Below are 142,488 nucleotides of genomic sequence, written 5' to 3'. Positions count from 1 at the left end.
GTCTCCCCTGATAGGGGGTAGTTACGTAGAAATTCACTGCTCAGCTGACCCGGCAGAAGCAAATGTATAACAAAAATGTACCCAGAATGAGCTTTTCAGTGAACAGCAGCCAGGCACATTTTAGCTAGTTTTACTTGTAAGTGGGGTTGTAAACGGTTTTCAGGCTCAGTACTGCGCTCAAAAGATGCAACCCTGAGGTCTCTCCTGATAGGGGGTAGTTAAGTAGAAATACACTGCTCAGCTGACCCGGCAGAAGCAAATGTATACCAAAAATGTACCCAGAATGAGCTTTTCAGTGAACAGCAGCCAGGCACAATTTAGCTAGTTTTACTTGTAAGTGGGGTTGTAAACGGTTTTCAGGCTCAGTACTGCGCTCAAAAGATGCAGCCCTGAGGTCTCTCCTGATAGGAGGTAGTTAGGTAGAAATTCACTGCTCAGCTGACCCTGCAGAAGCAAATGTATACCAAAAATGTACCCAGAATGAGCTATTCAGTGAACAGCAGCCAGGCACATTTTAGCTAGTTTTACTTGTAAGTGGGGTTGTAAACGCTTTTCAGGCTCAGTACTGCACTCAAAAGATACAGCCCTGAGGTCTCTCCTGATAGGAGGTAGTTAAGTAGAAATTCACTGTTCAGCTGACCCGGCAGAAGCAAATGTATACCAAAAATGTACCCAGAATGAGCTTTTCAGTGAACAGCAGCCAGGCACATTTTAGCTAGTTTTACTTGTAACTGGGGTTGTAAACGCTTTTCAGGCTCAGTACTGCGCTCAAAAGATGCAACCCTGAGGTCTCTCCTGATAGGGGGTAGTTAAGTAGAAATACACTGCTCAGCTGACCCGGCAGAAGCAAATGTATACCAAAAATGTACCCAGAATGAGCTTTTCAGTGAACCGCAGCCAGGCACAATTTAGATAGTTTTACTTGTAAGTGGGGTTGTAAACGCTTTTCAGGCTCAGTACTGCGCTCAAAAGATGCAGCCCTGAGGTCTCCCCTGATAGGGGGTAGTTACGTAGAAATTCACTGCTCAGCTGACCCGGCAGAAGCAAATGTATAACAAAAATGTACCCAGAATGAGCTTTTCAGTGAACAGCAGCCAGGCACAATTTAGCTAGTTTTACTTGTAAGTGGGGTTGTAAACGCTTTTCAGGCTCAGTACTGCGCTCAAAAGATGCAGCCCTGAGGTCTCCCCTGATAGGGGGTAGTTACGTAGAAATTCACTGCTCAGCTGACCCGGCAGAAGCAAATGTATAACAAAAATGTACCCAGAATGAGCTTTTCAGTGAACAGCAGCCAGGCACAATTTAGCTAGTTTTACTTGTAAGTGGGGTTGTAAACGCTTTTCAGGCTCAGTACTGCGCTCAAAAGATGCAGCCCTGAGGTCTCCCCTGATAGGGGGTAGTTACGTAGAAATTCACTGCTCAGCTGACCCGGCAGAAGCAAATGTATAACAAAAATGTACCCAGAATGAGCTTTTCAGGGAACAGCAGCCAGGCACATTTTAGCTAGTTTTACTTGTAAGTGGGGTTGTAAACGCTTTTCAGGCTCAGTACTGCGCTCAAAAGATGCAGCCCTGAGGTCTCTCCTGATAGGGGGTAGTTAAGTAGAAATACACTGCTCAGCTGACCCGGCAGAAGCAAATGTATACCAAAAATGTACCCAGAATGAGCTTTTCAGTGAACAGCAGCCAGAAACATTTTAGCTAGTTTTACTTGTAACTGGGGTTGTAAATGCTTTTCAGGCTCAGTACTGCGCTCAAAAGATGCAGCCCTGAGGTCTCTCCTGATAGGAGGTAGTTAAGTAGAAATTCACTGCTCAGCTGACCCGGCAGAAGCAAATGTATACCAAAAATGTACCCAGAATGAGCTATTCAGTGAACAGCAGCCAGGCACATTTTAGCTAGTTTTACTTGTAAGTGGGGTTGTAAACGCTTTTCAGGCTCAGTAGTGCGCTCAAAACATGCAGCCCTGAGGTCTCTCCTGATAGGAGGTAGTTAAGTAGAAATTCACTGCTCAGCTGACCCGGCAGAAGCAAATGTATACCAAAAATGTACCCAGAATGAGCTATTCAGTGAACAGCAGCCAGGCACATTTTAGCTAGTTTTACTTGTAAGTGGGGTTGTAAACGCTTTTCAGGCTCAGTACTGCGCTCAAAACATGCAGCCCTGAGGTCTCTCCTGATAGGAGGTAGTTAAGTAGAAATTCACTGCTCAGCTGACCCGGCAGAAGCAAATGTATAACAAAAATGTACCCAGAATGAGCTTTTCAGTGAACAGCAGCCAGGCACAATTTAGCTAGTTTTACTTGTAAGTGGGGTTGTAAACGCTTTTCAGGCTCAGTACTGCGCTCAAAAGATGCAGCCCTGAGGTCTCCCCTGATAGGGGGTAGTTACGTAGAAATTCACTGCTCAGCTGACCCGGCAGAAGCAAATGTATAACAAAAATGTACCCAGAATGAGCTTTTCAGTGAACCGCAGCCAGGCACAATTTAGCTAGTTTTACTTGTAAGTGGGGTTGTAAACGCTTTTCAGGCTCAGTACTGCGCTCAAAAGATGCAGCCCTGAGGTCTCCCCTGATAGGGGGTAGTTACGTAGAAATTCACTGCTCAGCTGACCCGGCAGAAGCAAATGTATAACAAAAATGTACCCAGAATGAGCTTTTCAGGGAACAGCAGCCAGGCACATTTTAGCTAGTTTTACTTGTAAGTGGGGTTGTAAACGCTTTTCAGGCTCAGTACTGCGCTCAAAAGATGCAGCCCTGAGGTCTCTCCTGATAGGGGGCAGTTAAGTAGAAATACACTGCTCAGCTGACCCGGCAGAAGCAAATGTATACCAAAAATGTACCCAGAATGAGCTTTTCAGTGAACAGCAGCCAGACACATTTTAGCTAGTTTTACTTGTAACTGGGGTTGTAAATGCTTTTCAGGCTCAGTACTGCGCTCAAAAGATGCAGCCCTGAGGTCTCTCCTGATAGGAGGTAGTTAAGTAGAAATTCACTGCTCAGCTGACCCGGCAGAAGCAAATGTATACCAAAAATGTACCCAGAATGAGCTATTCAGTGAACAGCAGCCAGGCACATTTTAGCTAGTTTTACTTGTAAGTGGGGTTGTAAACGCTTTTCAGGCTCAGTAGTGCGCTCAAAACATGCAGCCCTGAGGTCTCTCCTGATAGGAGGTAGTTAAGTAGAAATTCACTGCTCAGCTGACCGGGCAGAAGCAAATGTATACCAAAAATGTACCCAGAATGAGCTTTTCAGTGAACAGCAGCCAGGCACATTTTAGCTAGTTTTACTTGTAAGTGGGGTTGGAAACGCTTTTCAGGCTCAGTACTGCGCTCAAAAGATGCAGCCCTGGGGTCTCTCCTGATAGGGGGTAGTTAAGTAGAAATTCACTGCTCAGCTGACCCGGCAGAAGCAAATGTATAACAAAAATGTACCCAGAATGAGCTTTTCAGTGAACAGCAGCCAGGCACATTTTAGCTAGTTTAACTTGTAAGTGGGGTGTTAAACGGTTTTCAGGCTCAGTACTGCGCTCAAAAGATGCAGCCCTGAGGTCTCTCCTGATAGGAGGTAGTTAAGTAGAAATTCACTGCTCAGCTGACCCTGCAGAAGCAAATGTATACCAAAAATGTACCCAGAATGAGCTATTCAGTGAACAGCAGCCAGGCACATTTTAGCTAGTTTTACTTGTAAGTGGGGTTGTAAACGCTTTTCAGGCTCAGTACTGCACTCAAAAGATGCAGCCCTGAGGTCTCCCCTGATAGGGGGTAGTTACGTAGAAATTCACTGCTCAGCTGACCCGGCAGAAGCAAATGTATAACAAAAATGTACCCAGAATGAGCTTTTCAGTGAACAGCAGCCAGGCACAATTTAGCTAGTTTTACTTGTAAGTGGGGTTGTAAACGTTTTTCAGGCTCAGTACTGCGCTCAAAAGATGCAGCCCTGAGGTCTCCCCTGATAGGGGGTAGTTACGTAGAAATTCACTGCTCAGCTGACCCGGCAGAAGCAAATGTATAACAAAAATGTACCCAGAATGAGCTTTTCAGTGAACAGCAGCCAGGCACATTTTAGCTAGTTTTACTTGTAACTGGGGTTGTAAACGCTTTTCAGGCTCAGTACTGCGCTCAAAAGATGCAGCCCTGAGGTTTCTCCTGATAGGGGGTAGTTAAGTAGAAATACACTGCTCAGCTGACCCGGCAGAAGCAAATGTATACCAAAAATGTACCCAGAATGAGCTTTTCAGTGAACAGCAGCCAGACACATTTTAGCTAGTTTTACTTGTAACTGGGGTTGTAAATGCTTTTCAGGCTCAGTACTGCGCTCAAAAGATGCAGCCCTGAGGTCTCTCCTGATAAGGGGTAGTTAAGTAGAAATTCACTGCTCAGCTGACCCGGCAGAAGCAAATGTATACCAAAAATGTACCCAGAATGAGCTATTCAGTGAACAGCAGCCAGGCACATTTTAGCTAGTTTTACTTGTAAGTGGGGTTGTAAACGCTTTTCAGGCTCAGTAGTGCGCTCAAAAGATGCAGCCCTGAGGTCTCTCCTGATAGGGGGTAGTTAAGTAGAAACTCACTGCTCAGCTGACCCGGCAGAAGCAAATGTATAACAAAAATGTACCCAGAATGAGCTTTTCAGTGAACAGCAGCCAGGCACATTTTAGCTAGTTTTACTTGTAAGTGGGGTTGTAAACGCTTTTCAGGCTCAGTACTGTGCTCAAAAGATGCAGCCCTGAGGTCTCTCCTGATAGGAGGTAGTTAAGTAGAAATTCACTGCTCAGCTGACCCGGCAGAAGCAAATGTATACCAAAAATGTACCCAGAATGAGCTATTCAGTGAACAGCAGCCAGGCACATTTTAGCTAGTTTTACTTGTAAGTGGGGTTGTAAACGCTTTTCAGGCTCAGTACTGCGCTCAAAACATGCAGCCCTGAGGTCTCTCCTGATAGGAGGTAGTTAAGTAGAAATTCACTCCTCAGCTGACCCGGCAGAAGCAAATGTGTACCAAAAATGTACCCAGAATGAGCTTTTCAGTGAACAGCAGCCAGGCACATTTTAGCTAGTTTTACTTGTAACTGGGGTGGTAAACGGTTTTCAGGCTCAGTACTGCGCTCAAAAGATGCAGCCCTGAGGTCTCTCCTGATAGGGGGTAGTTAAGTAGAAATTCACTGCTCAGCTGACCCGGCAGAAGCAAATGTATACCAAAAATGTACCCAGAATGAGCTTTTCAGTGAACAGCAGCCAGGCACATTTTAGCTAGTTTTACTTGTAAGTGGGGTTGTAAACGCTTTTCAGGCTCAGTACTGTGCTCAAAAGATGCAGCCCTGAGGTCTCTCCTGATAGGAGGTAGTTAAGTAGAAATTCACTGCTCAGCTGACCCGGCAGAAGCAAATGTATACCAAAAATGTACCCAGAATGAGCTATTCAGTGAACAGCAGCCAGGCACATTTTAGCTAGTTTTACTTGTAAGTGGGGTTGTAAACGCTTTTCAGGCTCAGTACTGCGCTCAAAACATGCAGCCCTGAGGTCTCTCCTGATAGGAGGTAGTTAAGTAGAAATTCACTGCTCAGCTGACCCGGCAGAAGCAAATGTATACCAAAAATGTACCCAGAATGAGCTATTCAGTGAACAGCAGCCAGGCACATTTTAGCTAGTTTTACTTGTAAGTGGGGTTGTAAACGCTTTTCAGGCTCAGTACTGCGCTCAAAACATGCAGCCCTGAGGTCTCTCCTGATAGGAGGTAGTTAAGTAGAAATTCACTGCTCAGCTGACCCGGCAGAAGCAAATGTATACCAAAAATGTACCCAGAATGAGCTTTTCAGTGAACAGCAGCCAGGCACATTTTAGCTAGTTTTACTTGTAAGTGGGGTTGTAAACGCTTTTCAGGCTCAGTACTGTGCTCAAAAGATGCAGCCCTGAGGTCTCTCCTGATAGGAGGTAGTTAAGTAGAAATTCACTGCTCAGCTGACCCGGCAGAAGCAAATGTATACCAAAAATGGACCCAGAATGAGCTATTCAGTGAACAGCAGCCAGGCACATTTTAGCTAGTTTTACTTGTAAGTGGGGTTGTAAACGCTTTTCAGGCTCAGTACTGCGCTCAAAACATGCAGCCCTGAGGTCTCTCCTGATAGGAGGTAGTTAAGTAGAAATTCACTGCTCAGCTGACCCGGCAGAAGCAAATGTATACCAAAAATGTACCCAGAATGAGCTTTTCAGTGAACAGCAGCCAGGCACATTTTAGCTAGTTTTACTTGTAAGTGGGGTTGGAAACGCTTTTCAGGCTCAGTACTGCGCTCAAAAGATGCAGCCCTGAGGTCTCTCCTGATAGGGGGTAGTTAAGTAGAAATTCACTGGTCAGCTGACCCGGCAGAAGCAAATGTATAACAAAAATGTACCCAGAATGAGCTTTTCAGTGAACAGCAGCCAGGCACATTTTAGCTAGTTTTACTTGTAAGTGGGGTTGTAAACGGTTTTCAGGCTCAGTACTGCGCTCAAAAGATGCAGCCCTGAGGTCTCTCCTGATAGGAGGTAGTTAAGTAGAAATTCACTGCTCAGCTGACCCTGCAGAAGCAAATGTATACCAAAAATGTACCCAGAATGAGCTATTCAGTGAACAGCAGCCAGGCACATTTTAGCTAGTTTTACTTGTAAGTGGGGTTGTAAACGCTTTTCAGGCTCAGTACTGCACTCAAAAGATAGAGCCCTGAGGTCTCTCCTGATAGGAGGTAGTTAAGTAGAAATTCACTGTTCAGCTGACCCGGCAGAAGCAAATGTATACCAAAAATGTACCCAGAATGAGCTTTTCAGTGAACAGCAGCCAGGCACATTTTAGCTAGTTTTACTTGTAACTGGGGTTGTAAACGCTTTTCAGGCTCAGTACTGCGCTCAAAAGATGCAGCCCTGAGGTCTCTCCTGATAGGGGGTAGTTAAGTAGAAATTCACTGCTCAGCTGACCCGGCAGAAGCAAATGTATAACAAAAATGTACCCAGAATGAGCTTTTCAGTGAACAGCAGCCAGGCACATTTTAGCTAGTTTTACTTGTAAGTGGGGTTGTAAACGGTTTTCAGGCTCAGTACTGCGCTCAAAAGATGCAGCCCTGAGGTGTCTCCTGATAGGAGGTAGTTAAGTAGAAATTCACTGCTCAGCTGACCCTGCAGAAGCAAATGTATACCAAAAATGTACCCAGAATGAGCTATTCAGTGAACAGCAGCCAGGCACATTTTAGCTAGTTTTACTTGTAAGTGGGGTTGTAAACGCTTTTCAGGCTCAGTACTGCACTCAAAAGATACAGCCCTGAGGTCTCTCCTGATAGGAGGTAGTTAAGTAGAAATTCACTGTTCAGCTGACCCGGCAGAAGCAAATGTATACCAAAAATGTACCCAGAATGAGCTTTTCAGTGAACAGCAGCCAGGCACATTTTAGCTAGTTTTACTTGTAACTGGGGTTGTAAACGCTTTTCAGGCTCAGTACTGCGCTCAAAAGATGCAACCCTGAGGTCTCTCCTGATAGGGGGTAGTTAAGTAGAAATACACTGCTCAGCTGACCCGGCAGAAGCAAATGTATACCAAAAATGTACCCAGAATGAGCTTTTCAGTGAACAGCAGCCAGGCACAATTTAGCTAGTTTTACTTGTAAGTGGGGTTGTAAACGCTTTTCAGGCTCAGTACTGCGCTCAAAAGATGCAGCCCTGAGGTCTCCCCTGATAGGGGGTAGTTACGTAGAAATTCACTGCTCAGCTGACCCGGCAGAAGCAAATGTATAACAAAAATGTACCCAGAATGAGCTTTTCAGTGAACAGCAGCCAGGAACAATTTAGCTAGTTTTACTTGTAAGTGGGGTTGTAAACGCTTTTCAGGCTCAGTACTGCGCTCAAAAGATGCAGCCCTGAGGTCTCCCCTGATAGGGGGTAGTTACGTAGAAACTCACTGCTCAGCTGACCCGGCAGAAGCAAATGTATAACAAAAATGTACCCAGAATGAGCTTTTCAGTGAACAGCAGCCAGGCACATTTTAGCTAGTTTTACTTGTAAGTGGGGTTGTAAACGCTTTTCAGGCTCAGTACTGTGCTCAAAAGATGCAGCCCTGAGGTCTCTCCTGATAGGAGGTAGTTAAGTAGAAATTCACTGCTCAGCTGACCCGGCAGAAGCAAATGTATACCAAAAATGTACCCAGAATGAGCTATTCAGTGAACAGCAGCCAGGCACATTTTAGCTAGTTTTACTTGTAAGTGGGGTTGTAAACGCTTTTCAGGCTCAGTACTGCGCTCAAAACATGCAGCCCTGAGGTCTCTCCTGATAGGAGGTAGTTAAGTAGAAATTCACTCCTCAGCTGACCCGGCAGAAGCAAATGTGTACCAAAAATGTACCCAGAATGAGCTTTTCAGTGAACAGCAGCCAGGCACATTTTAGCTAGTTTTACTTGTAACTGGGGTGGTAAACGGTTTTCAGGCTCAGTACTGCGCTCAAAAGATGCAGCCCTGAGGTCTCTCCTGATAGGGGGTAGTTAAGTAGAAATTCACTGCTCAGCTGACCCGGCAGAAGCAAATGTATACCAAAAATGTACCCAGAATGAGCTTTTCAGTGAACAGCAGCCAGGCACATTTTAGCTAGTTTTACTTGTAAGTGGGGTTGTAAACGCTTTTCAGGCTCAGTACTGTGCTCAAAAGATGCAGCCCTGAGGTCTCTCCTGATAGGAGGTAGTTAAGTAGAAATTCACTGCTCAGCTGACCCGGCAGAAGCAAATGTATACCAAAAATGTACCCAGAATGAGCTATTCAGTGAACAGCAGCCAGGCACATTTTAGCTAGTTTTACTTGTAAGTGGGGTTGTAAACGCTTTTCAGGCTCAGTACTGCGCTCAAAACATGCAGCCCTGAGGTCTCTCCTGATAGGAGGTAGTTAAGTAGAAATTCACTGCTCAGCTGACCCGGCAGAAGCAAATGTATACCAAAAATGTACCCAGAATGAGCTATTCAGTGAACAGCAGCCAGGCACATTTTAGCTAGTTTTACTTGTAAGTGGGGTTGTAAACGCTTTTCAGGCTCAGTACTGCGCTCAAAACATGCAGCCCTGAGGTCTCTCCTGATAGGAGGTAGTTAAGTAGAAATTCACTGCTCAGCTGACCCGGCAGAAGCAAATGTATACCAAAAATGTACCCAGAATGAGCTTTTCAGTGAACAGCAGCCAGGCACATTTTAGCTAGTTTTACTTGTAAGTGGGGTTGTAAACGCTTTTCAGGCTCAGTACTGTGCTCAAAAGATGCAGCCCTGAGGTCTCTCCTGATAGGAGGTAGTTAAGTAGAAATTCACTGCTCAGCTGACCCGGCAGAAGCAAATGTATACCAAAAATGGACCCAGAATGAGCTATTCAGTGAACAGCAGCCAGGCACATTTTAGCTAGTTTTACTTGTAAGTGGGGTTGTAAACGCTTTTCAGGCTCAGTACTGCGCTCAAAACATGCAGCCCTGAGGTCTCTCCTGATAGGAGGTAGTTAAGTAGAAATTCACTGCTCAGCTGACCCGGCAGAAGCAAATGTATACCAAAAATGTACCCAGAATGAGCTTTTCAGTGAACAGCAGCCAGGCACATTTTAGCTAGTTTTACTTGTAAGTGGGGTTGGAAACGCTTTTCAGGCTCAGTACTGCGCTCAAAAGATGCAGCCCTGAGGTCTCTCCTGATAGGGGGTAGTTAAGTAGAAATTCACTGGTCAGCTGACCCGGCAGAAGCAAATGTATAACAAAAATGTACCCAGAATGAGCTTTTCAGTGAACAGCAGCCAGGCACATTTTAGCTAGTTTTACTTGTAAGTGGGGTTGTAAACGGTTTTCAGGCTCAGTACTGCGCTCAAAAGATGCAGCCCTGAGGTCTCTCCTGATAGGAGGTAGTTAAGTAGAAATTCACTGCTCAGCTGACCCTGCAGAAGCAAATGTATACCAAAAATGTACCCAGAATGAGCTATTCAGTGAACAGCAGCCAGGCACATTTTAGCTAGTTTTACTTGTAAGTGGGGTTGTAAACGCTTTTCAGGCTCAGTACTGCACTCAAAAGATAGAGCCCTGAGGTCTCTCCTGATAGGAGGTAGTTAAGTAGAAATTCACTGTTCAGCTGACCCGGCAGAAGCAAATGTATACCAAAAATGTACCCAGAATGAGCTTTTCAGTGAACAGCAGCCAGGCACATTTTAGCTAGTTTTACTTGTAACTGGGGTTGTAAACGCTTTTCAGGCTCAGTACTGCGCTCAAAAGATGCAGCCCTGAGGTCTCTCCTGATAGGGGGTAGTTAAGTAGAAATTCACTGCTCAGCTGACCCGGCAGAAGCAAATGTATAACAAAAATGTACCCAGAATGAGCTTTTCAGTGAACAGCAGCCAGGCACATTTTAGCTAGTTTTACTTGTAAGTGGGGTTGTAAACGGTTTTCAGGCTCAGTACTGCGCTCAAAAGATGCAGCCCTGAGGTGTCTCCTGATAGGAGGTAGTTAAGTAGAAATTCACTGCTCAGCTGACCCTGCAGAAGCAAATGTATACCAAAAATGTACCCAGAATGAGCTATTCAGTGAACAGCAGCCAGGCACATTTTAGCTAGTTTTACTTGTAAGTGGGGTTGTAAACGCTTTTCAGGCTCAGTACTGCACTCAAAAGATACAGCCCTGAGGTCTCTCCTGATAGGAGGTAGTTAAGTAGAAATTCACTGTTCAGCTGACCCGGCAGAAGCAAATGTATACCAAAAATGTACCCAGAATGAGCTTTTCAGTGAACAGCAGCCAGGCACATTTTAGCTAGTTTTACTTGTAACTGGGGTTGTAAACGCTTTTCAGGCTCAGTACTGCGCTCAAAAGATGCAACCCTGAGGTCTCTCCTGATAGGGGGTAGTTAAGTAGAAATACACTGCTCAGCTGACCCGGCAGAAGCAAATGTATACCAAAAATGTACCCAGAATGAGCTTTTCAGTGAACAGCAGCCAGGCACAATTTAGCTAGTTTTACTTGTAAGTGGGGTTGTAAACGCTTTTCAGGCTCAGTACTGCGCTCAAAAGATGCAGCCCTGAGGTCTCCCCTGATAGGGGGTAGTTACGTAGAAATTCACTGCTCAGCTGACCCGGCAGAAGCAAATGTATAACAAAAATGTACCCAGAATGAGCTTTTCAGTGAACAGCAGCCAGGAACAATTTAGCTAGTTTTACTTGTAAGTGGGGTTGTAAACGCTTTTCAGGCTCAGTACTGCGCTCAAAAGATGCAGCCCTGAGGTCTCCCCTGATAGGGGGTAGTTACGTAGAAATTCACTGCTCAGCTGACCCGGCAGAAGCAAATGTATAACAAAAATGTACCCAGAATGAGCTTTTCAGTGAACAGCAGCCAGGCACATTTTAGCTAGTTTTACTTGTAACTGGGGTTGTAAACGCTTTTCAGGCTCAGTACTGCGCTCAAAAGATGCAGCCCTGAGGTCTCTCCTGATAGGGGGTAGTTAAGTAGAAATACACTGCTCAGCTGACCCGGCAGAAGCAAATGTATACCAAAAATGTACCCAGAATGAGCTTTTCAGTGAACAGCAGCCAGACACATTTTAGCTAGTTTTACTTGTAACTGGGGTTGTAAATGCTTTTCAGGCTCAGTACTGCGCTCAAAAGATGCAGCCCTGAGGTCTCTCCTGATAAGGGGTAGTTAAGTAGAAATTCACTGCTCAGCTGACCCGGCAGAAGCAAATGTATACCAAAAATGTACCCAGAATGAGCTATTCAGTGAACAGCAGCCAGGCACATTTTAGCTAGTTTTACTTGTAAGTGGGGTTGTAAACGCTTTTCAGGCTCAGTAGTGCGCTCAAAAGATGCAGCCCTGAGGTCTCTCCTGATAGGAGGTAGTTAAGTAGAAATTCACTGCTCAGCTGACCCGGCAGAAGCAAATGTATACCAAAAATGTACCCAGAATGAGCTATTCAGTGAACAGCAGCCAGGCACATTTTAGCTAGTTTTACTTGTAAGTGGGGTTGTAAACGCTTTTCAGGCTCAGTACTGCGCTCAAAACATGCAGCCCTGAGGTCTCTCCTGATAGGAGGTAGTTAAGTAGAAATTCACTGCTCAGCTGACCCGGCAGAAGCAAATGTATACCAAAAATGTACCCAGAATGAGCTATTCAGTGAACAGCAGCCAGGCACATTTTAGCTAGTTTTACTTGTAAGTGGGGTTGTAAACGCTTTTCAGGCTCAGTACTGCGCTCAAAACATGCAGCCCTGAGGTCTCTCCTGATAGGAGGTAGTTAAGTAGAAATTCACTGCTCAGCTGACCCGTCAGAAGCAAATGTATACCAAAAATGGACCCAGAATGAGCTATTCAGTGAACAGCAGCCAGGCACATTTTAGCTAGTTTTACTTGTAAGTGGGGTTGTAAATGCTTTTCAGGCTCAGTACTGCGCTCAAAACATGCAGCCCTGAGGTCTCTCCTGATAGGAGGTAGTTAAGTAGAAATTCACTGCTCAGCTGACCCGGCAGAAGCAAATGTATACCAAAAATGTACCCAGAATGAGCTTTTCAGTGAACAGCAGCCAGGCACATTTTAGCTAGTTTTACTTGTAAGTGGGGTTTAAACGCTTTTCAGGCTCAGTACTGTGCTCAAAAGATGCAGCCCTGAGGCCTCTCCTGATAGGAGGTAGTTAAGTAGAAATTCACTGCTCAGCTGACCCGGCAGAAGCAAATGTATACCAAAAATGGACCCAGAATGAGCTATTCAGTGAACAGCAGCCAGGCACATTTTAGCTAGTTTTACTTGTAAGTGGGGTTGTAAACGCTTTTCAGGCTCAGTACTGCGCTCAAAACATGCAGCCCTGAGGTCTCTCCTGATAGGAGGTAGTTAAGTAGAAATTCACTGCTCAGCTGACCCGGCAGAAGCAAATGTATACCAAAAATGTACCCAGAATGAGCTTTTCAGTGAACAGCAGCCAGGCACATTTTAGCTAGTTTTACTTGTAAGTGGGGTTGGAAACGCTTTTCAGGCTCAGTACTGCGCTCAAAAGATGCAGCCCTGAGGTCTCTTCTGATAGGGGGTAGTTAAGTAGAAATTCACTGCTCAGCTGACCCGGCAGAAGCAAATGTATAACAAAAATGTTCCCAGAATGAGCTTTTCAGTGAACAGCAGCCAGGCACATTTTAGCTAGTTTTACTTGTAAGTGGGGTTGTAAACGGTTTTCAGGCTCAGTACTGCGCTCAAAAGATGCAGCCCTGAGGTCTCTCCTGATAGGAGGTAGTTAAGTAGAAATTCACTGCTCAGCTGACCCTGCAGAAGCAAATGTATACCAAAAATGTACCCAGAATGAGCTATTCAGTGAACAGCAGCCAGGCACATTTTAGCTAGTTTTACTTGTAAGTGGGGTTGTAAACGCTTTTCAGGCTCAGTACTGCACTCAAAAGATACAGCCCTGAGGTCTCTCCTGATAGGAGGTAGTTAAGTAGAAATTCACTGTTCAGCTGACCCGGCAGAAGCAAATGTATACCAAAAATGTACCCAGAATGAGCTTTTCAGTGAACAGCAGCCAGGCACAATTTAGCTAGTTTTACTTGTAAGTGGGGTTGTAAACGCTTTTCAGGCTCAGTACTGCGCTCAAAAGATGCAGCCCTGAGGTCTCCCCTGATAGGGGGTAGTTACGTAGAAATTCACTGCTCAGCTGACCCGGCAGAAGCAAATGTATCACAAAAATGTACCCAGAATGAGCTTTTCAGTGAACAGCAGCCAGGCACAATTTAGCTAGTTTTACTTGTAAGTGGGGTTGTAAACGCTTTTCAGGCTCAGTACTGCGCTCAAAAGATGCAGCCCTGAGGTCTCCCCTGATAGGGGGTAGTTACGTAGAAATTCACTGCTCAGCTGACCCGGCAGAAGCAAATGTATAACAAAAATGTACCCAGAATGAGCTTTTCAGTGAACAGGCACATTTTAGCTAGTTTTACTTGTATGTGGGGTTGTAAACTCTTTTCAGGCTCAGTACTGTGCTCAAAAGATGCAGCCCTGAGGTCTCTCCTGATAGGAGGTAGTTAAGTAGAAATTCACTGCTCAGCTGACCCGGCAGAAGCAAATGTATACCAAAAATGGACCCAGAATGAGCTATTCAGTGAACAGCAGCCAGGCACATTTTAGCTAGTTTTACTTGTAAGTGGGGTTGTAAACGCTTTTCAGGCTCAGTACTGCGCTCAAAACATGCAGCCCTGAGGTCTCTCCTGATAGGAGGTAGTTAAGTAGAAATTCACTGCTCAGCTGACCCGGCAGAAGCAAATGTATACCAAAAATGTACCCAGAATGAGCTTTTCAGTGAACAGCAGCCAGGCACAATTTAGCTAGTTTTACTTGTAAGTGGGGTTGTAAACGCTTTTCAGGCTCAGTACTGCGCTCAAAAGATGCAGCCCTGAGGTCTCCCCTGATAGGGGGCAGTTACGTAGAAATTCACTGCTCAGCTGACCCGGCAGAAGCAAATGTATAACAAAAATGTACCCAGAATGAGCTTTTCAGTGAACAGCAGCCAGGCACAATTTAGCTAGTTTTACTTGTAAGTGGGGTTGTAAACGCTTTTCAGGCTCAGTACTGCGCTCAAAAGATGCAGCCCTGAGGTCTCCCCTGATAGGGGGTAGTTACGTAGAAATTCACTGCTCAGCTGACCCGGCAGAAGCAAATGTATAACAAAAATGTACCCAGAATGAGCTTTTCAGTGAACAGCAGCCAGGCACAATTTATTTATTTATTTATTTATTTTATTTTTAAAATTTCTAGAGCGCACAAATACCTTCCGGTGTCTCGGCGCTAGTGCATACAGATTACATGGTTGTTAAGGGATGTTACTGGTTAAAAAGCCATGTTTTAAGGTGTTTTCGAAAGGAAAACAACGAGGTATGTTCCTTGATCTGAGATGGAATCTGGTTCCACAGTTTGGATGCAGCCACTACAAATCGTCTATCTCCCCAAGTTGCCTTTTTTGTTGGGGGGATTTGGAGCTGTTGGACTGTAGATGACCGTAGAGTTCGACTGGGCTTATAAATTTTGAAAGCGTTTTTGAAGAAGTCAGGACCGTTATTGTTTAAGGCCTTGTAGGTTATACACATGGCCTTGAACTTTATCCTGCTTCTTATGGGTAGCCAGTGAAGCTCTCTTATTATAGGGGAGATAGAGGCGTATTTTGGTATCCCCAGAAGGACCCTCGCAGCAGCATTTTGAACAAGCTGTAACTTATTCACAACTTGCTCCTGTGCATTAAGCAGTAAGCCATTACAATAATCCACCTTGGATAGTACCAAGGAGGACATCAGCGTTTTGCCAGCGGTAGGAGGAAGAAACGGAAGCAGTTTCTTCACCATTCTCAAGGTGAAAAACGAAGCCGATACCACGGCGTTGGCATGGCCAAGGAATGTCAGCCTACTGTCAAAAAGCACGCCCAGGTTTTTCACCTTGGCAACTGGCGGTGGAGGTGTACCCAGTTCAGGAGGCCACCAGACCGGAGACCAAGACGGAGTTAGTTCGCCAAAAACCAGTACCTCCGTTTTGTCGGAATTCAGCTTTAAGCAGTTCCGATTCATCCATGTACTGATTGCCTTCATGCCTGCCTGAAAGTTAGCTGCCACAGCTTCTCCATTTTTATGTATTTCCAAGATCAGCTGTGTGTCGTCGGCATACGATGTGAGCCCTATGCCGAATGACTTTATTACCCTCGCCAAGTCCGACACATAGATGTTGAAAAGTGTCGGACTTAGCGAGGAGCCCTGGGGGACACCGCACGGAAGAGTGAAGTCAGGGGAACTGAAGTTTCCCATCTTCACGGATTGTATCCTGTTGGCCAGGAAGGAGGCAAGCGTTGCTCTGGCCCTGCCCTGGATGCCAAGGGCGGCGACACGGTCGATCAAAATAGAATGATCGACCGTGTCAAAGGCCGCGGATAAGTCCAATAGTATCAGAATCGCTGTACCGCCCCTGTCCATAATAGTCCTGACCTCCTCAGCTGCTTTGATCAGGGCCGTCTCCGTCCCATGACCCTTCCGAAACCCGAACTGCGTATTGTCCAGCAGGTCGTTCTGGTCGATGAAGGTTGACAGCTGTTGATTCATCGCCTTTTCGATAATTTTGGAAGGGTAAGGGAGGGAGGCAATTGGGCGATAGTTTTTCGGCTCTAGGGGGTTTAGTGAGGGTTTTTTCAGGAGAGGTGTTACAGTAGACTTTTTCCAAATTTCGGGAAATATGCCTGTCTGAAATATGGCTCTGCAGATGTTAGTGAGTACTGGGGCTATTAGGTCAGAGACTGATTTAGCGATACGTGGGGGACAGGGGTCCAAAGAAGATCCCGATTTTACAGTGTTTATCAGCTTTGTCATGGAGGTCGGCGGTGTAAAGACCTCTAGAGTTGGTTTAAGTGAACAGCAGGAGGTCTCCCGACAGACTGTATTAGTGGTTGATGTTGTGGTAAATTCGTTAAAGATGTCATTGACCTTGGCCTGAAAGAAGTCTGCCACCTTGTTGCAGAATGATTGAGATGGTTCAACAGATGGTGGGGCAGGGGGGTTGGCTAGGTCTTTTACCACCTGGTACAGCTGTTTGTTTGAGTTAAGAGCGTTGGTTATTTGTGTGCTATAGAAGGCACATTTGGCCGCAGTGATCATCTTTCTGTAACTAGTCAAAGCGTTCTTATATGTCTCTTTGTCAAGATCCGCATAATTCCTACGCCATCGCCGCTCTAAATTTCTGCAACGTTGCCTCTCGAGCCGTAATGACTCCGAGAACCAGGCCGCCGAAGGTTTAATGCGGTTGGGCTTTGTTTCTTTTTGCGGGGCTAGTTGGTCTAATGCCTTGAGTAGCCAGTGTTGGTAGTTTTGGGAGGCTTCCTGGGGGTCGGGCCTGTCCTCGGGTATCGAGGATTCCAAGATGTTATGTAGAGTGGTGACGTCAATATTTTTCCAGTCGCGACACAAAATCGGCGGACCGGTGCTGGTGCAGGTATTTCTGTGAGATTTAGCTAGAATTATAAATTTGACAGCTAAGTGATCTGTCCAGATGAGAGGGAGCACTGTGGAGACGGTAATGTAGGGGTTATTAGTAAATAAGGCATCCAAAGTGTGTCCTGCTTGGTGGGTAGCTGAGTTGACCTGCTGTTCTAAGCCAGCGGCCCGAAAGTCTGAAATCAGCGTGTGCGATTCCTTATCTTTCTCATTCTCCAAGTGGAAGTTAAAATCTCCCAGAATGGTGTAGTCTTGATTGGCAGCTACAGGTTCGAGTAGCGGGTTGAGAGTTTTTAGGAAAAGTGTGCGTGATGTTGGTGGTCGGTAGAGGAGAATTCCTTTAAAAATTTGTATGGGAGAAAGAGAGATAGAAAAGGCGAGAGCCTCAGCGCAGTTTAGAGTAAGTGGTTCGGTTTTTGTTGGGAACTTAGTCCGATGTATAATCGCGAGCCCCCCCCCTCTCTTCCCTGATGATCTATCTAGCCTAGTTACTTGATAACCGGCTGGGGTGGCAATGTTAAAATCTGGGCCAGAAGCAAGGTCTGCCCAGGTCTCAGTGATAAACATAATGTCAGTGTTATGACTGGTTATTAGATCAGCAATATCGTGTCTATGTTTAACAAGAGAACGTGCATTTATCAAGATGCAGTTTATATCGGTAGCGCTATGATCTCCTAGGCGAGCTACTGCGGGGAGCTGGGAGATGGGTGGTGTGATAGTGAAGCCACAACTCGGGCAGACAGCGTGTGGAGAGTTATAGAGTGAGCAAAAATCGAAGTGGGGGCAAATCCTATCCTGCATGCTGTGTCCTATAGTCAAAAGCTGAGACCTGGAATAAGTGTGTACCTTAGAAGTCTGTAGGGCAGCGTGGGTGGCACACTGCACGGACCCAGCGCGGACTGGCGCAGACTGGCACCCCTTTGGCACGGCTTCGGCGCGGAGACGGCGCTCCCGCTGCGCTCTACCGCTGCGCTTCCGGCCGGCCATTTTAAATCCTGAGCCCCGCCCCCAGCTGAGACACTAGCTCCCTTGTGATTGGCGAGCAAGCGCTGAGGCGCGATGGAGCTGACCCTGCCCTCCACGCAAACGGCACAGAGCCGCGATGGAACGGGGCTAGGGTGGGCACAATAATGCTATGCAAGGTGAGTTCAGCGAGTGATTTAAAAGAAAATACAATTATCAATCAATTGCATAAGTAACCTAAGGTTTTTTAAAAGCTAGTGCATTCACGCAATTTACAGGAGCCGATCACAAACAGAGGAGGATCCCCTCGCAATCTGTAGTAGCACAACAGACCAGACAGAGCGCTGCCACCACCCTGCTAGTTAGTCGAGCGGCTCGGTGTTCCTTCGACTTAAATCCTGAGCCCCGCCCCCAGCTGAGACACTAGCTCCCTTGTGATTGGCGAGCAAGCGCTGAGGCGCGATGGAGCTGACCCTGCCCTCCACGCAAACGGCACAGAGCCGCGATGGAACGGGGCTAGGGTGGGCACAATAATGCTATGCAAGGTGAGTTCAGCGAGTGATTTAAAAGAAAATACAATTATCAATCAATTGCATAAGTAACCTAAGGTTTTTTAAAAGCTAGTGCATTCACGCAATTTACAGGAGCCGATCACAAACAGAGGAGGATCCCCTCGCAATCTGTAGTAGCACAACAGACCAGACAGAGCGCTGCCACCACCCTGCTAGTTTTACTTGTAAGTGGGGTTGTAAACGCTTTTCAGGCTCAGTACTGCGCTCAAAAGATGCAGCCCTGAGGTCTCCCCTGATAGGGGGTAGTTACGTAGAAATTCACTGCTCAGCTGACCCGGCAGAAGCAAATGTATAACAAAAATGTACCCAGAATGAGCTTTTCAGTGAACAGCAGCCAGGCACAATTTAGCTAGTTTTACTTGTAACTGGGGTTGTAAACGCTTTTCAGGCTCAGTACTGCGCTCAAAAGATGCAGCCCTGAGGTCTCCCCTGATAGGGGGTAGTTACGTAGAAATTCACTGCTCAGCTGACCCGGCAGAAGCAAATGTATACCAAAAATGTACCCAGAATGAGCTTTTCAGTGAACAGCAGCCAGACACATTTTAGCTAGTTTTACTTGTAACTGGGGTTGTAAATGCTTTTCAGGCTCAGTACTGCGCTCAAAAGATGCAGCCCTGAGGTCTCTCCTGATAAGGGGTAGTTAAGTAGAAATTCACTGCTCAGCTGACCCGGCAGAAGCAAATGTATACCAAAAATGTACCCAGAATGAGCTATTCAGTGAACAGCAGCCAGGCACATTTTAGCTAGTTTTACTTGTAAGTGGGGTTGTAAACGCTTTTCAGGCTCAGTAGTGCGCTCAAAAGATGCAGCCCTGAGGTCTCTCCTGATAGGGGGTAGTTAAGTAGAAACTCACTGCTCAGCTGACCCGGCAGAAGCAAATGTATAACAAAAATGTACCCAGAATGAGCTTTTCAGTGAACAGCAGCCAGGCACATTTTAGCTAGTTTTACTTGTAAGTGGGGTTGTAAACGCTTTTCAGGCTCAGTACTGTGCTCAAAAGATGCAGCCCTGAGGTCTCTCCTGATAGGAGGTAGTTAAGTAGAAATTCACTGCTCAGCTGACCCGGCAGAAGCAAATGTATACCAAAAATGTACCCAGAATGAGCTATTCAGTGAACAGCAGCCAGGCACATTTTAGCTAGTTTTACTTGTAAGTGGGGTTGTAAACGCTTTTCAGGCTCAGTACTGCGCTCAAAACATGCAGCCCTGAGGTCTCTCCTGATAGGAGGTAGTTAAGTAGAAATTCACTGCTCAGCTGACCCGGCAGAAGCAAATGTGTACCAAAAATGTACCCAGAATGAACTTTTCAGTGAACAGCAGCCAGGCACATTTTAGCTAGTTTTACTTGTAACTGGGGTGGTAAACGGTTTTCAGGCTCAGTACTGCGCTCAAAAGATGCAGCCCTGAGGTCTCTCCTGATAGGGGGTAGTTAAGTAGAAATTCACTGCTCAGCTGACCCGGCAGAAGCAAATGTATACCAAAAATGTACCCAGAATGAGCTTTTCAGTGAACAGCAGCCAGGCACATTTTAGCTAGTTTTACTTGTAAGTGGGGTTGTAAACGCTTTTCAGGCTCAGTACTGTGCTCAAAAGATGCAACCCTGAGGTCTCTCCTGATAGGAGGTAGTTAAGTAGAAATTCACTGCTCAGCTGACCCGGCAGAAGCAAATGTATACCAAAAATGTACCCAGAATGAGCTATTCAGTGAACAGCAGCCAGGCACATTTTAGCTAGTTTTACTTGTAAGTGGGGTTGTAAACGCTTTTCAGGCTCAGTACTGCGCTCAAAACATGCAGCCCTGAGGTCTTTCCTGATAGGAGGTAGTTAAGTAGAAATTCACTGCTCAGCTGACCCAGCAGAAGCAAATGTATACCAAAAATGTACCCAGAATGAGCTATTCAGTGAACAGCAGCCAGGCACATTTTAGCTAGTTTTACTTGTAAGTGGGGTTGTAAACGCTTTTCAGGCTCAGTACTGCGCTCAAAACATGCAGCCCTGAGGTCTCTCCTGATAGGAGGTTGTTAAGTAGAAATTCACTGCTCAGCTGACCCGGCAGAAGCAAATGTATACCAAAAATGTACCCAGAATGAGCTTTTCAGTGAACAGCAGCCAGGCACATTTTAGCTAGTTTTACTTGTAAGTGGGGTTGTAAACGCTTTTCAGGCTCAGTACTGTGCTCAAAAGATGCAGCCCTGAGGTCTCTCCTGATAGGAGGTAGTTAAGTAGAAATTCACTGCTCAGCTGACCCGGCAGAAGCAAATGTATACCAAAAATGGACCCAGAATGAGCTATTCAGTGAACAGCAGCCAGGCACATTTTAGCTAGTTTTACTTGTAAGTGGGGTTGTAAACGCTTTTCAGGCTCAGTACTGCGCTCAAAACATGCAGCCCTGAGGTCTCTCCTGATAGGAGGTAGTTAAGTAGAAATTCACTGCTCAGCTGACCAGGCAGAAGCAAATGTATACCAAAAATGTACCCAGAATGAGCTTTTCAGTGAACAGCAGCCAGGCACATTTTAGCTAATTTTACTTGTAAGTGGGGTTGGAAACGCTTTTCAGGCTCAGTACTGCGCTCAAAAGATGCAGCCCTGAGGTCTCTCCTGATAGGGGGTAGTTAAGTAGAAATTCACTGCTCAGCTGACCCGGCAGAAGCAAATGTATAACAAAAATGTACCCAGAATGAGCTTTTCAGTGAACAGCAGCCAGGCACATTTTAGCTAGTTTTACTTGTAAGTGGGGTTGTAAACGGTTTTCAGGCTCAGTACTGCGCTCAAAAGATGCAGCCCTGAGGTCTCTCCTGATAGGAGGTAGTTAAGTAGAAATTCACTGCTCAGCTGACCCTGCAGAAGCAAATGTATACCAAAAATGTACCCAGAATGAGCTATTCAGTGAACAGCAGCCAGGCACATTTTAGCTAGTTTTACTTGTAAGTGGGGTTGTAAACGCTTTTCAGGCTCAGTACTGCACTCAAAAGATACAGCCCTGAGGTCTCTCCTGATAGGAGGTAGTTAAGTAGAAATTCACTGTTCAGCTGACCCGGCAGAAGCAAATGTATACCAAAAATGTACCCAGAATGAGCTTTTCAGTGAACAGCAGCCAGGCACATTTTAGCTAGTTTTACTTGTAACTGGGGTTGTAACCGCTTTTCAGGCTCAGTACTGCGCTCAAAAGATGCAACCCTGAGGTCTCTCCTGATAGGGGGTAGTTAAGTAGAAATACACTGCTCAGCTGACCCGGCAGAAGCAAATGTATACCAAAAATGTACCCAGAATGAGCTTTTCAGTGAACAGCAGCCAGGCACAATTTAGCTAGTTTTACTTGTAAGTGGGGTTGTAAACGCTTTTCAGGCTCAGTACTGCGCTCAAAAGATGCAGCCCTGAGGTCTCCCCTGATAGGGGGTAGTTACGTAGAAATTCACTGCTCAGCTGACCCGGCAGAAGCAAATGTATAACAAAAATGTACCCAGAATGAGCTTTTCAGTGAACAGCAGCCAGGCACAATTTAGCTAGTTTTACTTGTAAGTGGGGTTGTAAACGCTTTTCAGGCTCAGTACTGCGCTCAAAAGATGCAGCCCTGAGGTCTCCCCTGATAGGGGGTAGTTACGTAGAAATTCACTGCTCAGCTGACCCGGCAGAAGCAAATGTATAACAAAAATGTACCCAGAATGAGCTTTTCAGTGAACAGCAGCCAGGCACAATTTAGCTAGTTTTACTTGTAAGTGGGGTTGTAAACGCTTTTCAGGCTCAGTACTGCGCTCAAAAGATGCAGCCCTGAGGTCTCCCCTGATAGGGGGTAGTTACGTAGAAATTCACTGCTCAGCTGACCCGGCAGAAGCAAATGTATAACAAAAATGTACCCAGAATGAGCTTTTCAGTGAACAGCAGCCAGGCACATTTTAGCTAGTTTTACTTGTAAGTGGGGTTGTAAACGCTTTTCAGGCTCAGTACTGCGCTCAAAAGATGCAGCCCTGAGGTCTCTCCTGATAGGGGGTAGTTAAGTAGAAATACACTGCTCAGCTGACTCGGCAGAAGCAAATGTATACCAAAAATGTACCCAGAATGAGCTTTTCAGTGAACAGCAGCCAGACACATTTTAGCTAGTTTTACTTGTAACTGGGGTTGTAAATGCTTTTCAGGCTCAGTACTGCGCTCAAAAGATGCAGCCCTGAGGTCTCTCCTGATAGGAGGTAGTTAAGTAGAAATTCACTGCTCAGCTGACCCGGCAGAAGCAAATGTATACCAAAAATGTACCCAGAATGAGCTATTCAGTGAACAGCAGCCAGGCACATTTTAGCTAGTTTTACTTGTAAGTGGGGTTGTAAACGCTTTTCAGGCTCAGTAGTGCGCTCAAAACATGCAGCCCTGAGGTCTCTCCTGATAGGAGGTAGTTAAGTAGAAATTCACTGCTCAGCTGACCCGGCAGAAGCAAATGTATACCAAAAATGTACCCAGAATGAGCTTTTCAGTGAACAGCAGCCAGGCACAATTTAGCTAGTTTTACTTGTAAGTGGGGTTGTAAACGCTTTTCAGGCTCAGTACTGCGCTCAAAAGATGCAACCCTGAGGTCTCTCCTGATAGGGGGTAGTTAAGTAGAAATACACTGCTCAGCTGACCCGGCAGAAGCAAATGTATACCAAAAATGTACCCAGAATGAGCTTTTCAGTGAACAGCAGCCAGGCACAATTTAGCTAGTTTTACTTGTAAGTGGGGTTGTAAACGCTTTTCAGGCTCAGTACTGCGCTCAAAAGATGCAGCCCTGAGGTCTCCCCTGATAGGGGGTAGTTACGTAGAAATTCACTGCTCAGCTGACCCGGCAGAAGCAAATGTATAACAAAAATGTACCCAGAATGAGCTTTTCAGTGAACAGCAGCCAGGCACAATTTAGCTAGTTTTACTTGTAAGTGGGGTTGTAAACGCTTTTCAGGCTCAGTACTGCGCTCAAAAGATGCAGCCCTGAGGTCTCCCCTGATAGGGGGTAGTTACGTAGAAATTCACTGCTCAGCTGACCCGGCAGAAGCAAATGTATAACAAAAATGTACCCAGAATGAGCTTTTCAGTGAACAGCAGCCAGGCACAATTTAGCTAGTTTTACTTGTAAGTGGGGTTGTAAACGCTTTTCAGGCTCAGTACTGCGCTCAAAAGATGCAGCCCTGAGGTCTCCCCTGATAGGGGGTAGTTACGTAGAAATTCACTGCTCAGCTGACCCGGCAGAAGCAAATGTATAACAAAAATGTACCCAGAATGAGCTTTTCAGTGAACAGCAGCCAGGCACATTTTAGCTAGTTTTACTTGTAAGTGGGGTTGTAAACGCTTTTCAGGCTCAGTACTGCGCTCAAAAGATGCAGCCCTGAGGTCTCTCCTGATAGGGGGTAGTTAAGTAGAAATACACTGCTCAGCTGACTCGGCAGAAGCAAATGTATACCAAAAATGTACCCAGAATGAGCTTTTCAGTGAACAGCAGCCAGACACATTTTAGCTAGTTTTACTTGTAACTGGGGTTGTAAATGCTTTTCAGGCTCAGTACTGCGCTCAAAAGATGCAGCCCTGAGGTCTCTCCTGATAGGAGGTAGTTAAGTAGAAATTCACTGCTCAGCTGACCCGGCAGAAGCAAATGTATACCAAAAATGTACCCAGAATGAGCTATTCAGTGAACAGCAGCCAGGCACATTTTAGCTAGTTTTACTTGTAAGTGGGGTTGTAAACGCTTTTCAGGCTCAGTAGTGCGCTCAAAACATGCAGCCCTGAGGTCTCTCCTGATAGGAGGTAGTTAAGTAGAAATTCACTGCTCAGCTGACCCGGCAGAAGCAAATGTATACCAAAAATGTACCCAGAATGAGCTTTTCAGTGAACAGCAGCCAGGCACATTTTAGCTAGTTTTACTTGTAAGTGGGGTTGGAAACGCTTTTCAGGCTCAGTACTGCGCTCAAAAGATGCAGCCCTGAGGTCTCTCCTGATAGGGGGTAGTTAAGTAGAAATTCACTGCTCAGCTGACCCGGCAGAAGCAAATGTATACCAAAAATGTACCCAGAATGAGCTATTCAGTGAACAGCAGCCAGGCACATTTTAGCTAGTTTTACTTGTAAGTGGGGTTGTAAACGCTTTTCAGGCTCAGTACTGCGCTCAAAACATGCAGCCCTGAGGTCTTTCCTGATAGGAGGTAGTTAAGTAGAAATTCACTGCTCAGCTGACCCAGCAGAAGCAAATGTATACCAAAAATGTACCCAGAATGAGCTATTCAGTGAACAGCAGCCAGGCACATTTTAGCTAGTTTTACTTGTAAGTGGGGTTGTAAACGCTTTTCAGGCTCAGTACTGCGCTCAAAACATGCAGCCCTGAGGTCTCTCCTGATAGGAGGTTGTTAAGTAGAAATTCACTGCTCAGCTGACCCGGCAGAAGCAAATGTATACCAAAAATGTACCCAGAATGAGCTTTTCAGTGAACAGCAGCCAGGCACATTTTAGCTAGTTTTACTTGTAAGTGGGGTTGTAAACGCTTTTCAGGCTCAGTACTGTGCTCAAAAGATGCAGCCCTGAGGTCTCTCCTGATAGGAGGTAGTTAAGTAGAAATTCACTGCTCAGCTGACCCGGCAGAAGCAAATGTATACCAAAAATGGACCCAGAATGAGCTATTCAGTGAACAGCAGCCAGGCACATTTTAGCTAGTTTTACTTGTAAGTGGGGTTGTAAACGCTTTTCAGGCTCAGTACTGCGCTCAAAACATGCAGCCCTGAGGTCTCTCCTGATAGGAGGTAGTTAAGTAGAAATTCACTGCTCAGCTGACCAGGCAGAAGCAAATGTATACCAAAAATGTACCCAGAATGAGCTTTTCAGTGAACAGCAGCCAGGCACATTTTAGCTAATTTTACTTGTAAGTGGGGTTGGAAACGCTTTTCAGGCTCAGTACTGCGCTCAAAAGATGCAGCCCTGAGGTCTCTCCTGATAGGGGGTAGTTAAGTAGAAATTCACTGCTCAGCTGACCCGGCAGAAGCAAATGTATAACAAAAATGTACCCAGAATGAGCTTTTCAGTGAACAGCAGCCAGGCACATTTTAGCTAGTTTTACTTGTAAGTGGGGTTGTAAACGGTTTTCAGGCTCAGTACTGCGCTCAAAAGATGCAGCCCTGAGGTCTCTCCTGATAGGAGGTAGTTAAGTAGAAATTCACTGCTCAGCTGACCCTGCAGAAGCAAATGTATACCAAAAATGTACCCAGAATGAGCTATTCAGTGAACAGCAGCCAGGCACATTTTAGCTAGTTTTACTTGTAAGTGGGGTTGTAAACGCTTTTCAGGCTCAGTACTGCACTCAAAAGATACAGCCCTGAGGTCTCTCCTGATAGGAGGTAGTTAAGTAGAAATTCACTGTTCAGCTGACCCGGCAGAAGCAAATGTATACCAAAAATGTACCCAGAATGAGCTTTTCAGTGAACAGCAGCCAGGCACATTTTAGCTAGTTTTACTTGTAACTGGGGTTGTAACCGCTTTTCAGGCTCAGTACTGCGCTCAAAAGATGCAACCCTGAGGTCTCTCCTGATAGGGGGTAGTTAAGTAGAAATACACTGCTCAGCTGACCCGGCAGAAGCAAATGTATACCAAAAATGTACCCAGAATGAGCTTTTCAGTGAACAGCAGCCAGGCACAATTTAGCTAGTTTTACTTGTAAGTGGGGTTGTAAACGCTTTTCAGGCTCAGTACTGCGCTCAAAAGATGCAGCCCTGAGGTCTCCCCTGATAGGGGGTAGTTACGTAGAAATTCACTGCTCAGCTGACCCGGCAGAAGCAAATGTATAACAAAAATGTACCCAGAATGAGCTTTTCAGTGAACAGCAGCCAGGCACAATTTAGCTAGTTTTACTTGTAAGTGGGGTTGTAAACGCTTTTCAGGCTCAGTACTGCGCTCAAAAGATGCAGCCCTGAGGTCTCCCCTGATAGGGGGTAGTTACGTAGAAATTCACTGCTCAGCTGACCCGGCAGAAGCAAATGTATAACAAAAATGTACCCAGAATGAGCTTTTCAGTGAACAGCAGCCAGGCACAATTTAGCTAGTTTTACTTGTAAGTGGGGTTGTAAACGCTTTTCAGGCTCAGTACTGCGCTCAAAAGATGCAGCCCTGAGGTCTCCCCTGATAGGGGGTAGTTACGTAGAAATTCACTGCTCAGCTGACCCGGCAGAAGCAAATGTATAACAAAAATGTACCCAGAATGAGCTTTTCAGTGAACAGCAGCCAGGCACATTTTAGCTAGTTTTACTTGTAAGTGGGGTTGTAAACGCTTTTCAGGCTCAGTACTGCGCTCAAAAGATGCAGCCCTGAGGTCTCTCCTGATAGGGGGTAGTTAAGTAGAAATACACTGCTCAGCTGACTCGGCAGAAGCAAATGTATACCAAAAATGTACCCAGAATGAGCTTTTCAGTGAACAGCAGCCAGACACATTTTAGCTAGTTTTACTTGTAACTGGGGTTGTAAATGCTTTTCAGGCTCAGTACTGCGCTCAAAAGATGCAGCCCTGAGGTCTCTCCTGATAGGAGGTAGTTAAGTAGAAATTCACTGCTCAGCTGACCCGGCAGAAGCAAATGTATACCAAAAATGTACCCAGAATGAGCTATTCAGTGAACAGCAGCCAGGCACATTTTAGCTAGTTTTACTTGTAAGTGGGGTTGTAAACGCTTTTCAGGCTCAGTAGTGCGCTCAAAACATGCAGCCCTGAGGTCTCTCCTGATAGGAGGTAGTTAAGTAGAAATTCACTGCTCAGCTGACCCGGCAGAAGCAAATGTATACCAAAAATGTACCCAGAATAAGCTTTTCAGTGAACAGCAGCCAGGCACAATTTAGCTAGTTTTACTTGTAAGTGGGGTTGTAAACGCTTTTCAGGCTCAGTACTGCGCTCAAAAGATGCAACCCTGAGGTCTCTCCTGATAGGGGGTAGTTAAGTAGAAATACACTGCTCAGCTGACCCGGCAGAAGCAAATGTATACCAAAAATGTACCCAGAATGAGCTTTTCAGTGAACAGCAGCCAGGCACAATTTAGCTAGTTTTACTTGTAAGTGGGGTTGTAAACGCTTTTCAGGCTCAGTACTGCGCTCAAAAGATGCAGCCCTGAGGTCTCCCCTGATAGGGGGTAGTTACGTAGAAATTCACTGCTCAGCTGACCCGGCAGAAGCAAATGTATAACAAAAATGTACCCAGAATGAGCTTTTCAGTGAACAGCAGCCAGGCACAATTTAGCTAGTTTTACTTGTAAGTGGGGTTGTAAACGCTTTTCAGGCTCAGTACTGCGCTCAAAAGATGCAGCCCTGAGGTCTCCCCTGATAGGGGGTAGTTACGTAGAAATTCACTGCTCAGCTGACCCGGCAGAAGCAAATGTATAACAAAAATGTACCCAGAATGAGCTTTTCAGTGAACAGCAGCCAGGCACAATTTAGCTAGTTTTACTTGTAAGTGGGGTTGTAAACGCTTTTCAGGCTCAGTACTGCGCTCAAAAGATGCAGCCCTGAGGTCTCCCCTGATAGGGGGTAGTTACGTAGAAATTCACTGCTCAGCTGACCCGGCAGAAGCAAATGTATAACAAAAATGTACCCAGAATGAGCTTTTCAGTGAACAGCAGCCAGGCACATTTTAGCTAGTTTTACTTGTAAGTGGGGTTGTAAACGCTTTTCAGGCTCAGTACTGCGCTCAAAAGATGCAGCCCTGAGGTCTCTCCTGATAGGGGGTAGTTAAGTAGAAATACACTGCTCAGCTGACTCGGCAGAAGCAAATGTATACCAAAAATGTACCCAGAATGAGCTTTTCAGTGAACAGCAGCCAGACACATTTTAGCTAGTTTTACTTGTAACTGGGGTTGTAAATGCTTTTCAGGCTCAGTACTGCGCTCAAAAGATGCAGCCCTGAGGTCTCTCCTGATAGGAGGTAGTTAAGTAGAAATTCACTGCTCAGCTGACCCGGCAGAAGCAAATGTATACCAAAAATGTACCCAGAATGAGCTATTCAGTGAACAGCAGCCAGGCACATTTTAGCTAGTTTTACTTGTAAGTGGGGTTGTAAACGCTTTTCAGGCTCAGTAGTGCGCTCAAAACATGCAGCCCTGAGGTCTCTCCTGATAGGAGGTAGTTAAGTAGAAATTCACTGCTCAGCTGACCCGGCAGAAGCAAATGTATACCAAAAATGTACCCAGAATGAGCTTTTCAGTGAACAGCAGCCAGGCACATTTTAGCTAGTTTTACTTGTAAGTGGGGTTGGAAACGCTTTTCAGGCTCAGTACTGCGCTCAAAAGATGCAGCCCTGAGGTCTCTCCTGATAGGGGGTAGTTAAGTAGAAATTCACTGCTCAGCTGACCCGGCAGAAGCAAATGTATACCAAAAATGTACCCAGAATGAGCTATTCAGTGAACAGCAGCCAGGCACATTTTAGCTAGTTTTACTTGTAAGTGGGGTTGTAAACGCTTTTCAGGCTCAGTACTGCACTCAAAAGATACAGCCCTGAGGTCTCTCCTGATAGGAGGTAGTTAAGTAGAAATTCACTGTTCAGCTGACCCGGCAGAAGCAAATGTATACCAAAAATGTACCCAGAATGAGCTTTTCAGTGAACAGCAGCCAGGCACATTTTAGCTAGTTTTACTTGTAACTGGGGTTGTAAACGCTTTTCAGGCTCAGTACTGCGCTCAAAAGATGCAACCCTGAGGTCTCTCCTGATAGGGGGTAGTTAAGTAGAAATACACTGCTCAGCTGACCCGGCAGAAGCAAATGTATACCAAAAATGTACCCAGAATGAGCTTTTCAGTGAACAGCAGCCAGGCACAATTTAGCTAGTTTTACTTGTAAGTGGGGTTGTAAACGCTTTTCAGGCTCAGTACTGCGCTCAAAAGATGCAGCCCTGAGGTCTCCCCTGATAGGGGGTAGTTACATAGAAATTCACTGCTCAGCTGACCCGGCAGAAGCAAATGTATAACAAAAATGTACCCAGAATGAGCTTTTCAGTGAACAGCAGCCAGGCACAATTTAGCTAGTTTTACTTGTAAGTGGGGTTGTAAACGCTTTTCAGGCTCAGTACTGCGCTCAAAAGATGCAGCCCTGAGGTCTCCCCTGATAGGGGGTAGTTACGTAGAAATTCACTGCTCAGCTGACCCGGCAGAAGCAAATGTATAACAAAAATGTACCCAGAATGAGCTTTTCAGTGAACAGCAGCCAGGCACATTTTAGCTAGTTTTACTTGTAACTGGGGTTGTAAATGCTTTTCAGGCTCAGTACTGCGCTCAAAAGATGCAGCCCTGAGGTCTCTCCTGATAGGGGGCAGTTAAGTAGAAATACACTGCTCAGCTGACCCGGCAGAAGCAAATGTATACCAAAAATGTACCCAGAATGAGCTTTTCAGTGAACAGCAGCCAGACACATTTTAGCTAGTTTTACTTGTAACTGGGGTTGTAAATGCTTTTCAGGCTCAGTACTGCGCTCAAAAGATGCAGCCCTGAGGTCTTTCCTGATAAGGGGTAGTTAAGTAGAAATTCACTGCTCAGCTGACCCGGCAGAAGCAAATGTATACCAAAAATGTACCCAGAATGAGCTATTCAGTGAACAGCAGCCAGGCACAATTTAGCTAGTTTTACTTGTAAGTGGGGTTGTAAACGCTTTTCAGGCTCAGTACTGCGCTCAAAAGATGCAGCCCTGAGGTCTCCCCTGATAGGGGGTAGTTAAGTAGAAATTCACTGCTCAGCTGACCCGGCAGAAGCAAATGTATAACAAAAATGTACCCAGAATGAGCTTTTCAGTGAACAGCAGCCAGGCACATTTTAGCTAGTTTTACTTGTAAGTGGGGTTGTAAACGCTTTTCAGGCTCAGTACTGTGCTCAAAAGATGCAGCCCTGAGGTCTCTCCTGATAGGAGGTAGTTAAGTAGAAATTCACTGCTCAGCTGACCCGGCAGAAGCAAATGTATACCAAAAATGTACCCAGAATGAGCTATTCAGTGAACAGCAGCCAGGCACATTTTAGCTAGTTTTACTTGTAAGTGGGGTTGTAAACGCTTTTCAGGCTCAGTACTGCGCTCAAAACATGCAGCCCTGAGGTCTCTCCTGATAGGAGGTAGTTAAGTAGAAATTCACTGCTCAGCTGACCCGGCAGAAGCAAATGTATACCAAAAATGTACCCAGAATGAGCTATTCAGTGAACAGCAGCCAGGCACATTTTAGCTAGTTTTACTTGTAAGTGGGGTTGTAAACGCTTTTCAGGCTCAGTACTGCGCTCAAAACATGCAGCCCTGAGGTCTCTCCTGATAGGAGGTAGTTAAGTAGAAATTCACTGCTCAGCTGACCCGGCAGAAGCAAATGTATACCAAAAATGTACCCAGAATGAGCTTTTCAGTGAACAGCATCCAGGCACATTTTAGCTAGTTTTACTTGTAAGTGGGGTTTAAACGGTTTTCAGGCTCAGTACTGTGCTCAAAAGATGCAGCCCTGAGGTCTCTCCTGATAGGAGGTAGTTAAGTAGAAATTCACTGCTCAGCTGACCCGGCAGAAGCAAATGTATACCAAAAATGGACCCAGAATGAGCTATTCAGTGAACAGCAGCCAGGCACATTTTAGCTAGTTTTACTTGTAAGTGGGGTTGTAAACGCTTTTCAGGCTCAGTACTGCGCTCAAAACATGCAGCCCTGAGGTCTCTCCTGATAGGAGGTAGTTAAGTAGAAATTCACTGCTCAGCTGACCCGGCAGAAGCAAATGTATACCAAAAATGTACCCAGAATGAGCTTTTCAGTGAACAGCAGCCAGGCACATTTTAGCTAGTTTTACTTGTAAGTGGGGTTGTAAACGCTTTTCAGGCTCAGTACTGTGCTCAAAAGATGCAGCCCTGAGGTCTCTCCTGATAGGAGGTAGTTAAGTAGAAATTCACTGCTCAGCTGACCCGGCAGAAGCAAATGTATACCAAAAATGTACCCAGAATGAGCTATTCAGTGAACAGCAGCCAGGCACATTTAACTAGTTTTACTTGTAAGTGGGGTTGTAAACGCTTTTCAGGCTCAGTACTGCGCTCAAAACATGCAGCCCTGAGGTCTCTCCTGATAGGAGGTAGTTAAGTAGAAATTCACTGCTCAGCTGACCCGGCAGAAGCAAATGTATACCAAAAATGTACCCAGAATGAGCTATTCAGTGAACAGCAGCCAGGCACATTTTAGCTAGTTTTACTGTAAGTGGGGTTGTAAACGCTTTTCAGGCTCAGTACTGCGCTCAAAACATGCAGCCCTGAGGTCTCTCCTGATAGGAGGTAGTTAAGTAGAAATTCACTGCTCAGCTGACCCGGCAGAAGCAAATGTATACCAAAAATGTACCCAGAATGAGCTTTTCAGTGAACAGCAGCCAGGCACATTTTAGCTAGTTTTACTTGTAAGTGGGGTTTAAACGCTTTTCAGGCTCAGTACTGTGCTCAAAAGATGCAGCCCTGAGGTCTCTCCTGATAGGAGGTAGTTAAGTAGAAATTCACTGCTCAGCTGACCCGGCAGAAGCAAATGTATACCAAAAATGGACCCAGAATGAGCTATTCAGTGAACAGCAGCCAGGCACATTTTAGCTAGTTTTACTTGTAAGTGGGGTTGTAAACGCTTTTCAGGCTCAGTACTGCGCTCAAAACATGCAGCCCTGAGGTCTCTCCTGATAGGAGGTAGTTAAGTAGAAATTCACTGCTCAGCTGACCCGGCAGAAGCAAATGTATACCAAAAATGTACCCAGAATGAGCTTTTCAGTGAACAGCAGCCAGGCACATTTTAGCTAGTTTTACTTGTAAGTGGGGTTGGAAACGCTTTTCAGGCTCAGTACTGCGCTCAAAAGATGCAGCCCTGAGGTCTCTTCTGATAGGGGGTAGTTAAGTAGAAATTCACTGCTCAGCTGACCCGGCAGAAGCAAATGTATAACAAAAATGTTCCCAGAATGAGCTTTTCAGTGAACAGCAGCCAGGCACATTTTAGCTAGTTTTACTTGTAAGTGGGGTTGTAAACGGTTTTCAGGCTCAGTACTGCGCTCAAAAGATGCAGCCCTGAGGTCTCTCCTGATAGGAGGTAGTTAAGTAGAAATTCACTGCTCAGCTGACCCTGCAGAAGCAAATGTATACCAAAAATGTACCCAGAATGAGCTATTCAGTGAACAGCAGCCAGGCACATTTTAGCTAGTTTTACTTGTAAGTGGGGTTGTAAACGCTTTTCAGGCTCAGTACTGCACTCAAAAGATACAGCCCTGAGGTCTCTCCTGATAGGAGGTAGTTAAGTAGAAATTCACTGTTCAGCTGACCCGGCAGAAGCAAATGTATACCAAAAATGTACCCAGAATGAGCTTTTCAGTGAACAGCAGCCAGGCACAATTTAGCTAGTTTTACTTGTAAGTGGGGTTGTAAACGCTTTTCAGGCTCAGTACTGCGCTCAAAAGATGCAGCCCTGAGGTCTCCCCTGATAGGGGGTAGTTACGTAGAAATTCACTGCTCAGCTGACCCGGCAGAAGCAAATGTATAACAAAAATGTACCCAGAATGAGCTTTTCAGTGAACAGCAGCCAGGCACAATTTAGCTAGTTTTACTTGTAAGTGGGGTTGTAAACGCTTTTCAGGCTCAGTACTGCGCTCAAAAGATGCAGCCCTGAGGTCTCCCCTGATAGGGGGTAGTTACGTAGAAATTCACTGCTCAGCTGACCCGGCAGAAGCAAATGTATAACAAAAATGTACCCAGAATGAGCTTTTCAGTGAACAGCAGCCAGGCACATTTTAGCTAGTTTTACTTGTAAGTGGGGTTGTAAACGCTTTTCAGGCTCAGTACTGCGCTCAAAAGATGCAGCCCTGAGGTCTCTCCTGATAGGGGGTAGTTAAGTAGAAATACACTGCTCAGCTGACCCGGCAGAAGCAAATGTATACCAAAAATGTACCCAGAATGAGCTTTTCAGTGAACAGCAGCCAGACACATTTTAGCTAGTTTTACTTGTAACTGGGGTTGTAAATGCTTTTCAGGCTCAGTACTGCGCTCAAAAGATGCAGCCCTGAGGTCTCTCCTGATAGGGGGTAGTTAAGTAGAAATTCACTGCTCAGCTGACCCGGCAGAAGCAAATGTATACCAAAAATGTACCCAGAATGAGCTATTCAGTGAACAGCAGCCAGGCACATTTTAGCTAGTTTTACTTGTAAGTGGGGTTGTAAACGCTTTTCAGGCTCAGTAGTGCGCTCAAAACATGCAGCCCTGAGGTCTCTCCTGATAGGAGGTAGTTAAGTAGAAATTCACTGCTCAGCTGACCCGGCAGAAGCAAATGTATACCAAAAATGTACCCAGAATGAGCTTTTCAGTGAACAGCAGCCAGGCACATTTTAGCTAGTTTTACTTGTAAGTGGGGTTGTAAACGCTTTTCAGGCTCAGTACTGCGCTCAAAAGATGCAGCCCTGAGGTCTCTCCTGATAGGGGGTAGTTAAGTAGAAATACACTGTTCAGCTGATCCGGCAGAAGCAAATGTATACCAAAAATGTACCCAGAATGAGCTTTTCAGTGAACAGCTGCCAGGCACATTTTAGCTAGTTTTACTTGTAAGTGGGGTTGTAAACGGTTTTCAGGCTCAGTACTGCGCTCAAAAGATGCAGCCCTGAGGTCTCTCCTGATAGGAGGTAGTTAAGTAGAAATTCACTGCTCAGCTGACCCTGCAGAAGCAAATGTATACCAAAAATGTACCCAGAATGAGCTTTTCAGTGAACAGCAGCCAGCCACATTTTAGCTAGTTTTACTTGTAAGTGGGGTGGTAAACGCTTTTCAGGCTCAGTACTGCGCTCAAAAGATGCAGCCCTGAGGTCTCTCCTGATAGGAGGTAGTTAAGTAGAAATTCACTGCTCAGCTGACCCGGCAGAAGCAAATGTGTACCAAAAATGTACCCAAAATGAGCTTTTCAGTGAACAGCAGCCAGGCACATTTTAGCTAGTTTTACTTGTAACTGGGGTGGTAAACGGTTTTCAGGCTCAGTACTGCGCTCAAAAGATGCAGCCCTGAGGTCTCTCCTGATAGGGGGTAGTTAAGTAGAAATTCACTGCTCAGCTGACCCGGCAGAAGCAAATGTATACCAAAAATGTACCCAGAATGAGCTTTTCAGTGAACAGCAGCCAGGCACATTTTAGCTAGTTTTACTTGTAAGTGGGGTTGTAAACGCTTTTCAGGCTCAGTACTGTGCTCAAAAGATGCAGCCCTGAGGTCTCTCCTGATAGGTGGTAGTTAAGTAGAAATTCACTGCTCAGCTGACCCGGCAGAAGCAAATGTATACCAAAAATGTACCCAGAATGAGCTATTCAGTGAACAGCAGCCAGGCACATTTTAGCTAGTTTTACTTGTAAGTGGGGTTGTAAACGCTTTTCAGGCTCAGTACTGCGCTCAAAACATGCAGCCCTGAGGTCTCTCCTGATAGGAGGTAGTTAAGTAGAAATTCACTGCTCAGCTGACCCGGCAGAAGCAAATGTATACCAAAAATGTACCCAGAATGAGCTGGTAAAGAATTGGCTTGGTAGTTTAGTCTGCCCTGTTCCCATGATGCACTGGGCCAGGGACAGACTGATTTGCATATAGCCAGATTCTGAGCTGGGATGGGGCAGTGAGATAAATAACGGTGATGGATCAAGCCCTGATCTTTGGACTGGGTAAGAGTGGTCTGCTCAATTCAGACACTCTGTTCATCACCACCCCCTTTTGTAAATCGATTTTGGCCACTATAGGTGTGGCAGGGTATACTCAGACATGAGTCCCTTTCTCACTGCTCCATCAGGATTCAAGCAAGCCGGGCCGAAGAGGCTGAAATGCCAGAAACCGGTCCCCGGTAGCTTGTCTCCTTTCTGGTAAAGAATTGGCTTGGTAGTTTAGTCTGCCCTGTTCCCATGATGCACTGGGCCAGGGACAGACTGATTTGCATATAGCCAGATTCTGAGATGGGATGGGGCAGTGAGATAAATAACGGTGATGGATCAAGCCCTGATCTTTGGACTGGGTAAGAGTGGTCTGCTCAATTCAGACACTCTGTTCATCACCACCCCCTTTTGTAAACGCTTTTCAGGCTCAGTACTGCGCTCAAAAGATGCAGCCCTGAGGTCTCTCCTGATAGGGGGTAGTTAAGTAGAAATACACTGCTCAGCTGACCCGGCAGAAGCAAATGTATACCAAAAATGTACCCAGAATGAGCTTTTCAGTGAACAGCAGCCAGACACATTTTAGCTAGTTTTACTTGTAACTGGGGTTGTAAATGCTTTTCAGGCTCAGTACTGCGCTCAAAAGATGCAGCCCTGAGGTCTCTCCTGATAGGGGGTAGTTAAGTAGAAATTCACTGCTCAGCTGACCCGGCAGAAGCAAATGTATACCAAAAATGTACCCAGAATGAGCTATTCAGTGAACAGCAGCCAGGCACATTTTAGCTAGTTTTACTTGTAAGTGGGGTTGTAAACGCTTTTCAGGCTCAGTAGTGCGCTCAAAACATGCAGCCCTGAGGTCTCTCCTGATAGGAGGTAGTTAAGTAGAAATTCACTGCTCAGCTGACCCGGCAGAAGCAAATGTATACCAAAAATGTACCCAGAATGAGCTTTTCAGTGAACAGCAGCCAGGCACATTTTAGCTAGTTTTACTTGTAAGTGGGGTTGTAAACGCTTTTCAGGCTCAGTACTGCGCTCAAAAGATGCAGCCCTGAGGTCTCTCCTGATAGGGGGTAGTTAAGTAGAAATACACTGTTCAGCTGATCCGGCAGAAGCAAATGTATACCAAAAATGTACCCAGAATGAGCTTTTCAGTGAACAGCTGCCAGGCACATTTTAGCTAGTTTTACTTGTAAGTGGGGTTGTAAACGGTTTTCAGGCTCAGTACTGCGCTCAAAAGATGCAGCCCTGAGGTCTCTCCTGATAGGAGGTAGTTAAGTAGAAATTCACTGCTCAGCTGACCCTGCAGAAGCAAATGTATACCAAAAATGTACCCAGAATGAGCTTTTCAGTGAACAGCAGCCAGCCACATTTTAGCTAGTTTTACTTGTAAGTGGGGTGGTAAACGCTTTTCAGGCTCAGTACTGCGCTCAAAAGATGCAGCCCTGAGGTCTCTCCTGATAGGAGGTAGTTAAGTAGAAATTCACTGCTCAGCTGACCCGGCAGAAGCAAATGTGTACCAAAAATGTACCCAGAATGAGCTTTTCAGTGAACAGCAGCCAGGCACATTTTAGCTAGTTTTACTTGTAACTGGGGTGGTAAACGGTTTTCAGGCTCAGTACTGCGCTCAAAAGATGCAGCCCTGAGGTCTCTCCTGATAGGGGGTAGTTAAGTAGAAATTCACTGCTCAGCTGACCCGGCAGAAGCAAATGTATACCAAAAATGTACCCAGAATGAGCTTTTCAGTGAACAGCAGCCAGGCACATTTTAGCTAGTTTTACTTGTAAGTGGGGTTGTAAACGCTTTTCAGGCTCAGTACTGTGCTCAAAAGATGCAGCCCTGAGGTCTCTCCTGATAGGAGGTAGTTAAGTAGAAATTCACTGCTCAGCTGACCCGGCAGAAGCAAATGTATACCAAAAATGTACCCAGAATGAGCTATTCAGTGAACAGCAGCCAGGCACATTTTAGCTAGTTTTACTTGTAAGTGGGGTTGTAAACGCTTTTCAGGCTCAGTACTGCGCTCAAAACATGCAGCCCTGAGGTCTCTCCTGATAGGAGGTAGTTAAGTAGAAATTCACTGCTCAGCTGACCCGGCAGAAGCAAATGTATACCAAAAATGTACCCAGAATGAGCTATTCAGTGAACAGCAGCCAGGCACATTTTAGCTAGTTTTACTTGTAAGTGGGGTTGTAAACGCTTTTCAGGCTCAGTACTGCGCTCAAAACATGCAGCCCTGAGGTCTCTCCTGATAGGAGGTAGTTAAGTAGAAATTCACTGCTCAGCTGACCCGGCAGAAGCAAATGTATACCAAAAATGTACCCAGAATGAGCTTTTCAGTGAACAGCAGCCAGGCACATTTTAGCTAGTTTTACTTGTAAGTGGGGTTGTAAACGCTTTTCAGGCTCAGTACTGTGCTCAAAAGATGCAGCCCTGAGGTCTCTCCTGATAGGAGGTAGTTAAGTAGAAATTCACTGCTCAGCTGACCCGGCAGAAGCAAATGTATACCAAAAATGTACCCAGAATGAGCTATTCAGTGAACAGCAGCCAGGCACATTTTAGCTAGTTTTACTTGTAAGTGGGGTTGTAAACGCTTTTCAGGCTCAGTACTGCGCTCAAAACATGCAGCCCTGAGGTCTCTCCTGATAGGAGGTAGTTAAGTAGAAATTCACTGCTCAGCTGACCCGGCAGAATCAAATGTATACCAAAAATGTACCCAGAATGAGCTTTTCAGTGAACAGCAGCCAGGCACATTTTAGCTAGTTTTACTTGTAAGTGGGGTTTAAACGCTTTTCAGGCTCAGTACTGTGCTCAAAAGATGCAGCCCTGAGGTCTCTCCTGATAGGAGGTAGTTAAGTAGAAATTCACTGCTCAGCTGACCCGGCAGAAGCAAATGTATACCAAAAATGGACCCAGAATGAGCTATTCAGTGAACAGCAGCCAGGCACATTTTAGCTAGTTTTACTTGTAAGTGGGGTTGTAAACGCTTTTCAGGCTCAGTACTGCGCTCAAAACATGCAGCCCTGAGGTCTCTCCTGATAGGAGGTAGTTAAGTAGAAATTCACTGCTCAGCTGACCCGGCAGAAGCAAATGTATACCAAAAATGTACCCAGAATGAGCTTTTCAGTGAACAGCAGCCAGGCACATTTTAGCTAGTTTTACTTGTAAGTGGGGTTGGAAACGCTTTTCAGGCTCAGTACTGCGCTCAAAAGATGCAGCCCTGAGGTCTCTCCTGATAGGGGGTAGTTAAGTAGAAATTCACTGCTCAGCTGACCCGGCAGAAGCAAATGTATAACAAAAATGTACCCAGAATGAGCTTTTCAGTGAACAGCAGCCAGGCACATTTTAGCTAGTTTTACTTGTAAGTGGGGTTGTAAACGGTTTTCAGGCTCAGTACTGCGCTCAAAAGATGCAGCCCTGAGGTCTCTCCTGATAGGAGGTAGTTAAGTAGAAATTCACTGCTCAGCTGACCCTGCAGAAGCAAATGTATACCAAAAATGTACCCAGAATGAGCTATTCAGTGAACAGCAGCCAGGCACATTTTAGCTAGTTTTACTTGTAAGTGGGGTTGTAAACGCTTTTCAGGCTCAGTACTGCACTCAAAAGATACAGCCCTGAGGTCTCTCCTGATAGGAGGTAGTTAAGTAGAAATTCACTGTTCAGCTGACCCGGCAGAAGCAAATGTATACCAAAAATGTACCCAGAATGAGCTTTTCAGTGAACAGCAGCCAGGCACATTTTAGCTAGTTTTACTTGTAACTGGGGTTGTAAACGCTTTTCAGGCTCAGTACTGCGCTCAAAAGATGCAACCCTGAGGTCTCTCCTGATAGGGGGTAGTTAAGTAGAAATACACTGCTCAGCTGACCCGGCAGAAGCAAATGTATACCAAAAATGTACCCAGAATGAGCTTTTCAGTGAACAGCAGCCAGGCACAATTTAGCTAGTTTTACTTGTAAGTGGGGTTGTAAACGCTTTTCAGGCTCAGTACTGCGCTCAAAAGATGCAGCCCTGAGGTCTCCCCTGATAGGGGGTAGTTACGTAGAAATTCACTGCTCAGCTGACCCGGCAGAAGCAAATGTATAACAAAAATGTACCCAGAATGAGCTTTTCAGTGAACAGCAGCCAGGCACAATTTAGCTAGTTTTACTTGTAAGTGGGGTTGTAAACGCTTTTCAGGCTCAGTACTGCGCTCAAAAGATGCAGCCCTGAGGTCTCCCCTGATAGGGGGTAGTTACGTAGAAATTCACTGCTCAGCTGACCCGGCAGAAGCAAATGTATGACAAAAATGTACCCAGAATGAGCTTTTCAGTGAACAGCAGCCAGGCACAATTTAGCTAGTTTTACTTGTAAGTGGGGTTGTAAACGCTTTTCAGGCTCAGTACTGCGCTCAAAAGATGCAGCCCTGAGGTCTCCCCTGATAGGGGGTAGTTACGTAGAAATTCACTGCTCAGCTGACCCGGCAGAAGCAAATGTATAACAAAAATGTACCCAGAATGAGCTTTTCAGTGAACAGCAGCCAGGCACATTTTAGCTAGTTTTACTTGTAAGTGGGGTTGTAAACGCTTTTCAGGCTCAGTACTGCGCTCAAAAGATGCAGCCCTGAGGTCTCTCCTGATAGGGGGTAGTTAAGTAGAAATACACTGCTCAGCTGACCCGGCAGAAGCAAATGTATACCAAAAATGTACCCAGAATGAGCTTTTCAGTGAACAGCAGCCAGACACATTTTAGCTAGTTTTACTTGTAACTGGGGTTGTAAATGCTTTTCAGGCTCAGTACTGCGCTCAAAAGATGCAGCCCTGAGGTCTCTCCTGATAGGGGGTAGTTAAGTAGAAATTCACTGCTCAGCTGACCCGGCAGAAGCAAATGTATACCAAAAATGTACCCAGAATGAGCTATTCAGTGAACAGCAGCCAGGCACATTTTAGCTAGTTTTACTTGTAAGTGGGGTTGTAAACGCTTTTCAGGCTCAGTAGTGCGCTCAAAACATGCAGCCCTGAGGTCTCTCCTGATAGGAGGTAGTTAAGTAGAAATTCACTGCTCAGCTGACCCGGCAGAAGCAAATGTATACCAAAAATGTACCCAGAATGAGCTTTTCAGTGAACAGCAGCCAGGCACATTTTAGCTAGTTTTACTTGTAAGTGGGGTTGTAAACGCTTTTCAGGCTCAGTACTGCGCTCAAAAGATGCAGCCCTGAGGTCTCTCCTGATAGGGGGTAGTTAAGTAGAAATACACTGTTCAGCTGATCCGGCAGAAGCAAATGTATACCAAAAATGTACCCAGAATGAGCTTTTCAGTGAACAGCTGCCAGGCACATTTTAGCTAGTTTTACTTGTAAGTGGGGTTGTAAACGGTTTTCAGGCTCAGTACTGCGCTCAAAAGATGCAGCCCTGAGGTCTCTCCTGATAGGAGGTAGTTAAGTAGAAATTCACTGCTCAGCTGACCCTGCAGAAGCAAATGTATACCAAAAATGTACCCAGAATGAGCTTTTCAGTGAACAGCAGCCAGCCACATTTTAGCTAGTTTTACTTGTAAGTGGGGTGGTAAACGCTTTTCAGGCTCAGTACTGCGCTCAAAAGATGCAGCCCTGAGGTCTCTCCTGATAGGAGGTAGTTAAGTAGAAATTCACTGCTCAGCTGACCCGGCAGAAGCAAATGTGTACCAAAAATGTACCCAGAATGAGCTTTTCAGTGAACAGCAGCCAGGCACATTTTAGCTAGTTTTACTTGTAACTGGGGTGGTAAACGGTTTTCAGGCTCAGTACTGCGCTCAAAAGATGCAGCCCTGAGGTCTCTCCTGATAGGGGGTAGTTAAGTAGAAATTCACTGCTCAGCTGACCCGGCAGAAGCAAATGTATACCAAAAATGTACCCAGAATGAGCTTTTCAGTGAACAGCAGCCAGGCACATTTTAGCTAGTTTTACTTGTAAGTGGGGTTGTAAACGCTTTTCAGGCTCAGTACTGTGCTCAAAAGATGCAGCCCTGAGGTCTCTCCTGATAGGAGGTAGTTAAGTAGAAATTCACTGCTCAGCTAACCCGGCAGAAGCAAATGTATACCAAAAATGTACCCAGAATGAGCTATTCAGTGAACAGCAGCCAGGCACATTTTAGCTAGTTTTACTTGTAAGTGGGGTTGTAAACGCTTTTCAGGCTCAGTACTGCGCTCAAAACATGCAGCCCTGAGGTCTCTCCTGATAGGAGGTAGTTAAGTAGAAATTCACTGCTCAGCTGACCCGGCAGAAGCAAATGTATACCAAAAATGTACCCAGAATGAGCTATTCAGTGAACAGCAGCCAGGCACATTTTAGCTAGTTTTACTTGTAAGTGGGGTTGTAAACGCTTTTCAGGCTCAGTACTGCGCTCAAAACATGCAGCCCTGAGGTCTCTCCTGATAGGAGGTAGTTAAGTAGAAATTCACTGCTCAGCTGACCCGGCAGAAGCAAATGTATACCAAAAATGTACCCAGAATGAGCTTTTCAGTGAACAGCAGCCAGGCACATTTTAGCTAGTTTTACTTGTAAGTGGGGTTGTAAACGCTTTTCAGGCTCAGTACTGTGCTCAAAACATGCAGCCCTGAGGTCTCTCCTGATAGGAGGTAGTTAAGTAGAAATTCACTGCTCAGCTGACCCGGCAGAAGCAAATGTATACCAAAAATGGACCCAGAATGAGCTATTCAGTGAACAGCAGCCAGGCACATTTTAGCTAGTTTTACTTGTAAGTGGGGTTGTAAACGCTTTTCAGGCTCAGTACTGCGCTCAAAACATGCAGCCCTGAGGTCTCTCCTGATAGGAGGTAGTTAAGTAGAAATTCACTGCTCAGCTGACCCGGCAGAAGCAAATGTATACCAAAAATGTACCCAGAATGAGCTATTCAGTGAACAGCAGCCAGGCACATTTTAGCTAGTTTTACTTGTAAGTGGGGTTGTAAACGCTTTTCAGGCTCAGTACTGCACTCAAAAGATACAGCCCTGAGGTCTCTCCTGATAGGAGGTAGTTAAGTAGAAATTCACTGTTCAGCTGACCCGGCAGAAGCAAATGTATACCAAAAATGTACCCAGAATGAGCTTTTCAGTGAACAGCAGCCAGGCACATTTTAGCTAGTTTTACTTGTAACTGGGGTTGTAAACGCTTTTCAGGCTCAGTACTGCGCTCAAAAGATGCAACCCTGAGGTCTCTCCTGATAGGGGGTAGTTAAGTAGAAATACACTGCTCAGCTGACCCGGCAGAAGCAAATGTATACCAAAAATGTACCCAGAATGAGCTTTTCAGTGAACAGCAGCCAGGCACAATTTAGCTAGTTTTACTTGTAAGTGGGGTTGTAAACGCTTTTCAGGCTCAGTACTGCGCTCAAAAGATGCAGCCCTGAGGTCTCCCCTGATAGGGGGTAGTTACGTAGAAATTCACTGCTCAGCTGACCCGGCAGAAGCAAATGTATAACAAAAATGTACCCAGAATGAGCTTTTCAGTGAACAGCAGCCAGGCACAATTTAGCTAGTTTTACTTGTAAGTGGGGTTGTAAACGCTTTTCAGGCTCAGTACTGCGCTCAAAAGATGCAGCCCTGAGGTCTCCCCTGATAGGGGGTAGTTACGTAGAAATTCACTGCTCAGCTGACCCGGCAGAAGCAAATGTATAACAAAAATGTACCCAGAATGAGCTTTTCAGTGAACAGCAGCCAGGCACAATTTAGCTAGTTTTACTTGTAAGTGGGGTTGTAAACGCTTTTCAGGCTCAGTACTGCGCTCAAAAGATGCAGCCCTGAGGTCTCCCCTGATAGGGGGTAGTTACGTAGAAATTCACTGCTCAGCTGACCCGGCAGAAGCAAATGTATAACAAAAATGTACCCAGAATGAGCTTTTCAGTGAACAGCAGCCAGGCACATTTTAGCTAGTTTTACTTGTAAGTGGGGTTGTAAACGGTTTTCAGGCTCAGTACTGCGCTCAAAAGATGCAACCCTGAGGTCTCTCCTGATAGGGGGTAGTTAAGTAGAAATACACTGCTCAGCTGACCCGGCAGAAGCAAATGTATACCAAAAATGTACCCAGAATGAGCTTTTCAGTGAACAGCAGCCAGGCACAATTTAGCTAGTTTTACTTGTAAGTGGGGTTGTAAACGGTTTTCAGGCTCAGTACTGCGCTCAAAAGATGCAGCCCTGAGGTCTCTCCTGATAGGAGGTAGTTAGGTAGAAATTCACTGCTCAGCTGACCCTGCAGAAGCAAATGTATACCAAAAATGTACCCAGAATGAGCTATTCAGTGAACAGCAGCCAGGCACATTTTAGCTAGTTTTACTTGTAAGTGGGGTTGTAAACGCTTTTCAGGCTCAGTACTGCACTCAAAAGATACAGCCCTGAGGTCTCTCCTGATAGGAGGTAGTTAAGTAGAAATTCACTGTTCAGCTGACCCGGCAGAAGCAAATGTATACCAAAAATGTACCCAGAATGAGCTTTTCAGTGAACAGCAGCCAGGCACATTTTAGCTAGTTTTACTTGTAACTGGGGTTGTAAACGCTTTTCAGGCTCAGTACTGCGCTCAAAAGATGCAACCCTGAGGTCTCTCCTGATAGGGGGTAGTTAAGTAGAAATACACTGCTCAGCTGACCCGGCAGAAGCAAATGTATACCAAAAATGTACCCAGAATGAGCTTTTCAGTGAACAGCAGCCAGGCACATTTTAGCTAGTTTTACTTGTAAGTGGGGTTTAAACGCTTTTCAGGCTCAGTACTGTGCTCAAAAGATGCAGCCCTGAGGTCTCTCCTGATAGGAGGTAGTTAAGTAGAAATTCACTGCTCAGCTGACCCGGCAGAAGCAAATGTATACCAAAAATGGACCCAGAATGAGCTATTCAGTGAACAGCAGCCAGGCACATTTTAGCTAGTTTTATTTGTAAGTGGGGTTGTAAACGCTTTTCAGGCTCAGTACTGCGCTCAAAACATGCAGCCCTGAGGTCTCTCCTGATAGGAGGTAGTTAAGTAGAAATTCACTGCTCAGCTGACCCGGCAGAAGCAAATGTATACCAAAAATGTACCCAGAATGAGCTTTTCAGTGAACAGCAGCCAGGCACATTTTAGCTAGTTTTACTTGTAAGTGGGGTTGGAAACGCTTTTCAGGCTCAGTACTGCGCTCAAAAGATGCAGCCCTGAGGTCTCTTCTGATAGGGGGTAGTTAAGTAGAAATTCACTGCTCAGCTGACCCGGCAGAAGCAAATGTATAACAAAAATGTTCCCAGAATGAGCTTTTCAGTGAACAGCAGCCAGGCACATTTTAGCTAGTTTTACTTGTAAGTGGGGTTGTAAACGGTTTTCAGGCTCAGTACTGCGCTCAAAAGATGCAGCCCTGAGGTCTCTCCTGATAGGAGGTAGTTAAGTAGAAATTCACTGCTCAGCTGACCCTGCAGAAGCAAATGTATACCAAAAATGTACCCAGAATGAGCTATTCAGTGAACAGCAGCCAGGCACATTTTAGCTAGTTTTACTTGTAAGTGGGGTTGTAAACGCTTTTCAGGCTCAGTACTGCACTCAAAAGATACAGCCCTGAGGTCTCTCCTGATAGGAGGTAGTTAAGTAGAAATTCACTGTTCAGCTGACCCGGCAGAAGCAAATGTATACCAAAAATGTACCCAGAATGAGCTTTTCAGTGAACAGCAGCCAGGCACAATTTAGCTAGTTTTACTTGTAAGTGGGGTTGTAAACGCTTTTCAGGCTCAGTACTGCCCTCAAAAGATGCAGCCCTGAGGTCTCCCCTGATAGGGGGTAGTTACGTAGAAATTCACTGCTCAGCTGACCCGGCAGAAGCAAATGTATAACAAAAATGTACCCAGAATGAGCTTTTCAGTGAACAGCAGCCAGGCACAATTTAGCTAGTTTTACTTGTAAGTGGGGTTGTAAACGCTTTTCAGGCTCAGTACTGCGCTCAAAAGATGCAGCCCTGAGGTCTCCCCTGATAGGGGGTAGTTACGTAGAAATTCACTGCTCAGCTGACCCGGCAGAAGCAAATGTATAACAAAAATGTACCCAGAATGAGCTTTTCAGTGAACAGCAGCCAGGCACATTTTAGCTAGTTTTACTTGTAAGTGGGGTTGTAAACGCTTTTCAGGCTCAGTACTGCGCTCAAAAGATGCAGCCCTGAGGTCTCTCCTGATAGGGGGTAGTTAAGTAGAAATACACTGCTCAGCTGACCCGGCAGAAGCAAATGTATACCAAAAATGTACCCAGAATGAGCTTTTCAGTGAACAGCAGCCAGACACATTTTAGCTAGTTTTACTTGTAACTGGGGTTGTAAATGCTTTTCAGGCTCAGTACTGCGCTCAAAAGATGCAGCCCTGAGGTCTCTCCTGATAGGGGGTAGTTAAGTAGAAATTCACTGCTCAGCTGACCCGGCAGAAGCAAATGTATACCAAAAATGTACCCAGAATGAGCTATTCAGTGAACAGCAGCCAGGCACATTTTAGCTAGTTTTACTTGTAAGTGGGGTTGTAAACGCTTTTCAGGCTCAGTAGTGCGCTCAAAACATGCAGCCCTGAGGTCTCTCCTGATAGGAGGTAGTTAAGTAGAAATTCACTGCTCAGCTGACCCGGCAGAAGCAAATGTATACCAAAAATTTACCCAGAATGAGCTTTTCAGTGAACAGCAGCCAGGCACATTTTAGCTAGTTTTACTTGTAAGTGGGGTTGTAAACGCTTTTCAGGCTCAGTACTGCGCTCAAAAGATGCAGCCCTGAGGTCTCTCCTGATAGGGGGTAGTTAAGTAGAAATACACTGTTCAGCTGATCCGGCAGAAGCAAATGTATACCAAAAATGTACCCAGAATGAGCTTTTCAGTGAACAGCTGCCAGGCACATTTTAGCTAGTTTTACTTGTAAGTGGGGTTGTAAACGGTTTTCAGGCTCAGTACTGCGCTCAAAAGATGCAGCCCTGAGGTCTCTCCTGATAGGAGGTAGTTAAGTAGAAATTCACTGCTCAGCTGACCCTGCAGAAGCAAATGTATACCAAAAATGTACCCAGAATGAGCTTTTCAGTGAACAGCAGCCAGCCACATTTTAGCTAGTTTTACTTGTAAGTGGGGTGGTAAACGCTTTTCAGGCTCAGTACTGCGCTCAAAAGATGCAGCCCTGAGGTCTCTCCTGATAGGAGGTAGTTAAGTAGAAATTCACTGCTCAGCTGACCCGGCAGAAGCAAATGTGTACCAAAAATGTACCCAGAATGAGCTTTTCAGTGAACAGCAGCCAGGCACATTTTAGCTAGTTTTACTTGTAACTGGGGTGGTAAACGGTTTTCAGGCTCAGTACTGCGCTCAAAAGATGCAGCCCTGAGGTCTCTCCTGATAGGGGGTAGTTAAGTAGAAATTCACTGCTCAGCTGACCCGGCAGAAGCAAATGTATACCAAAAATGTACCCAGAATGAGCTTTTCAGTGAACAGCAGCCAGGCACATTTTAGCTAGTTTTACTTGTAAGTGGGATTGTAAACGCTTTTCAGGCTCAGTACTGCGCTCAAAACATGCAGCCCTGAGGTCTCTCCTGATAGGAGGTAGTTAAGTAGAAATTCACTGCTCAGCTGACCCGGCAGAAGCAAATGTATACCAAAAATGTACCCAGAATGAGCTATTCAGTGAACAGCAGCCAGGCACATTTTAGCTAGTTTTACTTGTAAGTGGGGTTGTAAACGCTTTTCAGGCTCAGTACTGCGCTCAAAACATGCAGCCCTGAGGTCTCTCCTGATAGGAGGTAGTTAAGTAGAAATTCACTGCTCAGCTGACCCGGCAGAAGCAAATGTATACCAAAAATGTACCCAGAATGAGCTTTTCAGTGAACAGCAGCCAGGCACATTTTAGCTAGTTTTACTTGTAAGTGGGGTTGTAAACGCTTTTCAGGCTCAGTACTGTGCTCAAAAGATGCAGCCCTGAGGTCTCTCCTGATAGGAGGTAGTTAAGTAGAAATTCACTGCTCAGCTGACCCGGCAGAAGCAAATGTATACCAAAAATGTACCCAGAATGAGCTATTCAGTGAACAGCAGCCAGGCACATTTTAGCTAGTTTTACTTGTAAGTGGGGTTGTAAACGCTTTTCAGGCTCAGTACTGCGCTCAAAACATGCAGCCCTGAGGTCTCTCCTGATAGGAGGTAGTTAAGTAGAAATTCACTGCTCAGCTGACCCGGCAGAAGCAAATGTATACCAAAAATGTACCCAGAATGAGCTATTCAGTGAACAGCAGCCAGGCACATTTTAGCTAGTTTTACTTGTAAGTGGGGTTGTAAACGCTTTTCAGGCTCAGTACTGCACTCAAAAGATACAGCCCTGAGGTCTCTCCTGATAGGAGGTAGTTAAGTAGAAATTCACTGTTCAGCTGACCCGGCAGAAGCAAATGTATACCAAAAATGTACCCAGAATGAGCTTTTCAGTGAACAGCAGCCAGGCACATTTTAGCTAGTTTTACTTGTAACTGGGGTTGTAAACGCTTTTCAGGCTCAGTACTGCGCTCAAAAGATGCAACCCTGAGGTCTCTCCTGATAGGGGGTAGTTAAGTAGAAATACACTGCTCAGCTGACCCGGCAGAAGCAAATGTATACCAAAAATGTACCCAGAATGAGCTTTTCAGTGAACAGCAGCCAGGCACAATTTAGCTAGTTTTACTTGTAAGTGGGGTTGTAAACGCTTTTCAGGCTCAGTACTGCGCTCAAAAGATGCAGCCCTGAGGTCTCCCCTGATAGGGGGTAGTTACGTAGAAATTCACTGCTCAGCTGACCCGGCAGAAGCAAATGTATAACAAAAATGTACCCAGAATGAGCTTTTCAGTGAACAGCAGCCAGGCACAATTTAGCTAGTTTTACTTGTAAGTGGGGTTGTAAACGCTTTTCAGGCTCAGTACTGCGCTCAAAAGATGCAGCCCTGAGGTCTCCCCTGATAGGGGGTAGTTACGTAGAAATTCACTGCTCAGCTGACCCGGCAGAAGCAAATGTATAACAAAAATGTACCCAGAATGAGCTTTTCAGTGAACAGCAGCCAGGCACAATTTAGCTAGTTTTACTTGTAAGTGGGGTTGTAAACGCTTTTCAGGCTCAGTACTGCGCTCAAAAGATGCAGCCCTGAGGTCTCCCCTGATAGGGGGTAGTTACGTAGAAATTCACTGCTCAGCTGACCCGGCAGAAGCAAATGTATAACAAAAATGTACCCAGAATGAGCTTTTCAGTGAACAGCAGCCAGGCACATTTTAGCTAGTTTTACTTGTAAGTGGGGTTGTAAACGGTTTTCAGGCTCAGTACTGCGCTCAAAAGATGCAACCCTGAGGTCTCTCCTGATAGGGGGTAGTTAAGTAGAAATACACTGCTCAGCTGACCCGGCAGAAGCAAATGTATACCAAAAATGTACCCAGAATGAGCTTTTCAGTGAACAGCAGCCAGGCACAATTTAGCTAGTTTTACTTGTAAGTGGGGTTGTAAACGGTTTTCAGGCTCAGTACTGCGCTCAAAAGATGCAGCCCTGAGGTCTCTCCTGATAGGAGGTAGTTAGGTAGAAATTCACTGCTCAGCTGACCCTGCAGAAGCAAATGTATACCAAAAATGTACCCAGAATGAGCTATTCAGTGAACAGCAGCCAGGCACATTTTAGCTAGTTTTACTTGTAAGTGGGGTTGTAAACGCTTTTCAGGCTCAGTACTGCACTCAAAAGATACAGCCCTGAGGTCTCTCCTGATAGGAGGTAGTTAAGTAGAAATTCACTGTTCAGCTGACCCGGCAGAAGCAAATGTATACCAAAAATGTACCCAGAATGAGCTTTTCAGTGAACAGCAGCCAGGCACATTTTAGCTAGTTTTACTTGTAACTGGGGTTGTAAACGCTTTTCAGGCTCAGTACTGCGCTCAAAAGATGCAACCCTGAGGTCTCTCCTGATAGGGGGTAGTTAAGTAGAAATACACTGCTCAGCTGACCCGGCAGAAGCAAATGTATACCAAAAATGTACCCAGAATGAGCTTTTCAGTGAACAGCAGCCAGGCACATTTTAGCTAGTTTTACTTGTAAGTGGGGTTTAAACGCTTTTCAGGCTCAGTACTGTGCTCAAAAGATGCAGCCCTGAGGTCTCTCCTGATAGGAGGTAGTTAAGTAGAAATTCACTGCTCAGCTGACCCGGCAGAAGCAAATGTATACCAAAAATGGACCCAGAATGAGCTATTCTGTGAACAGCAGCCAGGCACATTTTAGCTAGTTTTACTTGTAAGTGGGGTTGTAAACGCTTTTCAGGCTCAGTACTGCGCTCAAAACATGCAGCCCTGAGGTCTCTCCTGATAGGAGGTAGTTAAGTAGAAATTCACTGCTCAGCTGACCCGGCAGAAGCAAATGTATACCAAAAATGTACCCAGAATGAGCTTTTCAGTGAACAGCAGCCAGGCACATTTTAGCTAGTTTTACTTGTAAGTGGGGTTGGAAACGCTTTTCAGGCTCAGTACTGCGCTCAAAAGATGCAGCCCTGAGGTCTCTTCTGATAGGGGGTAGTTAAGTAGAAATTCACTGCTCAGCTGACCCGGCAGAAGCAAATGTATAACAAAAATGTTCCCAGAATGAGCTTTTCAGTGAACAGCAGCCAGGCACATTTTAGCTAGTTTTATTTGTAAGTGGGGTTGTAAACGGTTTTCAGGCTCAGTACTGCGCTCAAAAGATGCAGCCCTGAGGTCTCTCCTGATAGGAGGTAGTTAAGTAGAAATTCACTGCTCAGCTGACCCTGCAGAAGCAAATGTATACCAAAAATGTACCCAGAATGAGCTATTCAGTGAACAGCAGCCAGGCACATTTTAGCTAGTTTTACTTGTAAGTGGGGTTGTAAACGCTTTTCAGGCTCAGTACTGCACTCAAAAGATACAGCCCTGAGGTCTCTCCTGATAGGAGGTAGTTAAGTAGAAATTCACTGTTCAGCTGACCCGGCAGAAGCAAATGTATACCAAAAATGTACCCAGAATGAGCTTTTCAGTGAACAGCAGCCAGGCACAATTTAGCTAGTTTTACTTGTAAGTGGGGTTGTAAACGCTTTTCAGGCTCAGTACTGCCCTCAAAAGATGCAGCCATGAGGTCTCCCCTGATAGGGGGTAGTTACGTAGAAATTCACTGCTCAGCTGACCCGGCAGAAGCAAATGTATAACAAAAATGTACCCAGAATGAGCTTTTCAGTGAACAGCAGCCAGGCACAATTTAGCTAGTTTTACTTGTAAGTGGGGTTGTAAACGCTTTTCAGGCTCAGTACTGCGCTCAAAAGATGCAGCCCTGAGGTCTCCCCTGATAGGGGGTAGTTACGTAGAAATTCACTGCTCAGCTGACCCGGCAGAAGCAAATGTATAACAAAAATGTACCCAGAATGAGCTTTTCAGTGAACAGCAGCCAGGCACATTTTAGCTAGTTTTACTTGTAAGTGGGGTTGTAAACGCTTTTCAGGCTCAGTACTGCGCTCAAAAGATGCAGCCCTGAGGTCTCTCCTGATAGGGGGTAGTTAAGTAGAAATACACTACTCAGCTGACCCGGCAGAAGCAAATGTATACCAAAAATGTACCCAGAATGAGCTTTTCAGTGAACAGCAGCCAGACACATTTTAGCTAGTTTTACTTGTAACTGGGGTTGTAAATGCTTTTCAGGCTCAGTACTGCGCTCAAAAGATGCAGCCCTGAGGTCTCTCCTGATAGGGGGTAGTTAAGTAGAAATTCACTGCTCAGCTGACCCGGCAGAAGCAAATGTATACCAAAAATATACCCAGAATGAGCTATTCAGTGAACAGCAGCCAGGCACATTTTAGCTAGTTTTACTTGTAAGTGGGGTTGTAAACGCTTTTCAGGCTCAGTAGTGCGCTCAAAACATGCAGCCCTGAGGTCTCTCCTGATAGGAGGTAGTTAAGTAGAAATTCACTGCTCAGCTGACCCGGCAGAAGCAAATGTATACCAAAAATTTACCCAGAATGAGCTTTTCAGTGAACAGCAGCCAGGCACATTTTAGCTAGTTTTACTTGTAAGTGGGGTTGTAAACGCTTTTCAGGCTCAGTACTGCGCTCAAAAGATGCAGCCCTGAGGTCTCTCCTGATAGGGGGTAGTTAAGTAGAAATACACTGTTCAGCTGATCCGGCAGAAGCAAATGTATACCAAAAATGTACCCAGAATTAGCTTTTCAGTGAACAGCTGCCAGGCACATTTTAGCTAGTTTTACTTGTAAGTGGGGTTGTAAACGGTTTTCAGGCTCAGTACTGCGCTCAAAAGATGCAGCCCTGAGGTCTCTCCTGATAGGAGGTAGTTAAGTAGAAATTCACTGCTCAGCTGACCCTGCAGAAGCAAATGTATACCAAAAATGTACCCAGAATGAGCTTTTCAGTGAACAGCAGCCAGCCACATTTTAGCTAGTTTTACTTGTAAGTGGGGTGGTAAACGCTTTTCAGGCTCAGTACTGCGCTCAAAAGATGCAGCCCTGAGGTCTCTCCTGATAGGAGGTAGTTAAGTAGAAATTCACTGCTCAGCTGACCCGGCAGAAGCAAATGTGTACCAAAAATGTACCCAGAATGAGCTTTTCAGTGAACAGCAGCCAGGCACATTTTAGCTAGTTTTACTTGTAACTGGGGTGGTAAACGGTTTTCAGGCTCAGTACTGCGCTCAAAAGATGCAGCCCTGAGGTCTCTCCTGATAGGGGGTAGTTAAGTAGAAATTCACTGCTCAGCTGACCCGGCAGAAGCAAATGTATACCAAAAATGTACCCAGAATGAGCTTTTCAGTGAACAGCAGCCAGGCACATTTTAGCTAGTTTTACTTGTAAGTGGGGTTGTAAACGCTTTTCAGGCTCAGTACTGTGCTCAAAAGATGCAGCCCTGAGGTCTCTCCTGATAGGAGGTAGTTAAGTAGAAATTCACTGCTCAGCTGACCCGGCAGAAGCAAATGTATACCAAAAATGTACCCAGAATGAGCTATTCAGTGAACAGCAGCCAGGCACATTTTAGCTAGTTTTACTTGTAAGTGGGGTTGTAAACGCTTTTCAGGCTCAGTACTGCGCTCAAAACATGCAGCCCTGAGGTCTCTCCTGATAGGAGGTAGTTAAGTAGAAATTCACTGCTCAGCTGACCCGGCAGAAGCAAATGTATACCAAAAATGTACCCAGAATGAGCTATTCAGTGAACAGCAGCCAGGCACATTTTAGCTAGTTTTACTTGTAAGTGGGGTTGTAAACGCTTTTCAGGCTCAGTACTGCGCTCAAAACATGCAGCCCTGAGGTCTCTCCTGATAGGAGGTAGTTAAGTAGAAATTCACTGCTCAGCTGACCCGGCAGAAGCAAATGTATACCAAAAATGTACCCAGAATGAGCTTTTCAGTGAACAGCAGCCAGGCACATTTTAGCTAGTTTTACTTGTAAGTGGGGTTGTAAACGCTTTTCAGGCTCAGTACTGTGCTCAAAAGATGCAGCCCTGAGGTCTCTCCTGATAGGAGGTAGTTAAGTAGAAATTCACTGCTCAGCTGACCCGGCAGAAGCAAATGTATACCAAAAATGTACCCAGAATGAGCTATTCAGTGAACAGCAGCCAGGCACATTTTAGCTAGTTTTACTTGTAAGTGGGGTTGTAAACGCTTTTCAGGCTCAGTACTGCTCTCAAAACATGCAGCCCTGAGGTCTCTCCTGATAGGAGGTAGTTAAGTAGAAATTCACTGCTCAGCTGACCCGGCAGAATCAAATGTATACCAAAAATGTACCCAGAATGAGCTTTTCAGTGAACAGCAGCCAGGCACATTTTAGCTAGTTTTACTTGTAAGTGGGGTTTAAACGCTTTTCAGGCTCAGTACTGTGCTCAAAAGATGCAGCCCTGAGGTCTCTCCTGATAGGAGGTAGTTAAGTAGAAATTCACTGCTCAGCTGACCCGGCAGAAGCAAATGTATACCAAAAATGGACCCAGAATGAGCTATTCAGTGAACAGCAGCCAGGCACATTTTAGCTAGTTTTACTTGTAAGTGGGGTTGTAAACGCTTTTCAGGCTCAGTACTGCGCTCAAAACATGCAGCCCTGAGGTCTCTCCTGATAGGAGGTAGTTAAGTAGAAATTCACTGCTCAGCTGACCCGGCAGAAGCAAATGTATACCAAAAATGTACCCAGAATGAGCTTTTCAATGAACAGCAGCCAGGCACATTTTAGCTAGTTTTACTTGTAAGTGGGGTTGGAAACGCTTTTCAGGCTCAGTACTGCGCTCAAAAGATGCAGCCCTGAGGTCTCTCCTGATAGGGGGTAGTTAAGTAGAAATTCACTGCTCAGCTGACCCGGCAGAAGCAAATGTATAACAAAAATGTACCCAGAATGAGCTTTTCAGTGAACAGCAGCCAGGCACATTTTAGCTAGTTTTACTTGTAAGTGGGGTTGTAAACGGTTTTCAGGCTCAGTACTGCGCTCAAAAGATGCAGCCCTGAGGTCTCTCCTGATAGGAGGTAGTTAAGTAGAAATTCACTGCTCAGCTGACCCTGCAGAAGCAAATGTATACCAAAAATGTACCCAGAATGAGCTATTCAGTGAACAGCAGCCAGGCACATTTTAGCTAGTTTTACTTGTAAGTGGGGTTGTAAACGCTTTTCAGGCTCAGTACTGCACTCAAAAGATACAGCCCTGAGGTCTCTCCTGATAGGAGGTAGTTAAGTAGAAATTCACTGTTCAGCTGACCCGGCAGAAGCAAATGTATACCAAAAATGTACCCAGAATGAGCTTTTCAGTGAACAGCAGCCAGGCACATTTTAGCTAGTTTTACTTGTAACTGGGGTTGTAAACGCTTTTCAGGCTCAGTACTGCGCTCAAAAGATGCAACCCTGAGGTCTCTCCTGATAGGGGGGAGTTAAGTAGAAATACACTGCTCAGCTGACCCGGCAGAAGCAAATGTATACCAAAAATGTACCCAGAATGAGCTTTTCAGTGAACAGCAGCCAGGCACAATTTAGCTAGTTTTACTTGTAAGTGGGGTTGTAAACGCTTTTCAGGCTCAGTACTGCGCTCAAAAGATGCAGCCCTGAGGTCTCCCCTGATAGGGGGTAGTTACGTAGAAATTCACTGCTCAGCTGACCCGGCAGAAGCAAATGTATAACAAAAATGTACCCAGAATGAGCTTTTCAGTGAACAGCAGCCAGGCACAATTTAGCTAGTTTTACTTGTAAGTGGGGTTGTAAACGCTTTTCAGGCTCAGTACTGCGCTCAAAAGATGCAGCCCTGAGGTCTCCCCTGATAGGGGGTAGTTACGTAGAAATTCACTGCTCAGCTGACCCGGCAGAAGCAAATGTATAACAAAAATGTACCCAGAATGAGCTTTTCAGTGAACAGCAGCCAGGCACGATTTAGCTAGTTTTACTTGTAAGTGGGGTTGTAAACGCTTTTCAGGCTCAGTACTGCGCTCAAAAGATGCAGCCCTGAGGTCTCCCCTGATAGGGGGTAGTTACGTAGAAATTCACTGCTCAGCTGACCCGGCAGAAGCAAATGTATAACAAAAATGTACCCAGAATGAGCTTTTCAGTGAACAGCAGCCAGGCACATTTTAGCTAGTTTTACTTGTAAGTGGGGTTGTAAACGCTTTTCAGGCTCAGTACTGCGCTCAAAAGATGCAGCCCTGAGGTCTCTCCTGATAGGGGGTAGTTAAGTAGAAATACACTGCTCAGCTGACCCGGCAGAAGCAAATGTATACCAAAAATGTACCCAGAATGAGCTTTTCAGTGAACAGCAGCCAGACACATTTTAGCTAGTTTTACTTGTAACTGGGGTTGTAAATGCTTTTCAGGCTCAGTACTGCGCTCAAAAGATGCAGCCCTGAGGTCTCTCCTGATAGGGGGTAGTTAAGTAGAAATTCACTGCTCAGCTGACCCGGCAGAAGCAAATGTATACCAAAAATGTACCCAGAATGAGCTATTCAGTGAACAGCAGCCAGGCACATTTTAGCTAGTTTTACTTGTAAGTGGGGTTGTAAACGCTTTTCAGGCTCAGTAGTCCGCTCAAAACATGCAGCCCTGAGGTCTCTCCTGATAGGAGGTAGTTAAGTAGAAATTCACTGCTCAGCTGACCCGGCAGAAGCAAATGTATACCAAAAATGTACCCAGAATGAGCTTTTCAGTGAACAGCAGCCAGGCACATTTTAGCTAGTTTTACTTGTAAGTGGGGTTGTAAACGCTTTTCAGGCTCAGTACTGCGCTCAAAAGATGCAGCCCTGAGGTCTCTCCTGATAGGGGGTAGTTAAGTAGAAATACACTGTTCAGCTGATCCGGCAGAAGCAAATGTATACCAAAAATGTACCCAGAATGAGCTTTTCAGTGAACAGCTGCCAGGCACATTTTAGCTAGTTTTACTTGTAAGTGGGGTTGTAAACGGTTTTCAGGCTCAGTACTGCGCTCAAAAGATGCAGCCCTGAGGTCTCTCCTGATAGGAGGTAGTTAAGTAGAAATTCACTGCTCAGCTGACCCTGCAGAAGCAAATGTATACCAAAAATGTACCCAGAATGAGCTTTTCAGTGAACAGCAGCCAGCCACATTTTAGCTAGTTTTACTTGTAAGTGGGGTGGTAAACGCTTTTCAGGCTCAGTACTGCGCTCAAAAGATGCAGCCCTGAGGTCTCTCCTGATAGGAGGTAGTTAAGTAGAAATTCACTGCTCAGCTGACCCGGCAGAAGCAAATGTGTACCAAAAATGTACCCAGAATGAGCTTTTCAGTGAACAGCAGCCAGGCACATTTTAGCTAGTTTTACTTGTAACTGGGGTGGTAAACGGTTTTCAGGCTCAGTACTGCGCTCAAAAGATGCAGCCCTGAGGTCTCTCCTGATAGGGGGTAGTTAAGTAGAAATTCACTGCTCAGCTGACCCGGCAGAAGCAAATGTATACCAAAAATGTACCCAGAATGAGCTTTTCAGTGAACAGCAGCCAGGCACATTTTAGCTAGTTTTACTTGTAAGTGGGGTTGTAAACGCTTTTCAGGCTCAGTACTGTGCTCAAAAGATGCAGCCCTGAGGTCTCTCCTGATAGGAGGTAGTTAAGTAGAAATTCACTGCTCAGCTAACCCGGCAGAAGCAAATGTATACCAAAAATGTACCCAGAATGAGCTATTCAGTGAACAGCAGCCAGGCACATTTTAGCTAGTTTTACTTGTAAGTGGGGTTGTAAACGCTTTTCAGGCTCAGTACTGCGCTCAAAACATGCAGCCCTGAGGTCTCTCCTGATAGGAGGTAGTTAAGTAGAAATTCACTGCTCAGCTGACCCGGCAGAAGCAAATGTATACCAAAAATGTACCCAGAATGAGCTATTCAGTGAACAGCAGCCAGGCACATTTTAGCTAGTTTTACTTGTAAGTGGGGTTGTAAACGCTTTTCAGGCTCAGTACTGCGCTCAAAACATGCAGCCCTGAGGTCTCTCCTGATAGGAGGTAGTTAAGTAGAAATTCACTGCTCAGCTGACCCGGCAGAAGCAAATGTATACCAAAAATGTACCCAGAATGAGCTTTTCAGTGAACAGCAGCCAGGCACATTTTAGCTAGTTTTACTTGTAAGTGGGGTTGTAAACGCTTTTCAGGCTCAGTACTGTGCTCAAAAGATGCAGCCCTGAGGTCTCTCCTGATAGAAGGTAGTTAAGTAGAAATTCACTGCTCAGCTGACCCGGCAGAAGCAAATGTATACCAAAAATGGACCCAGAATGAGCTATTCAGTGAACAGCAGCCAGGCACATTTTAGCTAGTTTTACTTGTAAGTGGGGTTGTAAACGCTTTTCAGGCTCAGTACTGCGCTCAAAACATGCAGCCCTGAGGTCTCTCCTGATAGGAGGTAGTTAAGTAGAAATTCACTGCTCAGCTGACCCGGCAGAAGCAAATGTATACCAAAAATGTACCCAGAATGAGCTATTCAGTGAACAGCAGCCTGGCACATTTTAGCTAGTTTTACTTGTAAGTGGGGTTGTAAACGCTTTTCAGGCTCAGTACTGCACTCAAAAGATACAGCCCTGAGGTCTCTCCTGATAGGAGGTAGTTAAGTAGAAATTCACTGTTCAGCTGACCCGGCAGAAGCAAATGTATACCAAAAATGTACCCAGAATGAGCTTTTCCGTGAACAGCAGCCAGGCACATTTTAGCTAGTTTTACTTGTAACTGGGGTTGTAAACGCTTTTCAGGCTCAGTACTGCGCTCAAAAGATGCAACCCTGAGGTCTCTCCTGATAGGGGGTAGTTAAGTAGAAATACACTGCTCAGCTGACCCGGCAGAAGCAAATGTATACCAAAAATGTACCCAGAATGAGCTTTTCAGTGAACAGCAGCCAGGCACAATTTAGCTAGTTTTACTTGTAAGTGGGGTTGTAAACGCTTTTCAGGCTCAGTACTGCGCTCAAAAGATGCAGCCCTGAGGTCTCCCCTGATAGGGGGTAGTTACGTAGAAATTCACTGCTCAGCTGACCCGGCAGAAGCAAATGTATAACAAAAATGTACCCAGAATGAGCTTTTCAGTGAACAGCAGCCAGGCACAATTTAGCTAGTTTTACTTGTAAGTGGGGTTGTAAACGCTTTTCAGGCTCAGTACTGCGCTCAAAAGATGCAGCCCTGAGGTCTCCCCTGATAGGGGGTAGTTACGTAGAAATTCACTGCTCAGCTGACCCGGCAGAAGCAAATGTATAACAAAAATGTACCCAGAATGAGCTTTTCAGTGAACAGCAGCCAGGCACAATTTAGCTAGTTTTACTTGTAAGTGGGGTTGTAAACGCTTTTCAGGCTCAGTACTGCGCTCAAAAGATGCAGCCCTGAGGTCTCCCCTGATAGGGGGTAGTTACGTAGAAATTCACTGCTCAGCTGACCCGGCAGAAGCAAATGTATAACAAAAATGTACCCAGAATGAGCTTTTCAGTGAACAGCAGCCAGGCACATTTTAGCTAGTTTTACTTGTAAGTGGGGTTGTAAACGGTTTTCAGGCTCAGTACTGCGCTCAAAAGATGCAACCCTGAGGTCTCTCCTGATAGGGGGTAGTTAAGTAGAAATACACTGCTCAGCTGACCCGGCAGAAGCAAATGTATACCAAAAATGTACCCAGAATGAGCTTTTCAGTGAACAGCAGCCAGGCACAATTTAGCTAGTTTTACTTGTAAGTGGGGTTGTAAACGGTTTTCAGGCTCAGTACTGCGCTCAAAAGATGCAGCCCTGAGGTCTCTCCTGATAGGAGGTAGTTAGGTAGAAATTCACTGCTCAGCTGACCCTGCAGAAGCAAATGTATACCAAAAATGTACCCAGAATGAGCTATTCAGTGAACAGCAGCCAGGCACATTTTAGCTAGTTTTACTTGTAAGTGGGGTTGTAAACGCTTTTCAGGCTCAGTACTGCACTCAAAAGATACAGCCCTGAGGTCTCTCCTGATAGGAGGTAGTTAAGTAGAAATTCACTGTTCAGCTGACCCGGCAGAAGCAAATGTATACCAAAAATGTACCCAGAATGAGCTTTTCAGTGAACAGCATCCAGGCACATTTTAGCTAGTTTTACTTGTAACTGGGGTTGTAAACGCTTTTCAGGCTCAGTACTGCGCTCAAAAGATGCAACCCTGAGGTCTCTCCTGATAGGGGGTAGTTAAGTAGAAATACACTGCTCAGCTGACCCGGCAGAAGCAAATGTATACCAAAAATGTACCCAGAATGAGCTTTTCAGTGAACCGCAGCCAGGCACAATTTAGCTAGTTTTACTTGTAAGTGGGGTTGTAAACGCTTTTCAGGCTCAGTACTGCGCTCAAAAGATGCAGCCCTGAGGTCTCCCCTGATAGGGGGTAGTTACGTAGAAATTCACTGCTCAGCTGACCCGGCAGAAGCAAATGTATAACAAAAATGTACCCAGAATGAGCTTTTCAGTGAACAGCAGCCAGGCACAATTTAGCTAGTTTTACTTGTAAGTGGGGTTGTAAACGCTTTTCAGGCTCAGTACTGCGCTCAAAAGATGCAGCCCTGAGGTCTCCCCTGATAGGGGGTAGTTACGTAGAAATTCACTGCTCAGCTGACCCGGCAGAAGCAAATGTATAACAAAAATGTACCCAGAATGAGCTTTTCAGGGAACAGCAGCCAGGCACATTTTAGCTAGTTTTACTTGTAAGTGGGGTTGTAAACGCTTTTCAGGCTCAGTACTGCGCTCAAAAGATGCAGCCCTGAGGTCTCTCCTGATAGGGGGTAGTTAAGTAGAAATACACTGCTCAGCTGACCCGGCAGAAGCAAATGTATACCAAAAATGTACCCAGAATGAGCTTTTCAGTGAACAGCAGCCAGACACATTTTAGCTAGTTTTACTTGTAACTGGGGTTGTAAATGCTTTTCAGGCTCAGTACTGCGCTCAAAAGATGCAGCCCTGAGGTCTCTCCTGATAGGAGGTAGTTAAGTAGAAATTCACTGCTCAGCTGACCCGGCAGAAGCAAATGTATACCAAAAATGTACCCAGAATGAGCTATTCAGTGAACAGCAGCCAGGCACATTTTAGCTAGTTTTACTTGTAAGTGGGGTTGTAAACGCTTTTCAGGCTCAGTAGTGCGCTCAAAACATGCAGCCCTGAGGTCTCTCCTGATAGGAGGTAGTTAAGTAGAAATTCACTGCTCAGCTGACCCGGCAGAAGCAAATGTATACCAAAAATTTACCCAGAATGAGCTTTTCAGTGAACAGCAGCCAGGCACATTTTAGCTAGTTTTACTTGTAAGTGGGGTTGGAAACGCTTTTCAGGCTCAGTACTGCGCTCAAAAGATGCAGCCCTGAGGTCTCTCCTGATAGGGGGTAGTTAAGTAGAAATGCACTGCTCAGCTGACCCGGCAGAAGCAAATGTATAACAAAAATGTACCCAGAATGAGCTTTTCAGTGAACAGCAGCCAGGCACATTTTAGCTAGTTTTACTTGTAAGTGGGGTTGTAAACGGTTTTCAGGCTCAGTACTGCGCCCAAAAGATGCAGCCCTGAGGTCTCTCCTGATAGGAGGTAGTTAAGTAGAAATTCACTGCTCAGCTGACCCTGCAGAAGCAAATGTATACCAAAAATGTACCCAGAATGAGCTATTCAGTGAACAGCAGCCAGGCACATTTTAGCTAGTTTTACTTGTAAGTGGGGTTGTAAACGCTTTTCAGGCTCAGTACTGCACTCAAAAGATGCAGCCCTGAGGTCTCCCCTGATAGGGGGTAGTTACGTAGAAATTCACTGCTCAGCTGACCCGGCAGAAGCAAATGTATAACAAAAATGTACCCAGAATGAGCTTTTCAGTGAACAGCAGCCAGGCACAATTTAGCTAGTTTTACTTGTAAGTGGGGTTGTAAACGTTTTTCAGGCTCAGTACTGCGCTCAAAAGATGCAGCCCTGAGGTCTCCCCTGATAGGGGGTAGTTACGTAGAAATTCACTGCTCAGCTGACCCGGCAGAAGCAAATGTATAACAAAAATGTACCCAGAATGAGCTTTTCAGTGAACAGCAGCCAGGCACATTTTAGCTAGTTTTACTTGTAACTGGGGTTGTAAAAGCTTTTCAGGCTCAGTACTGCGCTCAAAAGATGCAGCCCTGAGGTTTCTCCTGATAGGGGGTAGTTAAGTAGAAATACACTGCTCAGCTGACCCGGCAGAAGCAAATGTATACCAAAAATGTACCCAGAATGAGCTTTTCAGTGAACAGCAGCCAGACACATTTTAGCTAGTTTTACTTGTAACTGGGGTTGTAAATGCTTTTCAGGCTCAGTACTGCGCTCAAAAGATGCAGCCCTGAGGTCTCTCCTGATAAGGGGTAGTTAAGTAGAAATTCACTGCTCAGCTGACCCGGCAGAAGCAAATGTATACCAAAAATGTACCCAGAATGAGCTATTCAGTGAACAGCAGCCAGGCACATTTTAGCTAGTTTTACTTGTAAGTGGGGTTGTAAACGCTTTTCAGGCTCAGTAGTGCGCTCAAAAGATGCAGCCCCGAGGTCTCTCCTGATAGGGGGTAGTTAAGTAGAAACTCACTGCTCAGCTGACCCGGCAGAAGCAAATGTATAACAAAAATGTACCCAGAATGAGCTTTTCAGTGAACAGCAGCCAGGCACATTTTAGCTAGTTTTACTTGTAAGTGGGGTTGTAAACGCTTTTCAGGCTCAGTACTGTGCTCAAAAGATGCAGCCCTGAGGTCTCTCCTGATAGGAGGTAGTTAAGTAGAAATTCACTGCTCAGCTGACCCGGCAGAAGCAAATGTATACCAAAAATGTACCCAGAATGAGCTATTGAGTGAACAGCAGCCAGGCACATTTTAGCTAGTTTTACTTGTAAGTGGGGTTGTAAACGCTTTTCAGGCTCAGTACTGCGCTCAAAACATGCAGCCCTGAGGTCTCTCCTGATAGGAGGTAGTTAAGTAGAAATTCACTCCTCAGCTGACCCGGCAGAAGCAAATGTGTACCAAAAATGTACCCAGAATGAGCTTTTCAGTGAACAGCAGCCAGGCACATTTTAGCTAGTTTTACTTGTAACTGAGGTGGTAAACGGTTTTCAGGCTCAGTACTGCGCTCAAAAGATGCAGCCCTGAGGTCTCTCCTGATAGGGGGTAGTTAAGTAGAAATTCACTGCTCAGCTGACCCGGCAGAAGCAAATGTATACCAAAAATGTACCCAGAATGAGCTTTTCAGTGAACAGCAGCCAGGCACATTTTAGCTAGTTTTACTTGTAAGTGGGGTTGTAAACGCTTTTCAGGCTCAGTACTGTGCTCAAAAGATGCAGCCCTGAGGTCTCTCCTGATAGGAGGTAGTTAAGTAGAAATTCACTGCTCAGCTGACCCGGCAGAAGCAAATGTATACCAAAAATGTACCCAGAATGAGCTATTCAGTGAACAGCAGCCAGGCACATTTTAGCTAGTTTTACTTGTAAGTGGGGTTGTAAACGCTTTTCAGGCTCAGTACTGCGCTCAAAACATGCAGCCCTGAGGTCTCTCCTGATAGGAGGTAGTTAAGTAGAAATTCACTGCTCAGCTGACCCGGCAGAAGCAAATGTATACCAAAAATGTACCCAGAATGAGCTATTCAGTGAACAGCAGCCAGGCACATTTTAGCTAGTTTTACTTGTAAGTGGGGTTGTAAACGCTTTTCAGGCTCAGTACTGCGCTCAAAACATGCAGCCCTGAGGTCTCTCCTGATAGGAGGTAGTTAAGTAGAAATTCACTGCTCAGCTGACCCGGCAGAAGCAAATGTATACCAAAAATGTACCCAGAATGAGCTTTTCAGTGAACAGCAGCCAGGCACATTTTAGCTAGTTTTACTTGTAAGTGGGGTTGTAAACGCTTTTCAGGCTCAGTACTGTGCTCAAAAGATGCAGCCCTGAGGTCTCTCCTGATAGGAGGTAGTTAAGTAGAAATTCACTGCTCAGCTGACCCGGCAGAAGCAAATGTATACCAAAAATGGACCCAGAATGAGCTATTCAGTGAACAGCAGCCAGGCACATTTTAGCTAGTTTTACTTGTAAGTGGGGTTGTAAACGCTTTTCAGGCTCAGTACTGCGCTCAAAACATGCAGCCCTGAGGTCTCTCCTGATAGGAGGTAGTTAAGTAGAAATTCACTGCTCAGCTGACCCGGCAGAAGCAAATGTATACCAAAAATGTACCCAGAATGAGCTTTTCAGTGAACAGCAGCCAGGCACATTTTAGCTAGTTTTACTTGTAAGTGGGGTTGGAAACGCTTTTCAGGCTCAGTACTGCGCTCAAAAGATGCAGCCCTGAGGTCTCTCCTGATAGGGGGTAGTTAAGTAGAAATTCACTGGTCAGCTGACCCGGCAGAAGCAAATGTATAACAAAAATGTACCCAGAATGAGCTTTTCAGTGAACAGCAGCCAGGCACATTTTAGCTAGTTTTACTTGTAAGTGGGGTTGTAAACGGTTTTCAGGCTCAGTACTGCGCTCAAAAGATGCAGCCCTGAGGTCTCTCCTGATAGGAGGTAGTTAAGTAGAAATTCACTGCTCAGCTGACCCTGCAGAAGCAAATGTATACCAAAAATGTACCCAGAATGAGCTATTCAGTGAACAGCAGCCAGGCACATTTTAGCTAGTTTTACTTGTAAGTGGGGTTGTAAACGCTTTTCAGGCTCAGTACTGCACTCAAAAGATAGAGCCCTGAGGTCTCTCCTGATAGGAGGTAGTTAAGTAGAAATTCACTGTTCAGCTGACCCGGCAGAAGCAAATGTATACCAAAAATGTACCCAGAATGAGCTTTTCAGTGAACAGCAGCCAGGCACATTTTAGCTAGTTTTACTTGTAACTGGGGTTGTAAACGCTTTTCAGGCTCAGTACTGCGCTCAAAAGATGCAGCCCTGAGGTCTCTCCTGATAGGGGGTAGTTAGGTAGAAATTCACTGCTCAGCTGACCCGGCAGAAGCAAATGTATAACAAAAATGTACCCAGAATGAGCTTTTCAGTGAACAGCAGCCAGGCACATTTTAGCTAGTTTTACTTGTAAGTGGGGTTGTAAACGGTTTTCAGGCTCAGTACTGCGCTCAAAAGATGCAGCCCTGAGGTGTCTCCTGATAGGAGGTAGTTAAGTAGAAATTCACTGCTCAGCTGACCCTGCAGAAGCAAATGTATACCAAAAATGTACCCAGAATGAGCTATTCAGTGAACTGCAGCCAGGCACATTTTAGCTAGTTTTACTTGTAAGTGGGGTTGTAAACGCTTTTCAGGCTCAGTACTGCACTCAAAAGATACAGCCCTGAGGTCTCTCCTGATAGGAGGTAGTTAAGTAGAAATTCACTGTTCAGCTGACCCGGCAGAAGCAAATGTATACCAAAAATGTACCCAGAATGAGCTTTTCAGTGAACAGCAGCCAGGCACATTTTAGCTAGTTTTACTTGTAACTGGGGTTGTAAACGCTTTTCAGGCTCAGTACTGCGCTCAAAAGATGCAACCCTGAGGTCTCTCCTGATAGGGGGTAGTTAAGTAGAAATACACTGCTCAGCTGACCCGGCAGAAGCAAATGTATACCAAAAATGTACCCAGAATTAGCTTTTCAGTGAACAGCAGCCAGGCACAATTTAGCTAGTTTTACTTGTAAGTGGGGTTGTAAACGCTTTTCAGGCTCAGTACTGCGCTCAAAAGATGCAGCCCTGAGGTCTCCCCTGATAGGGGGTAGTTACGTAGAAATTCACTGCTCAGCTGACCCGGCAGAAGCAAATGTATAACAAAAATGTACCCAGAATGAGCTTTTCAGTGAACAGCAGCCAGGAACAATTTAGCTAGTTTTACTTGTAAGTGGGGTTGTAAACGCTTTTCAGGCTCAGTACTGCGCTCAAAAGATGCAGCCCTGAGGTCTCCCCTGATAGGGGGTAGTTACGTAGAAATTCACTGCTCAGCTGACCCGGCAGAAGCAAATGTATAACAAAAATGTACCCAGAATGAGCTTTTCAGTGAACAGCAGCCAGGCACATTTTAGCTAGTTTTACTTGTAACTGGGGTTGTAAACGCTTTTCAGGCACAGTACTGCGCTCAAAAGATGCAGCCCTGAGGTCTCTCCTGATAGGGGGTAGTTAAGTAGAAATACACTGCTCAGCTGACCCGGCAGAAGCAAATGTATACCAAAAATGTACCCAGAATGAGCTTTTCAGTGAACAGCAGCCAGACACATTTTAGCTAGTTTTACTTGTAACTGGGGTTGTAAATGCTTTTCAGGCTCAGTACTGCGCTCAAAAGATGCAGCCCTGAGGTCTCTCCTGATAAGGGGTAGTTAAGTAGAAATTCACTGCTCAGCTGACCCGGCAGAAGCAAATGTATACCAAAAATGTACCCAGAATGAGCTATTCAGTGAACAGCAGCCAGGCACATTTTAGCTAGTTTTACTTGTAAGTGGGGTTGTAAACGCTTTTCAGGCTCAGTAGTGCGCTCAAAAGATGCAGCCCTGAGGTCTCTCCTGATAGGGGGTAGTTAAGTAGAAACTCACTGCTCAGCTGACCCGGCAGAAGCAAATGTATAACAAAAATGTACCCAGAATGAGCTTTTCAGTGAACAGCAGCCAGGCACATTTTAGCTAGTTTTACTTGTAAGTGGGGTTGTAAACGCTTTTCAGGCTCAGTACTGTGCTCAAAAGATGCAGCCCTGAGGTCTCTCCTGATAGGAGGTAGTTAAGTAGAAATTCACTGCTCAGCTGACCCGGCAGAAGCAAATGTATACCAAAAATGTACCCAGAATGAGCTATTCAGTGAACAGCAGCCAGGCACATTTTAGCTAGTTTTACTTGTAAGTGGGGTTGTAAACGCTTTTCAGGCTCAGTACTGCGCTCAAAACATGCAGCCCTGAGGTCTCTCCTGATAGGAGGTAGTTAAGTAGAAATTCACTGCTCAGCTGACCCGGCAGAAGCAAATGTATACCAAAAATGTACCCAGAATGAGCTTTTCAGTGAACAGCAGCCAGGCACAATTTAGCTAGTTTTACTTGTAAGTGGGGTTGTAAACGCTTTTCAGGCTCAGTACTGCCCTCAAAAGATGCAGCCCTGAGGTCTCCCCTGATAGGGGGTAGTTACGTAGAAATTCACTGCTCAGCTGACCCGGCAGAAGCAAATGTATAACAAAAATGTACCCAGAATGAGCTTTTCAGTGAACAGCAGCCAGGCACAATTTAGCTAGTTTTACTTGTAAGTGGGGTTGTAAACGCTTTTCAGGCTCAGTACTGCGCTCAAAAGATGCAGCCCTGAGGTCTCCCCTGATAGGGGGTAGTTACGTAGAAATTCACTGCTCAGCTGACCCGGCAGAAGCAAATGTATAACAAAAATGTACCCAGAATGAGCTTTTCAGTGAACAGCAGCCAGGCACATTTTAGCTAGTTTTACTTGTAAGTGGGGTTGTAAACGCTTTTCAGGCTCAGTACTGCGCTCAAAAGATGCAGCCCTGAGGTCTCTCCTGATAGGGGGTAGTTAAGTAGAAATACACTGCTCAGCTGACCCGGCAGAAGCAAATGTATACCAAAAATGTACCCAGAATGAGCTTTTCAGTGAACAGCAGCCAGACACATTTTAGCTAGTTTTACTTGTAACTGGGGTTGTAAATGCTTTTCAGGCTCAGTACTGCGCTCAAAAGATGCAGCCCTGAGGTCTCTCCTGATAGGGGGTAGTTAAGTAGAAATTCACTGCTCAGCTGACCCGGCAGAAGCAAATGTATACCAAAAATGTACCCAGAATGAGCTATTCAGTGAACAGCAGCCAGGCACATTTTAGCTAGTTTTACTTGTAAGTGGGGTTGTAAACGCTTTTCAGGCTCAGTAGTGCGCTCAAAACATGCAGCCCTGAGGTCTCTCCTGATAGGAGGTAGTTAAGTAGAAATTCACTGCTCAGCTGACCCGGCAGAAGCAAATGTATACCAAAAATTTACCCAGAATGAGCTTTTCAGTGAACAGCAGCCAGGCACATTTTAGCTAGTTTTACTTGTAAGTGGGGTTGTAAACGCTTTTCAGGCTCAGTACTGCGCTCAAAAGATGCAGCCCTGAGGTCTCTCCTGATAGGGGGTAGTTAAGTAGAAATACACTGTTCAGCTGATCCGGCAGAAGCAAATGTATACCAAAAATGTACCCAGAATGAGCTTTTCAGTGAACAGCTGCCAGGCACATTTTAGCTAGTTTTACTTGTAAGTGGGGTTGTAAACGGTTTTCAGGCTCAGTACTGCGCTCAAAAGATGCAGCCCTGAGGTCTCTCCTGATAGGAGGTAGTTAAGTAGAAATTCACTGCTCAGCTGACCCTGCAGAAGCAAATGTATACCAAAAATGTACCCAGAATGAGCTTTTCAGTGAACAGCAGCCAGCCACATTTTAGCTAGTTTTACTTGTAAGTGGGGTGGTAAACGCTTTTCAGGCTCAGTACTGCGCTCAAAAGATGCAGCCCTGAGGTCTCTCCTGATAGGAGGTAGTTAAGTAGAAATTCACTGCTCAGCTGACCCGGCAGAAGCAAATGTGTACCAAAAATGTACCCAGAATGAGCTTTTCAGTGAACAGCAGCCAGGCACATTTTAGCTAGTTTTACTTGTAACTGGGGTGGTAAACGGTTTTCAGGCTCAGTACTGCGCTCAAAAGATGCAGCCCTGAGGTCTCTCCTGATAGGGGGTAGTTAAGTAGAAATTCACTGCTCAGCTGACCCGGCAGAAGCAAATGTATACCAAAAATGTACCCAGAATGAGCTTTTCAGTGAACAGCAGCCAGGCACATTTTAGCTAGTTTTACTTGTAAGTGGGATTGTAAACGCTTTTCAGGCTCAGTACTGCGCTCAAAACATGCAGCCCTGAGGTCTCTCCTGATAGGAGGTAGTTAAGTAGAAATTCACTGCTCAGCTGACCCGGCAGAAGCAAATGTATACCAAAAATGTACCCAGAATGAGCTATTCAGTGAACAGCAGCCAGGCACATTTTAGCTAGTTTTACTTGTAAGTGGGGTTGTAAACGCTTTTCAGGCTCAGTACTGCGCTCAAAACATGCAGCCCTGAGGTCTCTCCTGATAGGAGGTAGTTAAGTAGAAATTCACTGCTCAGCTGACCCGGCAGAAGCAAATGTATACCAAAAATGTACCCAGAATGAGCTTTTCAGTGAACAGCAGCCAGGCACATTTTAGCTAGTTTTACTTGTAAGTGGGGTTGTAAACGCTTTTCAGGCTCAGTACTGTGCTCAAAAGATGCAGCCCTGAGGTCTCTCCTGATAGGAGGTAGTTAAGTAGAAATTCACTGCTCAGCTGACCCGGCAGAAGCAAATGTATACCAAAAATGTACCCAGAATGAGCTATTCAGTGAACAGCAGCCAGGCACATTTTAGCTAGTTTTACTTGTAAGTGGGGTTGTAAACGCTTTTCAGGCTCAGTACTGCGCTCAAAACATGCAGCCCTGAGGTCTCTCCTGATAGGAGGTAGTTAAGTAGAAATTCACTGCTCAGCTGACCCGGCAGAAGCAAATGTATACCAAAAATGTACCCAGAATGAGCTATTCAGTGAACAGCAGCCAGGCACATTTTAGCTAGTTTTACTTGTAAGTGGGGTTGTAAACGCTTTTCAGGCTCAGTACTGCACTCAAAAGATACAGCCCTGAGGTCTCTCCTGATAGGAGGTAGTTAAGTAGAAATTCACTGTTCAGCTGACCCGGCAGAAGCAAATGTATACCAAAAATGTACCCAGAATGAGCTTTTCAGTGAACAGCAGCCAGGCACATTTTAGCTAGTTTTACTTGTAACTGGGGTTGTAAACGCTTTTCAGGCTCAGTACTGCGCTCAAAAGATGCAACCCTGAGGTCTCTCCTGATAGGGGGTAGTTAAGTAGAAATACACTGCTCAGCTGACCCGGCAGAAGCAAATGTATACCAAAAATGTACCCAGAATGAGCTTTTCAGTGAACAGCAGCCAGGCACAATTTAGCTAGTTTTACTTGTAAGTGGGGTTGTAAACGCTTTTCAGGCTCAGTACTGCGCTCAAAAGATGCAGCCCTGAGGTCTCCCCTGATAGGGGGTAGTTACGTAGAAATTCACTGCTCAGCTGACCCGGCAGAAGCAAATGTATAACAAAAATGTACCCAGAATGAGCTTTTCAGTGAACAGCAGCCAGGCACAATTTAGCTAGTTTTACTTGTAAGTGGGGTTGTAAACGCTTTTCAGGCTCAGTACTGCGCTCAAAAGATGCAGCCCTGAGGTCTCCCCTGATAGGGGGTAGTTACGTAGAAATTCACTGCTCAGCTGACCCGGCAGAAGCAAATGTATAACAAAAATGTACCCAGAATGAGCTTTTCAGTGAACAGCAGCCAGGCACAATTTAGCTAGTTTTACTTGTAAGTGGGGTTGTAAACGCTTTTCAGGCTCAGTACTGCGCTCAAAAGATGCAGCCCTGAGGTCTCCCCTGATAGGGGGTAGTTACGTAGAAATTCACTGCTCAGCTGACCCGGCAGAAGCAAATGTATAACAAAAATGTACCCAGAATGAGCTTTTCAGTGAACAGCAGCCAGGCACATTTTAGCTAGTTTTACTTGTAAGTGGGGTTGTAAACGGTTTTCAGGCTCAGTACTGCGCTCAAAAGATGCAACCCTGAGGTCTCTCCTGATAGGGGGTAGTTAAGTAGAAATACACTGCTCAGCTGACCCGGCAGAAGCAAATGTATACCAAAAATGTACCCAGAATGAGCTTTTCAGTGAACAGCAGCCAGGCACAATTTAGCTAGTTTTACTTGTAAGTGGGGTTGTAAACGGTTTTCAGGCTCAGTACTGCGCTCAAAAGATGCAGCCCTGAGGTCTCTCCTGATAGGAGGTAGTTAGGTAGAAATTCACTGCTCAGCTGACCCTGCAGAAGCAAATGTATACCAAAAATGTACCCAGAATGAGCTATTCAGTGAACAGCAGCCAGGCACATTTTAGCTAGTTTTACTTGTAAGTGGGGTTGTAAACGCTTTTCAGGCTCAGTACTGCACTCAAAAGATACAGCCCTGAGGTCTCTCCTGATAGGAGGTAGTTAAGTAGAAATTCACTGTTCAGCTGACCCGGCAGAAGCAAATGTATACCAAAAATGTACCCAGAATGAGCTTTTCAGTGAACAGCAGCCAGGCACATTTTAGCTAGTTTTACTTGTAACTGGGGTTGTAAACGCTTTTCAGGCTCAGTACTGCGCTCAAAAGATGCAACCCTGAGGTCTCTCCTGATAGGGGGTAGTTAAGTAGAAATACACTGCTCAGCTGACCCGGCAGAAGCAAATGTATACCAAAAATGTACCCAGAATGAGCTTTTCAGTGAACAGCAGCCAGGCACATTTTAGCTAGTTTTACTTGTAAGTGGGGTTTAAACGCTTTTCAGGCTCAGTACTGTGCTCAAAAGATGCAGCCCTGAGGTCTCTCCTGATAGGAGGTAGTTAAGTAGAAATTCACTGCTCAGCTGACCCGGCAGAAGCAAATGTATACCAAAAATGGACCCAGAATGAGCTATTCTGTGAACAGCAGCCAGGCACATTTTAGCTAGTTTTACTTGTAAGTGGGGTTGTAAACGCTTTTCAGGCTCAGTACTGCGCTCAAAACATGCAGCCCTGAGGTCTCTCCTGATAGGAGGTAGTTAAGTAGAAATTCACTGCTCAGCTGACCCGGCAGAAGCAAATGTATACCAAAAATGTACCCAGAATGAGCTTTTCAGTGAACAGCAGCCAGGCACATTTTAGCTAGTTTTACTTGTAAGTGGGGTTGGAAACGCTTTTCAGGCTCAGTACTGCGCTCAAAAGATGCAGCCCTGAGGTCTCTTCTGATAGGGGGTAGTTAAGTAGAAATTCACTGCTCAGCTGACCCGGCAGAAGCAAATGTATAACAAAAATGTTCCCAGAATGAGCTTTTCAGTGAACAGCAGCCAGGCACATTTTAGCTAGTTTTATTTGTAAGTGGGGTTGTAAACGGTTTTCAGGCTCAGTACTGCGCTCAAAAGATGCAGCCCTGAGGTCTCTCCTGATAGGAGGTAGTTAAGTAGAAATTCACTGCTCAGCTGACCCTGCAGAAGCAAATGTATACCAAAAATGTACCCAGAATGAGCTATTCAGTGAACAGCAGCCAGGCACATTTTAGCTAGTTTTACTTGTAAGTGGGGTTGTAAACGCTTTTCAGGCTCAGTACTGCACTCAAAAGATACAGCCCTGAGGTCTCTCCTGATAGGAGGTAGTTAAGTAGAAATTCACTGTTCAGCTGACCCGGCAGAAGCAAATGTATACCAAAAATGTACCCAGAATGAGCTTTTCAGTGAACAGCAGCCAGGCACAATTTAGCTAGTTTTACTTGTAAGTGGGGTTGTAAACGCTTTTCAGGCTCAGTACTGCCCTCAAAAGATGCAGCCATGAGGTCTCCCCTGATAGGGGGTAGTTACGTAGAAATTCACTGCTCAGCTGACCCGGCAGAAGCAAATGTATAACAAAAATGTACCCAGAATGAGCTTTTCAGTGAACAGCAGCCAGGCACAATTTAGCTAGTTTTACTTGTAAGTGGGGTTGTAAACGCTTTTCAGGCTCAGTACTGCGCTCAAAAGATGCAGCCCTGAGGTCTCCCCTGATAGGGGGTAGTTACGTAGAAATTCACTGCTCAGCTGACCCGGCAGAAGCAAATGTATAACAAAAATGTACCCAGAATGAGCTTTTCAGTGAACAGCAGCCAGGCACATTTTAGCTAGTTTTACTTGTAAGTGGGGTTGTAAACGCTTTTCAGGCTCAGTACTGCGCTCAAAAGATGCAGCCCTGAGGTCTCTCCTGATAGGGGGTAGTTAAGTAGAAATACACTACTCAGCTGACCCGGCAGAAGCAAATGTATACCAAAAATGTACCCAGAATGAGCTTTTCAGTGAACAGCAGCCAGACACATTTTAGCTAGTTTTACTTGTAACTGGGGTTGTAAATGCTTTTCAGGCTCAGTACTGCGCTCAAAAGATGCAGCCCTGAGGTCTCTCCTGATAGGGGGTAGTTAAGTAGAAATTCACTGCTCAGCTGACCCGGCAGAAGCAAATGTATACCAAAAATATACCCAGAATGAGCTATTCAGTGAACAGCAGCCAGGCACATTTTAGCTAGTTTTACTTGTAAGTGGGGTTGTAAACGCTTTTCAGGCTCAGTAGTGCGCTCAAAACATGCAGCCCTGAGGTCTCTCCTGATAGGAGGTAGTTAAGTAGAAATTCACTGCTCAGCTGACCCGGCAGAAGCAAATGTATACCAAAAATTTACCCAGAATGAGCTTTTCAGTGAACAGCAGCCAGGCACATTTTAGCTAGTTTTACTTGTAAGTGGGGTTGTAAACGCTTTTCAGGCTCAGTACTGCGCTCAAAAGATGCAGCCCTGAGGTCTCTCCTGATAGGGGGTAGTTAAGTAGAAATACACTGTTCAGCTGATCCGGCAGAAGCAAATGTATACCAAAAATGTACCCAGAATTAGCTTTTCAGTGAACAGCTGCCAGGCACATTTTAGCTAGTTTTACTTGTAAGTGGGGTTGTAAACGGTTTTCAGGCTCAGTACTGCGCTCAAAAGATGCAGCCCTGAGGTCTCTCCTGATAGGAGGTAGTTAAGTAGAAATTCACTGCTCAGCTGACCCTGCAGAAGCAAATGTATACCAAAAATGTACCCAGAATGAGCTTTTCAGTGAACAGCAGCCAGCCACATTTTAGCTAGTTTTACTTGTAAGTGGGGTGGTAAACGCTTTTCAGGCTCAGTACTGCGCTCAAAAGATGCAGCCCTGAGGTCTCTCCTGATAGGAGGTAGTTAAGTAGAAATTCACTGCTCAGCTGACCCGGCAGAAGCAAATGTGTACCAAAAATGTACCCAGAATGAGCTTTTCAGTGAACAGCAGCCAGGCACATTTTAGCTAGTTTTACTTGTAACTGGGGTGGTAAACGGTTTTCAGGCTCAGTACTGCGCTCAAAAGATGCAGCCCTGAGGTCTCTCCTGATAGGGGGTAGTTAAGTAGAAATTCACTGCTCAGCTGACCCGGCAGAAGCAAATGTATACCAAAAATGTACCCAGAATGAGCTTTTCAGTGAACAGCAGCCAGGCACATTTTAGCTAGTTTTACTTGTAAGTGGGGTTGTAAACGCTTTTCAGGCTCAGTACTGTGCTCAAAAGATGCAGCCCTGAGGTCTCTCCTGATAGGAGGTAGTTAAGTAGAAATTCACTGCTCAGCTGACCCGGCAGAAGCAAATGTATACCAAAAATGTACCCAGAATGAGCTATTCAGTGAACAGCAGCCAGGCACATTTTAGCTAGTTTTACTTGTAAGTGGGGTTGTAAACGCTTTTCAGGCTCAGTACTGCGCTCAAAACATGCAGCCCTGAGGTCTCTCCTGATAGGAGGTAGTTAAGTAGAAATTCACTGCTCAGCTGACCCGGCAGAAGCAAATGTATACCAAAAATGTACCCAGAATGAGCTATTCAGTGAACAGCAGCCAGGCACATTTTAGCTAGTTTTACTTGTAAGTGGGGTTGTAAACGCTTTTCAGGCTCAGTACTGCGCTCAAAACATGCAGCCCTGAGGTCTCTCCTGATAGGAGGTAGTTAAGTAGAAATTCACTGCTCAGCTGACCCGGCAGAAGCAAATGTATACCAAAAATGTACCCAGAATGAGCTTTTCAGTGAACAGCAGCCAGGCACATTTTAGCTAGTTTTACTTGTAAGTGGGGTTGTAAACGCTTTTCAGGCTCAGTACTGTGCTCAAAAGATGCAGCCCTGAGGTCTCTCCTGATAGGAGGTAGTTAAGTAGAAATTCACTGCTCAGCTGACCCGGCAGAAGCAAATGTATACCAAAAATGTACCCAGAATGAGCTATTCAGTGAACAGCAGCCAGGCACATTTTAGCTAGTTTTACTTGTAAGTGGGGTTGTAAACGCTTTTCAGGCTCAGTACTGCTCTCAAAACATGCAGCCCTGAGGTCTCTCCTGATAGGAGGTAGTTAAGTAGAAATTCACTGCTCAGCTGACCCGGCAGAATCAAATGTATACCAAAAATGTACCCAGAATGAGCTTTTCAGTGAACAGCAGCCAGGCACATTTTAGCTAGTTTTACTTGTAAGTGGGGTTTAAACGCTTTTCAGGCTCAGTACTGTGCTCAAAAGATGCAGCCCTGAGGTCTCTCCTGATAGGAGGTAGTTAAGTAGAAATTCACTGCTCAGCTGACCCGGCAGAAGCAAATGTATACCAAAAATGGACCCAGAATGAGCTATTCAGTGAACAGCAGCCAGGCACATTTTAGCTAGTTTTACTTGTAAGTGGGGTTGTAAACGCTTTTCAGGCTCAGTACTGCGCTCAAAACATGCAGCCCTGAGGTCTCTCCTGATAGGAGGTAGTTAAGTAGAAATTCACTGCTCAGCTGACCCGGCAGAAGCAAATGTATACCAAAAATGTACCCAGAATGAGCTTTTCAATGAACAGCAGCCAGGCACATTTTAGCTAGTTTTACTTGTAAGTGGGGTTGGAAACGCTTTTCAGGCTCAGTACTGCGCTCAAAAGATGCAGCCCTGAGGTCTCTCCTGATAGGGGGTAGTTAAGTAGAAATTCACTGCTCAGCTGACCCGGCAGAAGCAAATGTATAACAAAAATGTACCCAGAATGAGCTTTTCAGTGAACAGCAGCCAGGCACATTTTAGCTAGTTTTACTTGTAAGTGGGGTTGTAAACGGTTTTCAGGCTCAGTACTGCGCTCAAAAGATGCAGCCCTGAGGTCTCTCCTGATAGGAGGTAGTTAAGTAGAAATTCACTGCTCAGCTGACCCTGCAGAAGCAAATGTATACCAAAAATGTACCCAGAATGAGCTATTCAGTGAACAGCAGCCAGGCACATTTTAGCTAGTTTTACTTGTAAGTGGGGTTGTAAACGCTTTTCAGGCTCAGTACTGCACTCAAAAGATACAGCCCTGAGGTCTCTCCTGATAGGAGGTAGTTAAGTAGAAATTCACTGTTCAGCTGACCCGGCAGAAGCAAATGTATACCAAAAATGTACCCAGAATGAGCTTTTCAGTGAACAGCAGCCAGGCACATTTTAGCTAGTTTTACTTGTAACTGGGGTTGTAAACGCTTTTCAGGCTCAGTACTGCGCTCAAAAGATGCAACCCTGAGGTCTCTCCTGATAGGGGGGAGTTAAGTAGAAATACACTGCTCAGCTGACCCGGCAGAAGCAAATGTATACCAAAAATGTACCCAGAATGAGCTTTTCAGTGAACAGCAGCCAGGCACAATTTAGCTAGTTTTACTTGTAAGTGGGGTTGTAAACGCTTTTCAGGCTCAGTACTGCGCTCAAAAGATGCAGCCCTGAGGTCTCCCCTGATAGGGGGTAGTTACGTAGAAATTCACTGCTCAGCTGACCCGGCAGAAGCAAATGTATAACAAAAATGTACCCAGAATGAGCTTTTCAGTGAACAGCAGCCAGGCACAATTTAGCTAGTTTTACTTGTAAGTGGGGTTGTAAACGCTTTTCAGGCTCAGTACTGCGCTCAAAAGATGCAGCCCTGAGGTCTCCCCTGATAGGGGGTAGTTACGTAGAAATTCACTGCTCAGCTGACCCGGCAGAAGCAAATGTATAACAAAAATGTACCCAGAATGAGCTTTTCAGTGAACAGCAGCCAGGCACGATTTAGCTAGTTTTACTTGTAAGTGGGGTTGTAAACGCTTTTCAGGCTCAGTACTGCGCTCAAAAGATGCAGCCCTGAGGTCTCCCCTGATAGGGGGTAGTTACGTAGAAATTCACTGCTCAGCTGACCCGGCAGAAGCAAATGTATAACAAAAATGTACCCAGAATGAGCTTTTCAGTGAACAGCAGCCAGGCACATTTTAGCTAGTTTTACTTGTAAGTGGGGTTGTAAACGCTTTTCAGGCTCAGTACTGCGCTCAAAAGATGCAGCCCTGAGGTCTCTCCTGATAGGGGGTAGTTAAGTAGAAATACACTGCTCAGCTGACCCGGCAGAAGCAAATGTATACCAAAAATGTACCCAGAATGAGCTTTTCAGTGAACAGCAGCCAGACACATTTTAGCTAGTTTTACTTGTAACTGGGGTTGTAAATGCTTTTCAGGCTCAGTACTGCGCTCAAAAGATGCAGCCCTGAGGTCTCTCCTGATAGGGGGTAGTTAAGTAGAAATTCACTGCTCAGCTGACCCGGCAGAAGCAAATGTATACCAAAAATGTACCCAGAATGAGCTATTCAGTGAACAGCAGCCAGGCACATTTTAGCTAGTTTTACTTGTAAGTGGGGTTGTAAACGCTTTTCAGGCTCAGTAGTCCGCTCAAAACATGCAGCCCTGAGGTCTCTCCTGATAGGAGGTAGTTAAGTAGAAATTCACTGCTCAGCTGACCCGGCAGAAGCAAATGTATACCAAAAATGTACCCAGAATGAGCTTTTCAGTGAACAGCAGCCAGGCACATTTTAGCTAGTTTTACTTGTAAGTGGGGTTGTAAACGCTTTTCAGGCTCAGTACTGCGCTCAAAAGATGCAGCCCTGAGGTCTCTCCTGATAGGGGGTAGTTAAGTAGAAATACACTGTTCAGCTGATCCGGCAGAAGCAAATGTATACCAAAAATGTACCCAGAATGAGCTTTTCAGTGAACAGCTGCCAGGCACATTTTAGCTAGTTTTACTTGTAAGTGGGGTTGTAAACGGTTTTCAGGCTCAGTACTGCGCTCAAAAGATGCAGCCCTGAGGTCTCTCCTGATAGGAGGTAGTTAAGTAGAAATTCACTGCTCAGCTGACCCTGCAGAAGCAAATGTATACCAAAAATGTACCCAGAATGAGCTTTTCAGTGAACAGCAGCCAGCCACATTTTAGCTAGTTTTACTTGTAAGTGGGGTGGTAAACGCTTTTCAGGCTCAGTACTGCGCTCAAAAGATGCAGCCCTGAGGTCTCTCCTGATAGGAGGTAGTTAAGTAGAAATTCACTGCTCAGCTGACCCGGCAGAAGCAAATGTGTACCAAAAATGTACCCAGAATGAGCTTTTCAGTGAACAGCAGCCAGGCACATTTTAGCTAGTTTTACTTGTAACTGGGGTGGTAAACGGTTTTCAGGCTCAGTACTGCGCTCAAAAGATGCAGCCCTGAGGTCTCTCCTGATAGGGGGTAGTTAAGTAGAAATTCACTGCTCAGCTGACCCGGCAGAAGCAAATGTATACCAAAAATGTACCCAGAATGAGCTTTTCAGTGAACAGCAGCCAGGCACATTTTAGCTAGTTTTACTTGTAAGTGGGGTTGTAAACGCTTTTCAGGCTCAGTACTGTGCTCAAAAGATGCAGCCCTGAGGTCTCTCCTGATAGGAGGTAGTTAAGTAGAAATTCACTGCTCAGCTAACCCGGCAGAAGCAAATGTATACCAAAAATGTACCCAGAATGAGCTATTCAGTGAACAGCAGCCAGGCACATTTTAGCTAGTTTTACTTGTAAGTGGGGTTGTAAACGCTTTTCAGGCTCAGTACTGCGCTCAAAACATGCAGCCCTGAGGTCTCTCCTGATAGGAGGTAGTTAAGTAGAAATTCACTGCTCAGCTGACCCGGCAGAAGCAAATGTATACCAAAAATGTACCCAGAATGAGCTATTCAGTGAACAGCAGCCAGGCACATTTTAGCTAGTTTTACTTGTAAGTGGGGTTGTAAACGCTTTTCAGGCTCAGTACTGCGCTCAAAACATGCAGCCCTGAGGTCTCTCCTGATAGGAGGTAGTTAAGTAGAAATTCACTGCTCAGCTGACCCGGCAGAAGCAAATGTATACCAAAAATGTACCCAGAATGAGCTTTTCAGTGAACAGCAGCCAGGCACATTTTAGCTAGTTTTACTTGTAAGTGGGGTTGTAAACGCTTTTCAGGCTCAGTACTGTGCTCAAAAGATGCAGCCCTGAGGTCTCTCCTGATAGAAGGTAGTTAAGTAGAAATTCACTGCTCAGCTGACCCGGCAGAAGCAAATGTATACCAAAAATGGACCCAGAATGAGCTATTCAGTGAACAGCAGCCAGGCACATTTTAGCTAGTTTTACTTGTAAGTGGGGTTGTAAACGCTTTTCAGGCTCAGTACTGCGCTCAAAACATGCAGCCCTGAGGTCTCTCCTGATAGGAGGTAGTTAAGTAGAAATTCACTGCTCAGCTGACCCGGCAGAAGCAAATGTATACCAAAAATGTACCCAGAATGAGCTATTCAGTGAACAGCAGCCTGGCACATTTTAGCTAGTTTTACTTGTAAGTGGGGTTGTAAACGCTTTTCAGGCTCAGTACTGCACTCAAAAGATACAGCCCTGAGGTCTCTCCTGATAGGAGGTAGTTAAGTAGAAATTCACTGTTCAGCTGACCCGGCAGAAGCAAATGTATACCAAAAATGTACCCAGAATGAGCTTTTCCGTGAACAGCAGCCAGGCACATTTTAGCTAGTTTTACTTGTAACTGGGGTTGTAAACGCTTTTCAGGCTCAGTACTGCGCTCAAAAGATGCAACCCTGAGGTCTCTCCTGATAGGGGGTAGTTAAGTAGAAATACACTGCTCAGCTGACCCGGCAGAAGCAAATGTATACCAAAAATGTACCCAGAATGAGCTTTTCAGTGAACAGCAGCCAGGCACAATTTAGCTAGTTTTACTTGTAAGTGGGGTTGTAAACGCTTTTCAGGCTCAGTACTGCGCTCAAAAGATGCAGCCCTGAGGTCTCCCCTGATAGGGGGTAGTTACGTAGAAATTCACTGCTCAGCTGACCCGGCAGAAGCAAATGTATAACAAAAATGTACCCAGAATGAGCTTTTCAGTGAACAGCAGCCAGGCACAATTTAGCTAGTTTTACTTGTAAGTGGGGTTGTAAACGCTTTTCAGGCTCAGTACTGCGCTCAAAAGATGCAGCCCTGAGGTCTCCCCTGATAGGGGGTAGTTACGTAGAAATTCACTGCTCAGCTGACCCGGCAGAAGCAAATGTATAACAAAAATGTACCCAGAATGAGCTTTTCAGTGAACAGCAGCCAGGCACAATTTAGCTAGTTTTACTTGTAAGTGGGGTTGTAAACGCTTTTCAGGCTCAGTACTGCGCTCAAAAGATGCAGCCCTGAGGTCTCCCCTGATAGGGGGTAGTTACGTAGAAATTCACTGCTCAGCTGACCCGGCAGAAGCAAATGTATAACAAAAATGTACCCAGAATGAGCTTTTCAGTGAACAGCAGCCAGGCACATTTTAGCTAGTTTTACTTGTAAGTGGGGTTGTAAACGGTTTTCAGGCTCAGTACTGCGCTCAAAAGATGCAACCCTGAGGTCTCTCCTGATAGGGGGTAGTTAAGTAGAAATACACTGCTCAGCTGACCCGGCAGAAGCAAATGTATACCAAAAATGTACCCAGAATGAGCTTTTCAGTGAACAGCAGCCAGGCACAATTTAGCTAGTTTTACTTGTAAGTGGGGTTGTAAACGGTTTTCAGGCTCAGTACTGCGCTCAAAAGATGCAGCCCTGAGGTCTCTCCTGATAGGAGGTAGTTAGGTAGAAATTCACTGCTCAGCTGACCCTGCAGAAGCAAATGTATACCAAAAATGTACCCAGAATGAGCTATTCAGTGAACAGCAGCCAGGCACATTTTAGCTAGTTTTACTTGTAAGTGGGGTTGTAAACGCTTTTCAGGCTCAGTACTGCACTCAAAAGATACAGCCCTGAGGTCTCTCCTGATAGGAGGTAGTTAAGTAGAAATTCACTGTTCAGCTGACCCGGCAGAAGCAAATGTATACCAAAAATGTACCCAGAATGAGCTTTTCAGTGAACAGCATCCAGGCACATTTTAGCTAGTTTTACTTGTAACTGGGGTTGTAAACGCTTTTCAGGCTCAGTACTGCGCTCAAAAGATGCAACCCTGAGGTCTCTCCTGATAGGGGGTAGTTAAGTAGAAATACACTGCTCAGCTGACCCGGCAGAAGCAAATGTATACCAAAAATGTACCCAGAATGAGCTTTTCAGTGAACCGCAGCCAGGCACAATTTAGCTAGTTTTACTTGTAAGTGGGGTTGTAAACGCTTTTCAGGCTCAGTACTGCGCTCAAAAGATGCAGCCCTGAGGTCTCCCCTGATAGGGGGTAGTTACGTAGAAATTCACTGCTCAGCTGACCCGGCAGAAGCAAATGTATAACAAAAATGTACCCAGAATGAGCTTTTCAGTGAACAGCAGCCAGGCACAATTTAGCTAGTTTTACTTGTAAGTGGGGTTGTAAACGCTTTTCAGGCTCAGTACTGCGCTCAAAAGATGCAGCCCTGAGGTCTCCCCTGATAGGGGGTAGTTACGTAGAAATTCACTGCTCAGCTGACCCGGCAGAAGCAAATGTATAACAAAAATGTACCCAGAATGAGCTTTTCAGGGAACAGCAGCCAGGCACATTTTAGCTAGTTTTACTTGTAAGTGGGGTTGTAAACGCTTTTCAGGCTCAGTACTGCGCTCAAAAGATGCAGCCCTGAGGTCTCTCCTGATAGGGGGTAGTTAAGTAGAAATACACTGCTCAGCTGACCCGGCAGAAGCAAATGTATACCAAAAATGTACCCAGAATGAGCTTTTCAGTGAACAGCAGCCAGACACATTTTAGCTAGTTTTACTTGTAACTGGGGTTGTAAATGCTTTTCAGGCTCAGTACTGCGCTCAAAAGATGCAGCCCTGAGGTCTCTCCTGATAGGAGGTAGTTAAGTAGAAATTCACTGCTCAGCTGACCCGGCAGAAGCAAATGTATACCAAAAATGTACCCAGAATGAGCTATTCAGTGAACAGCAGCCAGGCACATTTTAGCTAGTTTTACTTGTAAGTGGGGTTGTAAACGCTTTTCAGGCTCAGTAGTGCGCTCAAAACATGCAGCCCTGAGGTCTCTCCTGATAGGAGGTAGTTAAGTAGAAATTCACTGCTCAGCTGACCCGGCAGAAGCAAATGTATACCAAAAATGTACCCAGAATGAGCTTTTCAGTGAACAGCAGCCAGGCACATTTTAGCTAGTTTTACTTGTAAGTGGGGTTGGAAACGCTTTTCAGGCTCAGTACTGCGCTCAAAAGATGCAGCCCTGAGGTCTCTCCTGATAGGGGGTAGTTAAGTAGAAATGCACTGCTCAGCTGACCCGGCAGAAGCAAATGTATAACAAAAATGTACCCAGAATGAGCTTTTCAGTGAACAGCAGCCAGGCACATTTTAGCTAGTTTTACTTGTAAGTGGGGTTGTAAACGGTTTTCAGGCTCAGTACTGCGCCCAAAAGATGCAGCCCTGAGGTCTCTCCTGATAGGAGGTAGTTAAGTAGAAATTCACTGCTCAGCTGACCCTGCAGAAGCAAATGTATACCAAAAATGTACCCAGAATGAGCTATTCAGTGAACAGCAGCCAGGCACATTTTAGCTAGTTTTACTTGTAAGTGGGGTTGTAAACGCTTTTCAGGCTCAGTACTGCACTCAAAAGATGCAGCCCTGAGGTCTCCCCTGATAGGGGGTAGTTACGTAGAAATTCACTGCTCAGCTGACCCGGCAGAAGCAAATGTATAACAAAAATGTACCCAGAATGAGCTTTTCAGTGAACAGCAGCCAGGCACAATTTAGCTAGTTTTACTTGTAAGTGGGGTTGTAAACGTTTTTCAGGCTCAGTACTGCGCTCAAAAGATGCAGCCCTGAGGTCTCCCCTGATAGGGGGTAGTTACGTAGAAATTCACTGCTCAGCTGACCCGGCAGAAGCAAATGTATAACAAAAATGTACCCAGAATGAGCTTTTCAGTGAACAGCAGCCAGGCACATTTTAGCTAGTTTTACTTGTAACTGGGGTTGTAAAAGCTTTTCAGGCTCAGTACTGCGCTCAAAAGATGCAGCCCTGAGGTTTCTCCTGATAGGGGGTAGTTAAGTAGAAATACACTGCTCAGCTGACCCGGCAGAAGCAAATGTATACCAAAAATGTACCCAGAATGAGCTTTTCAGTGAACAGCAGCCAGACACATTTTAGCTAGTTTTACTTGTAACTGGGGTTGTAAATGCTTTTCAGGCTCAGTACTGCGCTCAAAAGATGCAGCCCTGAGGTCTCTCCTGATAAGGGGTAGTTAAGTAGAAATTCACTGCTCAGCTGACCCGGCAGAAGCAAATGTATACCAAAAATGTACCCAGAATGAGCTATTCAGTGAACAGCAGCCAGGCACATTTTAGCTAGTTTTACTTGTAAGTGGGGTTGTAAACGCTTTTCAGGCTCAGTAGTGCGCTCAAAAGATGCAGCCCCGAGGTCTCTCCTGATAGGGGGTAGTTAAGTAGAAACTCACTGCTCAGCTGACCCGGCAGAAGCAAATGTATAACAAAAATGTACCCAGAATGAGCTTTTCAGTGAACAGCAGCCAGGCACATTTTAGCTAGTTTTACTTGTAAGTGGGGTTGTAAACGCTTTTCAGGCTCAGTACTGTGCTCAAAAGATGCAGCCCTGAGGTCTCTCCTGATAGGAGGTAGTTAAGTAGAAATTCACTGCTCAGCTGACCCGGCAGAAGCAAATGTATACCAAAAATGTACCCAGAATGAGCTATTGAGTGAACAGCAGCCAGGCACATTTTAGCTAGTTTTACTTGTAAGTGGGGTTGTAAACGCTTTTCAGGCTCAGTACTGCGCTCAAAACATGCAGCCCTGAGGTCTCTCCTGATAGGAGGTAGTTAAGTAGAAATTCACTCCTCAGCTGACCCGGCAGAAGCAAATGTGTACCAAAAATGTACCCAGAATGAGCTTTTCAGTGAACAGCAGCCAGGCACATTTTAGCTAGTTTTACTTGTAACTGAGGTGGTAAACGGTTTTCAGGCTCAGTACTGCGCTCAAAAGATGCAGCCCTGAGGTCTCTCCTGATAGGGGGTAGTTAAGTAGAAATTCACTGCTCAGCTGACCCGGCAGAAGCAAATGTATACCAAAAATGTACCCAGAATGAGCTTTTCAGTGAACAGCAGCCAGGCACATTTTAGCTAGTTTTACTTGTAAGTGGGGTTGTAAACGCTTTTCAGGCTCAGTACTGTGCTCAAAAGATGCAGCCCTGAGGTCTCTCCTGATAGGAGGTAGTTAAGTAGAAATTCACTGCTCAGCTGACCCGGCAGAAGCAAATGTATACCAAAAATGTACCCAGAATGAGCTATTCAGTGAACAGCAGCCAGGCACATTTTAGCTAGTTTTACTTGTAAGTGGGGTTGTAAACGCTTTTCAGGCTCAGTACTGCGCTCAAAACATGCAGCCCTGAGGTCTCTCCTGATAGGAGGTAGTTAAGTAGAAATTCACTGCTCAGCTGACCCGGCAGAAGCAAATGTATACCAAAAATGTACCCAGAATGAGCTATTCAGTGAACAGCAGCCAGGCACATTTTAGCTAGTTTTACTTGTAAGTGGGGTTGTAAACGCTTTTCAGGCTCAGTACTGCGCTCAAAACATGCAGCCCTGAGGTCTCTCCTGATAGGAGGTAGTTAAGTAGAAATTCACTGCTCAGCTGACCCGGCAGAAGCAAATGTATACCAAAAATGTACCCAGAATGAGCTTTTCAGTGAACAGCAGCCAGGCACATTTTAGCTAGTTTTACTTGTAAGTGGGGTTGTAAACGCTTTTCAGGCTCAGTACTGTGCTCAAAAGATGCAGCCCTGAGGTCTCTCCTGATAGGAGGTAGTTAAGTAGAAATTCACTGCTCAGCTGACCCGGCAGAAGCAAATGTATACCAAAAATGGACCCAGAATGAGCTATTCAGTGAACAGCAGCCAGGCACATTTTAGCTAGTTTTACTTGTAAGTGGGGTTGTAAACGCTTTTCAGGCTCAGTACTGCGCTCAAAACATGCAGCCCTGAGGTCTCTCCTGATAGGAGGTAGTTAAGTAGAAATTCACTGCTCAGCTGACCCGGCAGAAGCAAATGTATACCAAAAATGTACCCAGAATGAGCTTTTCAGTGAACAGCAGCCAGGCACATTTTAGCTAGTTTTACTTGTAAGTGGGGTTGGAAACGCTTTTCAGGCTCAGTACTGCGCTCAAAAGATGCAGCCCTGAGGTCTCTCCTGATAGGGGGTAGTTAAGTAGAAATTCACTGGTCAGCTGACCCGGCAGAAGCAAATGTATAACAAAAATGTACCCAGAATGAGCTTTTCAGTGAACAGCAGCCAGGCACATTTTAGCTAGTTTTACTTGTAAGTGGGGTTGTAAACGGTTTTCAGGCTCAGTACTGCGCTCAAAAGATGCAGCCCTGAGGTCTCTCCTGATAGGAGGTAGTTAAGTAGAAATTCACTGCTCAGCTGACCCTGCAGAAGCAAATGTATACCAAAAATGTACCCAGAATGAGCTATTCAGTGAACAGCAGCCAGGCACATTTTAGCTAGTTTTACTTGTAAGTGGGGTTGTAAACGCTTTTCAGGCTCAGTACTGCACTCAAAAGATAGAGCCCTGAGGTCTCTCCTGATAGGAGGTAGTTAAGTAGAAATTCACTGTTCAGCTGACCCGGCAGAAGCAAATGTATACCAAAAATGTACCCAGAATGAGCTTTTCAGTGAACAGCAGCCAGGCACATTTGAGCTAGTTTTACTTGTAACTGGGGTTGTAAACGCTTTTCAGGCTCAGTACTGCGCTCAAAAGATGCAGCCCTGAGGTCTCTCCTGATAGGGGGTAGTTAGGTAGAAATTCACTGCTCAGCTGACCCGGCAGAAGCAAATGTATAACAAAAATGTACCCAGAATGAGCTTTTCAGTGAACAGCAGCCAGGCACATTTTAGCTAGTTTTACTTGTAAGTGGGGTTGTAAACGGTTTTCAGGCTCAGTACTGCGCTCAAAAGATGCAGCCCTGAGGTGTCTCCTGATAGGAGGTAGTTAAGTAGAAATTCACTGCTCAGCTGACCCTGCAGAAGCAAATGTATACCAAAAATGTACCCAGAATGAGCTATTCAGTGAACTGCAGCCAGGCACATTTTAGCTAGTTTTACTTGTAAGTGGGGTTGTAAACGCTTTTCAGGCTCAGTACTGCACTCAAAAGATACAGCCCTGAGGTCTCTCCTGATAGGAGGTAGTTAAGTAGAAATTCACTGTTCAGCTGACCCGGCAGAAGCAAATGTATACCAAAAATGTACCCAGAATGAGCTTTTCAGTGAACAGCAGCCAGGCACATTTTAGCTAGTTTTACTTGTAACTGGGGTTGTAAACGCTTTTCAGGCTCAGTACTGCGCTCAAAAGATGCAACCCTGAGGTCTCTCCTGATAGGGGGTAGTTAAGTAGAAATACACTGCTCAGCTGACCCGGCAGAAGCAAATGTATACCAAAAATGTACCCAGAATTAGCTTTTCAGTGAACAGCAGCCAGGCACAATTTAGCTAGTTTTACTTGTAAGTGGGGTTGTAAACGCTTTTCAGGCTCAGTACTGCGCTCAAAAGATGCAGCCCTGAGGTCTCCCCTGATAGGGGGTAGTTACGTAGAAATTCACTGCTCAGCTGACCCGGCAGAAGCAAATGTATAACAAAAATGTACCCAGAATGAGCTTTTCAGTGAACAGCAGCCAGGAACAATTTAGCTAGTTTTACTTGTAAGTGGGGTTGTAAACGCTTTTCAGGCTCAGTACTGCGCTCAAAAGATGCAGCCCTGAGGTCTCCCCTGATAGGGGGTAGTTACGTAGAAATTCACTGCTCAGCTGACCCGGCAGAAGCAAATGTATAACAAAAATGTACCCAGAATGAGCTTTTCAGTGAACAGCAGCCAGGCACATTTTAGCTAGTTTTACTTGTAACTGGGGTTGTAAACGCTTTTCAGGCACAGTACTGCGCTCAAAAGATGCAGCCCTGAGGTCTCTCCTGATAGGGGGTAGTTAAGTAGAAATACACTGCTCAGCTGACCCGGCAGAAGCAAATGTATACCAAAAATGTACCCAGAATGAGCTTTTCAGTGAACAGCAGCCAGACACATTTTAGCTAGTTTTACTTGTAACTGGGGTTGTAAATGCTTTTCAGGCTCAGTACTGCGCTCAAAAGATGCAGCCCTGAGGTCTCTCCTGATAAGGGGTAGTTAAGTAGAAATTCACTGCTCAGCTGACCCGGCAGAAGCAAATGTATACCAAAAATGTACCCAGAATGAGCTATTCAGTGAACAGCAGCCAGGCACATTTTAGCTAGTTTTACTTGTAAGTGGGGTTGTAAACGCTTTTCAGGCTCAGTAGTGCGCTCAAAAGATGCAGCCCTGAGGTCTCTCCTGATAGGGGGTAGTTAAGTAGAAACTCACTGCTCAGCTGACCCGGCAGAAGCAAATGTATAACAAAAATGTACCCAGAATGAGCTTTTCAGTGAACAGCAGCCAGGCACATTTTAGCTAGTTTTACTTGTAAGTGGGGTTGTAAACGCTTTTCAGGCTCAGTACTGTGCTCAAAAGATGCAGCCCTGAGGTCTCTCCTGATAGGAGGTAGTTAAGTAGAAATTCACTGCTCAGCTGACCCGGCAGAAGCAAATGTATACCAAAAATGTACCCAGAATGAGCTATTCAGTGAACAGCAGCCAGGCACATTTTAGCTAGTTTTACTTGTAAGTGGGGTTGTAAACGCTTTTCAGGCTCAGTACTGCGCTCAAAACATGCAGCCCTGAGGTCTCTCCTGATAGGAGGTAGTTAAGTAGAAATTCACTGCTCAGCTGACCCGGCAGAAGCAAATGTATACCAAAAATGTACCCAGAATGAGCTATTCAGTGAACAGCAGCCAGGCACATTTTAGCTAGTTTTACTTGTAAGTGGGGTTGTAAACGCTTTTCAGGCTCAGTACTGCGCTCAAAACATGCAGCCCTGAGGTCTCTCCTGATAGGAGGTAGTTAAGTAGAAATTCACTGCTCAGCTGACCCGGCAGAAGCAAATGTATACCAAAAATGTACCCAGAATGAGCTTTTCAGTGAACAGCAGCCAGGCACATTTTAGCTAGTTTTACTTGTAAGTGGGGTTTAAACGCTTTTCAGGCTCAGTACTGTGCTCAAAAGATGCAGCCCTGAGGTCTCTCCTGATAGGAGGTAGTTAAGTAGAAATTCACTGCTCAGCTGACCCGGCAGAAGCAAATGTATACCAAAAATGGACCCAGAATGAGCTATTCAGTGAACAGCAGCCAGGCACATTTTAGCTAGTTTTACTTGTAAGTGGGGTTGTAAACGCTTTTCAGGCTCAGTACTGCGCTCAAAACATGCAGCCCTGAGGTCTCTCCTGATAGGAGGTAGTTAAGTAGAAATTCACTGCTCAGCTGACCCGGCAGAAGCAAATGTATACCAAAAATGTACCCAGAATGAGCTTTTCAGTGAACAGCAGCCAGGCACATTTTAGCTAGTTTTACTTGTAAGTGGGGTTGGAAACGCTTTTCAGGCTCAGTACTGCACTCAAAAGATGCAGCCCTGAGGTCTCTCCTGATAGGGGGTAGTTAAGTAGAAATTCACTGCTCAGCTGACCCGGCAGAAGCAAATGTATAACAAAAATGTACCCAGAATGAGCTTTTCAGTGAACAGCAGCCAGGCACATTTTAGCTAGTTTTACTTGTAAGTGGGGTTGTAAACGTTTTTCAGGCTCAGTACTGCGCTCAAAAGATGCAGCCCTGAGGTCTCTCCTGATAGGAGGTAGTTAAGTAGAAATTCACTGCTCAGCTGACCCTGCAGAAGCAAATGTATACCAAAAATGTACCCAGAATGAGCTATTCAGTGAACAGCAGCCAGGCACATTTTAGCTAGTTTTACTTGTAAGTGGGGTTGTAAACGCTTTTCAGGCTCAGTACTGCACTCAAAAGATACAGCCCTGAGGTCTCTCCTGATAGGAGGTAGTTAAGTAGAAATTCACTGTTCAGCTGACCCGGCAGAAGCAAATGTATACCAAAAATGTACCCAGAATGAGCTTTTCAGTGAACAGCAGCCAGGCACATTTTAGCTAGTTTTACTTGTAACTGGGGTTGTAAACGCTTTTCAGGCTCAGTACTGCGCTCAAAAGATGCAACCCTGAGGTCTCTCCTGATAGGGGGTAGTTAAGTAGAAATACACTGCTCAGCTGACCCGGCAGAAGCAAATGTATTCCAAAAATGTACCCAGAATGAGCTTTTCAGTGAACAGCAGCCAGGCACAATTTAGCTAGTTTTACTTGTAAGTGGGGTTGTAAACGCTTTTCAGGCTCAGTACTGCGCTCAAAAGATGCAGCCCTGAGGTCTCCCTTGATAGGGGGTAGTTACGTAGAAATTCACTGCTCAGCTGACCCGGCAGAAGCAAATGTATAACAAAAATGTACCCAGAATGAGCTTTTCAGTGAACAGCAGCCAGGCACAATTTAGCTAGTTTTACTTGTAAGTGGGGTTGTAAACGCTTTTCAGGCTCAGTACTGCGCTCAAAAGATGCAGCCCTGAGGTCTCCCCTGATAGGGGGTAGTTACGTAGAAATTCACTGCTCAGCTGACCCGGCAGAAGCAAATGTATAACAAAAATGTACCCAGAATGAGCTTTTCAGTGAACAGCAGCCAGGCACAATTTAGCTAGTTTTACTTGTAAGTGGGGTTGTAAACGCTTTTCAGGCTCAGTACTGCGCTCAAAAGATGCAGCCCTGAGGTCTCCCCTGATAGGGGGTAGTTACGTAGAAATTCACTGCTCAGCTGACACGGCAGAAGCAAATGTATAACAAAAATGTACCCAGAATGAGCTTTTCAGTGAACAGCAGCCAGGCACATTTTAGCTAGTTTTACTTGTAAGTGGGGTTGTAAACGCTTTTCAGGCTCAGTACTGCGCTCAAAAGATGCAGCCCTGAGGTCTCTCCTGATAGGGGGTAGTTAAGTAGAAATACACTGCTCAGCTGACCCGGCAGAAGCAAATGTATACCAAAAATGTACCCAGAATGAGCTTTTCAGTGAACAGCAGCCAGACACATTTTAGCTAGTTTTACTTGTAACTGGGGTTGTAAATGCTTTTCAGGCTCAGTACTGCGCTCAAAAGATGCAGCCCTGAGGTCTCTCCTGATAGGGGGTAGTTAAGTAGAAATTCACTGCTCAGCTGACCCGGCAGAAGCAAATGTATACCAAAAATGTACCCAGAATGAGCTATTCAGTGAACAGCAGCCAGGCACATTTTAGCTAGTTTTACTTGTAAGTGGGGTTGTAAACGCTTTTCAGGCTCAGTAGTGCGCTCAAAACATGCAGCCCTGAGGTCTCTCCTGATAGGAGGTAGTTAAGTAGAAATTCACTGCTCAGCTGACCCGGCAGAAGCAAATGTATACCAAAAATGTACCCAGAATGAGCTTTTCAGTGAACAGCAGCCAGGCACATTTTAGTTAGTTTTACTTGTAAGTGGGGTTGTAAACGCTTTTCAGGCTCAGTACTGCGCTCAAAAGATGCAGCCCTGAGGTCTCTCCTGATAGGGGGTAGTTAAGTAGAAATACACTGTTCAGCTGACCCTGCAGAAGCAAATGTATACCAAAAATGTACCCAGAATGAGCTTTTCAGTGAACAGCAGCCAGCCACATTTTAGCTAGTTTTACTTGTAAGTGGGGTGGTAAACGCTTTTCAGGCTCAGTACTGCGCTCAAAAGATGCAGCCCTGAGGTCTCTCCTGATAGGAGGTAGTTAAGTAGAAATTCACTGCTCAGCTGACCCGGCAGAAGCAAATGTGTACCAAAAATGTACCCAGAATGAGCTTTTCAGTGAACAGCAGCCAGGCACATTTTAGCTAGTTTTACTTGTAACTGGGGTGGTAAACGGTTTTCAGGCTCAGTACTGCGCTCAAAAGATGCAGCCCTGAGGTCTCTCCTGATAGGGGGTAGTTAAGTAGAAATTCACTGCTCAGCTGACCCGGCAGAAGCAAATGTATACCAAAAATGTACCCAGAATGAGCTTTTCAGTGAACAGCAGCCAGGCACATTTTAGCTAGTTTTACTTGTAAGTGGGGTTGTAAACGCTTTTCAGGCTCAGTACTGTGCTCAAAAGATGCAGCCCTGCGGTCTCTCCTGATAGGAGGTAGTTAAGTAGAAATTCACTGCTCAGCTGACCCGGCAGAAGCAAATGTATACCAAAAATGTACCCAGAATGAGCTATTCAGTGAACAGCAGCCAGGCACATTTTAGCTAGTTTTACTTGTAAGTGGGGTTGTAAACGCTTTTCAGGCTCAGTACTGCGCTCAAAACATGCAGCCCTGAGGTCTCTCCTGATAGGAGGTAGTTAAGTAGAAATTCACTGCTCAGCTGACCCGGCAGAAGCAAATGTATACCAAAAATGTACCCAGAATGAGCTTTTCAGTGAACAGCAGCCAGGCACATTTTAGCTAGTTTTACTTGTAAGTGGGGTTGTAAACGCTTTTCAGGCTCAGTACTGTGCTCAAAAGATGCAGCCCTGAGGTCTCTCCTGATAGGAGGTAGTTAAGTAGAAATTCACTGCTCAGCTGACCCGGCAGAAGCAAATGTATACCAAAAATGGACCCAGAATGAGCTATTCAGTGAACAGCAGCCAGGCACATTTTAGCTAGTTTTACTTGTAAGTGGGGTTGTAAACGCTTTTCAGGCTCAGTACTGCGCTCAAAACATGCAGCCCTGAGGTCTCTCCTGATAGGAGGTAGTTAAGTAGAAATTCACTGCTCAGCTGACCCGGCAGAAGCAAATGTATACCAAAAATGTACCCAGAATGAGCTTTTCAGTGAACAGCAGCCAGGCACATTTTAGCTAGTTTTACTTGTAAGTGGGGTTGGAAACGCTTTTCAGGCTCAGTACTGCGCTCAAAAGATGCAGCCCTGAGGTCTCTCCTGATAGGGGGTAGTTAAGTAGAAATTCACTGCTCAGCTGACCCGGCAGAAGCAAATGTATAACAAAAATGTACCCAGAATGAGCTTTTCAGTGAACAGCAGCCAGGCACATTTTAGCTAGTTTTACTTGTAAGTGGGGTTGTAAACGGTTTTCAGGCTCAGTACTGCGCTCAAAAGATGCAGCCCTGAGGTCTCTCCTGATAGGAGGTAGTTAAGTAGAAATTCACTGCTCAGCTGACCCTGCAGAAGCAAATGTATACCAAAAATGTACCCAGAATGAGCTATTCAGTGAACAGCAGCCAGGCACATTTTAGCTAGTTTTACTTGTAAGTGGGGTTGTAAACGGTTTTCAGGCTCAGTACTGCACTCAAAAGATACAGCCCTGAGGTCTCTCCTGATAGGAGGTAGTTAAGTAGAAATTCACTGCTCAGCTGACCCGGCAGAAGGAAATGTATACCAAAAATGTACCCAGAATGAGCTTTTCAGTGAACAGCAGCCAGGCACATTTTAGCTAGTTTTACTTGTAACTGGGGTTGTAAACGCTTTTCAGGCTCAGTACTGCGCTCAAAAGATGCAACCCTGAGGTCTCTCCTGATAGGGGGTAGTTAAGTAGAAATACACTGCTCAGCTGACCCGGCAGAAGCAAATGTATACCAAAAATGTACCCAGAATGAGCTTTTCAGTGAACAGCAGCCAGGCACAATTTAGCTAGTTTTACTTGTAAGTGGGGTTGTAAACGCTTTTCAGGCTCAGTACTGCGCTCAAAAGATGCAGCCCTGAGGTCTCCCCTGATAGGGGGTAGTTACGTAGAAATTCACTGCTCAGCTGACCCGGCAGAAGCAAATGTATACCAAAAATGTACCCAGAATGAGCTTTTCAGTGAACAGCAGCCAGGCACAATTTAGCTAGTTTTACTTGTAAGTGGGGTTGTAAACGCTTTTCAGGCTCAGTACTGCGCTCAAAAGATGCAGCCCTGAGGTCTCCCCTGATAGGGGGTAGTTACGTAGAAATTCACTGCTCAGCTGACCCGGCAGAAGCAAATGTATAACAAAAATGTACCCAGAATGAGCTTTTCAGTGAACAGCAGCCAGGCACAATTTAGCTAGTTTTACTTGTAAGTGGGGTTGTAAACGCTTTTCAGGCTCAGTACTGCGCTCAAAAGATGCAGCCCTGAGGTCTCCCCTGATAGGGGGTAGTTACGTAGAAATTCACTGCTCAGCTGACCCGGCAGAAGCAAATGTATAACAAAAATGTACCCAGAATGAGCTTTTCAGTGAACAGCAGCCAGGCACATTTTAGCTAGTTTTACTTATAAGTGGGGTTGTAAACGCTTTTCAGGCTCAGTACTGCGCTCAAAAGATGCAGCCCTGAGGTCTCTCCTGATAGGGGGTAGTTAAGTAGAAATACACTGCTCAGCTGACCCGGCAGAAGCAAATGTATACCAAAAATGTACCCAGAATGAGCTTTTCAGTGAACAGCAGCCAGACACATTTTAGCTAGTTTTACTTGTAACTGGGGTTGTAAATGCTTTTCAGGCTCAGTACTGCGCTCAAAAGATGCAGCCCTGCGGTCTCTCCTGATAGGAGGTAGTTAAGTAGAAATTCACTGCTCAGCTGACCCGGCAGAAGCAAATGTATACCAAAAATGTACCCAGAATGAGCTATTCAGTGAACAGCAGCCAGGCACATTTTAGCTAGTTTTACTTGTAAGTGGGGTTGTAAACGCTTTTCAGGCTCAGTAGTGCGCTCAAAACATGCAGCCCTGAGGTCTCTCCTGATAGGAGGTAGTTAAGTAGAAATTCACTGCTCAGCTGACCCGGCAGAAGCAAATGTATACCAAAAATGTACCCAGAATGAGCTTTTCAGTGAACAGCAGCCAGGCACATTTTAGCTTGTTTTACTTGTAAGTGGGGTTGGAAACGCTTTTCAGGCTCAGTACTGCGCTCAAAAGATGCAGCCCTGAGGTCTCTCCTGATAGGGGGTAGTTAAGTAGAAATTCACTGCTCAGCTGACCCGGCAGAAGCAAATGTATAACAAAAATGTACCCAGAATGAGCTTTTCAGTGAACAGCAGCCAGGCACATTTTAGCTAGTTTTACTTGTAAGTGGGGTTGTAAACGGTTTTCAGGCTCAGTACTGCGCTCAAAAGATGCAGCCCTGAGGTCTCTCCTGATAGGAGGTAGTTAAGTAGAAATTCACTGCTCAGCTGACCCTGCAGAAGCAAATGTATACCAAAAATGTACCCAGAATGAGCTATTCAGTGAACAGCAGCCAGGCACATTTTAGCTAGTTTTACTTGTAAGTGGGGTTGTAAACGCTTTTCAGGCTCAGTACTGCACTCAAAAGATACAGCCCTGAGGTCTCTCCTGATAGGAGGTAGTTAAGTAGAAATTCACTGTACAGCTGACCCGGCAGAAGCAAATGTATACCAAAAATGTACCCAGAATGAGCTTTTCAGTGAACAGCAGCCAGGCACATTTTAGCTAGTTTTACTTGTAACTGGGGTTGTAAACGCTTTTCAGGCTCAGTACTGCGCTCAAAAGATGCAACCCTGAGGTCTCTCCTGATAGGGGGTAGTTAAGTAGAAATACACTGCTCAGCTGACCCGGCAGAAGCAAATGTATACCAAAAATGTACCCAGAATGAGCTTTTCAGTGAACAGCAGCCAGGCACAATTTAGCTAGTTTTACTTGTAAGTGGGGTTGTAAACGCTTTTCAGGCTCAGTACTGCGCTCAAAAGATGCAGCCCTGAGGTCTCCCCTGATAGGGGGTAGTTACGTAGAAATTCACTGCTCAGCTGACCCGGCAGAAGCAAATGTATAACAAAAATGTACCCAGAATGAGCTTTTCAGTGAACAGCAGCCAGGCACAATTTAGCTAGTTTTACTTGTAAGTGGGGTTGTAAACGCTTTTCAGGCTCAGTACTGCGCTCAAAAGATGCAGCCCTGAGGTCTCCCCTGATAGGGGGTAGTTACGTAGAAATTCACTGCTCAGCTGACCCGGCAGAAGCAAATGTATAACAAAAATGTACCCAGAATGAGCTTTTCAGTGAACAGCAGCCAGGCACATTTTAGCTAGTTTTACTTGTAAGTGGGGTTGTAAACGCTTTTCAGGCTCAGTACTGCGCTCAAAAGATGCAGCCCTGAGGTCTCTCCTGATAGGGGGTAGTTAAGTAGAAATACACTGCTCAGCTGACCCGGCAGAAGCAAATGTATACCAAAAATGTACCCAGAATGAGCTTTTCAGTGAACAGCAGCCAGACACATTTTAGCTAGTTTTACTTGTAACTGGGGTTGTAAATGCTTTTCAGGCTCAGTACTGCGCTCAAAAGATGCAGCCCTGCGGTCTCTCCTGATAGGAGGTAGTTAAGTAGAAATTCACTGCTCAGCTGACCCGGCAGAAGCAAATGTATACCAAAAATGTACCCAGAATGAGCTATTCAGTGAACAGCAGCCAGGCACATTTTAGCTAGTTTTACTTGTAAGTGGGGTTGTAAACGCTTTTCAGGCTCAGTAGTGCGCTCAAAACATGCAGCCCTGAGGTCTCTCCTGATAGGAGGTAGTTAAGTAGAAATTCACTGCTCAGCTGACCCGGCAGAAGCAAATGTATACCAAAAATGTACCCAGAATGAGCTTTTCAGTGAACAGCAGCCAGGCACATTTTAGCTAGTTTTACTTGTAAGTGGGGTTGGAAACGCTTTTCAGGCTCAGTACTGCGCTCAAAAGATGCAGCCCTGAGGTCTCTCCTGATAGGGGGTAGTTAAGTAGAAATTCACTGCTCAGCTGACCCGGCAGAAGCAAATGTATAACAAAAATGTACCCAGAATGAGCTTTTCAGTGAACAGCAGCCAGGCACATTTTAGCTAGTTTTACTTGTAAGTGGGGTTGTAAACGGTTTTCAGGCTCAGTACTGCGCTCAAAAGATGCAGCCCTGAGGTCTCTCCTGATAGGAGGTAGTTAAGTAGAAATTCACTGCTCAGCTGACCCTGCAGAAGCAAATGTATACCAAAAATGTACCCAGAATGAGCTATTCAGTGAACAGCAGCCAGGCACATTTTAGCTAGTTTTACTTGTAAGTGGGGTTGTAAACGCTTTTCAGGCTCAGTACTGCACTCAAAAGATACAGCCCTGAGGTCTCTCCTGATAGGAGGTAGTTAAGTAGAAATTCACTGTTCAGCTGACCCGGCAGAAGCAAATGTATACCAAAAATGTACCCAGAATGAGCTTTTCAGTGAACAGCAGCCAGGCACATTTTAGCTAGTTTTACTTGTAACTGGGGTTGTAAACGCTTTTCAGGCTCAGTACTGCGCTCAAAAGATGCAACCCTGAGGTCTCTCCTGATAGGGGGTAGTTAAGTAGAAATACACTGCTCAGCTGACCCGGCAGAAGCAAATGTATACCAAAAATGTACCCAGAATGAGCTTTTCAGTGAACAGCAGCCAGGCACAATTTAGCTAGTTTTACTTGTAAGTGGGGTTGTAAACGCTTTTCAGGCTCAGTACTGCGCTCAAAAGATGCAGCCCTGAGGTCTCCCCTGATAGGGGGTAGTTACGTAGAAATTCACTGCTCAGCTGACCCGGCAGAAGCAAATGTATAACAAAAATGTACCCAGAATGAGCTTTTCAGTGAACAGCAGCCAGGCACAATTTAGCTAGTTTTACTTGTAAGTGGGGTTGTAAACGCTTTTCAGGCTCAGTACTGCGCTCAAAAGATGCAGCCCTGAGGTCTCCCCTGATAGGGGGTAGTTACGTAGAAATTCACTGCTCAGCTGACCCGGCAGAAGCAAATGTATAACAAAAATGTACCCAGAATGAGCTTTTCAGTGAACAGCAGCCAGCCACATTTTAGCTAGTTTTACTTGTAACTGGGGTTGTAAACGCTTTTCAGGCTCAGTACTGCGCTCAAAAGATGCAGCCCTGAGGTCTCTCCTGATAGGGGGTAGTTAAGTAGAAATACACTGCTCAGCTGACCCGGCAGAAGCAAATGTATACCAAAAATGTACCCAGAATGAGCTTTTCAGTGAACAGCAGCCAGACACATTTTAGCTAGTTTTACTTGTAACTGGGGTTGTAAATGCTTTTCAGGCTCAGTACTGCGCTCAAAAGATGCAGCCCTGAGGTCTCTCCTGATAAGGGGTAGTTAAGTAGAAATTCACTGCTCAGCTGACCCGGCAGAAGCAAATGTATACCAAAAATGTACCCAGAATGAGCTATTCAGTGAACAGCAGCCAGGCACATTTTAGCTAGTTTTACTTGTAAGTGGGGTTGTAAACGCTTTTCAGGCTCAGTAGTGCGCTCAAAAGATGCAGCCCTGAGGTCTCTCCTGATAGGGGGTAGTTAAGTAGAAACTCACTGCTCAGCTGACCCGGCAGAAGCAAATGTATAACAAAAATGTACCCAGAATGAGCTTTTCAGTGAACAGCAGCCAGGCACATTTTAGCTAGTTTTACTTGTAAGTGGGGTTGTAAACGCTTTTCAGGCTCAGTACTGTGCTCAAAAGATGCAGCCCTGAGGTCTCTCCTGATAGGAGGTAGTTAAGTAGAAATTCACTGCTCAGCTGACCCGGCAGAAGCAAATGTATACCAAAAATGTACCCAGAATGAGCTATTCAGTGAACAGCAGCCAGGCACATTTTAGCTAGTTTTACTTGTAAGTGGGGTTGTAAACGCTTTTCAGGCTCAGTACTGCGCTCAAAACATGCAGCCCTGAGGTCTCTCCTGATAGGAGGTAGTTAAGTAGAAATTCACTGCTCAGCTGACCCGGCAGAAGCAAATGTATACCAAAAATGTACCCAGAATGAGCTATTCAGTGAACAGCAGCCAGGCACATTTTAGCTAGTTTTACTTGTAAGTGGGGTTGTAAACGCTTTTCAGGCTCAGTACTGCGCTCAAAACATGCAGCCCTGAGGTCTCTCCTGATAGGAGGTAGTTAAGTAGAAATTCACTGCTCAGCTGACCCGGCAGAAGCAAATGTATACCAAAAATGTACCCAGAATGAGCTTTTCAGTGAACAGCAGCCAGGCACATTTTAGCTAGTTTTACTTGTAAGTGGGGTTGTAAACGCTTTTCAGGCTCAGTACTGTGCTCAAAAGATGCAGCCCTGAGGTCTCTCCTGATAGGAGGTAGTTAAGTAGAAATTCACTGCTCAGCTGACCCGGCAGAAGCAAATGTATACCAAAAATGGACCCAGAATGAGCTATTCAGTGAACAGCAGCCAGGCACATTTTAGCTAGTTTTACTTGTAAGTGGGGTTGTAAACGCTTTTCAGGCTCAGTACTGCGCTCAAAAGATGCAGCCCTGAGGTCTCTCCTGATAGGGGGTAGTTAAGTAGAAATTCACTGCTCAGCTGACCCGGCAGAAGCAAATGTATAACAAAAATGTACCCAGAATGAGCTTTTCAGTGAACAGCAGCCAGGCACATTTTAGCTAGTTTTACTTGTAAGTGGGGTTGTAAACGGTTTTCAGGCTCAGTACTGCGCTCAAAAGATGCAGCCCTGAGGTCTCTCCTGATAGGAGGTAGTTAAGTAGAAATTCACTGCTCAGCTGACCCTGCAGAAGCAAATGTATACCAAAAATGTACCCAGAATGAGCTATTCAGTGAACAGCAGCCAGGCACATTTTAGCTAGTTTTACTTGTAAGTGGGGTTGTAAACGCTTTTCAGGCTCAGTACTGCACTCAAAAGATACAGCCCTGAGGTCTCTCCTGATAGGAGGTAGTTAAGTAGAAATTCACTGTTCAGCTGACCCGGCAGAAGCAAATGTATACCAAAAATGTACCCAGAATGAGCTTTTCAGTGAACAGCAGCCAGGCACATTTTAGCTAGTTTTACTTGTAACTGGGGTTGTAAACGCTTTTCAGGCTCAGTACTGCGCTCAAAAGATGCAACCCTGAGGTCTCTCCTGATAGGGGGTAGTTAAGTAGAAATACACTGCTCAGCTGACCCGGCAGAAGCAAATGTATACCAAAAATGTACCCAGAATGAGCTTTTCAGTGAACAGCAGCCAGGCACAATTTAGCTAGTTTTACTTGTAAGTGGGGTTGTAAACGCTTTTCAGGCTCAGTACTGCGCTCAAAAGATGCAGCCCTGAGGTCTCCCCTGATAGGGGGTAGTTACGTAGAAATTCACTGCTCAGCTGACCCGGCAGAAGCAAATGTATAACAAAAATGTACCCAGAATGAGCTTTTCAGTGAACAGCAGCCAGGCACAATTTAGCTAGTTTTACTTGTAAGTGGGGTTGTAAACGCTTTTCAGGCTCAGTACTGCGCTCAAAAGATGCAGCCCTGAGGTCTCCCCTGATAGGGGGTAGTTACGTAGAAATTCACTGCTCAGCTGACCCGGCAGAAGCAAATGTATAACAAAAATGTACCCAGAATGAGCTTTTCAGTGAACAGCAGCCAGGCACAATTTAGCTAGTTTTACTTGTAAGTGGGGTTGTAAACGCTTTTCAGGCTCAGTACTGCGCTCAAAAGATGCAGCCCTGAGGTCTCCCCTGATAGGGGGTAGTTACGTAGAAATTCACTGCTCAGCTGACCCGGCAGAAGCAAATGTATAACAAAAATGTACCCAGAATGAGCTTTTCAGTGAACAGCAGCCAGGCACAATTTAGCTAGTTTTACTTGTAACTGGGGTTGTAAACGCTTTTCAGGCTCAGTACTGCGCTCAAAAGATGTACCCCTGAGGTCTCTCCTGATAGGGGGTAGTTAAGTAGAAATACACTGCTCAGCTGACCCGGCAGAAGCAAATGTATACCAAAAATGTACCCAGAATGAGCTATTCAGTGAACAGCAGCCAGGCACATTTTAGCTAGTTTTACTTGTAAGTGGGGTTGTAAACGCTTTTCAGGCTCAGTACTGCGCTCAAAAGATGCAGCCCTGAGGTCTCTCCTGATAGGGGGTAGTTAAGTAGAAACTCACTGCTCAGCTGACCCGGCAGAAGCAAATGTATACCAAAAATGTACCCAGAATGAGCTTTTCAGTGAACAGCAGCCAGGCACATTTTAGCTAGTTTTACTTGTAAGTGGGGTTGTAAACGCTTTTCAGGCTCAGTACTGCGTTAAAAAGATGCAGCCCTGAGGTCTCTCCTGATAGGAGGTAGTTAAGTAGAAATACACTGCTCAGCTGACCCGGCAGAAGCAAATGTATACCAAAAATGGACCCAGAATGAGCTATTCAGTGAACAGCAGCCAGGCACATTTTAGCTAGTTTTACTTGTAAGTGGGGTTGTAAACGCTTTTCAGGCTCAGTACTGCGCTCAAAACATGCAGCCCTGAGGTCTCTCCTGATAGGAGGTAGTTAAGTAGAAATTCACTGCTCAGCTGACCCGGCAGAAGCAAATGTATACCAAAAATGCACCCAGAATGAGCTTTTCAGTGAACAGCAGCCAGGCACATTTTAGCTAGTTTTACTTGTAAGTGGGGTTGGAAACGCTTTTCAGGCTCAGTACTGCGCTCAAAAGATGCAGCCCTGAGGTCTCTCCTGATAGGGGGTAGTTAAGTAGAAATTCACTGCTCAGCTGACCCGGCAGAAGCAAATGTATAACAAAAATGTACCTAGAATGAGCTTTTCAGTGAACAGCAGCCAGGCACATTTTAGCTAGTTTTACTTGTAAGTGGGGTTGTAAACGGTTTTCAGGCTCAGTACGGCGCTCAAAAGATGCAGCCCTGAGGTCTCTCCTGATAGGAGGTAGTTAAGTAGAAATTCACTGCTCAGCTGACCCTGCAGAAGCAAATGTATACCAAAAATGTACCCAGAATGAGCTATTCAGTGAACAGCAGCCAGGCACATTTTAGCTAGTTTTACTTGTAAGTGGGGTTGTAAACGCTTTTCAGGCTCAGTACTGCACTCAAAAGATACAGCCCTGAGGTCTCTCCTGATAGGGGGTAGTTACGTAGAAATTCACTGTTCAGCTGACCCGGCAGAAGCAAATGTATACCAAAAATGTACCCAGAATGAGCTTTTCAGTGAACAGCAGCCAGGCACATTTTAGCTAGTTTTACTTGTAAGTGGGGTTGTAAACGCTTTTCAGGCTCAGTACTGCGCTCAAAAGATGCAACCCTGAGGTCTCTCCTGATAGGGGGTAGTTAAACAGAAATACACTGCTCAGCTGACCCGGCAGAAGCAAATGTATACCAAAAATGTACCCAGAATGAGCTTTTCAGTGAACAGCAGCCAGGCACAATTTAGCTAGTTTTACTTGTAAGTGGGGTTGTAAACGCTTTTCAGGCTCAGTACTGCGCTCAAAAGATGCAGCCCTGAGGTCTCCCCTGATAGGGGGTAGTTACGTAGAAATTCACTGCTCAGCTGACCCGGCAGAAGCAAATGTATAACAAAAATGTACCCAGAATGAGCTTTTCAGTGAACAGCAGCCAGGCACAATTTAGCTAGTTTTACTTGTAAGTGGGGTTGTAAACGCTTTTCAGGCTCAGTACTGCGCTCAAAAGATGCAGCCCTGAGGTCTCCCCTGATAGGGGGTAGTTATGTAGAAATTCACTGCTCAGCTGACCCGGCAGAAGCAAATGTATAACAAAAATGTACCCAGAATGAGCTTTTCAGTGAACAGCAGCCAGGCACATTTTAGCTAGTTTTACTTGTAACTGGGGTTGTAAACGCTTTTCAGGCTCAGTACTGCGGTAAAAAGATGCAGCCCTGAGGTCTCTCCTGATAGGGGGTAGTTAAGTAGAAATTCACTGCTCAGCTGACCCTGCAGAAGCAAATGTATACCAAAAATGTACCCAGAATGAGCTATTCAGTGAACAGCAGCCAGACACATTTTAGCTAGTTTTACTTGTAAGTGGGGTTGTAAACGCTTTTCAGGCTCAGTACTGCACTCAAAAGATGCAGCCCTGAGGTCTCCCCTGATAGGGGGTAGTTACGTAGAAATTCACTGCTCAGCTGACCCGGCAGAAGCAAATGTATAACAAAAATCTACCCAGAATGAGCTTTTCAGTGAACAGCAGCCAGGCACAATTTAGCTAGTTTTACTTGTAAGTGGGGTTGTAAACGCTTTTCAGGCTCAGTACTGCGCTCAAAAGATGCAGCCCTGAGGTCTCCCCTGATAGGGGGTAGTTACGTAGAAATTCACTGCTCAGCTGACCCGGCAGAAGCAAATGTATAACAAAAATGTACCCAGAATGAGCTTTTCAGTGAACAGCAGCCAGGCACATTTTAGCTAGTTTTACTTGTAACTGGGGTTGTAAACGCTTTTCAGGCTCAGTACTGCGTTTAAAAGATGCAGCCCTGAGGTCTCTCCTGATAGGGGGTAGTTAAGTAGAAATACACTGCTCAGCTGACCCGGCAGAAGCAAATGTATACCAAAAATGTACCCAGAATGAGCTTTTCAGTGAACAGCAGCCAGACACATTTTAGCTAGTTTTACTTGTAACTGGGGTTGTAAATGCTTTTCAGGCTCAGTACTGCGCTCAAAAGATGCAGCCCTGAGGTCTCTCCTGATAGGGGGTAGTTAAGTAGAAATTCACTGCTCAGCTGACCCGGCAGAAGCAAATGTATACCAAAAATGTACCCAGAATGAGCTATTCAGTGAACAGCAGCCAGGCACATTTTAGCTAGTTTTACTTGTAAGTGGGGTTGTAAACGCTTTTCAGGCTCAGTAGTGCGCTCAAAAGATGCTGCCCTGAGGTCTCTCCTGATAGGGGGTAGTTAAGTAGAAACTCACTGCTCAGCTGACCCGGCAGAAGCAAATGTATAACAAAAATGTACCCAGAATGAGCTTTTCAGTGAACAGCAGCCAGGCACATTTTAGCTAGTTTTACTTGTAACTGGGGTTGTAAACGCTTTTCAGGCTCAGTACTGCGCTCAAAAGATGCAACCCTGAGGTCTCTCCTGATAGGGGGTAGTTAAGTAGAAATACACTGCTCAGCTGACCTGGCAGAAGCAAATGTATACCAAAAATGTACCCAGAATGAGCTTTTCAGTGAACAGCAGCCAGGCACATTTTAGCTAGTTTTACTTGTAACTGGGGTTGTAAACGCTTTTCAGGCTCAGTACTGCGCTCAAAAGATGCAGCCCTGAGGTCCCTCCTGATAGGGGGTAGTTAAGTAGAAATACACTGCTCAGCTGACCCGGCAGAAGCAAATGTATACCAAAAATGTACCCAGAATGAGCTTTTCAGTGAACAGCAGCCAGACACATTTTAGCTAGTTTTACTTGTAACTGGGGTTGTAAATGCTTTTCAGGCTCAGTACTGCGCTCAAAAGATGCAGCCCTGAGGTCTCTCCTGATAGGGGGTAGTTAAGTAGAAATTCACTGCTCAGCTGACCCGGCAGAAGCAAATGTATACCAAAAATGTACCCAGAATGAGCTATTCAGTGAACAGCAGCCAGGCACATTTTAGCTAGTTTTACTTGTAAGTGGGGTTGTAAACGCTTTTCAGGCTCAGTAGTGCGCTCAAAAGATGCAGCCCTGAGGTCTCTCCTGATAGGGGGTAGTTAAGTGGAAACTCACTGCTCAGCTGACCCGGCAGAAGCAAATGTATAACAAAAATGTACCCAGAATGAGCTTTTCAGTGAACAGCAGCCAGGCACATTTTAGCTAGTTTTACTTGTAAGTGGGGTTGGAAACGCTTTTCAGGCTCAGTACTGCGCTCAAAAGATGCAGCCCTGAGGTCTCTCCTGATAGGGGGTAGTTAAGTAGAAATACACTGTTCAGCTGACCCGGCAGAAGCAAATGTATACCAAAAATGTACCCAGAATGAGCTTTTCAGTGAACAGCAGCCAGGCACATTTTAGCTAGTTTTACTTGTAAGTGGGGTTGTAAACGCTTTTCAGGCTCAGTAGTGCGCTCAAAAGATGCAGCCCTGAGGTCTCCCCTGATAGGGGGTAGTTAAGTAGAAATTCACTGCTCAGCTGACCCGGCAGAAGCAAATGTATACTAAAAATGTACCCAGAATGAGCTTTTCAGTGAACAGCAGCCAGGCACATTTTAGCTAGTTTTACTTGTAACTGGGGTTGTAAACGCTTTTCAGGCTCAGTACTGCGCTCAAAAGATGCAACCCTGAGGTCTCTCCTGATAGGGGGTAGTTAAGTAGAAATACACTGCTCAGCTGACCCGGCAGAAGCAAATGTATACCAAAAATGTACCCAGAATGAGCTTTTCAGTGAACAGCAGCCAGACACATTTTAGCTAGTTTTACTTGTAACTGGGGTTGTAAACGCTTTTCAGGCTCAGTACTGCGCTCAAAAGATGCAGCCCTGAGGTCTCTCCTGATAGGGGGTAGTTAAGTAGAAATTCACTGCTCAGCTGACCCGGCAGAAGCAAATGTATACCAAAAATGTACCCAGAATGAGCTATTCAGTGAACAGCAGCCAGGCACATTTTAGCTAGTTTTACTTGTAAGTGGGGTTGGAAACGCTTTTCAGGCTCAGTACTGCGCTCAAAAGATGCAGCCCTGAGGTCTCTCCTGATAGGGGGTAGTTAAGTAGAAATACACTGTTCAGCTGACCCGGCAGAAGCAAATGTATACCAAAAATGTACCCAGAATGAGCTTGAACAGCTGCCAGGCACATTTTAGCTAGTTTTACTTGTAAGTGGGGTTGTAAACGCTTTTCAGGCTCAGTAGTGCGCTCAAAAGATGCAGCCCTGAGGTCTCTCCTGATAGGGGGTAGTTAAGTAGAAACTCACTGCTCAGCTGACCCGGCAGAAGCAAATGTATACAAAAAATGTACCTAGAATGAGCTTTTCAGTGAACAGCAGCCAGGCACATTTTAGCTAGTTTTACTTGTAAGTGGGGTTGTAAACGGTTTTCAGGCTCAGTACTGCGCTCAAAAGATGCAGCCCTGAGGTCTCTACTGATAGGAGGTAGTTAAGTAGAAATTCACTGCTCAGCTGACCCTGCAGAAGCAAATGTATACCAAAAATGTACCCAGAATGAGCTTTTCAGTGAACAGCAGCCAGGCACATTTTAGCTAGTTTTACTTGTAAGTGGGGTGGTAAACGCTTTTCAGGCTCAGTACTGCGCTCAAAAGATGCAGCCCTGAGGTCTCTCCTGATAGGAGGTAGTTAAGTAGAAATTCACTGCTCAGCTGACCCGGCAGAAGCAAATGTATACCAAAAGTGTACCCAGAATGAGCTTTTCAGTGAACAGCAGCCAGGCACATTTTAGCTAGTTTTACTTGTAAGTGGGGTTGTAAACGGTTTTCAGGCTCAGTACTGCGCTCAAAAGATGCAGCCCTGAGGTCTCTCCTGACAGGAGGTAGTTAAGTAGAAATTCACTGTTCAGCTGACCCGGCAGTCGCAAATGTATACCAAAAATGTACCTAGAATGAGCTTTTCAGTGAACAGCAGCCAGGCACATTTTAGCTAGTTTTACTTGTAACTGGGGTTGTAAACGCTTTTCAGGCTCAGTACTGCGCTCAAAAGATGCAACCCTGAGGTCTCTCCTGATAGGGGGTAGTTAAGTAGAAATACACTGCTCAGCTGACCCGGCAGAAGCAAATGTATACCAAAAATGTACCCAGAATGATCTTTTCAGTGAACAGCAGCCAGGCACAATTTAGCTAGTTTTACTTGTAAGTGGGGTTGTAAACACTTTTCAGGCTCAGTACTGCGCTCAAAAGATGCAGCCCTGAGGTCTCCCCTGATAGGGGATAGTAAGTAGAAATTCACTGCTCAGCTGACCCGGCAGAAGCAAATGTATACCAAAAATGTACCCAGAATGAGCTTTTCAGTGAACAGCAGCCAGGCACATTTTAGCTAGTTTTACTTGTAAGTGGGGTTGTAAACGCTTTTCAGGCTCAGTACTGCGCTCAAAAGATGCAGCCCTGAGGTCTCTCCTGATAGGGGGTAGTTAAGTAGAAATTCACTGCTCAGCTGACCCGGCAGAAGCAAATGTATAACAAAAATGTACCCAGAATGAGCTTTTCAGTGAACAGCAGCCAGGCACATTTTAGCTAGTTTTACTTGTAAGTGGGGTTGTAAACGGTTTTCAGGCTCAGTACTGCGCTCAAAAGATGCAGCCCTGAGGTCTCTCCTGATAGGAGGTAGTTAAGTAGAAATTCACTGCTCAGCTGACCCTGCAGAAGCAAATGTATACCAAAAATGTACCCAGAATGAGCTATTCAGTGAACAGCAGCCAGGCACATTTTAGCTAGTTTTACTTGTAACTGGGGTTGTAAACGCTTTTCAGGCTCAGTACTGCACTGAAAAGATACAGCCCTGAGGTCTCTCCTGATAGGAGGTAGTTAAGTAGAAATTCACTGTTCAGCTGACCCGGCAGAAGCAAATGTATACCAAAAATGTACCCAGAATGAGCTTTTCAGTGAACAGCAGCCAGGCACATTTTAGCTAGTTTTACTTGTAACTGGGGTTGTAAACGCTTTTCAGGCTCAGTACTGCACTCAAAAGATGCAACCCTGAGGTCTCTCCTGATAGGGGGTAGTTAAGTAGAAATACACTGCTCAGCTGACCCGGCAGAAGCAAATGTATACCAAAAATGTACCCAGAATGAGCTATTCAGTGAACAGCAGCCATGCACATTTTAGCTAGTTTTACTTGTAAGTGGGGTTGTAAACGCTTTTCAGGCTCAGTAGTGCGCTCAAAAGATGCAGCCCTGAGGTCTCTCCTTATAGGGGGTAGTTAAGTAGAAACTCACTGCTCAGCTGACCCGGCAGAAGCAAATGTATAACAAAAATGTACCCAGAATGAGCTTTTCAGTGAACAGCAGCCAGGCACATTTTAGCTAGTTTTACTTGTAAGTGGGGTTGGAAACGCTTTTCAGGCTCAGTACAGCGCTCAAAAGATGCAGCCCTGAGGTATCTCCTGATAGGGGGTAGTTAAGTAGAAATACACTGTTCAGCTGACCCGGCAGAAGCAAATGTATACCAAAAATGTACCCAGAATGAGCTTTTCAGTGAACAGCAGCCAGACACATTTTAGCTAGTTTTACTTGTAACTGGGGTTGTAAACGCTTTTCAGGCTCAGTACTGCGCTCAAAAGATGCAGCCCTGAGGTCTCTCCTGATAGGGGGTAGTTAAGTAGAAATTCACTGCTCAGCTGACCCGGCAGAAGCAAATGTATACCAAAAATGTACCCAGAATGAGCTATTCAGTGAACAGCAGCCAGGCACATTTTAGCTAGTTTTACTTGTAAGTGGGGTTGGAAACGCTTTTCAGGCTCAGTACTGCGCTCAAAAGATGCAGCCCTGAGGTCTCTCCTGATAGGGGGTAGTTAAGTAGAAATACACTGTTCAGCTGACCCGGCAGAAGCAAATGTATACCAAAAATGTACCCAGAATGAGCTTTTCAGTGAACAGCTGCCAGGCACATTTTAGCTAGTTTTACTTGTAAGTGGGGTTGTAAATGCTTTTCAGGCTCAGTAGTGCGCTCAAAAGATGCAGCCCTGAGGTCTCTCCTGATAGGGGGTAGTTAAGTAGAAACTCACTGCTCAGCTGACCAGGCAGAAGCAAATGTATACAAAAAATTTACCTAGAATGAGCTTTTCAGTGAACAGCAGCCAGGCACATTTTAGCTAGTTTTACTTGTAACTGGGGTTGTAAACGCTTTTCAGGCTCAGTACAGCGCTCAAAAGATGCAGCCCTGAGGTCTCTCCTGATAGGAGGTAGTTAAGTAGAAATTCACTGCTCAGCTGACCCGGCAGAAGCAAATGTATACCAAAAATGTACCCAGAATGAGCTTTTCAGTGAACAGCACCCAGGCACATTTTAGCTAGTTTTACTTGTAACTGGGGTTGTAAACAGTTTTCAGGCTCAGTACTGCGCTCAAAAGATGCAGCCCTGAGGTCTCTCCTGATAGGGGGTAGTTAAGTAGAAATTTACTGCTCAGCTGACCCGGCAGAAGCAAATGTATACCAAAAATGTACCCAGAATGAGCTTTTCAGTGAACAGCAGCCAGGCACATTTTAGCTAGTTTTACTTGTAAGTGGGGTTGGAAACGCTTTTCAGGCTCAGTACTGCGCTCAAAAGATGCAGTCCTGAGGTCTCTCCTGATAGGAGATAGTTAAGTAGAAATTCACTGCTCAGCTGACCCGGCAGAAGCAAATGTATACCAAAAATGTACCTAGAATGAGCTTTTCAGTGAACAGCAGCCAGGCACATTTTAGCTAGTTTTACTTGTAAGTGGGGTTGTAAACGGTTTTCAGGCTCAGTACTGCGCTCAAAAGATGCAGCCCTGAGGTCTCTCCTGATAGGAGGTAGTTAAGTAGAAATTCACTGCTCAGCTGACCCTGCAGAAGCAAATGTATACCAAAAATGTACCCAGAATGAGCTTTTCAGTGAACAGCAGCCAGGCACATTTTAGCTAGTTTTACTTGTAAGTGGGGTGGTAAACGCTTTTCAGGCTCAGTACTGCGCTCAAAAGATGCAGCCCTGAGGTCTCTCCTGATAGGAGGTAGTTAAGTAGAAATTCACTGCTCAGCTGACCCGGCAGAAGCAAATGTATACCAAAAGTGTACCCAGAATGAGCTTTTCAGTGAACAGCAGCCAGGCACATTTTAGCTAGTTTTACTTGTAAGTGGGGTTGTAAACGGTTTTCAGGCTCAGTACTGCGCTCAAAAGATGCAGCCCTGAGGTCTCTCCTGATAGGAGGTAGTTAAGTAGAAATTCACTGTTCAGCTGACCCGGCAGTCGCAAATGTATACCAAAAATGTACCCAGAATGAGCTTTTCAGTGAACAGCAGCCAGGCACATTTTAGCTAGTTTTACTTGTAACTGGGGTTGTAAACGCTTTTCAGGCTCAGTACTGCGCTCAAAAGATGCAACCCTGAGGTCTCTCCTGATAGGGGGTAGTTAAGTAGAAATACACTGCTCAGCTGACCCGGCAGAAGCAAATGTATACCAAAAATGTACCCAGAATGATCTTTTCAGTGAACAGCCGCCAGGCACAATTTAGCTAGTTTTACTTGTAAGTGGGGTTGTAAACACTTTTCAGGCTCAGTACTGCGCTCAAAAGATGCAGCCCTGAGGTCTCCCCTGATAGGAGATAGTTAAGTAGAAATTCACTGCTCAGCTGACCCGGCAGAAGCAAATGTATACCAAAAATGTACCTAGAATGAGCTTTTCAGTGAACAGCAGCCAGGCACATTTTAGCTAGTTTTACTTGTAAGTGGGGTTGTAAACGGTTTTCAGGCTCAGTACTGCGCTCAAAAGATGCAGCCCTGAGGTCTCTCCTGATAGGAGGTAGTTAAGTAGAAATTCACTGCTCAGCTGACCCTGCAGAAGCAAATGTATACCAAAAATGTACCCAGAATGAGCTTTTCAGTGAACAGCAGCCAGGCACATTTTAGCTAGTTTTACTTGTAAGTGGGGTGGTAAACGCTTTTCAGGCTCAGTACTGCGCTCAAAAGATGCAGCCCTGAGGTCTCTCCTGATAGGAGGTAGTTAAGTAGAAATTCACTGCTCAGCTGACCCGGCAGAAGCAAATGTATACCAAAAGTGTACCCAGAATGAGCTTTTCAGTGAACAGCAGCCAGGCACATTTTAGCTAGTTTTACTTGTAAGTGGGGTTGTAAACGGTTTTCAGGCTCAGTACTGCGCTCAAAAGATGCAGCCCTGAGGTCTCTCCTGATAGGAGGTAGTTAAGTAGAAATTCACTGTTCAGCTGACCCGGCAGTCGCAAATGTATACCAAAAATGTACCCAGAATGAGCTTTTCAGTGAACAGCAGCCAGGCACATTTTAGCTAGTTTTACTTGTAACTGGGGTTGTAAACGCTTTTCAGGCTCAGTACTGCGCTCAAAAGATGCAACCCTGAGGTCTCTCCTGATAGGGGGTAGTTAAGTAGAAATACACTGCTCAGCTGACCCGGCAGAAGCAAATGTATACCAAAAATGTACCCAGAATGATCTTTTCAGTGAACAGCAGCCAGGCACAATTTAGCTAGTTTTACTTGTAAGTGGGGTTGTAAACACTTTTCAGGCTCAGTACTGCGCTCAAAAGATGCAGCCCTGAGGTCTCCCCTGATAGGGGATAGTAAGTAGAAATTCACTGCTCAGCTGACCCGGCAGAAGCAAATGTATACCAAAAATGTACCCAGAATGAGCTTTTCAGTGAACAGCAGCCAGGCACATTTTAGCTAGTTTTACTTGTAAGTGGGGTTGTAAACGCTTTTCAGGCTCAGTACTGTGCTCAAAAGATGCAGCCCCGAGGTCTCTCCTGATAGGAGGTAGTTAAGTAGAAATTCACTGCTCAGCTGACCCGGCAGAAGCAAATGTATACCAAAAATGTACCCAGAATGAGCTATTCAGTGAACAGCAGCCAGGCACATTTTAGCTAGTTTTACTTGTAAGTGGGGTTGTAAACGCTTTTCAGGCTCAGTACTGCGCTCAAAACATGCAGCCCTGAGGTCTCTCCTGATAGGAGGTAGTTAAGTAGAAATTCACTGCTCAGCTGACCCGGCAGAAGCAAATGTATACCAAAAATGTACCCAGAATGAGCTTTTCAGTGAACAGCAGCCAGGCACATTTTAGCTAGTTTTACTTGTAAGTGGGGTTGTAAACGCTTTTCAGGCTCAGTACTGTGCTCAAAAGATGCAGCCCTGAGGTCTCTCCTGATAGGAGGTAGTTAAGTAGAAATTCACTGCTCAGCTGACCCGGCAGAAGCAAATGTATACCAAAAATGGACCCAGAATGAGCTATTCAGTGAACAGCAGCCAGGCACATTTTAGCTAGTTTTACTTGTAAGTGGGGTTGTAAACGCTTTTCAGGCTCAGTACTGCGCTCAAAACATGCAGCCCTGAGGTCTCTCCTGATAGGGGGTAGTTAAGTAGAAATTCACTGCTCAGCTGACCCGGCAGAAGCAAATGTATACCAAAAATGTACCCAGAATGAGCTTTTCAGTGAACAGCAGCCAGGCACATTTTAGCTAGTTTTACTTGTAAGTGGGGTTGGAAACGCTTTTCAGGCTCAGTACTGCGCTCAAAAGATGCAGCCCTGAGGTCTCTCCTGATAGGGGGTAGTTAAGTAGAAATTCACTGCTCAGCTGACCCGGCAGAAGCAAATGTATAACAAAAATGTACCCAGAATGAGCTTTTCAGTGAACAGCAGCCAGGCACATTTTAGCTAGTTTTACTTGTAAGTGGGGTTGTAAACGGTTTTCAGGCTCAGTACTGCGCTCAAAAGATGCAGCCCTGAGGTCTCTCCTGATAGGAGGTAGTTAAGTAGAAATTCACTGCTCAGCTGACCCTGCAGAAGCAAATGTATACCAAAAATGTACCCAGAATGAGCTATTCAGTGAACAGCAGCCAGGCACATTTTAGCTAGTTTTACTTGTAACTGGGGTTGTAAACGCTTTTCAGGCTCAGTACTGCACTGAAAAGATACAGCCCTGAGGTCTCTCCTGATAGGAGGTAGTTAAGTAGAAATTCACTGTTCAGCTGACCCGGCAGAAGCAAATGTATACCAAAAATGTACCCAGAATGAGCTTTTCAGTGAACAGCAGCCAGGCACATTTTAGCTAGTTTTACTTGTAACTGGGGTTGTAAACGCTTTTCAGGCTCAGTACTGCGCTCAAAAGATGCAACCCTGAGGTCTCTCCTGATAGGGGGTAGTTAATAGAAATACACTGCTCAGCTGACCCGGCAGAAGCAAATGTATACCAAAAATGTACCCAGAATGAGCTATTCAGTGAACAGCAGCCAGGCACATTTTAGCTAGTTTTACTTGTAAGTGGGGTTGTAAACGCTTTTCAGGCTCAGTAGTGCGCTCAAAAGATGCAGCCCTGAGGTCTCTCCTGATAGGGGGTAGTTAAGTAGAAACTCACTGCTCAGCTGACCCGGCAGAAGCAAATGTATAACAAAAATGTACCCAGAATGAGCTTTTCAGTGAACAGCAGCCAGGCACATTTTAGCTAGTTTTACTTGTAAGTGGGGTTGGAAACGCTTTTCAGGCTCAGTACAGCGCTCAAAAGATGCAGCCCTGAGGTCTCTCCTGATAGGGGGTAGTTAAGTAGAAATACACTGTTCAGCTGACACGGCAGAAGCAAATGTATACCAAAAATGTACCCAGAATGAGCTTTTCAGTGAACAGCAGCCAGGCACATTTTAGCTAGTTTTACTTGTAAGTGGGGTTGTAAACGCTTTTCAGGCTCAGTAGTGCGCTCAAAAGATGCAGCCCTGAGGTCTCTCCTGATAGGGGGTAGTTAAGTAGAAACTCACTGCTCAGCTGACCCGGCAGAAGCAAATGTATAACAAAAATGTACCCAGAATGAGCTTTTCAGTGAACAGCAGCCAGGCACATTTTAGCTAGTTTTACTTGTAACTGGGGTTGTAAACGCTTTTCAGGCTCAGTACTGCGCTCAAAAGATGCAACCCTGAGGTCTCTCCTGATAGGGGGTAGTTAAGTAGAAATACACTGCTCAGCTGACCCGGCAGAAGCAAATGTATACCAAAAATGTACCCAGAATGAGCTTTTCAGTGAACAGCAGCCAGGCACAATTTAGCTAGTTTTACTTGTAAGTGGGGTTGTAAACGCTTTTCAGGCTCAGTACTGCGCTCAAAACATGCAGCCCTGAGGTCTCCCCTGATAGGGGGTAGTTACGTAGAAATACACTGCTCAGCTGACCCGGCAGAAGCAAATGTATACCAAAAATGTACCCAGAATGAGCTATTCAGTGAACAGCAGCCAGGCACATTTTAGCTAGTTTTACTTGTAAGTGGGGTTGTAAACGCTTTTCAGGCTCAGTACTGCGCTCAAAAGATACAGCCCTGAGGTCTCTCCTGATAGGAGGTAGTTAAGTAGAAATTCACTGTTCAGCTGACCCGGCAGAAGCAAATGTATACCAAAAATGTACCCAGAATGAGCTTTTCAGTGAACAGCAGCCAGGCACATTTTAGCTAGTTTTACTTGTAACTGGGGTTGTAAACGCTTTTCAGGCTCAGTACTGCGCTCAAAAGATGTACCCCTGAGGTCTCTGCTGATAGGGGGTAGGTAAGTAGAAATACACTGCTCAGCTGACCCGGCAGAAGCAAATGTATACCAAAAATGTACCCAGAATGAGCTATTCAGTGAACAGCAGCCAGGCACATTTTAGCTAGTTTTACTTGTAAGTGGGGTTGTAAACGCTTTTCAGGCTCAGTACTGCGCTCAAAAGATGCAGCCCTGAGGTCTCTCCTGATAGGGGGTAGTTAAGTAGAAACTCACTGCTCAGCTGACCCGGCAGAAGCAAATGTATACCAAAAATGTACCCAGAATGAGCTTTTCAGTGAACAGCAGCCAGGCACATTTTAGCTAGTTTTACTTGTAAGTGGGGTTGTAAACGCTTTTCAGGCTCAGTACTGCGTTAAAAAGATGCAGCCCTGAGGTCTCTCCTGATAGGAGGTAGTTAAGTAGAAATACACTGCTCAGCTGACCCGGCAGAAGCAAATGTATACCAAAAATGGACCCAGAATGAGCTATTCAGTGAACAGCAGCCAGGCACATTTTAGCTAGTTTTACTTGTAAGTGGGGTTGTAAACGCTTTTCAGGCTCAGTACTGCGCTCAAAACATGCAGCCCTGAGGTCTCTCCTGATAGGAGGTAGTTAAGTAGAAATTCACTGCTCAGCTGACCCGGCAGAAGCAAATGTATACCAAAAATGTACCCAGAATGAGCTTTTCAGTGAACAGCAGCCAGGCACATTTTAGCTAGTTTTACTTGTAAGTGGGGTTGTAAACGGTTTTCAGGCTCAGTACTGCGCTCAAAAGATGCAGCCCTGAGGTCTCTCCTGATAGGAGGTAGTTAAGTAGAAATTCACTGCTCAGCTGACCCTGCAGAAGCAAATGTATACCAAAAATGTACCCAGAATGAGCTATTCAGTGAACAGCAGCCAGGCACATTTTAGCTAGTTTTACTTGTAAGTGGGGTTGTAAACGCTTTTCAGGCTCAGTACTGCACTCAAAAGATACAGCCCTGAGGTCTCTCCTGATAGGGGGTAGTTACGTAGAAATTCACTGTTCAGCTGACCCGGCAGAAGCAAATGTATACCAAAAATGTACCCAGAATGAGCTTTTCAGTGAACAGCAGCCAGGCACATTTTAGCTAGTTTTACTTGTAAGTGGGGTTGTAAACGCTTTTCAGGCTCAGTACTGCGCTCAAAAGATGCAACCCTGAGGTCTCTCCTGATAGGGGGTAGTTAAGTAGAAATACGCTGCTCAGCTGACCCGGCAGAAGCAAATGTATACCAAAAATGTACCCAGAATGAGCTTTTCAGTGAACAGCAGCCAGGCACAATTTAGCTAGTTTTACTTGTAAGTGGGGTTGTAAACGCTTTTCAGGCTCAGTACTGCGCTCAAAAGATGCAGCCCTGAGTTCTCCCCTGATAGGGGGTAGTTACGTAGAAATTCACTGCTCAGCTGACCCGGCAGAAGCAAATGTATAACAAAAATGTACCCAGAATGAGCTTTTCAGTGAACAGCAGCCAGGCACAATTTAGCTAGTTTTACTTGTAAGTGGGGTTGTAAACGCTTTTCAGGCTCAGTACTGCGCTCAAAAGATGCAGCCCTGAGGTCTCCCCTGATAGGGGGTAGTTATGTAGAAATTCACTGCTCAGCTGACCCGGCAGAAGCAAATGTATAACAAAAATGTACCCAGAATGAGCTTTTCAGTGAACAGCAGCCAGGCACATTTTAGCTAGTTTTACTTGTAACTGGGGTTGTAAACGCTTTTCAGGCTCAGTACTGCGTTAAAAAGATGCAGCCCTGAGGTCTCTCCTGATAGGGGGTAGTTAAGTAGAAATTCACTGCTCAGCTGACCCTGCAGAAGCAAATGTATACCAAAAATGTACCCAGAATGAGCTATTCAGTGAACAGCAGCCAGACACATTTTAGCTAGTTTTACTTGTAAGTGGGTTTGTAAACGCTTTTCAGGCTCAGTACTGCACTCAAAAGATGCAGCCCTGAGGTCTCCCCTGATAGGGGGTAGTTACGTAGAAATTCACTGCTCAGCTGACCCGGCAGAAGCAAATGTATAACAAAAATCTACCCAGAATGAGCTTTTCAGTGAACAGCAGCCAGGCACAATTTAGCTAGTTTTACTTGTAAGTGGGGTTGTAAACGCTTTTCAGGCTCAGTACTGCGCTCAAAAGATGCAGCCCTGAGGTCTCCCCTGATAGGGGGTAGTTACGTAGAAATTCACTGCTCAGCTGACCCGGCAGAAGCAAATGTATACCAAAAATGTACCCAGAATGAGCTTTTCAGTGAACAGCAGCCAGACACATTTTAGCTAGTTTTACTTGTAACTGGGGTTGTAAATGCTTTTCAGGCTCAGTACTGCGCTCAAAAGATGCAGCCCTGAGGTCTCTCCTGATAGGGGGTAGTTAAGTAGAAACTCACTGCTCAGCTGACCCGGCAGAAGCAAATGTATAACAAAAATGTACCCAGAATGAGCTTTTCAGTGAACAGCAGCCAGGCACATTTTAGCTAGTTTTACTAGTAAGTGGGGTTGTAAACGCTTTTCAGGCTCAGTAGTGCGCTCAAAAGATGCAGCCCTGAGGTCTCTCCTGATAGGGGGTAGTTAAGTAGAAACTCACTGCTCAGCTGACCCGGCAGAAGCAAATGTATAACAAAAATGTACCCAGAATGAGCTTTTCAGTGAACAGCAGCCAGGCACATTTTAGCTAGTTTTACTTGTAAGTGGGGTTGGAAACGCTTTTCAGGCTCAGTACTGCGCTCAAAAGATGCAACCCTGAGGTCTCTCCTGATAGGGGGTAGTTAAGTAGAAATACACTGCTCAGCTGACCCGGCAGAAGCAAATGTATACCAAAAATGTACCCAGAATGAGCTTTTCAGTGAACAGCAGCTAGGCACATTTTAGCTAGTTTTACTTGTAAGTGGGGTTGTAAACGCTTTTCAGGCTCAGTAGTGCGCTCAAAAGATGCAGCCCTGAGGTCTCCCCTGATAGGGGGTAGTTAAGTAGAAACTCACTGCTCAGCTGACCCGGCAGAAGCAAATGTATACTAAAAATGTACCCAGAATGAGCTTTTCAGTGAACAGCAGCCAGGCACATTTTAGCTAGTTTTACTTGTAACTGGGGTTGTAAACGCTTTTCAGGCTCAGTACTGCGCTCAAAAGATGCAACCCTGAGGTCTCTCCTGATAGGGGGTAGTTAAGTGGAAACTCACTGCTCAGCTGACCCGGCAGAAGCAAATGTATACCAAAAATGTACCCAGAATGAGCTTTTCAGTGAACAGCAGCCAGACACATTTTAGCTAGTTTTACTTGTAACTGGGGTTGTAAACGCTTTTCAGGCTCAGTACTGCGCTCAAAAGATGCAGCCCTGAGGTCTCTCCTGATAGGAGGTAGTTAAGTAGTAATTCACTGCTCAGCTGACCCGGCAGAAGCAAATGTATACCAAAAGTGTACCCAGAATGAGCTTTTCAGTGAACAGCAGCCAGGCACATTTTTGCTAGTTTTACTTGTAAGTGGGGTTGTAAACGGTTTTCAGGCTCAGTACTGCGCTCAAAAGATGCAGCCCTGAGGTCTCTCCTGATAGGAGGTAGTTAAGTAGAAATTCACTGTTCAGCTGACCCGGCAGTCGCAAATGTATACCAAAAATGTACCCAGAATGAGCTTTTCAGTGAACAGCAGCCAGGCACATTTTAGCTAGTTTTACTTGTAACTGGGGTTGTAAACGCTTTTCAGGCTCAGTACTGCGCTCAAAAGATGCAACCCTGAGGTCTCTCCTGATAGGGGGTAGTTAAGTAGAAATACACTGCTCAGCTGACCCGGCAGAAGCAAATGTATACCAAAAATGTACCCAGAATGATCTTTTCAGTGAACAGCAGCCAGGCACAATTTAGCTAGTTTTACTTGTAAGTGGGGTTGTAAACACTTTTCAGGCTCAGTACTGCGCTCAAAAGATGCAGCCCTGAGGTCTCCCCTGATAGGAGATAGTTAAGTAGAAATTCACTGCTCAGCTGACCCGGCAGAAGCAAATGTATACCAAAAATGTACCTAGAATGAGCTTTTCAGTGAACAGCAGCCAGGCACATTTTAGCTAGTTTTACTTGTAAGTGGGGTTGTAAACGGTTTTCAGGCTCAGTACTGCGCTCAAAAGATGCAGCCCTGAGGTCTCTCCTGATAGGAGGTAGTTAAGTAGAAATTCACTGCTCAGCTGACCCTGCAGAAGCAAATGTATACCAAAAATGTACCCAGAATGAGCTTTTCAGTGAACAGCAGCCAGGCACATTTTAGCTAGTTTTACTTGTAAGTGGGGTGGTAAACGCTTTTCAGGCTCAGTACTGCGCTCAAAAGATGCAGCCCTGAGGTCTCTCCTGATAGGAGGTAGTTAAGTAGAAATTCACTGCTCAGCTGACCCGGCAGAAGCAAATGTATACCAAAAGTGTACCCAGAATGAGCTTTTCAGTGAACAGCAGCCAGGCACATTTTAGCTAGTTTTACTTGTAAGTGGGGTTGTAAACGGTTTTCAGGCTCAGTACTGCGCTCAAAAGATGCAGCCCTGAGGTCTCTCCTGATAGGAGGTAGTTAAGTAGAAATTCACTGTTCAGCTGACCCGGCAGTCGCAAATGTATACCAAAAATGTACCCAGAATGAGCTTTTCAGTGAACAGCAGCCAGGCACATTTTAGCTAGTTTTACTTGTAACTGGGGTTGTAAACGCTTTTCAGGCTCAGTACTGCGCTCAAAAGATGCAACCCTGAGGTCTCTCCTGATAGGGGGTAGTTAAGTAGAAATACACTGCTCAGCTGACCCGGCAGAAGCAAATGTATACCAAAAATGTACCCAGAATGATCTTTTCAGTGAACAGCAGCCAGGCACAATTTAGCTAGTTTTACTTGTAAGTGGGGTTGTAAACACTTTTCAGGCTCAGTACTGCGCTCAAAAGATGCAGCCCTGAGGTCTCCCCTGATAGGGGATAGTAAGTAGAAATTCACTGCTCAGCTGACCCGGCAGAAGCAAATGTATACCAAAAATGTACCCAGAATGAGCTTTTCAGTGAACAGCAGCCAGGCACATTTTAGCTAGTTTTACTTGTAAGTGGGGTTGTAAACGCTTTTCAGGCTCAGTACTGTGCTCAAAAGATGCAGCCCCGAGGTCTCTCCTGATAGGAGGTAGTTAAGTAGAAATTCACTGCTCAGCTGACCCGGCAGAAGCAAATGTATACCAAAAATGTACCCAGAATGAGCTATTCAGTGAACAGCAGCCAGGCACATTTTAGCTAGTTTTACTTGTAAGTGGGGTTGTAAACGCTTTTCAGGCTCAGTACTGCGCTCAAAACATGCAGCCCTGAGGTCTCTCCTGATAGGAGGTAGTTAAGTAGAAATTCACTGCTCAGCTGACCCGGCAGAAGCAAATGTATACCAAAAATGTACCCAGAATGAGCTTTTCAGTGAACAGCAGCCAGGCACATTTTAGCTAGTTTTACTTGTAAGTGGGGTTGTAAACGCTTTTCAGGCTCAGTACTGTGCTCAAAAGATGCAGCCCTGAGGTCTCTCCTGATAGGAGGTAGTTAAGTAGAAATTCACTGCTCAGCTGACCCGGCAGAAGCAAATGTATACCAAAAATGGACCCAGAATGAGCTATTCAGTGAACAGCAGCCAGGCACATTTTAGCTAGTTTTACTTGTAAGTGGGGTTGTAAACGCTTTTCAGGCTCAGTACTGCGCTCAAAACATGCAGCCCTGAGGTCTCTCCTGATAGGGGTAGTTAAGTAGAAATTCACTGCTCAGCTGACCCGGCAGAAGCAAATGTATACCAAAAATGTACCCAGAATGAGCTTTTCAGTGAACAGCAGCCAGGCACATTTTAGCTAGTTTTACTTGTAAGTGGGGTTGGAAACGCTTTTCAGGCTCAGTACTGCGCTCAAAAGATGCAGCCCTGAGGTCTCTCCTGATAGGGGGTAGTTAAGTAGAAATTCACTGCTCAGCTGACCCGGCAGAAGCAAATGTATAACAAAAATGTACCCAGAATGAGCTTTTCAGTGAACAGCAGCCAGGCACATTTTAGCTAGTTTTACTTGTAAGTGGGGTTGTAAACGGTTTTCAGGCTCAGTACTGCGCTCAAAAGATGCAGCCCTGAGGTCTCTCCTGATAGGAGGTAGTTAAGTAGAAATTCACTGCTCAGCTGACCCTGCAGAAGCAAATGTATACCAAAAATGTACCCAGAATGAGCTATTCAGTGAACAGCAGCCAGGCACATTTTAGCTAGTTTTACTTGTAACTGGGGTTGTAAACGCTTTTCAGGCTCAGTACTGCACTGAAAAGATACAGCCCTGAGGTCTCTCCTGATAGGAGGTAGTTAAGTAGAAATTCACTGTTCAGCTGACCCGGCAGAAGCAAATGTATACCAAAAATGTACCCAGAATGAGCTTTTCAGTGAACAGCAGCCAGGCACATTTTAGCTAGTTTTACTTGTAACTGGGGTTGTAAACGCTTTTCAGGCTCAGTACTGCGCTCAAAAGATGCAACCCTGAGGTCTCTCCTGATAGGGGGTAGTTAATAGAAATACACTGCTCAGCTGACCCGGCAGAAGCAAATGTATACCAAAAATGTACCCAGAATGAGCTATTCAGTGAACAGCAGCCAGGCACATTTTAGCTAGTTTTACTTGTAAGTGGGGTTGTAAACGCTTTTCAGGCTCAGTAGTGCGCTCAAAAGATGCAGCCCTGAGGTCTCTCCTGATAGGGGGTAGTTAAGTAGAAACTCACTGCTCAGCTGACCCGGCAGAAGCAAATGTATAACAAAAATGTACCCAGAATGAGCTTTTCAGTGAACAGCAGCCAGGCACATTTTAGCTAGTTTTACTTGTAAGTGGGGTTGGAAACGCTTTTCAGGCTCAGTACAGCGCTCAAAAGATGCAGCCCTGAGGTCTCTCCTGATAGGGGGTAGTTAAGTAGAAATACACTGTTCAGCTGACACGGCAGAAGCAAATGTATACCAAAAATGTACCCAGAATGAGCTTTTCAGTGAACAGCAGCCAGGCACATTTTAGCTAGTTTTACTTGTAAGTGGGGTTGTAAACGCTTTTCAGGCTCAGTAGTGCGCTCAAAAGATGCAGCCCTGAGGTCTCTCCTGATAGGGGGTAGTTAAGTAGAAACTCACTGCTCAGCTGACCCGGCAGAAGCAAATGTATAACAAAAATGTACCCAGAATGAGCTTTTCAGTGAACAGCAGCCAGGCACATTTTAGCTAGTTTTACTTGTAACTGGGGTTGTAAACGCTTTTCAGGCTCAGTACTGCGCTCAAAAGATGCAACCCTGAGGTCTCTCCTGATAGGGGGTAGTTAAGTAGAAATACACTGCTCAGCTGACCCGGCAGAAGCAAATGTATACCAAAAATGTACCCAGAATGAGCTTTTCAGTGAACAGCAGCCAGGCACAATTTAGCTAGTTTTACTTGTAAGTGGGGTTGTAAACGCTTTTCAGGCTCAGTACTGCGCTCAAAACATGCAGCCCTGAGGTCTCCCCTGATAGGGGGTAGTTACGTAGAAATACACTGCTCAGCTGACCCGGCAGAAGCAAATGTATACCAAAAATGTACCCAGAATGAGCTATTCAGTGAACAGCAGCCAGGCACATTTTAGCTAGTTTTACTTGTAAGTGGGGTTGTAAACGCTTTTCAGGCTCAGTACTGCGCTCAAAAGATACAGCCCTGAGGTCTCTCCTGATAGGAGGTAGTTAAGTAGAAATTCACTGTTCAGCTGACCCGGCTGAAGCAAATGTATACCAAAAATGTACCCAGAATGAGCTTTTCAGTGAACAGCAGCCAGGCACATTTTAGCTAGTTTTACTTGTAACTGGGGTTGTAAACGCTTTTCAGGCTCAGTACTGCGCTCAAAAGATGTACCCCTGAGGTCTCTGCTGATAGGGGGTAGTTAAGTAGAAATACACTGCTCAGCTGACCCGGCAGAAGCAAATGTATACCAAAAATGTACCCAGAATGAGCTATTCAGTGAACAGCAGCCAGGCACATTTTAGCTAGTTTTACTTGTAAGTGGGGTTGTAAACGCTTTTCAGGCTCAGTACTGCGCTCAAAAGATGCAGCCCTGAGGTCTCTCCTGATAGGGGGTAGTTAAGTAGAAACTCACTGCTCAGCTGACCCGGCAGAAGCAAATGTATACCAAAAATGTACCCAGAATGAGCTTTTCAGTGAACAGCAGCCAGGCACATTTTAGCTAGTTTTACTTGTAAGTGGGGTTGTAAACGCTTTTCAGGCTCAGTACTGCGTTAAAAAGATGCAGCCCTGAGGTCTCTCCTGATAGGAGGTAGTTAAGTAGAAATACACTGCTCAGCTGACCCGGCAGAAGCAAATGTATACCAAAAATGGACCCAGAATGAGCTATTCAGTGAACAGCAGCCAGGCACATTTTAGCTAGTTTTACTTGTAAGTGGGGTTGTAAACGCTTTTCAGGCTCAGTACTGCGCTCAAAACATGCAGCCCTGAGGTCTCTCCTGATAGGAGGTAGTTAAGTAGAAATTCACTGCTCAGCTGACCCGGCAGAAGCAAATGTATACCAAAAATGTACCCAGAATGAGCTTTTCAGTGAACAGCAGCCAGGCACATTTTAGCTAGTTTTACTTGTAAGTGGGGTTGTAAACGGTTTTCAGGCTCAGTACTGCGCTCAAAAGATGCAGCCCTGAGGTCTCTCCTGATAGGAGGTAGTTAAGTAGAAATTCACTGCTCAGCTGACCCTGCAGAAGCAAATGTATACCAAAAATGTACCCAGAATGAGCTATTCAGTGAACAGCAGCCAGGCACATTTTAGCTAGTTTTACTTGTAAGTGGGGTTGTAAACGCTTTTCAGGCTCAGTACTGCACTCAAAAGATACAGCCCTGAGGTCTCTCCTGATAGGGGGTAGTTACGTAGAAATTCACTGTTCAGCTGACCCGGCAGAAGCAAATGTATACCAAAAATGTACCCAGAATGAGCTTTTCAGTGAACAGCAGCCAGGCACATTTTAGCTAGTTTTACTTGTAAGTGGGGTTGTAAACGCTTTTCAGGCTCAGTACTGCGCTCAAAAGATGCAACCCTGAGGTCTCTCCTGATAGGGGGTAGTTAAGTAGAAATACGCTGCTCAGCTGACCCGGCAGAAGCAAATGTATACCAAAAATGTACCCAGAATGAGCTTTTCAGTGAACAGCAGCCAGGCACAATTTAGCTAGTTTTACTTGTAAGTGGGGTTGTAAACGCTTTTCAGGCTCAGTACTGCGCTCAAAAGATGCAGCCCTGAGTTCTCCCCTGATAGGGGGTAGTTACGTAGAAATTCACTGCTCAGCTGACCCGGCAGAAGCAAATGTATAACAAAAATGTACCCAGAATGAGCTTTTCAGTGAACAGCAGCCAGGCACAATTTAGCTAGTTTTACTTGTAAGTGGGGTTGTAAACGCTTTTCAGGCTCAGTACTGCGCTCAAAAGATGCAGCCCTGAGGTCTCCCCTGATAGGGGGTAGTTATGTAGAAATTCACTGCTCAGCTGACCCGGCAGAAGCAAATGTATAACAAAAATGTACCCAGAATGAGCTTTTCAGTGAACAGCAGCCAGGCACATTTTAGCTAGTTTTACTTGTAACTGGGGTTGTAAACGCTTTTCAGGCTCAGTACTGCGTTAAAAAGATGCAGCCCTGAGGTCTCTCCTGATAGGGGGTAGTTAAGTAGAAATTCACTGCTCAGCTGACCCTGCAGAAGCAAATGTATACCAAAAATGTACCCAGAATGAGCTATTCAGTGAACAGCAGCCAGACACATTTTAGCTAGTTTTACTTGTAAGTGGGTTTGTAAACGCTTTTCAGGCTCAGTACTGCACTCAAAAGATGCAGCCCTGAGGTCTCCCCTGATAGGGGGTAGTTCCGTAGAAATTCACTGCTCAGCTGACCCGGCAGAAGCAAATGTATAACAAAAATCTACCCAGAATGAGCTTTTCAGTGAACAGCAGCCAGGCACAATTTAGCTAGTTTTACTTGTAAGTGGGGTTGTAAACGCTTTTCAGGCTCAGTACTGCGCTCAAAAGATGCAGCCCTGAGGTCTCCCCTGATAGGGGGTAGTTACGTAGAAATTCACTGCTCAGCTGACCCGGCAGAAGCAAATGTATAACAAAAATGTACCCAGAATGAGCTTTTCAGTGAACAGCAGCCAGGCACATTTTAGCTAGTTTTACTTGTAACTGGGGTTGTAAACGCTTTTCAGGCTCAGTACTGCGTTAAAAAGATGCAGCCCTGAGGTCTCTCCTGATAGGGGGTAGTTAAGTAGAAATACACTGCTCAGCTGACCCGGCAGAAGCAAATGTATACCAAAAATGTACCCAGAATGAGCTTTTCAGTGAACAGCAGCCAGACACATTTTAGCTAGTTTTACTTGTAACTGGGGTTGTAAATGCTTTTCAGGCTCAGTACTGCGCTCAAAAGATGCAGCCCTGAGGTCTCTCCTGATAGGGGGTAGTTAAGTAGAAACTCACTGCTCAGCTGACCCGGCAGAAGCAAATGTATAACAAAAATGTACCCAGAATGAGCTTTTCAGTGAACAGCAGCCAGGCACATTTTAGCTAGTTTTACTAGTAAGTGGGGTTGTAAACGCTTTTCAGGCTCAGTAGTGCGCTCAAAAGATGCAGCCCTGAGGTCTCTCCTGATAGGGGGTAGTTAAGTAGAAACTCACTGCTCAGCTGACCAGGCAGAAGCAAATGTATAACAAAAATGTACCCAGAATGAGCTTTTCAGTGAACAGCAGCCAGGCACATTTTAGCTAGTTTTACTTGTAAGTGGGGTTGGAAACGCTTTTCAGGCTCAGTACTGCGCTCAAAAGATGCAACCCTGAGGTCTCTCCTGATAGGGGGTAGTTAAGTAGAAATACACTGCTCAGCTGACCCGGCAGAAGCAAATGTATACCAAAAATGTACCCAGAATGAGCTTTTCAGTGAACAGCAGCTAGGCACATTTTAGCTAGTTTTACTTGTAAGTGGGGTTGTAAACGCTTTTCAGGCTCAGTAGTGCGCTCAAAAGATGCAGCCCTGAGGTCTCCCCTGATAGGGGGTAGTTAAGTAGAAACTCACTGCTCAGCTGACCCGGCAGAAGCAAATGTATACTAAAAATGTACCCAGAATGAGCTTTTCAGTGAACAGCAGCCAGGCACATTTTAGCTAGTTTTACTTGTAACTGGGGTTGTAAACGCTTTTCAGGCTCAGTACTGCGCTCAAAAGATGCAACCCTGAGGTCTCTCCTGATAGGGGGTAGTTAAGTGGAAACTCACTGCTCAGCTGACCCGGCAGAAGCAAATGTATACCAAAAATGTACCCAGAATGAGCTTTTCAGTGAACAGCAGCCAGACACATTTTAGCTAGTTTTACTTGTAACTGGGGTTGTAAACGCTTTTCAGGCTCAGTACTGCGCTCAAAAGATGCAGCCCTGAGGTCTCTCCTGATAGGGGGTAGTTAAGTAGAAATTCACTGCTCAGCTGACCCGGCAGAAGCAAATGTATACCAAAAATGTACCCAGAATGAGCTATTCAGTGAACAGCAGCCAGGCACATTTTAGCTAGTTTTACTTGTAAGTGGGGTTGGAAACGCTTTTCAGGCTCAGTACTGCGCTCAAAAGATGCAGCCCTGAGGTCTCTCCTGATAGGGGGTAGTTAAGTAGAAATACACTGTTCAGCTGACCCGGCAGAAGCAAATGTATACCAAAAATGTACCCAGAATGAGCTTTTCAGTGAACAGCTGCCAGGCACATTTTAGCTAGTTTTACTTGTAAGTGGGGTTGTAAACGCTTTTCAGGCTCAGTAGTGCGCTCAAAAGATGCAGCCCTGAGGTCTCTCCTGATAGGGGGTAGTTAAGTAGAAACTCACTGCTCAGCTGACCCGGCAGAAGCAAATGTATACAAAAAATGTACCTAGAATGAGCTTTTCAGTGAACAGCAGCCAGGCACATTTTAGCTAGTTTTACTTGTAACTGGGGTTGTAAACGCTTTTCAGGCTCAGTACAGCGCTCAAAAGATGCAGCCCTGAGGTCTCTCCTGATAGGAGGTAGTTAAGTAGAAATTCACTGCTCAGCTGACCCGGCAGAAGCAAATGTATACCAAAAATGTACCCAGAATGAGCTTTTCAGTGAACAGCACCCAGGCACATTTTAGCTAGTTTTACTTGTAACTGGGGTTGTAAACAGTTTTCAGGCTCAGTACTGCGCTCAAAAGATGCAGCCCTGAGGTCTCTCCTGATAGGGGGTAGTTAAGTAGAAATTTACTGCTCAGCTGACCCGGCAGAAGCAAATGTATACCAAAAATGTACCCAGAATGAGCTTTTCAGTGAACAGCAGCCAGGCACATTTTAGCTAGTTTTACTTGTAAGTGGGGTTGGAAACGCTTTTCAGGCTCAGTACTGCGCTCAAAAGATGCAGTCCTGAGGTCTCTCCTGATAGGAGATAGTTAAGTAGAAATTCACTGCTCAGCTGACCCGGCAGAAGCAAATGTATACCAAAAATGTACCTAGAATGAGCTTTTCAGTGAACAGCAGCCAGGCACATTTTAGCTAGTTTTACTTGTAAGTGGGGTTGTAAACGGTTTTCAGGCTCAGTACTGCGCTCAAAAGATACAGCCCTGAGGTCTCTCCTGATAGGAGGTAGTTAAGTAGAAATTCACTGCTCAGCTGACCCTGCAGAAGCAAATGTATACCAAAAATGTACCCAGAATGAGCTTTTCAGTGAACAGCAGCCAGGCACATTTTAGCTAGTTTTACTTGTAAGTGGGGTGGTAAACGCTTTTCAGGCTCAGTACTGCGCTCAAAAGATGCAGCCCTGAGGTCTCTCCTGATAGGAGGTAGTTAAGTAGAAATTCACTGCTCAGCTGACCCGGCAGAAGCAAATGTATACCAAAAGTGTACCCAGAATGAGCTTTTCAGTGAACAGCACCCAGGCACATTTTAGCTAGTTTTACTTGTAACTGGGGTTGTAAACGCTTTTCAGGCTCAGTACTGCGCTCAAAACATGCAGCCCTGAGGTCTCTCCTGATAGGGGGTAGTTAAGTAGAAATTCACTGCTCAGCTGACCCGGCAGAAGCAAATGTATACCAAAAATGTACCCAGAATGAGCTTTTCAGTGAACAGCAGCCAGGCACATTTTAGCTAGTTTTACTTGTAAGTGGGGTTGGAAACGCTTTTCAGGCTCAGTACTGCGCTCAAAAGATGCAGCCCTGAGGTCTCTCCTGATAGGGGGTAGTTAAGTAGAAATTCACTGCTCAGCTGACCCGGCAGAAGCAAATGTATAACAAAAATGTACCCAGAATGAGCTTTTCAGTGAACTGCAGCCAGGCACATTTTAGCTAGTTTTACTTGTAAGTGGGGTTGTAAACGGTTTTCAGGCTCAGTACTGCGCTCAAAAGATGCAGCCCTGAGGTCTCTCCTGATAGGAGGTAGTTAAGTAGAAATTCACTGCTCAGCTGACCCTGCAGAAGCAAATGTATACCAAAAATGTACCCAGAATGAGCTATTCAGTGAACAGCAGCCAGGCACATTTTAGCTAGTTTTACTTGTAACTGGGGTTGTAAACGCTTTTCAGGCTCAGTACTGCACTGAAAAGATACAGCCCTGAGGTCTCTCCTGATAGGAGGTAGTTAAGTAGAAATTCACTGTTCAGCTGACCCGGCAGAAGCAAATGTATACCAAAAATGTACCCAGAATGAGCTTTTCAGTGAACAGCAGCCAGGCACATTTTAGCTAGTTTTACTTGTAACTGGGGTTGTAAATGCTTTTCAGGCTCAGTACTGCGCTCAAAAGATGCAACCCTGAGGTCTCTCCTGATAGGGGGTAGTTAATAGAAATACACTGCTCAGCTGACCCGGCAGAAGCAAATGTATACCAAAAATGTACCCAGAATGAGCTATTCAGTGAAAAGCAGCAAGGCACATTTTAGCTAGTTTTACTTGTAAGTGGGGTTGTAAACGCTTTTCAGGCTCAGTAGTGCGCTCAAAAGATGCAGCCCTGAGGTCTCTCCTGATAGGGGGTAGTTAAGTAGAAACTCACTGCTCAGCTGACCCGGCAGAAGCAAATGTATAACAAAAATGTACCCAGAATGAGCTTTTCAGTGAACAGCAGCCAGGCACATTTTAGCTAGTTTTACTTGTAAGTGGGGTTGGAAACGCTTTTCAGGCTCAGTACAGCGCTCAAAAGATGCAGCCCTGAGGTCTCTCCTGATAGGGGGTAGTTAAGTAGAAATACACTGTTCAGCTGACACGGCAGAAGCAAATGTATACCAAAAATGTACCCAGAATGAGCTTTTCAGTGAACAGCAGCCAGGCACATTTTAGCTAGTTTTACTTGTAAGTGGGGTTGTAAACGCTTTTCAGGCTCAGTAGTGCGCTCAAAAGATGCAGCCCTGAGGTCTCTCCTGATAGGGGGTAGTTAAGTAGAAACTCACTGCTCAGCTGACCCGGCAGAAGCAAATGTATAACAAAAATGTACCCAGAATGAGCTTTTCAGTGAACAGCAGCCAGGCACATTTTAGCTAGTTTTACTTGTAACTGGGGTTGTAAACGCTTTTCAGGCTCAGTACTGCGCTCAAAAGATGCAACCCTGAGGTCTCTCCTGATAGGGGGTAGTTAAGTAGAAATACACTGCTCAGCTGACCCGGCAGAAGCAAATGTATACCAAAAATGTACCCAGAATGAGCTTTTCAGTGAACAGCAGCCAGGCACAATTTAGCTAGTTTTACTTGTAAGTGGGGTTGTAAACGCTTTTCAGGCTCAGTACTGCGCTCAAAACATGCAGCCCTGAGGTCTCTCCTGATAGGGGGTAGTTACGTAGAAATACACTGCTCAGCTGACCCGGCAGAAGCAAATGTATACCAAAAATGTACCCAGAATGAGCTATTCAGTGAACAGCAGCCAGGCACATTTTAGCTAGTTTTACTTGTAAGTGGGGCTGTAAACGCTTTTCAGGCTCAGTACTGCGCTCAAAAGATACAGCCCTGAGGTCTCTCCTGATAGGAGGTAGTTAAGTAGAAATTCACTGTTCAGCTGACCCGGCAGAAGCAAATGTATACCAAAAATGTACCCAGAATGAGCTTTTCAGTGAACAGCAGCCAGGCACATTTTAGCTAGTTTTACTTGTAACTGGGGTTGTAAACGCTTTTCAGGCTCAGTACTGCGCTCAAAAGATGTACCCCTGAGGTCTCTCCTGATAGGGGGTAGTTAAGTAGAAATACACTGCTCAGCTGACCCGGCAGAAGCAAATGTATACCAAAAATGTACCCAGAATGAGCTATTCAGTGAACAGCAGCCAGGCACATTTTAGCTAGTTTTACTTGTAAGTGGGGTTGTAAACGCTTTTCAGGCTCAGTACTGCGCTCAAAAGATGCAGCCCTGAGGTCTCCCCTGATAGGAGATAGTTAAGTAGAAATTCACTGCTCAGCTGACCCGGCAGAAGCAAATGTATACCAAAAATGTACCTAGAATGAGCTTTTCAGTGAACAGCAGCCAGGCACATTTTAGCTAGTTTTACTTGTAAGTGGGGTTGTAAACGGTTTTCAGGCTCAGTACTGCGCTCAAAAGATGCAGCCCTGAGGTCTCTCCTGATAGGAGGTAGTTAAGTAGAAATTCACTGCTCAGCTGACCCTGCAGAAGCAAATGTATACCAAAAATGTACCCAGAATGAGCTTTTCAGTGAACAGCAGCCAGGCACATTTTAGCTAGTTTTACTTGTAAGTGGGGTGGTAAACGCTTTTCAGGCTCAGTACTGCGCTCAAAAGATGCAGCCCTGAGGTCTCTCCTGATAGGAGGTAGTTAAGTATAAATTCACTGCTCAGCTGACCCGGCACAAGCAAATGTATACCAAAAGTGTACCCAGAATGAGCTTTTCAGTGAACAGCAGCCAGGCACATTTTAGCTAGTTTTACTTGTAAGTGGGGTTGTAAACTGTTTTCAGGCTCAGTACTGCGCTCAAAAGATGCAGCCCTGAGGTCTCTCCTGATAGGAGGTAGTTAAGTAGAAATTCACTGTTCAGCTGACCCGGCAGTCGCAAATGTATACCAAAAATGTACCCAGAATGAGCTTTTCAGTGAACAGCAGCCAGGCACATTTTAGCTAGTTTTACTTGTAACTGGGGTTGTAAACGCTTTTCAGGCTCAGTACTGCGCTCAAAAGATGCAACCCTGAGGTCTCTCCTGATAGGGGGTAGTTAAGTAGAAATACACTGCTCAGCTGACCCGGCAGAAGCAAATGTATACCAAAAATGTACCCAGAATGATCTTTTCAGTGAACAGCAGCCAGGCACAATTTAGCTAGTTTTACTTGTAAGTGGGGTTGTAAACACTTTTCAGGCTCAGTACTGCGCTCAAAAGATGCAGCCCTGAGGTCTCCCCTGATAGGGGATAGTAAGTAGAAATTCACTGCTCAGCTGACCCGGCAGAAGCAAATGTATACCAAAAATGTACCCAGAATGAGCTTTTCAGTGAACAGCAGCCAGGCACATTTTAGCTAGTTTTACTTGTAAGTGGGGTTGTAAACGCTTTTCAGGCTCAGTACTGTGCTCAAAAGATGCAGCCCCGAGGTCTCTCCTGATAGGAGGTAGTTAAGTAGAAATTCACTGCTCAGCTGACCCGGCAGAAGCAAATGTATACCAAAAATGTACCCAGAATGAGCTATTCAGTGAACAGCAGCCAGGCACATTTTAGCTAGTTTTACTTGTAAGTGGGGTTGTAAACGCTTTTCAGGCTCAGTACTGCGCTCAAAACATGCAGCCCTGAGGTCTCTCCTGATAGGAGGTAGTTAAGTAGAAATTCACTGCTCAGCTGACCCGGCAGAAGCAAATGTATACCAAAAATGTACCCAGAATGAGCTTTTCAGTGAACAGCAGCCAGGCACATTTTAGCTAGTTTTACTTGTAAGTGGGGTTGTAAACGCTTTTCAGGCTCAGTACTGTGCTCAAAAGATGCAGCCCTGAGGTCTCTCCTGATAGGAGGTAGTTAAGTAGAAATTCACTGCTCAGCTGACCCGGCAGAAGCAAATGTATACCAAAAATGGACCCAGAATGAGCTATTCAGTGAACAGCAGCCAGGCACATTTTAGCTAGTTTTACTTGTAAGTGGGGTGGTAAACGCTTTTCAGGCTCAGTACTGCGCTCAAAAGATGCAGCCCTGAGGTCTCTCCTGATAGGAGGTAGTTAAGTAGAAATTCACTGCTCAGCTGACCCGGCAGAAGCAAATGTATACCAAAAATGTACCCAGAATGAGCTTTTCAGTGAACAGCAGCCAGGCACATTTTAGCTAGTTTTACTTGTAACTGGGGTGGTAAACGGTTTTCAGGCTCAGTACTGCGCTCAAAACATGCAGCCCTGAGGTCTCTCCTGATAGGGGGTAGTTAAGTAGAAATTCACTGCTCAGCTGACCCGGCAGAAGCAAATGTATACCAAAAATGTACCCAGAATGAGCTTTTCAGTGAACAGCAGCCAGGCACATTTTAGCTAGTTTTACTTGTAAGTGGGGTTGGAAACCCTTTTCAGGCTCAGTACTGCGCTCAAAAGATGCAGCCCTGAGGTCTCTCCTGATAGGGGGTAGTTAAGTAGAAATTCACTGCTCAGCTGACCCGGCAGAAGCAAATGTATAACAAAAATGTACCCAGAATGAGCTTTTCAGTGAACAGCAGCCAGGCACATTTTAGCTAGTTTTACTTGTAAGTGGGGTTGTAAACGGTTTTCAGGCTCAGTACTGCGCTCAAAAGATGCAGCCCTGAGGTCTCTCCTGATAGGAGGTAGTTAAGTAGAAATTCACTGCTCAGCTGACCCTGCAGAAGCAAATGTATACCAAAAATGTACCCAGAATGAGCTATTCAGTGAACAGCAGCCAGGCACATTTTAGCTAGTTTTACTTGTAACTGGGGTTGTAAACGCTTTTCAGGCTCAGTACTGCACTGAAAAGATACAGCCCTGAGGTCTCTCCTGATAGGAGGTAGTTAAGTAGAAATACACTGTTCAGCTGACACGGCAGAAGCAAATGTATACCAAAAATGTACCCAGAATGAGCTTTTCAGTGAACAGCAGCCAGGCACATTTTAGCTAGTTTTACTTGTAAGTGGGGTTGTAAACGCTTTTCAGGCTCAGTAGTGCGCTCAAAAGATGCAGCCCTGAGGTCTCTCCTGATAGGGGGTAGTTAAGTAGAAACTCACTGCTCAGCTGACCCGGCAGAAGCAAATGTATAACAAAAATGTACCCAGAATGAGCTTTTCAGTGAACAGCAGCCAGGCACATTTTAGCTAGTTTTACTTGTAACTGGGGTTGTAAACGCTTTTCAGGCTCAGTACTGCGCTCAAAAGATGCAACCCTGAGGTCTCTCCTGATAGGGGGTAGTTAAGTAGAAATACACTGCTCAGCTGACCCGGCAGAAGCAAATGTATACCAAAAATGTACCCAGAATGAGCTTTTCAGTGAACAGCAGCCAGGCACAATTTAGCTAGTTTTACTTGTAAGTGGGGTTGTAAACGCTTTTCAGGCTCAGTACTGCGCTCAAAACATGCAGCCCTGAGGTCTCCCCTGATAGGGGGTAGTTACGTAGAAATACACTGCTCAGCTGACCCGGCAGAAGCAAATGTATACCAAAAATGTACCCAGAATGAGCTATTCAGTGAACAGCAGCGAGGCACATTTTAGCTAGTTTTACTTGTAAGTGGGGTTGTAAACGCTTTTCAGGCTCAGTACTGCGCTCAAAAGATGCAGCCCTGAGGTCTCTCCTGATAGGAGGTAGTTAAGTAGAAATTCACTGTTCAGCTGACCCGGCAGAAGCAAATGTATACCAAAAATGTACCCAGAATGAGCTTTTCAGTGAACAGCAGCCAGGCACATTTTAGCTAGTTTTACTTGTAACTGGGGTTGTAAACGCTTTTCAGGCTCAGTACTGCGCTCAAAAGATGTACCCCTGAGGTCTCTCCTGATAGGGGGTAGTTAAGTAGAAATACACTGCTCAGCTGACCCGGCAGAAGCAAATGTATACCAAAAATGTACCCAGAATGAGCTATTCAGTGAACAGCAGCCAGGCACATTTTAGCTAGTTTTACTTGTAAGTGGGGTTGTAAACGCTTTTCAGGCTCAGTACTGCGCTCAAAAGATGCAGCCCTGAGGTCTCTCCTGATAGGGGGTAGTTAAGTAGAAACTCACTGCTCAGCTGACCCGGCAGAAGCAAATGTATACCAAAAATGTACCCAGAATGAGCTTTTCAGTGAACAGCAGCCAGGCACATTTTAGCTAGTTTTACTTGTAAGTGGGGTTGTAAACGCTTTTCAGGCTCAGTACTGCGTTAAAAAGATGCAGCCCTGAGGTCTCTCCTGATAGGAGGTAGTTAAGTAGAAATACACTGCTCAGCTGACCCGGCAGAAGCAAATGTATACCAAAAATGGACCCAGAATGAGCTATTCAGTGAACAGCAGCCAGGCACATTTTAGCTAGTTTTACTTGTAAGTGGGGTTGTAAACGCTTTTCAGGCTCAGTACTGCGCTCAAAACATGCAGCCCTGAGGTCTCTCCTGATAGGAGGTAGTTAAGTAGAAATTCACTGCTCAGCTGACCCGGCAGAAGCAAATGTATACCAAAAATGTACCCAGAATGAGCTTTTCAGTGAACAGCAGCCAGGCACATTTTAGCTAGTTTTACTTGTAAGTGGGGTTGTAAACGGTTTTCAGGCTCAGTACTGCGCTCAAAAGATGCAGCCCTGAGGTCTCTCCTGATAGGAGGTAGTTAAGTAGAAATTCACTGCTCAGCTGACCCTGCAGAAGCAAATGTATACCAAAAATGTACCCAGAATGAGCTATTCAGTGAACAGCAGCCAGGCACATTTTAGCTAGTTTTACTTGTAAGTGGGGTTGTAAACGCTTTTCAGGCTCAGTAGTGCGCTCAAAAGATGCAGCCCTGAGGTCTCTCCTGATAGGGGGTAGTTAAGTAGAAACTCACTGCTCAGCTGACCCGGCAGAAGCAAATGTATAACAAAAATGTACCCAGAATGAGCTTTTCAGTGAACAGCAGCCAGGCACATTTTAGCTAGTTTTACTTGTAACTGGGGTTGTAAACGCTTTTCAGGCTCAGTACTGCGCTCAAAAGATGCAACCCTGAGGTCTCTCCTGATAGGGGGTAGTTAAGTAGAAATACACTGCTCAGCTGACCCGGCAGAAGCAAATGTATACCAAAAATGTACCCAGAATGAGCTTTTCAGTGAACAGCAGCCAGGCACAATTTAGCTAGTTTTACTTGTAAGTGGGGTTGTAAACGCTTTTCAGGCTCAGTACTGCGCTCAAAACATGCAGCCCTGAGGTCTCTCCTGATAGGGGGTAGTTACGTAGAAATACACTGCTCAGCTGACCCGGCAGAAGCAAATGTATACCAAAAATGTACCCAGAATGAGCTATTCAGTGAACAGCAGCCAGGCACATTTTAGCTAGTTTTACTTGTAAGTGGGGTTGTAAACGCTTTTCAGGCTCAGTACTGCGCTCAAAAGATACAGCCCTGAGGTCTCTCCTGATAGGAGGTAGTTAAGTAGAAATTCACTGTTCAGCTGACCCGGCAGAAGCAAATGTATACCAAAAATGTACCCAGAATGAGCTTTTCAGTGAACAGCAGCCAGGCACATTTTAGCTAGTTTTACTTGTAACTGGGGTTGTAAACGCTTTTCAGGCTCAGTACTGCGCTCAAAAGATGTACCCCTGAGGTCTCTCCTGATAGGGGGTAGTTAAGTAGAAATACACTGCTCAGCTGACCCGGCAGAAGCAAATGTATACCAAAAATGTACCCAGAATGAGCTATTCAGTGAACAGCAGCCAGGCACATTTTAGCTAGTTTTACTTGTAAGTGGGGTTGTAAACGCTTTTCAGGCTCAGTACTGCGCTCAAAAGATGCAGCCCTGAGGTCTCCCCTGATAGGAGATAGTTAAGTAGAAATTCACTGCTCAGCTGACCCGGCAGAAGCAAATGTATACCAAAAATGTACCTAGAATGAGCTTTTCAGTGAACAGCAGCCAGGCACATTTTAGCTAGTTTTACTTGTAAGTGGGGTTGTAAACGGTTTTCAGGCTCAGTACTGCGCTCAAAAGATGCAGCCCTGAGGTCTCTCCTGATAGGAGGTAGTTAAGTAGAAATTCACTGCTCAGCTGACCCTGCAGAAGCAAATGTATACCAAAAATGTACCCAGAATGAGCTTTTCAGTGAACAGCAGCCAGGCACATTTTAGCTAGTTTTACTTGTAAGTGGGGTGGTAAACGCTTTTCAGGCTCAGTACTGCGCTCAAAAGATGCAGCCCTGAGGTCTCTCCTGATAGGAGGTAGTTAAGTATAAATTCACTGCTCAGCTGACCCGGCACAAGCAAATGTATACCAAAAGTGTACCCAGAATGAGCTTTTCAGTGAACAGCAGCCAGGCACATTTTAGCTAGTTTTACTTGTAAGTGGGGTTGTAAACTGTTTTCAGGCTCAGTACTGCGCTCAAAAGATGCAGCCCTGAGGTCTCTCCTGATAGGAGGTAGTTAAGTAGAAATTCACTGTTCAGCTGACCCGGCAGTCGCAAATGTATACCAAAAATGTACCCAGAATGAGCTTTTCAGTGAACAGCAGCCAGGTACATTTTAGCTAGTTTTACTTGTAACTGGGGTTGTAAACGCTTTTCAGGCTCAGTACTGCGCTCAAAAGATGCAACCCTGAGGTCTCTCCTGATAGGGGGTAGTTAAGTAGAAATACACTGCTCAGCTGACCCGGCAGAAGCAAATGTATACCAAAAATGTACCCAGAATGATCTTTTCAGTGAACAGCAGCCAGGCACAATTTAGCTAGTTTTACTTGTAAGTGGGGTTGTAAACACTTTTCAGGCTCAGTACTGCGCTCAAAAGATGCAGCCCTGAGGTCTCCCCTGATAGGGGATAGTAAGTAGAAATTCACTGCTCAGCTGACCCGGCAGAAGCAAATGTATACCAAAAATGTACCCAGAATGAGCTTTTCAGTGAACAGCAGCCAGGCACATTTTAGCTAGTTTTACTTGTAAGTGGGGTTGTAAACGCTTTTCAGGCTCAGTACTGTGCTCAAAAGATGCAGCCCCGAGGTCTCTCCTGATAGGAGGTAGTTAAGTAGAAATTCACTGCTCAGCTGACCCGGCAGAAGCAAATGTATACCAAAAATGTACCCAGAATGAGCTATTCAGTGAACAGCAGCCAGGCACATTTTAGCTAGTTTTACTTGTAAGTGGGGTTGTAAACGCTTTTCAGGCTCAGTACTGCGCTCAAAACATGCAGCCCTGAGGTCTCTCCTGATAGGAGGTAGTTAAGTAGAAATTCACTGCTCAGCTGACCCGGCAGAAGCAAATGTATACCAAAAATGTACCCAGAATGAGCTTTTCAGTGAACAGCAGCCAGGCACATTTTAGCTAGTTTTACTTGTAAGTGGGGTTGTAAACGCTTTTCAGGCTCAGTACTGTGCTCAAAAGATGCAGCCCTGAGGTCTCTCCTGATAGGAGGTAGTTAAGTAGAAATTCACTGCTCAGCTGACCCGGCAGAAGCAAATGTATACCAAAAATGGACCCAGAATGAGCTATTCAGTGAACAGCAGCCAGGCACATTTTAGCTAGTTTTACTTGTAAGTGGGGTGGTAAACGCTTTTCAGGCTCAGTACTGCGCTCAAAAGATGCAGCCCTGAGGTCTCTCCTGATAGGAGGTAGTTAAGTAGAAATTCACTGCTCAGCTGACCCGGCAGAAGCAAATGTATACCAAAAATGTACCCAGAATGAGCTTTTCAGTGAACAGCAGCCAGGCACATTTTAGCTAGTTTTACTTGTAACTGGGGTGGTAAACGGTTTTCAGGCTCAGTACTGCGCTCAAAACATGCAGCCCTGAGGTCTCTCCTGATAGGGGGTAGTTAAGTAGAAATTCACTGCTCAGCTGACCCGGCAGAAGCAAATGTATACCAAAAATGTACCCAGAATGAGCTTTTCAGTGAACAGCAGCCAGGCACATTTTAGCTAGTTTTACTTGTAAGTGGGGTTGGAAACCCTTTTCAGGCTCAGTACTGCGCTCAAAAGATGCAGCCCTGAGGTCTCTCCTGATAGGGGGTAGTTAAGTAGAAATTCACTGCTCAGCTGACCCGGCAGAAGCAAATGTATAACAAAAATGTACCCAGAATGAGCTTTTCAGTGAACAGCAGCCAGGCACATTTTAGCTAGTTTTACTTGTAAGTGGGGTTGTAAACGGTTTTCAGGCTCAGTACTGCGCTCAAAAGATGCAGCCCTGAGGTCTCTCCTGATAGGAGGTAGTTAAGTAGAAATTCACTGCTCAGCTGACCCTGCAGAAGCAAATGTATACCAAAAATGTACCCAGAATGAGCTATTCAGTGAACAGCAGCCAGGCACATTTTAGCTAGTTTTACTTGTAACTGGGGTTGTAAACGCTTTTCAGGCTCAGTACTGCACTGAAAAGATACAGCCCTGAGGTCTCTCCTGATAGGAGGTAGTTAAGTAGAAATACACTGTTCAGCTGACACGGCAGAAGCAAATGTATACCAAAAATGTACCCAGAATGAGCTTTTCAGTGAACAGCAGCCAGGCACATTTTAGCTAGTTTTACTTGTAAGTGGGGTTGTAAACGCTTTTCAGGCTCAGTAGTGCGCTCAAAAGATGCAGCCCTGAGGTCTCTCCTGATAGGGGGTAGTTAAGTAGAAACTCACTGCTCAGCTGACCCGGCAGAAGCAAATGTATAACAAAAATGTACCCAGAATGAGCTTTTCAGTGAACAGCAGCCAGGCACATTTTAGCTAGTTTTACTTGTAACTGGGGTTGTAAACGCTTTTCAGGCTCAGTACTGCGCTCAAAAGATGCAACCCTGAGGTCTCTCCTGATAGGGGGTAGTTAAGTAGAAATACACTGCTCAGCTGACCCGGCAGAAGCAAATGTATACCAAAAATGTACCCAGAATGAGCTTTTCAGTGAACAGCAGCCAGGCACAATTTAGCTAGTTTTACTTGTAAGTGGGGTTGTAAACGCTTTTCAGGCTCAGTACTGCGCTCAAAACATGCAGCCCTGAGGTCTCCCCTGATAGGGGGTAGTTACGTAGAAATACACTGCTCAGCTGACCCGGCAGAAGCAAATGTATACCAAAAATGTACCCAGAATGAGCTATTCAGTGAACAGCAGCGAGGCACATTTTAGCTAGTTTTACTTGTAAGTGGGGTTGTAAACGCTTTTCAGGCTCAGTACTGCGCTCAAAAGATACAGCCCTGAGGTCTCTCCTGATAGGAGGTAGTTAAGTAGAAATTCACTGTTCAGCTGACCCGGCAGAAGCAAATGTATACCAAAAATGTACCCAGAATGAGCTTTTCAGTGAACAGCAGCCAGGCACATTTTAGCTAGTTTTACTTGTAACTGGGGTTGTAAACGCTTTTCAGGCTCAGTACTGCGCTCAAAAGATGTACCCCTGAGGTCTCTCCTGATAGGGGGTAGTTAAGTAGAAATACACTGCTCAGCTGACCCGGCAGAAGCAAATGTATACCAAAAATGTACCCAGAATGAGCTATTCAGTGAACAGCAGCCAGGCACATTTTAGCTAGTTTTACTTGTAAGTGGGGTTGTAAACGCTTTTCAGGCTCAGTACTGCGCTCAAAAGATGCAGCCCTGAGGTCTCTCCTGATAGGGGGTAGTTAAGTAGAAACTCACTGCTCAGCTGACCCGGCAGAAGCAAATGTATACCAAAAATGTACCCAGAATGAGCTTTTCAGTGAACAGCAGCCAGGCACATTTTAGCTAGTTTTACTTGTAAGTGGGGTTGTAAACGCTTTTCAGGCTCAGTACTGCGTTAAAAAGATGCAGCCCTGAGGTCTCTCCTGATAGGAGGTAGTTAAGTAGAAATACACTGCTCAGCTGACCCGGCAGAAGCAAATGTATACCAAAAATGGACCCAGAATGAGCTATTCAGTGAACAGCAGCCAGGCACATTTTAGCTAGTTTTACTTGTAAGTGGGGTTGTAAACGCTTTTCAGGCTCAGTACTGCGCTCAAAACATGCAGCCCTGAGGTCTCTCCTGATAGGAGGTAGTTAAGTAGAAATTCACTGCTCAGCTGACCCGGCAGAAGCAAATGTATACCAAAAATGTACCCAGAATGAGCTTTTCAGTGAACAGCAGCCAGGCACATTTTAGCTAGTTTTACTTGTAAGTGGGGTTGTAAACGGTTTTCAGGCTCAGTACTGCGCTCAAAAGATGCAGCCCTGAGGTCTCTCCTGATAGGAGGTAGTTAAGTAGAAATTCACTGCTCAGCTGACCCTGCAGAAGCAAATGTATACCAAAAATGTACCCAGAATGAGCTATTCAGTGAACAGCAGCCAGGCACATTTTAGCTAGTTTTACTTGTAAGTGGGGTTGTAAACGCTTTTCAGGCTCAGTACTGCACTCAAAAGATACAGCCCTGAGGTCTCTCCTGATAGGGGGTAGTTACGTAGAAATTCACTGTTCAGCTGACCCGGCAGAAGCAAATGTATACCAAAAATGTACCCATATTGAGCTTTTCAGTGAACAGCAGCCAGGCACATTTTAGCTAGTTTTACTTGTAAGTGGGGTTGTAAACGCTTTTCAGGCTCAGTACTGCGCTCAAAAGATGCAACCCTGAGGTCTCTCCTGATAGGGGGTAGTTAAGTAGAAATACGCTGCTCAGCTGACCCGGCAGAAGCAAATGTATACCAAAAATGTACCCAGAATGAGCTTTTCAGTGAACAGCAGCCAGGCACAATTTAGCTAGTTTTACTTGTAAGTGGGGTTGTAAACGCTTTTCAGGCTCAGTACTGCGCTCAAAAGATGCAGCCCTGAGGTCTCCCCTGATAGGGGGTAGTTACGTAGAAATTCACTGCTCAGCTGACCCGGCAGAAGCAAATGTATAACAAAAATGTACCCAGAATGAGCTTTTCAGTGAACAGCAGCCAGGCACAATTTAGCTAGTTTTACTTGTAAGTGGGGTTGTAAACGCTTTTCAGGCTCAGTACTGCGCTCAAAAGATGCAGCCCTGAGGTCTCCCCTGATAGGGGGTAGTTATGTAGAAATTCACTGCTCAGCTGACCCGGCAGAAGCAAATGTATAACAAAAATGTACCCAGAATGAGCTTTTCAGTGAACAGCAGCCAGGCACATTTTAGCTAGTTTTACTTGTAACTGGGGTTGTAAACGCTTTTCAGGCTCAGTACTGCGTTAAAAAGATGCAGCCCTGAGGTCTCTCCTGATAGGGGGTAGTTAAGTAGAAATTCACTGCTCAGCTGACCCTGCAGAAGCAAATGTATACCAAAAATGTACCCAGAATGAGCTATTCAGTGAACAGCAGCCAGACACATTTTAGCTAGTTTTACTTGTAAGTGGGTTTGTAAACGCTTTTCAGGCTCAGTACTGCACTCAAAAGATGCAGCCCTGAGGTCTCCCCTGATAGGGGGTAGTTACGTAGAAATTCACTGCTCAGCTGACCCGGCAGAAGCAAATGTATAACAAAAATCTACCCAGAATGAGCTTTTCAGTGAACAGCAGCCAGGCACATTTTAGCTAGTTTTACTTGTAACTGGGGTTGTAAACGCTTTTCAGGCTCAGTACTCCGTTAAAAAGATGCAGCCCTGAGGTCTCTCCTGATAGGGGGTAGTTAAGTAGAAATACACTGCTCAGCTGACCCGGCAGAAGCAAATGTATACCAAAAATGTACCCAGAATGAGCTTTTCAGTGAACAGCAGCCAGACACATTTTAGCTAGTTTTACTTGTAACTGGGGTTGTAAATGCTTTTCAGGCTCAGTACTGCGCTCAAAAGATGCAGCCCTGAGGTCTCTCCTGATAGGGGGTAGTTAAGTAGAAACTCACTGCTCAGCTGACCCGGCAGAAGCAAATGTATAACAAAAATGTACCCAGAATGAGCTTTTCAGTGAACAGCAGCCAGGCACATTTTAGCTAGTTTTACTAGTAAGTGGGGTTGTAAACGCTTTTCAGGCTCAGTAGTGCGCTCAAAAGATGCAGCCCTGAGGTCTCTCCTGATAGGGGGTAGTTAAGTAGAAACTCACTGCTCAGCTGACCCGGCAGAAGCAAATGTATAACAAAAATGTACCCAGAATGAGCTTTTCAGTGAACAGCAGCCAGGCACATTTTAGCTAGTTTTACTTGTAACTGGGGTTGTAAACGCTTTTCAGGCTCAGTACTCCGTTAAAAAGATGCAGCCCTGAGGTCTCTCCTGATAGGGGGTAGTTAAGTAGAAATACACTGCTCAGCTGACCCGGCAGAAGCAAATGTATACCAAAAATGTACCCAGAATGAGCTTTTCAGTGAACAGCAGCCAGACACATTTTAGCTAGTTTTACTTGTAACTGGGGTTGTAAATGCTTTTCAGGCTCAGTACTGCGCTCAAAAGATGCAGCCCTGAGGTCTCTCCTGATAGGGGGTAGTTAAGTAGAAACTCACTGCTCAGCTGACCCGGCAGAAGCAAATGTATAACAAAAATGTACCCAGAATGAGCTTTTCAGTGAACAGCAGCCAGGCACATTTTAGCTAGTTTTACTAGTAAGTGGGGTTGTAAACGCTTTTCAGGCTCAGTAGTGCGCTCAAAAGATGCAGCCCTGAGGTCTCTCCTGATAGGGGGTAGTTAAGTAGAAACTCACTGCTCAGCTGACCCGGCAGAAGCAAATGTATAACAAAAATGTACCCAGAATGAGCTTTTCAGTGAACAGCAGCCAGGCACATTTTAGCTAGTTTTACTTGTAAGTGGGGTTGGAAACGCTTTTCAGGCTCAGTACTGCGCTCAAAAGATGCAGCCCTGAGGTCTCTCCTGATAGGGGGTAGTTAAGTAGAAATACACTGCTCAGCTGACCCGGCAGAAGCAAATGTATACCAAAAATGTACCCAGAATGAGCTTTTCAGTGAACAGCAGCTAGGCACATTTTAGCTAGTTTTACTTGTAAGTGGGGTTGTAAACGCTTTTCAGGCTCAGTAGTGCGCTCAAAAGATGCAGCCCTGAGGTCTCCCCTGATAGGGGGTAGTTAAGTAGAAACTCACTGCTCAGCTGACCCGGCAGAAGCAAATGTATACTAAAAATGTACCCAGAATGAGCTTTTCAGTGAACAGCAGCCAGGCACATTTTAGCTAGTTTTACTTGTAACTGGGGTTGTAAACGCTTTTCAGGCTCAGTACTGCGCTCAAAAGATGCAACCCTGAGGTCTCTCCTGATAGGGGGTAGTTAAGTGGAAACTCACTGCTCAGCTGACCCGGCAGAAGCAAATGTATACCAAAAATGTACCCAGAATGAGCTTTTCAGTGAACAGCAGCCAGACACATTTTAGCTAGTTTTACTTGTAACTGGGGTTGTAAACGCTTTTCAGGCTCAGTACTGCGCTCAAAAGATGCAGCCCTGAGGTCTCTCCTGATAGGGGGTAGTTAAGTAGAAATTCACTGCTCAGCTGACCCGGCAGAAGCAAATGTATACCAAAAATGTACCCAGAATGAGCTATTCAGTGAACAGCAGCCAGGCACATTTTAGCTAGTTTTACTTGTAAGTGGGGTTGGAAACGCTTTTCAGGCTCAGTACTGCGCTCAAAAGATGCAGCCCTGAGGTCTCTCCTGATAGGGGGTAGTTAAGTAGAAATACACTGTTCAGCTGACCCGGCAGAAGCAAATGTATACCAAAAATGTACCCAGAATGAGCTTTTCAGTGAACAGCTGCCAGGCACATTTTAGCTAGTTTTACTTGTAAGTGGGGTTGTAAACGCTTTTCAGGCTCAGTAGTGCGCTCAAAAGATGCAGCCCTGAGGTCTCTCCTGATAGGGGGTAGTTAAGTAGAAACTCACTGCTCAGCTGACCCGGCAGAAGCAAATGTATACAAAAAATGTACCTAGAATGAGCTTTTCAGTGAACAGCAGCCAGGCACATTGTAGCTAGTTTTACTTGTAACTGGGGTTGTAAACGCTTTTCAGGCTCAGTACAGCGCTCAAAAGATGCAGCCCTGAGGTCTCTCCTGATAGGAGGTAGTTAAGTAGAAATTCACTGCTCAGCTGACCCGGCAGAAGCAAATGTATACCAAAAATGTACCCAGAATGAGCTTTTCAGTGAACAGCACCCAGGCACATTTTAGCTAGTTTTACTTGTAACTGGGGTTGTAAACAGTTTTCAGGCTCATTACTGCGCTCAAAAGATGCAGCCCTGAGGTCTCTCCTGATAGGGGGTAGTTAAGTAGAAATTTACTGCTCAGCTGACCCGGCAGAAGCAAATGTATACCAAAAATGTACCCAGAATGAGCTTTTCAGTGAACAGCAGCCAGGCACATTTTAGCTAGTTTTACTTGTAAGTGGGGTTGGAAACGCTTTTCAGGCTCAGTACTGCGCTCAAAAGATGCAGTCCTGAGGTCTCTCCTGATAGGAGATAGTTAAGTAGAAATTCACTGCTCAGCTGACCCGGCAGAAGCAAATGTATACCAAAAATGTACCTAGAATGAGCTTTTCAGTGAACAGCAGCCAGGCACATTTTAGCTAGTTTTACTTGTAAGTGGGGTTGTAAACGGTTTTCAGGCTCAGTACTGCGCTCAAAAGATGCAGCCCTGAGGTCTCTCCTGATAGGAGGTAGTTAAGTAGAAATTCACTGCTCAGCTGACCCTGCAGAAGCAAATGTATACCAAAAATGTACCCAGAATGAGCTTTTCAGTGAACAGCAGCCAGGCACATTTTAGCTAGTTTTACTTGTAAGTGGGGTGGTAAACGCTTTTCAGGCTCAGTACTGCGCTCAAAAGATGCAGCCCTGAGGTCTCTCCTGATAGGAGGTAGTTAAGTAGAAATTCACTGCTCAGCTGACCCGGCAGAAGCAAATGTATACCAAAAGTGTACCCAGAATGAGCTTTTCAGTGAACAGCACCCAGGCACATTTTAGCTAGTTTTACTTGTAACTGGGGTTGTAAACGCTTTTCAGGCTCAGTACTGCGCTCAAAACATGCAGCCCTGAGGTCTCTCCTGATAGGGGGTAGTTAAGTAGAAATTCACTGCTCAGCTGACCCGGCAGAAGCAAATGTATACCAAAAATGTACCCAGAATGAGCTTTTCAGTGAACAGCAGCCAGGCACATTTTAGCTAGTTTTACTTGTAAGTGGGGTTGGAAACGCTTTTCAGGCTCAGTACTGCGCTCAAAAGATGCAGCCCTGAGGTCTCTCCTGATAGGGGGTAGTTAAGTAGAAATTCACTGCTCAGCTGACCCGGCAGAAGCAAATGTATAACAAAAATGTACCCAGAATGAGCTTTTCAGTGAACTGCAGCCAGGCACATTTTAGCTAGTTTTACTTGTAAGTGGGGTTGTAAACGGTTTTCAGGCTCAGTACTGCGCTCAAAAGATGCAGCCCTGAGGTCTCTCCTGATAGGAGGTAGTTAAGTAGAAATTCACTGCTCAGCTGACCCTGCAGAAGCAAATGTATACCAAAAATGTACCCAGAATGAGCTATTCAGTGAACAGCAGCCAGGCACATTTTAGCTAGTTTTACTTGTAACTGGGGTTGTAAACGCTTTTCAGGCTCAGTACTGCACTGAAAAGATACAGCCCTGAGGTCTCTCCTGATAGGAGGTAGTTAAGTAGAAATTCACTGTTCAGCTGACCCGGCAGAAGCAAATGTATACCAAAAATGTACCCAGAATGAGCTTTTCAGTGAACAGCAGCCAGGCACATTTTAGCTAGTTTTACTTGTAACTGGGGTTGTAAACGCTTTTCAGGCTCAGTACTGCGCTCAAAAGATGCAACCCTGAGGTCTCTCCTGATAGGGGGTAGTTAATAGAAATACACTGCTCAGCTGACCCGGCAGAAGCAAATGTATACCAAAAATGTACCCAGAATGAGCTATTCAGTGAACAGCAGCCAGGCACATTTTAGCTAGTTTTACTTGTAAGTGGGGTTGTAAACGCTTTTCAGGCTCAGTAGTGCGCTCAAAAGATGCAGCCCTGAGGTCTCTCCTGATAGGGGGTAGTTAAGTAGAAACTCACTGCTCAGCTGACCCGGCAGAAGCAAATGTATAACAAAAATGTACCCAGAATGAGCTTTTCAGTGAACAGCAGCCAGGCACATTTTAGCTAGTTTTACTTGTAAGTGGGGTTGGAAACGCTTTTCAGGCTCAGTACAGCGCTCAAAAGATGCAGCCCTGAGGTCTCTCCTGATAGGGGGTAGTTAAGTAGAAATACACTGTTCAGCTGACACGGCAGAAGCAAATGTATACCAAAAATGTACCCAGAATGAGCTTTTCAGTGAACAGCAGCCAGGCACATTTTAGCTAGTTTTACTTGTAAGTGGGGTTGTAAACGCTTTTCAGGCTCAGTAGTGCGCTCAAAAGATGCAGCCCTGAGGTCTCTCCTGATAGGGGGTAGTTAAGTAGAAACTCACTGCTCAGCTGACCCGGCAGAAGCAAATGTATAACAAAAATGTACCCAGAATGAGCTTTTCAGTGAACAGCAGCCAGGCACATTTTAGCTAGTTTTACTTGTAACTGGGGTTGTAAACGCGTTTCAGGCTCAGTACTGCGCTCAAAAGATGCAACCCTGAGGTC

The sequence above is a fragment of the Lissotriton vulgaris genome, unplaced genomic scaffold (genome assembly GCF_964263255.1).
Source record: "Lissotriton vulgaris unplaced genomic scaffold, aLisVul1.2 SCAFFOLD_498, whole genome shotgun sequence".
NCBI classification, from domain to species: Eukaryota; Metazoa; Chordata; class Amphibia; order Caudata; family Salamandridae; genus Lissotriton; species Lissotriton vulgaris.
This window is presented reverse-complemented; position numbering follows the sequence as displayed.